General features: G+C 42.6%; 1 protein-coding gene and 1 long non-coding RNA gene across 2 annotated transcripts; one reads left to right on the top strand and one right to left on the bottom strand.

Annotated features, from left to right (window-relative positions):
• Window positions 1–56786: 56786 nt before the first annotated feature.
• LOC118363695 (zinc finger E-box-binding homeobox 2-like) lies at window positions 56787–136825 on the bottom strand. Its single transcript, XM_052488521.1, is given in 11 exon segments — window positions 56787–58884; window positions 60471–60651; window positions 62079–63800; window positions 63802–64169; window positions 64514–64622; window positions 68163–68377; window positions 69461–69685; window positions 72041–72109; window positions 77306–77557; window positions 135007–135153; window positions 136658–136825. Coding segments are annotated over 10 exon segments (3792 nt in total). The 5' UTR covers window positions 135080–135153; window positions 136658–136825; the 3' UTR covers window positions 56787–58306.
• Window positions 136826–137054: 229 nt separating this feature from the next.
• LOC118363696 (uncharacterized) lies at window positions 137055–140184 on the top strand. The gene is made up of 4 exons (XR_004821448.2): window positions 137055–137487; window positions 137858–137970; window positions 138289–138359; window positions 139715–140184. It is a non-coding gene; the product is annotated as an uncharacterized LOC118363696 (long non-coding RNA).
• The last annotated feature ends 3995 nt before the right edge of the window (window positions 140185–144179 follow it).

The raw sequence follows: 144179 nt of genomic DNA, 5'->3' as shown, positions 1-144179 counted from the left end.
GAATTACCTTCCCACTGTCATTGTGGGGAAAGCTATCCAGGGAAAGTATTTCCACCTACCTATTACCAATGGTGGCAGACATCTCCATAAGGAGCTTAACAGAAAAGAGTATGAAGTATTGTTGTAATGGACTCCAAATCACTGTTTAATCATCCAAAACTGTACCTCAATTGGGACCAGCTGTGGGACCAGGTTTCATGTCACAGCAGCTCCTGTTGGTCAAGTGACATGACACACTCGCCTTGTTTTTACTGCAAAGAACATGGATTTGTTCCACAAAGGGCTTTCTGTTGAAGGTCAAAGCTCTGTGTAACAGCTTAATAGTGCTGGTATAGAAGTATCTTCTAAATACCCCTGATTCAACTGGGTACAGAGAGAGACTCCTAAGGTGAGGTATTAGCAAAGCTTATTTATTTTCATTTCCGTGGCTTTTATTTGCTCGTTTCCCCTGTGGTAAAGCTGATTCCTGCCCATGATTCCCTTCTTAATTTTAATACCCTTTTTGCTCATCGTACAGACATTAGAATTGTTTGTCTTTTTTTCTCGCTCCCTCCTTCCCTGAAATAATAGAACTCCCGCACAGGAAGACAAGACGACCACTGGGATGACGGTAAACTAGCTTCTTTTTCTTGCAATTAATTGGTGTACAGCCATGTGCATATATGATAACACATTTTTTCTTCAACACGGAAAAGGGAGGTTAATTAATGTAAGAGCTGTGTTCATGGAGATGCAGAATTTACTATGCCAACCCCCCTCGCCCCCTTCCCTTCCCAACACCCCTGTACACCCCCTAACACCCCCCTCCCCTCCCCATGCCGCCTTAAGAGCCTTGATTCCACACTAATGACCTAGTTCTTTTAATGAGGAGCATTAACCTCTGGCTACAGTCACCCAGGTCTTTATTGTCAACCCAGGCTGAAACAGGAGAGTCTCCCTATCATCAGGTATACTGTGTGGTACATTAACACATCTCATCCCGGGCCTCTAATAAATCAATTGGTTGCCCAAGGAAACCAGTGGCCATCAACACCACCGCCACCACCACCGCTGATTTCTTTTCTCTCTTCTCAATCCTCCTTTCATCCCCCTGCCACTCCATCCCCAAGAAGCTGTCTGTCGTGCTGTGACCAGAGAGGGAGATGTACAGACATAGCTAAATAAAACAATAATTAGAAAATGCATCTGCTTAGGAACCTGCCCATGCAAAAACTCATTAGAATGTGTTCCGAAGCTAAAACGCAGGATCCTTTCATTTACAGAAAATGTGATAAAAAAAAAAAAATGATCCTTTATGTTGCACCCAAGAGGTGTGTTTTAAAATTCGAACACTATTTACTATAAAGTACAATGTAACATCAATTCAATAACGAGATACAGAAATATAGACACCTAATTAGAGGGACACTTAAAAACTAGCTAGTGAAATCACCATCGGGCCTTAATGAAGAAGGTCCAACAAAAGCAGGGGATTGTGTTGCTTTGTTCAAAGGAAAATACTGGAGGTGTCAGCAACTGGGTGATAGTGTATGTTCCATCCATACATACCTCATTGTTCTAAGATATCACCTTAATAGCCACTATTACAATACATTCTACTCAGACACATTCATTGGACCATAAACTGGTTGCATCCCTATATTTCCTTTTCCTTTTCAGAATATAGAAATGATCAATACGCTCCAATGACCACTAGCTACCTTCTGTGTACACAGTGTGATAACCCCATAGGCCAAAGGAAATGAAATGGCCACTACCTGATTCATCCTGTAACATTTGCATACACAGTATAATAATTGCATTCTGCCAATATCAAAATACTCCTGTTCCGCTGTTAACGATACAGTTAGGCGCATTAGCAGTGATAAACCTTGATGTCAGTCTCTGGGGGAGGGTGTGGCCAGGGGTATGTGTCACTTGGGAGGGGGCCGGGGGTATGTGTCACGTGGGAGGGGGCCAGGGGTATGTGTCACGTGGGAGGGGGCCAGGGGTATGTGTCAAGTGGGAGGGAGGGGGCCAGGGGTATATGTCACGTGGGAGGGAGGGGGCCAGGGGTACCGTGTGAGATGTGGAGGCCGAGCCTACGGTCTTTGACAGGGGTCTGGGCTGGGTTTGACGTGACAGCCTGTCGGTCAGACCTTGAGAAGGAGACCTTGACCTGAGCTGTCCAAACAGGAAAATGCCCCGGCAGCAGTGGACCACAATGACAAGGTCAGTGGTAAGGGCAGCTGGAGTGTGTAAAGTGGCATACACATTTATTCACACACCGTGTGTGCACTAACTGGCCAGTCCCAGACACTACACCTAGGTAAAGTAAATCTTTCAAAACACATATTTCTGAGAAGGTATATCGTTCAGAGACCGACTGTAAATAGTTTGAATAAAACATGTAAATGAGCAAACACCGTGTTTTTCTGCTTCTCTCTCTGTGACGCATTGGCTGTAAGATTCTTGGGTGCCAAATTCATATACCAACCAAGAGCATAATCCTGGAAAAGGTTGTCTCCACTGTTCTACGCTATTGTCCCTAGGCTCAGGTCTCTAAAGGCAGTGGCACTGTATTTTGAGACATGAGAGGTTTGTCTTCTAGAAGCAATAAATGGTAGGTTTAAAGAGAATATCCTGCTTGAATAGGAATTCTAAGAGCCTTCACGGTCAATTTAAAAAGGAGATCTGCGGATGCCCCAGGAGCTACCAAATGCCTTCCTTAAGCCGTTGGCATCCAAGAAAATAAACTTTTTTTTTCAGTTGGTTGTGTTGATGGATCTGTTCAAAAATAATACAATACAAAAATACTTATCATTATCATCACCACCGCCATCGTCATCATCATCAACAACATCATCAACATCATCGCGGTCTTCTCAGAAAGACCCTCGGAGCGTTCCTATAATATTGCCTGTCATTTATCTGTTGTCAGCACAGGTTACAAACTGTAATCCTTGACTGCTTCAGAATTAGAATGCCTTTGATGTCCCCACATGAGTTTTTCCGCATTTTTATTTTTTTCCCCTCTCTTTTTGCCCTGAGGCCTCACCGATACTCTGGAGCTCACTGTTTATTCCTCGTAATCTTCCCCTCATCTCCAGGCTAGCAGTGACAGATGGTTATAGGCACACAATAGTATTAAGAGTTTGATTTTTCCCTCCTTTTTATGCTGCCTGCCTCTTTGGTACAACAAATAGCTTTCAGACGGGGGGGGCAGGGAGAGCTCCTGTATACAGCTACGATAGGTAACAGCACCACATAGCACACAGACATCTCTCTACTGTCGGCTCTCCTGTCATCATAACCCTGCAACAACATTCCCAGGCACTAGCTCCGCTCACTGGACTGCCAGCTCTACAAGGCAAACTACATTAACCTTGCTGACTAAAAAAAGATGTATTTCCCCAGGTTTGACTCTCTCTCTCTACCTCATGCCAGCTCCCAGACGCTCACATACCTACCCAACAAACACTGGGTGTCATCATAAATTCTGAACGGTGAGGCAACGTTGGGTCTAATTTCCAATCCCACTGTCTTGTGTGTCAGTTGAGTGCTCATGGATGATGCATAGGCGTAAATAAGGCAGACAGAATTAGTCAGACTCTGCCTTTTACCCCAAGGCATCCTGCTAGCTAGTGGAAATTGACTGCACGCTCAATTTTTTAAATTAGGCCTTAATGTCGGCTTGACAAACGGAGCCTCCGCAATGCTCTCCTGTGTCACCCACAAAGGATTAATTACCAACCACCATTCTCAAAAAATAAAACATCTGACATATTTTTTATTCAGCTCACATTTCTTAGAATTTGACCCTGCCGATATTTTTCAAAGACACATCGCTGTTTTCATTTGTTGTTTGAGCCATTTCTTGTTGCTCCACAATTATTTTCCTGCTGTAGCGAATTGGGTTCAATTAAGACATCTTAAACATCTTAACACTACATCTGTAGACAGTCATTACCCAGAATGAAGCTTGGGCTAGGAAATGAAACATTAAATCAAAGAGCCAGGGCTTCCATCAGCCCTGCACAACACCACATCTCTAACCTCTCTAACCTGGCCCACTGCCTCATTCTGATGTGGCCATCACCATCACCAGTGGAGGCTAAAGGGGTTAGGACAGGGCCACAGAGGCAGGCAGGCAGATGGATGGATGGATGCTGGCCTTCTTGGCTGCTCTGGACCAGCCCAGCATAGGATTAACACAAGCGCTGTGCTCAGGACATATGGCATTTGCCATCTCACCACTGTGAGTGGAAAGGAGAGACTCGCCAGACTGAGTCCACATCTCCTCCTCCCTTGGGATTTAAAGCTTGGAGTGCTTTAGTTGTTTACTGTGCATTAAATATCCCTCATTCGCCGCTCATGCACCCACCCTCTCTTAACTTCACAGCTTGGAGAGAAAAATGGCTCAACTCGCCTATGTAGCTGACTGTGTGAACTCTGACTCTGAGATAGGGCTGAGAGGTGTCATCCGTAGTTGTTCCGTGTAAATCTATATGAAGAACTTCAGAACTCAATACAGGCTTCCGTGCACCATTTATCGAAGAATGAATTCTTGCCCGTGTAGACTTACCCTTTACTTAACTTCCTAAGCATGTCTATAACATTGTATATCAATGCATGTTAAATTGATCAAATGATTGATGATTACATTGTTTAAGTTGTGAAATGTGCTTTGCTTGACTTCCGGCCTTCGTGTAGTACTAAGCGAAAAAGGTGTTGGGAAATCCGTAGGGAGCTTGGCAAAATAAGAACCCATTCAGCATGCCATGTAAAAATGCTCTCTCATAGTGTTTCATATTTCATGGAGAGAAAGAGCAGTTAGCAGTATGGGCATGTGATGAATTACACTGAAGCATATACCTTATGGGAAATCTGGATGGGGGAGAGCCCGAGCACCGTGCTCCAGCGACAAATTGCCTTCACCGACGGTTAGTTCATTTTCCCTTCTTTGTCGTGTGTTGACGTTTTGTTGTGGCTGTTGTTGTTGTTAAGAGTAAGAGTTATTCCTTTTGGTCAGACATTTTGAATCAAATATGAAAATCCCTTTAGGTACCAGCTGATCCATATCAGATGTCATGGGCTCCTTCATTTATAATGTACATGGAGTACAAATCCACCCACCAAGGCGATTTGGACTGTTGGTGTGCCATACTTCCGTCTACACCTGTTAACAGTTGGCCTCAAGAGAAAAACATTGACCCAATGAGCCATTGAGCCTTCCTGCCAGCCCACTATTGCAATAAGTAAGGGCTATAATCTGAGGATGAAGTCCACTACTAATCAGGACACATGTCGATTAACAAACTGCTAGGAATTATCATCATAAAAAGGGGGGAGGAAAAGGAGGAGAGGAATAACAGAGAACGACAGGGCTTTCATGCAGAGAGAGAGAGAGAGAGAGAGAGAGAGAGAGAGAGAGAGAGAGAGAGAGAGAGAGAGAGAGAGAGAGAGAGAGAGAGAGAGGAATTCATCGAGAAAGAGATTAACTAGCGGTGAAGCGCTACCTCTTTCAATCCTAAATTACCTTAGAATGAATCCCAAATGTATGAGAATGTTAGCAGCAATAATCCAGCTATGCTTTGCTCAGTTCAGAGGAGATTACAAGATGGAGGACTTCTGTTAATGATATTAGAGTAGGTGGCCAACAAAGCCAACACAGCAACAGACAGAAAAAATATGGACGTGCTGATTCCAGCGCAGCAGATACTCAAGCCAACACAGCGAAGCAACATAGGTGGTCTCCGCTGTTGTTTTGTCAGATTAATCGATATCCCTTGGCGGGAAGCTTTGTCTTTCTGTAGAATGTCGAGTATGTAGTAATAGAAAACACAAATATTTCTGCTGATAGTGCAAATTCACTGTCAACCCATTCTGGCAGATGAGGGAATGATAATGCTGGTGCCAAGAAAATTCTTCTTCCTGCTGCAGCTCCAGCAGATAGATAGTGAATTCCTACTATAAAGCCACACACACACAAACAGCTCCAGGCCTTGTGCATGCAATGTGCATGAATTGTATAATGGTCCCTCCCCCCACTTTATTTGCGATTTTGTAAACTAAACTAATTCCCACCAGTCATGCTCAGTAATTACGATATGAAATGCTCTGTCATGGCTAGTATAGGTAATAGCATGCATTTCACTGCTGGGGATGATTATACAGGTAAGACTAATTAGTATACTGGAGTGCTGATACCATTGTGGTAGATAAAATACCGTTTAGGATAACAAGGGCCTCGCCCCTGGGAAGGATTGCTTCAATTTCTTCATATTCATAAATATTCCATCTCTAAACAGACACCATTATTCAAAATAGGTGTAGGTCCATAGCCTGGACATTGAATATGTTAATGGGAAATGGATCTTCAGTACAGGGCAATACACTGCTGATGTTTTGTTACCATCAGTACTTGTGTGCGGTTAGCTTACTTAATAATAGTTTTGCTTTTTATTGGATGTTTATTTAGAAAATGTCTAGGTTTAATGAAATCCAATGATTCAATTAAACCCTGTCTTAATAGAACACATTTAGTAGGATAATGTGTTGCGTGACTCCTATTGTGTTGTTTGTTTGAGTTTCGTAGCTCTTTTTTGTGTAGCATATTAAATCAGGATTGGACATGCTGACATATGAATATCCACGCTATTCAACAGCCTCCATAGACGCAAGAATGAACCTGCCACATAATTAGCAAAATATGGTTCTAATACTCTTCTCCTTGAGAGTTTGACCCTATTTGTTTGCGCAGAGGTAATTTCATTACACACTGCGATTCCCAGGAGTTCCCCTGAGTTAATGCTAAATGTTCACAAGAGAGGGGATAAGTATTTGGCAAAGCATCAGCAAAGAGAGTGAAAAGAGAGAGAGAGAGAGGAGAAGAGCACAATATAATGCTTCTTTTTTCATGTTGACAAATTCCATTAGTGAGCAAACACTTGTGTTCATGTCCTATTTTATATATGATAATGCTAATACATAAAGCAATGAAACATCCGTCACTTACCACCTATGTGGCTTAGACAATGTTCGCTGACCATCTGTGATTTGCACCTTTCTCCTCCATCGTTTTCCTCCTCTGCAAAGGTGGGTGGTCTCACCACTGATAACACGACACAGAATGTTAACAGATACTGTTTCCAGAGCTCCAGAACACAGGACACAAGCAAACAGACAACCAAAAGGGCACAGGACAGAGATTTCATTCATAGTCAAGTTTAACAGTGATACTGACATATTCTGTTTTTTGGTCAATTGGACAAAGAGAGACATAAAGTGTGTGTGGGGCGAGGGATTGAGGGAGGAGAATGTAAGAACAGAGAAAGTGAAGATGGAAAGATGATGATGTCGAATGTCGAAGAAATAGAAGCCACATTTGAAGCCCTGGTACTGAGGCTTGTGTTCAGGGCCAGATTAATTTATGACAGGATTGCATGTTACCAGGCGAGCATCATGGATAGCGTTTATCCTCCGCACAAAAATAGGCAAACGAAGATGTATGTTCCATTTCAAAAAGTGATCCCTCGAACAGTCAGCACAGGTTGTACCTATTAGGACAGCTTAGTAATTCAAGAAGTGGCCATTTAAAAAAAGCGAGGGAGGAAAAACTGAAACCAGCATGGTGAGTTTAAGGGTTCCCAAAAGTCAGCTTTTGAAAAGTGGAATAGACGACAGGGGAGCTCGTCATCAGAGAGGTGGTTAAGGATTTGTTAATGAGGGGCCAATTCCACGCCAGGCATTATCTTGCAGATTGCAGCCAGGGAAGAAGAGCCTTCTTTGTCTACTAAACCACAGTTGAAGTGGTAACCAAGTGCAATGACAGCATCAAGAGTCACACTTGCTATGAAAAGCAATACAAAAATATGCACTACTGTGTAACGGGGTGTTCAGAAACACAGGCTCCGTTTTTTCTTACCAGTTTTCATAGAGCTTGCTAGTGTAATGGTTACACCAGTGGAAGAGGAAGTATCGACAAAACATCAGCATTTCCAATATATCTTGCCTTCCAATCCGGGACTATAAAGATACCATACAGTAAAATCTATTGTAGTAAAAGGTCAAAATTGTATCTTTCAAATGATGTCTATTGCCAACTAACTCGTTTCCCGATACTTTGAGACAAAAGAGGACCAAAAACCAAGAAACAGTATCCTGTCACTTAAATAGTTAAGTATTTTATGAGGAAAATGCTTCCAAATGTTTTTCAAAAACTTTCCAGACCACACCAAAGAAATATTTCCATAATATTATGTTTCCCTCAAAGTCTACAGAATTCTGCCCTGACTTCACTATAATTGCATCAAACAATTGTGTTTGAGAATGTCTTTGACATGTCAAGCTATCAGACTTTGCCAAAGCTGTATTCATTATAGTCTGTAAGTAAAAAATAAAGTTTATTCTGTACCCCAGCTGCAGGTTAGTCAGTAGGGACCCTACAACGATTCCGGAACCCTGCAATGATTCAGAACCTTCGCATCAAATTGCCAAAAACGATGACCTCAGCTAAGAGCAAGGATGAACCTTAGTGATGATACATATAACCAAGGACCAGTAGCGGTGTGTGGGTAAAATCACTGAGGAAGCCAAGCCAGTAAAAGAGCCATATTACAACCTATGTTGTGATAATTGCGTTGTTTTCTCTATAACCCATTCGTTCATACGCCACCGTGATATACAATAAGGCCAGTGACAACAAAAAGACATCTGTCACACAGTGGTGGAATAAATTCAGCTACACATACATTTGTTCCATCACAGAATTGGAGAGCAACATCTGTCCGGTGAAGTCCACAAAGAAAATATTAATGTAAAAAATAGTTATATGACCTGCAGCATTGTCAACAAGTCGACTTAATTAACTTCTTATGGCTGGGGGCAGTATTGAGTAGCTTGGATGAATAAGGTGCCCAGAGGTGCCCAGAGTAAACTGCCTGCTACTCAGGCCCAGTTGCTAATATATGCATATTATTAGAATATTCTGATAGAAAACACTCTGAAGTTTCTAAAACTGTTTGAATGATGTCTGTGAGTATAACAGAACTCATATGGCAGGCAAAAACCTGAGAAAAAATCCGACCAGGAAGGGGGAAATCTGAGGTTTCTCGATTTTCAACTCAGCCCCCATTGAAGATACAGTGGGATATTGGTCATGTTGCACATCCTAATGCTTCCACTAGATGTCAACCGTCTTTAGAAACTTGTTTGAGGCTTCTACTGTAAAAGAGGGGCTCATAAGGGTTCTTTGAGTCAGTGGTCTGGCAGAGTGCCAAAAACTCGTGACGCTCATTCACGTGAGAGGTAGCTCCCTTTCCATTGCTTTTCTGAAGACGAAGGAATTCTCCGGTTGGAACATTATTGAAGATTTATGTTAAAAACACCCTAGAGATTGATTCTATACATCGTTTCACATGTTTCTACGGACTGTAACGGAACTTTTCGACATTTCGTCTGCTCCAAGTGAACGCGCTTCGTGACTTTGGATTTGTTTACAAAACGTGCAAAAGTAGTTATTTGGACATAAATGATGGACATTATCGAACAAAACAAGCATTTATTGTGGAACTGGGATTCCTGGGAGTGCATTCTGATGAAGATCATCAAAGGTAAGTGAATATTTATAATGTTATTTCTGACTTCTGTTGACTGCACAATATGGCGGATATCATTTTGGCTTGTTGGTACTCTGAGCGCTGTACTCAGATTGTTGCATGGTTTGCTTTTTCCGTAAAGCTTTTTTTAAATCTGACACAGCGGTTGCATTAAGGAGAAGTGTATCTAAAGTTCCATGTATATCACTTGTATTTTCATCAACATTTATAATGAGTATCTCTGTAAATTGATGTGGCTCTCTGCAAAATCACTGGATGTTTTTGGAACTACTGAACATAACGCGCCAATGTATACTGAGATTTTTTTATATAAATCTGAACTTTATCGAACAAAACATACATATATTGTGTAACATGAAGTCCTATGAGTGTCATCTGATAAAGATCATCAAAGGTTAGTGATTAATTCTATCTCTTTCTGATTTTTGTGACTCCTCTCTTTGGCTGGAAAAATGGCTGTTTTTCTGTGACTTGGCTCTGACCTAACATAATCGTCTGTGGTGCGTTCGCTGTATAGCCTATTTGAAATTGGATACTGTGGTACAATATTACCTTTATAATGGTATAAGATACTTGTATGTTTGAGGAATTTTAATTATGAGAATTCTGTTGTTCGTTGACTTCCGGCACCAACAGAGATGGCCGCCTCGCTTCGCGTTCCTGGGAAACTATGCAGTATTTTGTTTTTTTTATGTGTTATTTCTTACACTGGTACCCCAGGTAATCTTTGGTTTCATTACATACAGACGGGAGGAACTACTGAATATAAGAGCAACGTCAACTCACCATCATTACGACCAGGAATATGACTTTCCCGAAGCGGATCCTGTGTTCTGCCTTCCACCCAGGACAATGGATCGAATCCCAGCTGGCGACCCAAAACAACGACGTCGTAAAAGAGGCAAACGAAGTGGTCTACTGGTCAGGGTCTGGGTCTGGAGACGGGCACATCGCGCACCACTCCCCAGCATACTACTCGCCAATGTCCAGTCTCTTGACAACAAGGTTGATGAAATACGAGCAAGGGTAGCATTCCAGAGAGACATCAGGGACTGTAACGTTCTTTGCTTCACGGAAACATGGCTCACTCGAGAGATGCTATTGGAGTCGGTGCAGCTAGCTGGTTTCTTCACGCATCGCGCCGACAGAAACAACCATCTTTCTGGTAAGAAGAGGGGCGGGGTGGTATGCCTTGTGATTAACGAGACCTTGGTGTGATCATAACAACATACAGGAACTCAAGTCCTTCTGTTCACCTGACTTAGAATTCCTCACAATCAAATGTCGACCGCATTATCTACCAAGGGAATTCTCTTCGATTATAATCACAGCCGTATATATTCCCCCCCAAGCAGACACATCGATGGCCCTGAACAAACTTTATTTGACCCTATGCAAACTGGAAACCATATATCCTGAGGCTGCATTCATTGTAGCAGGGGATTGTAACAAGGCTAATCTGAAAACAAGACTCCCTAAATTGTATCAGCATATCGATTGGGCAACCAGGGCTGGTAAAACCCTAGATCATTGTTATTCTAACTTCTGCGATGCATATAAGGCCCTCCCCCGCCCTCCTTTCGGAAAAGCTGACCACGACTCCATTTTGTTGCTCCCAGCCTACAGACAGAAACTAAAACAAGAAGCTCGGACCAATCTGATTCCACTCTTCAAGACTGCTTTGATAACGTGGATTGGGATATGTTCCGCTTTACGTCCAACAACAACATTGACGAATACGCTGATTCGGTAAGCGAGTTCATTAGAAAATGCATTGACGATGTTGTACCCATAGCAACGATTAAAACATTCCTAAACCAGAAACCGTGGATTGATGGCAGCATTCGCATGAAACTGAAACCGCGAAACCACTGCTTTTAACCAGGGCAACTTGACCGGGAACATGACCGAATACAAACAGTGTAGCTATTCCCTCCGCAAAGCAATCAAACAAGCTAAGCGTCAGTATAGAGAAAAAGTAGAGTCGCAATTCAACGGCTCAGACACAAGAGGTATGTGGCAGGGTCTACAGTCAAACACGGATTACAAAAAGAAAACCAGCCCCGTCGCGGACCAGGATGTCTTGCTCACAGACAGACTAAATAACTTTTTGCCCGCTTTGAGGACAATACAGTGCCAGTGACACGGCCCGCAACCAAAACCTGCGGACTCTCCTTCACTGCAGCCGACGTGAGTAAAACATTTAAACGTGTTAACCCTCGCAAGGCTGCAGGCCCAGACCGCGTCCTCAGAGCATGGGCAGACCAGCTGGCTGGTGTGTTTACGGGCATGGCAGCAGGCTATTAGCCAGCCTGCCAGCATAGTGGAGTCTGCCACTAGCATAGTCAGTGTAGTCAGCTCAGCTATCACCATTGAGACCGTGTCTGTGCCTCGACCTAGGTTGGGCAAAACTAAACATGGCGGTGTTCGCCTTAGCAATCTCACTAGGATAAAGACCACCTCCATTCCTGTCATTACTGAAAGAGATCATGATACCTCACATCTCAAAATAGGGCTACTTAATGTTAGATCCCTTACTTCAAAGGCAATTATAGTCAATGAACTAATCACTGATCATAATCTTGATGTGATTGGCCTGACTGAAACATGGCTTAAGCCTGATGAATTTACTGTGTTAAATGAGGCCTCACCTCCTGGCTACACTAGTGACCATATCCCCGTGCATCCCGCAAAGGCGGAGGTGTTGCTAACATTTATGATAGCAAATTTCAATTTACAAAAAAAAAAAAAAATGACGTTTTTGTCTTTTGAGCTTCTAGTCATGAAATCTATGCAGCCTACTCAATCACTTTTTATAGCTACTGTTTACAGGCCTCCTGGGCCATATACAGCGTTTCTCACTGAGTTCCCTGAATTCCTATCAGACCTTGTAGTCATTGCAGATAATATTCTAATCTTTGGTGACTTTAATATTCACATGGAAAAGTCCACAGACCCACTCCAAAAGGCTTTTGGAGCCATCATCGACTCAGTGGGTTTTGTCCAACATGTCTCTGGACCCACTCACTGTCACAGTCATACGCTGGACCTAGTTTTGTCCCATGGAATAAATGTTGTGGATCTTAATGTTTTTCCTCATAATCCTGGACTATCGGACCACCATTTTATTACGTTTGCAATTGCAACAAATAATCTGCTCAGACCCCAACCAAGGAACATCAAAAGTCGTGCTATAAATTCACAGACAACACAAAGATTCCTTGATGCCCTTCCAGACTCCCTCTGCCTACCCAAGGACGCCAGAGGACAAAAATCCGTTAACCACCTAACTGAGGATCTCAATTTAACCTTGCGCAATACCCTAGATGCAGTTGCACCCCTAAAAACTAAAAAAATGTCTCATAAGAAACTAGCTCCCTGGTACACAGAAAATACCCGAGCTCTGAAGCAAGCTTCCAGAAAATTGGAACGGAAATGGCGCCACACCAAACTGGAAGTCTTCCGACTAGCTTGGAAGGACGGTACCGTGCAGTACCGAAGAGCCCTTACTGCTGCTCGATCGTCCTATTTTTCTAACTTAATTGAGGAAAATAAGAACAATCCGAAATTCCTTTTTGATACTGTGGCAAAGCTAACTAAAAAGCAGCATTCCCCAAGAGAGGATGACTTTCACTTTAGCAGTGATAAATTCATGAACTTCTTTGAGGAAAAGATTATGATTATTAGAAAGCAAATTACGGACTCCTCTTTAAACCTGCGTATTCCTCCAAACCTCAGTTGTCCTGAGTCTGCACAACTCTGCCAGGACCTAGGATCAAGAGAGACGCTCAAGTGTTTTAGTACTATATCTCTTGACACAATGATGAAAATAATCATGGCCTCTAAACCTTCAAGCTGTATACTGGACCCTATTCCAACTAAACTACTGAAAGAGCTGCTTCCTGTGCTTGGCCCTCCTATGTTGAACATAATAAACGGCTCTCTATCCACTGGATGTGTACCAAACTCACTAAAAGTGGCAGTAATAAAGCCTCTCTTGAAAAAGCCAAACCTTGACCCAGAAAATATAAAAACTATCGGCCTATATCGAATCTTCCATTCCTCTCAAAGATTTTAGAGAAGGCTGTTGCGCAGCAACTCACTGCCTTCCTGAAGACAAACAATGTATACGAAATGCTTCAGTCTGGTTTTAGACCCCATCATAGCACTGAGACGGCACTTGTGAAGGTGGTAAATGACATTTTAATGGCATCGGACCGAGGCTCTGCATCTGTCCTCGTGCTCCTAGACCTTAGTGCTGCTTTTGATACCATCGATCACCACATTCTTTTGGAGAGATTGGAAACCCAAATTGGTCTACACGGACAAGTTCTGGCCTGGTTTAGATCTTATCTGTCGGAAAGATATCAGTTTGTCTCTGTGAATGGTTTGTCCTCTGACAAATCAACTGTACATTTCGGTGTTCCTCAAGGTTCTGTTTTAGGACCACTATTGTTTTCACTATATATTTTACCTCTTGGGGATGTTATTCGAAAACATAATGTAAACTTTCACTGCTATGCGGATGACACACAGCTGTACATTTCAATGAAACATGGTGAAGCCCCAAAATTGCCCTCGCTAGAAGCATGTGTTTCAGACATAAGGAAGTGGATGGCTGCAAACTTTCTACTATTAAACTCGGACAAAACAGAGATGCTTGTTCTAGGTCCCAAGAAACAAAGAGATCTTCTGTTGAATCTGACAATTAATCTTAATGGTTGTACAGTCGTCTCAAATAAAACTGTGAAGGACCTCGGCGTTACTCTGGACCCTGATCTCTCTTTTGAAGAACATATCAAGACCATTTCGAGGACAGCTTTTTTCCATCTACGTAACATTGCAAAAATCAGAAACTTTCTGTCCAAAAATGATGCAGAAAAATTAATCCATGCTTTTGTCACTTCTAGGTTAGACTACTGCAATGCTCTATTTTCCGGCTACCCGGATAAAGCACTAAATAAACTTCAGTTAGTGCTAAATACGGCTGCTAGAATCCTGACTAGAACCAAAAAATTTGATCACATTACTCCAGTGCTAGCCTCTCTACACTGGCTTCCTGTCAAAGCAAGGGCTGATTTCAAGGTTTTACTGCTAACCTACAAAGCATTACATGGGCTTGCTCCTACCTACCTCTCTGATTTGGTCCTGCCGTACATACCTACACGTACGCTACGGTCACAAGACGCAGGCCTCCTAATTGTCCCTAGAATTTCTAAGCAAACAGCTGGAGGCAGGGCTTTCTCCTATAGAGCTCCATTTTTATGGAACGGTCTGCCTACCCATGTCAGAGACGCAAACTCGGTCTCAACCTTTAAGTCTTTACTGAAGACTCATCTCTTCAGTGGGTCATATGATTGAGTGTAGTCTGGCCCAGGAGTGGGAAGGTGAACGGAAAGGCTCTGGAGCAACGAACCGCCCTTGCTGTCTCTGCCTGGCCGGTTCCCCTCTTTCCACTGGGATTCTCTGCCTCTAACCCTGTTACGGGGCTGAGTCACTGGCTTGCTGGGGCTCTCTCGTGCCGTCCCTGGGGGGTGCGTCACCTGGGTGGGTTGATTCACTGTTGTGGTCGGCCTGTCCCCCCTTGGGTTGTACCGTGGCGGAGATCTTTGTGGGCTATACTCGGCCTTGTCTCAGGATGGTAAGTTGGTGGTTGAAGATATCCCTCTAGTGGTGTGGGGGATGTGCTTTGGCAAAGTGGGTGGGGTTATATCCTTCCTGTTTGGCCCTGTCCGGGGGTGTCCTCGGATGGGGCCACAGTGTCTCCTGACCCCTCCTGTCTCAGCCTCCAGTATTTATGCTGCAGTAGTTTATGTGTCGGGGGGCTAGGGTCAGTTTGTTATATCTGGAGTACTTCTCCTGTCCTATTCGGTGTCCTGTGTGAATCTAAGTGTGCGTTCTCTAATTCTCTCCTTCTCTCTTTCTTTCTTCTCTCGGAGGACCTGAGCCCTAGGACCATGTCCCAGGACTACCTGACATGAGGACTCCTTGCTGTCCCCAGTCCACCTGGCCATGCTCCTGCTCCAGTTTCAACTGACCTGAGCCCTAGGACCGTGCCCCAGGACTACCTGACATGAAGGCTCCTTGCTGTCCCCAGTCCACCTGACTGTGCTGCTGCTCCAGTTTCAACTGTTCTGCCTTATTATTATTCGACCATGCTGGTCATTTATGAACATTTGAACATCTTGGTCATGTTCTGTTATAATCTCTACCCGGCACAGCCAGAAGAGGACTGGCCACCCCACATAGCCCGGTTCCTCTCTAGGTTTCTTCCTAGGTTTTGGCCTTTCTAGGAGTTTTTCCTAGCCACCGTGCTTTTACACCTGCATTGTTTGCTGTTTGGGGTTTTAGGCTGGGTTTCTGTACAGCACTTTGAGATATCAGCTGATGTACGAAGGGCTATATAAATAAATTTGATTTGATTTGATTTGATTTGATATTCAATCAATCCTTATCCCAGTCTGCTGTTCCCACATGCTTCAAGAGGGCCACCATTGTTCCTGTTCCCAAGGAAGCTAAGGTAACTGAGCTAAACGACTACCGTCACTTCCGTCATCATGAATTGCTTTGAGAGACTAGTCAAGGACCATATCACCTCCACCCTACCTGACACCCTAGACCCACTCCAATTTGCTTACCGCACAAATAGGTCCACAGACGACGCAATCGCAACCACCCTGCACACTGCCCTAACCCATCTGGATAAGAGGAATACCTACGTGAGAATGCTGTTCATCGACTACAGCTCAGCATTTAACACCACAGTACCCTCCAAACTCGTCACCAAGCTCGAGACCCTGGGTCTCGACCCCGCCCTGTGCAACTTGGTAATGGATCCTGGACTTCCTGACGGGCCGCCCCCAGGTGGTAAGGGTAGGTAACAACACATCCTGATCCTCAACACAGGGCCCTCAGGGTTGCATGCTTAGTCCTCTCCTGTACTCCCTGTTCACTCATGACTGCATGTCCAGGCACGACTCCAACACCATCATTAAGTTTGCCGATGGCACAACAGCCTGATTGACAACGACGAGACACCCTATAAGCAGGAGGTCAGAGACCTGACCGTGTGATGCCAGGACAACAACCTCTCCCTCAACATGATCAAAATAAAGGAGATGATTGTGGACTACAGGAAAAAGAGGACTGAGCACGCCGCCATTCTCATCTACGGGGCTGTAGAGGAGCAGGTTGAGAGCTTCAAGTTCCTTGGTGTCCACATCACCAACAAACTAACATGGTCCAAACACCAAGACAGTCGTGAAGAAACCACGATAAAACCTATTCCCCTCAGGGTACTGAAAAGATTTGGAATGGGTCCTCAGATCCTCAAAGGGTTCTACAGCTGCACCATCGAGAGCCTACTTACTAGTTGCATCACTGCTCGGCCTCTGACCGCAAGGCACTACAGAGGGAAGTGCGCACGGCCCTGTACATCCTTGGGGCCAAGCTTTCTGCCATCCCGGATCGCTATACCTGGCAGTGTCAGAGGAAGGCCCTAAAAATTGTCAAAGACTCCAGCCACCATAGTCATAGACTGTTCTCTCAGCTACAGCACGGAAAGCGATACGGGAGCACCAAGTCTAGGTTCAGGAGGCTTCTAAACAGCTTCTACCGCCAAGCCATAACACTCCTGAACATCTGATCAAATGGCCACCCAGACTATTTGCATTGCCCCTTTTTGTTGTTATCATCTATGCATAGTCACTTTAATAACTCTCCCTACATGTACCTATTACCTCAACCAACCTGTTCCCCCACACATTGACTCTGTACCGGTACCCCCTTGTATATAGTCTCGCTATTGTTATTCTTTTTTTAATGCATTATTGGTTAGGGGCTCGTAACTAAGCATTTCACTGTAAAGCTATTCATTTCACCTGTTGTATTCGACACATGTGACTAATAAAATTTGATTTGAAAATGTGATTTCATTTGATCCAGAGGTACGTGCTCAGACCCCTCCTGTACTCCCTGTTTACTCATGACCGCATGGCCAGGCATGACTCCAACACCATCATTAAGTTTGCCGATGACATAACAGTGGTTGGCCTGATCACCGACAATGACAAGACAGCCTGTAGGGAGGAGGTCAGAGAAGTGGTCGTTTGGTGCCAGGACAACAATCTCTCTACACTTGTTGCATTCGGCGCATGTGACAAATAAAATTTGATTTGATTGGATTACATTAGCCAGCTGAATAAACACTGCTTTTACATTACAATTCGAAACTTTCTTTTGAGTATTTTTTTTTCTTAAATTAAGGGGAGAAGTTTGAAGTGTTTGAGAAAAAGGAACCTTAACAAAGTTAATTGGAATGAATCCTCCACACAACAGGCAATTATGTTACTGAAGACGAACAATACTTGCTGAAAAAGTGAATATCTTAGCACGACTCAATGTTTCATTTTCAAGAGTGTTTGGACTGTTTTGGCAGTTTTATCAGTAATGGGTCTAATTATTCTTATCTTTTAGGAATATATTACAGATGCACTTTTTATTCACTGATTAACATTGTGTGCTGAAGCTGCCTTCATGAAGAAAAATCATAATATGTAGCTAATGTTCAACCAAAAGTAGGAAATTAACTAGAGTAACAATCTTAAAAGTTGCGTGACCTACCCTCATCTAGAGCTGGCTAATGTGTGTCTCCTGCTTTTTCCAACAGAAAGTTATTTAATACCCACTCACATTCATTACCTGTTATGGACATTCCTCCCTCCAGATATGACTTTGAAAGTCTATCTTTAAGATCTAATTAGAATTAACATATCCTCTTTAGAATTGTCAACTCTCTCTCAACTCTAGCCTGGAAAAAGTATTGCATTTCAAACAGCCCTTTTGCGAAATGGCCGATGTAGACGTGCAACTTTGTACTGACCTTAAGAGAATTACCATGATGTGTGTAAAATGACTTGATGTTTGGATTAGGGAGGGACACAGGCACTGAATAACTGTGTCACTTTGGGTCGCTGTTTTCCCTTTTTGAAATGATACTTGGAAAGGTTATTTTACTCAGCCCAGCATGCAGCCAGTAAGCATCACAATCCATCAGAACTAGTCTCGGGGAAAAGGATGGTTTGTTTTCACACTTAAAGGAGACATGAAAAAGAGTGTCCTTAACTTAATCACCACCTTGTTTTACCACATTTGCATATATTTGCATATTAATTGGACTGCAGATTAAAATTGGTTTTGTAATTTTAATTAAGTGTCCACAAAGGTATATGATTAGAACTGTTTAAAATACAGTCTGACATAACTAGAAGCAAAGGCTTTGGTGCAGATTTTTCCCTCCCCTTTTCAGGAAGGGGGGGATTACTTTCAGGGAATGTCTGTTTTATGATAGTAATTTTTAATCTTTAGTAGATTACACAGCCAAGTAGACTGTGGGGGATGGAGGGAGGAGGAGGGGAGGTGGGTATATCAGAATCATTCTCATTTTTCAAGATTCATATTTTCCATGTTGTTGATTTCAAATGCTTGATGAGTTCTTGTGCAGTGTCTATCCTGATTGGGACATTTAGTTCAGCCATAAATGCACAGAATCAAATTGATTCACTTTGTAAGCAAGCAGATTATGCAAATTAATGTAGAATGACTTATAAATGGGGGAGAACGATAGAAAATATATACTGCTTATTATCTCTACAGTATGTATTTGACTTTGTATTATTGATAGGTTCCAGGTACACATCATTGAATATATTCCCTTGAGATTGAGGCACACCCTTGGCAGTGGCCAATAAATATATAAAATATAAAATCATTTATCTTTCTTCTCTCTGTGTTTTCATAATTTTCAGTCAATTCACAAATCTCACCTGAGAAATCATCAGAGTGAAAGAAACAGCGCCCCTCTCTCTCAGTATGTGTATCCCATGTATCTGATGCAGTCTGCAGCAAAATAGTATGACACGTTGCCACCGTAGCATTCGGGTGATGGATGCCAGCAAGCAATTGGCCTCCCTTGATAAAAAAAGTATTAAATAATTAGCCAATCAGCATTGAGCTGAACTCAACTGTAGGTTGTCCTGAAAATGCAAAATGTCCCCCATCAGTTGGATTTGGCTTCCCACCAATCAAGTCAAATCCTAAGCAAAACGTCATCACTGTCATAATTTTTAGAAAAACGTGTCTGTTTCTGGTCTGCTTGTGTTGATGTCCTGCAGTAGCTAGCGTGCTAAATGGACAATTTCCTAAGCCATTGTTGGCCATGTGGATTTTGACTTAATTCTCTGTACAGGCCAATGATTATAATGGCGATTCTGATGTAACCATAAATTAATATATTGTGCCGCTGGCCTGAGACGATTGAAGTTCAATATGTAGCCTAGTAGTCTCCGGTTAACTAGCTAGCTGACTTAGCTGGTTCATTGTTGCCCATGCGAGGTAGTTCGGGTAGTGAGCATTTTAGCTAGGTAGCTGATGAAAACAAAAACTAAAAGCGTCCTGTATGACATATCCATAGACCGTTTTGCCAACATGAAAGTGAGGAGAATTGGCCTTTCAACTAGTCTACAAGTAGGGTGAGTCAACTTGCACGCACATATACACACAGAAATCAGTACCATGGACAGCCAAAGGATCTTTAATTTTTTTTGGTGTGTATTAAACAAAGTGCATATAGCCATGTTGATTTGATGATGTTTAATTGTTTAAGTTGAAATGAGCTGGAATAGCGGAGGTAGTGCTCCTGTTGCCTTTGTGCTTACTTGCAGTAACTCCATGGTTCTAAATCAGTAGTTGTTTAGTCAACTTTGTACAACAGGTGAGTCTAATCCTGAATACTGATTGGTTAAAACTGCATTCCAGCCGGTGTCTATTCCAGAAGTTACCACCAGCTAAATGCATATTTACTCTGTTCCATTTGACTCATCAGCCCAGCCAGGCACTTTATAAAGTTGATCACCACTATAAAAAGTATCTAGACGTTATCTCACGTTTCATTTTGACCAACATTTAGTTTTCAACAGCGGAGATTTGTATAAACCTTGCTGTCTGTCTCTCCAACATTTGAAACATGACTTCAACATTAAATTTCGACCTCCAGCGGTCCCATAGTAATGAACGTGTCGGGAGTTGGGACTGGACAGACAGGCCTGCAGCGTTTGTCAGCCAGTCGAAATCATGAATCAGCTGACATCATTTTTATGGATATACACTATACAAAGAAATGTACATTTATTTTTTTTACGAAACGAAGTGCAGCTAGTTTTCAATCTTTCCAGCTTCCGTTTGAAGTGATTGTGTTAGCTGTGTTGCTGGCTATCTCCTCTGAACAACAGTATCCTGACGGGTGAGCACATTATTTTTATGCCAGGCGAAATCGTGCCGCATTAGCTCATTGTTATGGATGTATCCAAATAAATGTCACTAGGAAACAGCTACTTTGCTGTTGTTCTGGCTGCACTTTTTGACGTGATTGTAAATGATCCTTAGTTGGCTAGCAAGCAAGCAAGGGATAAGAACGTTGCCAGCCAGCATTGTAATGGAACATTTTGAACGAATGACTGGGTCGCGTCCATAGATACAGAACCAAAAGACTGAACTACTGGGTCCCGTCTCCAGCAACAGAACAGATAGAACGAACGACCAGCCGGATTGGGTAGCAACCCTAGATTTCTTTCTGGACTAAATCTCGTGGAAGGATGAAATAGTATGAATAAATTCATCAAAATAACGTTTTTAATTAAAATATGTCAATCATTATTTTAATATGTTGGTTACCCATTGTATAAAAGTAATAATGCCCTCGATGTCGATGTTTGGAGACTTTGTCTCGGGCCTAACAACACCCATGCCAATATATCCTCCTAACACCAGCTTCTCGGGCATTATCACTTAAAACTTATTAGGGCTGAGATCCCGTTAACGGGATCGATATGACAACAGCCAGTGAAAGTGCAGGTCGTCAAATTAAAATCAAATCAAATTTATTTGTCACATACACATGATTAGCAGATGTTAATGTAAGTGTAGCGAAATGCTTGTGCTTCTAGTTCTGACAATGCAGTAATAACCAATGAGTAATCTAACCTAACAATTCCAAAACGACTACCTTATGCACACAAGTGTAAAGGGATAAAGAATATGTACATAAAGACATATGAATGAGTGATGGTACAGAACGGCATAGGCAAGATTCAGTAGAGGGTATCGAGTACAGTATATACATATAAGATGAGTAATGTAAGGTATGTAAACAAAGTGGCATAGTTTAAAGTGGCTAGTGATACATGTATTACATAAAGATGCAGTAGATGATATAGGGTACAGTATATACATATGAGATGAGTAATGTAGGGTATGTAAACATTTTATTAAGTAGCATTGTTTAAAGTGGCTAGTGATATATTTTTACATCAATTTCCAACAATTTCAATTATTAAAGTGGCTGGAGTTGAGTCAGTGTGTTGGCAGCAGCCACTCAATGTTAGTGGTGGCTGTTTAACAGTCTGATGGCCTTGAGATAGAAGCTGTTTTTCAGTCTCTCGGTCCCTGCTTTGATGCACCTGTACTGACCTTGCCTTCTGGGTGATAGCGGGGTGAACAGGAAGTGGCTTGGGTGGTTGTCGTCCTTGATGATCTTTATGGCCTTCCTGTGACATCGGGTGGTGTAGGTGTCCTGGAGGGCAGGTAGTTTGCCCCCGGTGATGCGTTGTGCAGACCTCACTACCCTCTGGAGAGCCTTACGGTTCTGGGCGGAGCAGTTGCCGTACCAGGCGGTGATACAGCCCGACAGGTTGCTCTCGATTGTGCATCTGTAGAAGTTTGTGAGTGCTTTTGGTGACAAGCCGAATTTCTTCGGCCTCCTGAGGTTGAAGAGGCGCTGCTGCGCCTTCTTCACGACGCTGTCTGTGTGGGTGGTGATGTGTACGCCGAGGCACTTAAAACTTACTACCCTCTCCACTACTGTCCCGTCGATGTGGATATGGGGGTGCTCCCTCTGCTGTTTCCTGAAGTCCACAATCATTTCCTTTGTTTTGTTGATGTTGAGTGTGAGGTTATTTTCCTGACACCAAACTCCGAGGGCCCTCACCTCCTCCCTTTAGGCCGTCTCGCCGTTGTTGGTAATCAAGCCTACCACTGTAGTGTTGTCCGCAAACTTGATGATTGAGTTGGAGGCATGATTGGCCACACAGTCGTGGGTGAACAGGGAGTACAGGAGAGAGCTCAGAACGCACCCTTGTGGGGCCCCAGTGTTGAGGATCAGCGGGGTGGAGATGATGTTACCTATCCTCATCACCTTGGGGCGGCCCGTCAGGAAGTCTAGGATCCAGTTGCAGAGGGAGGTGTTTAGTCCCAGGGTCCTCTTAGTGACGATCCCTGATGACACTATGGTGTTGAAAGCTGACTTGTAGTCAATGAATAACATTCCCACATAGGTGTTCCTTTTGTCCAGGTGGGGAAGGGCAGTGTGGAGTGCAATAGAGATTGCATCACCTGTGTATCTGTTAGGGCGGTATGCACATTGAAGTGGGTCTAGGGTTTCTGGGATAATGGTGTTGATGTGAGCCATGACTAGCCTTTCAATGCACTTCATGGCTACAGATGTGAGAGCTATGGGTCAGTAGTCATTTAAGCAGGTTACCTTAGTGTTCTTGGGCACAGGGACTATGGTGGCCTGCTTAAAACATGTTGGTACTACAGACTCAGACAGGGAGAGGTTGAAAATGTCAGTGAAGACACTTGCCAGTTGGTCAGCGCATGTTTGGAGTACACGTTCTGGTAATCCGTCTGGCCCTGCGGCCTTGTGAATGTTGACCTGTTTAAAGGTCTTATTCACATTGGCTGTGGAGAGAGTAATCACACAGTCATTTGGAACAACTGATGCTCTCATGCATGTTTCAGTGTTACTTGCCTCGAAGCGAGCATGTCAGTAATTTAGCTCGTCTGGTATCCTCGTGTCACTGGGCAGCTCTCGACTCTGTGCTTGCCTTTGTAGTCTGTAATGGCTTGCAAGCCCTGCCACATCCGACCTGTGTCGGAGCCGGTGTAGTACGATTCAATCTTTGTCCTGTATTGATGCTTAACCTGTTCGTTGGTTCGTCGGAGGGCATAGCGGAATTTCGTATTAGCTTCTGGGTTGGAGTCCCGCTCCTTGAAAGCGGCAGCTCTACCCTGATGTGGCCTATAAACCATGGCTTCTGGTTGGAGTATGTACGCACAGTTGCTGTGGAGATGACATCATTGATGCACTTTTTGATGAAGCCAGTGACTGACGTGGTGTACTCCTCAATGCCATTGGAAGAATCCCGGAACATATTCCAGTCTGTGCTAGCAAAACAGTCCTGTAGCTTAGCATTTGCTTCATCTGACCACTTTTTTATTTACCGAGTCACTGGTGCTTCCTGCTTTAATTGTTGCTTGTAAGCAGGAATCGGGAGGATAGAATTTTGGTCAGATTTTCCAAACGGTGGGTGAGGGAGAGCTTTGTACATGTCTCTGTGTGTGGAGTAAAGGTGGTCTAGTTTTTTTCCCTCTGGTTGCACATTTAACATGCAGGTGGAAATTTGGTCAAACAAACTAAAGTTTCCCTGATTTAAAGTCCCCGGCCACAAGGAGCACCGCCTCTGGATGAGTGTTTTCCTGTTTGCTTATGGCGGTATATCATTGAGTGTGGTCTTAGTGCCAGCAACGGTCTATGGTGGTATTTAGACAGCTACGAAAAATACAGACGAAAACTCTCTAGGTAGATAGTGTGGTCTACAGCTTATCATGAGATACTCTACCTCAGGCGAGCAAAACCTTGAGACTTTCTTAGATATCATTCACCAGCTGTTAAATATACATAGACCGTCACCCCTTGTCTTACCAGAGGCTGCTGTTCTATCCTGCCCGAAATAGTGTAAAACCCGCCAGCTGTATGTTGTTCATGTCGTCGTTCAGCCACGACTCTAAGATAAGATATTATATTTTTTTATATCCCTTGGTAGTTTAATCTTGCTCGTAGGTCATCGATTTTTTTCTCCAATGATTGCATGTTTGCCAATAGAATGGATGGCAGTGGGGGTTTACTCGCTCGCCTACGAATTCTCATAAGGCAGCCTGACCTCCGCCCCCTTTTTCTCCATCTTCTCTTCACGCAAATGACGGGATTTGGGCCTGTTCTATGGAAAGCAGTATATCCTTCACGTCGGACTTGTCAGACTCGTTAATGGAAAAAGCTTCTACCAGTTTGTGGTGAGTAATAGCTGTTCTGATGTCCAGAAGTTATTTTTGGTCATAAGAGATGGTAGCAGCAACATTATGTACAAAATAAGTTTAAAAAATAACTTACAAACAACACAAAAAATGAACCAAATATCACAGTTGGTTCGGAGCACGTAAAATCTCAGCCATCTTACATCATACATTCTACATTCTAATGGCATTGGATCCATGCCTCCCAATGATGCTGTGATGTTCAACTTACTTTTGCTCTGACAAAAAGTTTGCCTGAAAAAAGCTAGCATAGCTAATATAAAATATTGTAGGTTAAAGCTGACTGGAATGCATTGGATTGACCTAAACGGTGTGTGTGTGCATGTGTGTTCGTGTGTGTGTGTGTGTGTGTGTGTGTGTGTGTGTGTGTGTGTGTGTGTGTGTGTGTGTGTGTGTGTGTGTGTGTGTGTGTGTGTGTGTGTGTGTGTGTGTGTGTGTGTGTGTGTGTGTGTGTGTGTGTGTGTGTGTGTGTGCAAGCACGTGTGTCTCTCGTGTCTAAAATCCTTTGTGTGCAAGGTAGTAGGTGAATTGGATTGGAAGCAGCTTGTACAGTATAGTGTCATAGTGTTGCTCCAGACCTGTAATCCTGTGCTGAGCTGAGCGGGTAGACCTCCCCACAGCAGGAATCCTCCTGAGGCCACCACTCTGCCCTCTGCTGATACCTCTCAGACGTGGACGTTTCCAGGTGATTTACACCTACAAGCACCAGGGGGTTCAAGCACAGCTGGGATTAGGAAGACCCGGCCAACTCACTCACAGAGCACTAAGTGTATAGTGACAGAACGCGCTCTCACTTCTGACACCAACTGAGTGGTAGAATACACAGACAATGGGGGTTCTCTACTTGGTGCTCTCACTTCTGACACCAACTGAGTAGTAGAATACACAGACAATGGGGGATTTCTACTTGGTGCTCTCACTTCTGACATCAACTGAGTGGTAGAATACACAGACAATGGGGGTTTTCTACTTGGTGCTCTCACTTCTGACACCAACTGAGTGGTAGAATACACAGACAATGGGGGATTTCTACTTGGTGCTCTCACTTCTGACACCAACTGAGTGGTAGAACACACAGACAATGGGGGTTTTCTACTTGGTGCTCTCACTTCTGACACCAACTGAGTGGTAGAACACACAGACAATGGGGTTTTTCTACTTGGTGCTCTCACTTCTGACACCAACCGAGTGGTAGAATACACCGACAACCGGTGATTTAGTGCTCCAGTCCGTCCTGAGACTTTCCATGGGCTTGAAAACTGGTTTTTGACTGAAGCAGAGAGTGGTCTCATACTGTAGACAGGCAAATGGGAGATCTCATTTGCCTCTCTACAATCAATATCAGAAGGTGTTTCATTCACTATTACAATTCAAGGATATTATTCAGGGAGAAATTAACATGTGCCAAAAATGTGTCCCATGGTGAAAAGGATGCTGTCACAGGAATCACAGCTGACAGACTTAGTTAGCACTGTTCTCAAATGACAAGTGTTTGTAGTGCTCTGCTATATCTGTCAAAAAGCAATAAAAAATGGCAGGTAACTTGATTCTTAGACTATCAACACCATCAGCTGATGTCACAAAGTGCCATACAGAAACCCAGCCTAAAACCCCAAACAGCAAGCAATGCAGGTGCAGAAGTACGGTGGCTAGGAAAATCTCTCGGCTGTCGAAAACTGCAGGTCTGGGACAAGGTAGCATGTCCGGTAAACAGGTCAGGGTTCCATAGCCGCAGGCAGAAAAGTTTAAACTGGAGCAGCAGCACGACCAGGGACAGCAAGGAGCCATGGTCCTGAGAGAGAGAGAGAGAGAGAGAGAGAGAGAGAGAGAGAGAGAGAGAGAGAGAGAGAGAGAGAGAGAGAGAGAGAGAGAGAGAGAGAGAGAGAGAGAGAGAGAGAGAGAGAGAGAGAGAGAGATATTACATTAATTCAGGACACCAGATAAGACAGGAGAAATACTCAAGTGGTGTGAATGCACATGTGTATGTAATATGGGCTGAATCTTGACTGAAGAAAAAGCAACTCCCATGAGGAACACTACTTTTGTTCTGTCTCTGGAGAAAACTGGTAGAATAATGAAACATGCATATTATGTACACATTTTTACATTATACACAGTTTTGGTAACAGAGGACATGCTATGGCAGTCTGGCTGCTACTATATGTGTGGGAGGTAAGAGAGAGAGAGAGAGAGAGAGAGAGAGAGAGAGAGAGAGAGAGAGAGAGAGAGAGAGAGAGAGAGAGAGAGAGAGAGAGAGAGAGAGAGAGAGAGAGAGAGATATTAAATTCATTCAGGACACCAGATAAGACAGGAGTAATACTCAAGTGGTGTGATTGCACATGTGTATGTAATATGGGCTGAATCTTGACTTGAAGTATGTGCATTTAACTTGTGTGCTCCTGTAAATCTTATATTGATGTCAATAGGGATTTTGCCTGGAATTTAAGTCAGATGTGGAGTTCAAGTTAGGATACTCCTTCCTTATTACAAGAACTGTTCCCGAGTGGCGCAGCAGTCTAAGGCACTGCATCTCAGTGTATGAGGAGACACTACAGTCCCTGGTTCAAATCCAGGCTGTATCACATCTGATTGTGATTGGAAGTCCCATAGGGCGGCGCACAATTGGCCCAGTGTCATCCAGGTTTGGCCTGGGTAGGCCGTCATCTTAAATAGGAATTTGTTCTCAACTAACTTACCTTGTTAAATAAAGGTTTAAAAAAAAACTGCCAACAAAGTTATGAAGTCGATTGCCACCCAATTCAAACATTTGTTATTTCTCAGCACTACAAGAAGATCACTGTAATAGACTGCAGTTGACAAACACATTACCTATAGATCCCAGTTTCACAAAGACACTGTGTGATAGTCAGAAGAATGTGAACTATTAATGCTTGTGTCACTGTCCTCCTACTCTCGACTCCACATTAACACAAAGCAGCTGGAAAGATGAGATGTGGGCCAGCCCAGCCTTCTGAGAGAAACCAACACAAGCAATCATTTTGTTTAGCAAGTATAAAGGCAAACAAGGATCCTTTTTGTTCAGACAGACTCGACTGAACACACACATCTCAAATGAACTTACGCAAACGAGCAAGGGCACAAATATACAACGCAAAACAAAGGTGCATGTACAGTAGGACAGTAATATGTATCCATATTGTGTTATTGTATGATTTGGAAATTCCCCTTTCACCGTGGGTTATTTATCTTAACGAAAGACACGATTGTTTGTTTCGTGTTTGTGAAACAAAGGTGTTATTGCCAGTGCCTTACATCCATATTATAAATATCTGCCATTATTGCCAAAAACCACACCACACAAATGAAAAGGCCCAGGAAGAGAGATTCTTGGTGATGAATTGGAGCTCATAGTAAAGGATAGAGTTCTAACTGCTCAAATCCTCTCTCGTCTAAAGTAGACAAGGAAGTACTTGTAGAAAGTTATTAAGGATAGTAGTTTCTGGCATGTCCGGAGAGAATTCCACTCAATAGGCAATTTTTAAATTGAATGAGGAGGTTTGACTATGCAATAAAACTGTGCTCTCTGTGCCAGTGAGAGCTACTTAGGAGGAATGCCACCCACCAATTATCTTATTTATAAATCAACTGCAATTTCACTGATGGCTTTATCTCAAATTTGATTAAAACACAAATTCCCGAAGTCTAAAAATCATTTGATCTAATTCCCTTTATTGGTAATAATCACAAGTCTTCCCCATGGCATTCACTAATCAACAAATGCCATTGATTTACACTGGACTGAACTGGCGAGAGTTGGGCTTTGAGTGAAGGAGAAGAGAGAAGATGCCAGGCAAGAACACAGACCGAGGCACTGCTCAACATTCACATCTAGTGTTCAAACTGACCATGGAGCCTGCCCGGTTGCACGTTGGGCACCTAAAATGCATGTAACCTAGATGTCAAAATGCAGCGGACCACTCTCGGTGACCATGACTCATCATTGTAATAATGTGCTCCTTCAGTCGACTGCGCCACAGGATGCACCCCAATGTAATGAAGCTACAAAGCCTGCCTGAGCAGAGCAAACGCGGTTATTTAATTAACGATCAGGTTAGAAGGGGAGATACCGAAGCTGTCATTACACCAGAGGTGTCACTTCGCCACATCAACACTATCATCATCCTCATTGCCGCTGTCATGTTACAGGTGAAGGCGCCTTGCTCAAGTGCAGCCGATCCTCTGCCAGCCAGCCAGCCAGCCAGCCAAACAGAAAACATCAAGACTCTTGTTGCACGTAAAAGCATATCATTACAACACATTAAAATCCACATTACAGCCATTACATTACAGCCAACCCCAGCAGTCAAAGAGTATCAGTGGCTCATCGTAACACAGTTCACTCTCTCCACTGTGTCCCAATGGCATCTCGTAAGTACTTTCTTCCTACTGATTCTTCTGGCATCGTAATCAGAAAACTGTCTCGGTGTCTGTGGGCAAACTCTGATCAGTCTGACAAAAGTAAAACGATTCATATCCTTATTTAAAGGGTCCAAATATGCTGGGTGAATTCCAGTTTGCCTTCAGTTTCCCTGTGAGATGGGAGAGAAAGAGAAAAGTAAAAAACAAAAACTGAAGAAAAAGCAACTCCCATGAGGAACACTACTTTTGTTCTGTCTCTGGAGAAAACCATGGTAGAATAATGAAATATGCATATTATGTACACATTTTTATATTATACACAGTTTTGGTAACAGAGAGACATGCTATGGCAGTCTGGCTGCTACTATATGTGTGGGAGGTAAGCAAACTCTGACCTTTGGACAAAGGGCAAAAGGTGAATCTACAGTATGTCAAAACCGGGAGGACTAGAAAAAGGAGAATGCAAAAAGCAGGAGAACGGGAAAAACGCTGGTTGACTTGGAAACATACAAGACAAACTGGCACAGAGAGACAGGAAACAGCGGAGAAAACAAGCGACACCTGGAGGGGGTGGAGACAATAACGAGGACAGGTGAAACTAACCAGGGTATGACAGAAAAGCGTATACAGTATAGTGTACCGCAATCACCCACTGGAAATGAAATTGTCATGAAGCTGTAATACTTTCCATTATCCATCTTTAACCGAGTGGCAGGATATATGACAATGCAAGGAGAGCAGACAATAGAAGGGGAGTGGTATGCTAATGTATGAGGAAGGCTACAGTAAGGCTACCTGTCTACACAGGATCACCTAGAGCTATGCCTGAGGCAATTTAGACTCCTGGGTATAAATGGAGAAAGAGTGTACACAATTGAAGAAAGAGCAGAGGGGTTAGCAGCTTGAAGCAAGCACATTCATAGGTGTACTTTTCATCTCATATAGGAAGCTAAAAGTCATCTAAGGAGTTGCCCAGTCAAATTAAACTGTTACAATTGTTTTGTTTTAGAAGACAAAAAATGTCAAAAGTAATACAACATACATACATACGGGTGCATTCGGAAAGTATTCAGACCCCTTTGCTTTTCAACATTTTTTTACGTTACAGACTTATTCAAAAATGTATTAAATAGATTTTTTTACTCATAAATCAATACACAATACCCCATAATGACAATGTGAAAACAGGTTTGTTGTTTTAAAAAAAATATATATATATATATTTACATAAGTATTCAGACCCTTTGCTATGAGACTCAAAATGGACTTTCCATTGATCATCCTTGAAATGTGTCTACACTTTGATTGGAGTCCACTTGGACTGGTGGTAATTCAGTTGTTTGGACATCATTTGTAAAGGCTGTCTATATAAAGTCTCACAGTTAACAGTGCATGTCAGAGCAAAAACCAAGCCATGAGGTTGATGGAATTGTCTGTATTACTCCGAGACAGGATTGTGTCGAGGCACAGATCTGGGGAAGGGTACCAAAACCTTTTGGCAGCATTGAAGGTCCACAAGAACACAGTGGCCTTCATCATTCTTAAATGGGGGAAGTTTGGAACCACCAAGTCTCTTCCTGAAGCTGGCCGCCTGGCCAAACTGAGCAACTGAGATGTCAGGGAGGTGACCAAGAACCCGATCTTAACTCTGAAAGGGCTCCTGTGGAGCTTCTGTGGAGATGGGAGAACCTTCCAGAAGGACAGTCATTTCTGCAGCAATCCACCAATCAGGCCTTTATGGAAGCCACTCCTCAGTAAAAGGCACAGGCACCTAAAGAAATCTCAGAATATGAGAAACAAGATTCTCTCGTCTGATGAAACCAAGATTGAACTCTTTGGCCTGAATGCCAAGCATCACATCTGGAGAAATCCTGGCAGTATCCCTCCGGTGAAGCATGGTGGTGGCAGCATCATGTTGTGGGAATGTTTTTCTGCAGCAGGGACTGGGAGACTAGTCAGGATCGAGGGAAAGATGAATGGAGCAAAGTACAGAGAGATCCTTGATGAAAACCTGCTCCAGAGCTCTCAGGACCTCAGACTGGGGCAAAGGTTCCTGGTCTTAAACCTGACCGAACATCTCTGGAGAGACCTGAAAATCGCTGTGCGATTTGACAGAGCTTGAGAGGATTTGCAGAGAAGAATGGGAGAAACTCTCCAAATACAGGTGTGCTTCAACAGAGTACTGAAAAATGTACTGAGTAAAGGGTCTGTCTACTTATTTAAATGTGATATTTCTTGTTTTATATTTTTAATACATTTGCAAAAAAAATCTAAAAAACTGTTTTTGCTTTGTCATTATGGGTTATTGTGTGTAAATTTAGAAAATGGAAAAAACGATTTAATCCACTTTAGAATAAGGTTGAAACGTAACACAATGTGGAAAAGTCAAGTGGTCTGAGTACTTTCTGAATTCACTGTATAGCCAGAATCTAGACTGTAATAACCTACTGTAATACTCCTTGGGCTTGTCTTCATCTTTCATTCTACCATTCTACTTTCATGCCAGCTCACTACTTCGTCTCGTTATCAGCAACCTTCAGACATGAATAAAAACCCAGAGGTGCAGGCGCTTCTTGATTTGCTAAATTATTCTAAAACAATATCATATCAAATTCATGAAGTACCTTGGTATACCTTTGTGCTTCACATGTATGGGGAAATGGTTCAAACACGATATCATGCCTGCTGCCATGGTTACAGACACCATTCTGAGTTCCAATTCAGATATTCCTGAACCTCAACATTCCAAATAACTAAATTAATTAGTTGGAATCTCACATGAGAAAATCTGGATTTACCTTTGCTCTCTAACAATGTCTAATAATCCAAGTTAACCTGTAAACATGAATAATCTTGCAGTATATCCACCGTGGCACAGGTCAACCCCAGCCCTAAACTCCCGACAGTGAAAACCAAGAAATGAGCTCTATGCCAGCATGCTTCCACAGCGATAAATGAGTTTGTATTGTCTGCCAGCCCGGCTTCCTGCAAGCCCAGGTCAGTCCTTATTAAATTATGACTTGTCAATGTCAGATTGATGACTGAGCATGCCAAATGAAGGACTCAAACAGTTTTGTGCTCCTCTATTTCAGATCCTTTCAGATTGATATTGACATTGAATTGAACTGAGGTGAAAAACTTCCTCCGATAGAAAGCAAGTTTTTTTTTATTTTGAAATCGTGGTCCTGTGAAATAACAATGAAAAAATAGTTAAAAGGATAACAACACATTTTCGCGAGCATTTATGTAAGTAAGCATATCACAGTAAGGTCTACCTACACCTGTTGTCTACGGCGCATGTGACAAAATACAATTTGATTTGATGTGTATTTCTTTTGTAATGGAAGGGGACAAATTAAAGAATACTTCAAAGAAAGGAGCATTTAAAGTCCTCTTGCCTTTGGTCTCTCCAAGCATGTTTTTTTCAAAGACTGGACAAACTAGAGCAGTTTGAAAAAGACCGGAGGCATGTTGAATGATTGTCAGCCATGCAAATAATCACTTACTTACACTCTATGAGTTTGCTTTGGATAAGGCAAATTACCATTTGAAAATGAGCTGAAAAACACTCTGGGCAATAAGCTTGCATCATGAATTTCAGCTATTTCACCACAGCTACATAAATAACCATACACAAATGCTTACAAACATACACAATCACACTTCCATCTACAACATATCTCAGAAGTCCGTTACAGAGATATTACTGTACATGTGAAGATGACCTGCCGCAGCATTGCCTTAAATTTAAGGTCAGTGATGATCAGTTTCTGACTGAAGAGTGAAGCACTGGCACTGTATATCGTGAAAACAAAGTCTCCCTCAACATTTCTTTTATGATGCTTACTATCTTTGTCTGACAATATGGTAAGTTAATTTCAAAATCCCAAATCAGTCGGTTTAGGTTCTTAATGGTTGATACTACAATGCAAATAGTTATTCACGACACAGCTACTGAGTTAAACTCATCCTACTCTTCAGTTTCAGCCTCAGCCACTCCTCCTCGGGTAGGGTGCTTCAACAATGTACTTCTGGTTGTTGCTTAGAACAATATTCAGATATGTATATTGTTTACATAATGCTTTAAGTTTTCCTCTGTGGCCAAAGTCTGGACTATATGGGACACTTACTATGAAAAAACAGGAAGTTGCTGAGCTAGGTCGAATGTAGCTACAATGCTGTTATTTGTCTCTCCAGACCTGACATCGGGAAATCTGATTGTAAAGCACTGCTTGACACTGCATGTCTGTATGAGCCATAGAGTTAGCTAGAGGACTCATCATATAACATGTTTGGGTCCTCTAACTAACTCTATGGTATGAGCCATTCCAACTCTGTAGGCCCGTGGTCTAAGTCCGGAATGAGCACTGCGGTGGTGGTGGGTGGAGGGACTCGTTCGGTGTTGACTCCAAGTTAGAACCGCACATCTGCCACAAAGTTGGAGTGAAAAAGGAGAAATTAACAATAGACCTGATCAGAAAACATTGTCCGTGCAATGGGTACATTACATGTTTTAGGAAACAGAATCAGTCTTTCCAATGCATAGTACAAGTGTGAGATTAGAAAAGGAAGACTACTAAAACACTGCATTGTTATTGATTCACTTGTAACTAATTAAACTGCAGAAATATGTCATTGTGGAACATTATGTTAACAGTCAGGCCATTTCTTGTTTATTTATAGCAGAGTCTAAAAGAGGTTTTCCTCCTCCCTCATCTTCTTTGTTGGTCCAGTCTCCAGCTTGTAGACAGGTGTGAGACGGGCCTATGAGCCTGAATTGGATTGCACTGTATCCGTGTGAATAGCAAGGTGGTAGAAAGAAAAAAAAAGAGTATTGCTCCAAGCCCATTTCCCATCTGTCCTGATGATCCGTTTACTTGCTGAGTCTCTGGGATGAATTCAGATCTCCTGAGCACAACGTTAAGAGTTTCCCAGCTTCCAGATTCAGAGGTAAGCAAACGCTCAAGCTACAGTACCAAACTAATGCCAGTTTGATTAAATGGTTGAGGACACGAACAGCAGGGGCGAGTTTCTGATCCCTGCAACAGTGCAACAATAGTTCTCTGGTTTACACTGGGATCTGTCATTACATCTCCCATGACAGCATATGGAGCCTCTTCGAGAGAAACACCCAGCACTGTCTGCAATAAGTTATTAAGACTGTAAATACTATACTTTCATAACAAACAAATATTTTAATTACAGTAGAGTAATTATAGTGTGTGTAGACTCTTTTTGGGCTATGGTTAAGCAGAACTTCATGTCTTCGTCACAGATCCATTCCACAGTTTGTTTTCTGAAATGTACCACAGACTGTAAATAACTTTTGTTTACCACTACTAAATTAAAGCTTATTTGTTTGAGATTATAAACACAAATCATAGGGTTGGCAATTCAAGTCCAATAAGGCCCATCTTAATCCCCCATTGACTTAAACAGTCCACTGAAAGAGTCCAAAAGGACTGTCATACAGTATTTAACAGGGTTAAAGAAACAAACAAGGATAGATTGGCTGCATCATTTAGGAGAATAGCAATTCTATTCAATGGAGAAAATAACAATATTTCTTGCGACATTCGTCTTCTTATCAGTGCGATGAACAATCCTGCTCTTTCCCGAGGAAGTGAGACAGACAGCCCCACTTTGAGCTGTCATAATTAACTGTCTTCCCTCGACAATGGGCTTGTAATCTCTCAAAGAGGATGCTTATTAAACACATAGACATTATGTGAGATTGAAGTGCACGGATCTCTTAGGGACCACAGAAGCAACTGTAAAGTGTTTTACCCTATTGTTTATGTTTTGCATTGTTGTATGGTACCGTGGCAACCAACCTATAGGCCGGTTAATTTCTGCTGGGCTAAGCACAGAGATAAGACGAGGGCCTGTGCCCCCTGGTCTAAATCTGTCTGGCATGGCATGGCTCTCCCTCCCTCCCGTTCGTTACCCATGGGGCACATACACACCTCATTAACAACAGAGTGACCCTTGGCTATGCATGTGCGAGATTCACCGCCCTAGTACATAACAAGCACATTGCTGTGATGTTAGGATGAGGCCCACCTCATGTTTAGGGTCTTTTCTCCTAACATTCCAATAACAATGTAAAACTGTGACTAGGTTCCACGCCCCTGGGGATTTTCTTTTTTTAAATCACACAAAAACGGGGTCCAAATGGAACAGGTAATGGAGATAAAGTAATACTAGCTACATATTGTCTCAATATACGCTAATAGGAGAAATGTACATCGAAATGGTTATATGATGAATACAAATGAAGTAACCAATGCTTAATCCTGAGTTTGAACTAAATAGGCTAATCCACGGTGTGTACATCAAGGTTGATTAGAAAATGAGATGTAGGGTGACATCGACCTAGTTTTGTTTGCATTGAATACCCATACCCCCCTCCCCCTCCCCCAAAATGTTGCTTTCCCTTTTCTCTCTCTCTGCCATGCAGGGCTAGGTCAGGTCAGGGGCGATGTGTTTCAGGCAGGTTGAGGCCGACAGGCCTGGTGAGAAACAACCTGGAACAAAAGACAAAGTGTTCAAGTTCTGTCACTTGCTCCAAACATTCACCTTCACCCTCCAAGGCCTCGGCTCCATCTGCAACACAAAAAAAGATCCCCTGCGGGGATGCTTCAATGGAGGCCTCTGATCGACGAATCACCGAGGTCTCGCCTGTGAAAAGTTTTGATCTCGTCAAGGGAAGTCCCAGTGGGACCTCATTGGTGAGCTCTAATGCAGGGAGTAAACGGTGGAAAAGGGTGGAATGCACCTGTTTTCATATGACAAAGTCTGAAGGGACAAAGAGTCTCAAAGGAATGATAACCTTCACAATCGGTTTCAAAGGTTCCATGGTGACCAAACATTCTGACTCTGTGGAAAAAGTTCTTCCTGTGACATCGGCACACGGGAGATTTAGGAATAGCAATACATATGCATGATTAGATTCGTTGGGCTAAATATTCTCAGTACTGAGAGGCTGAAGGGTATTTACAGTTTCAAAAAATTTCAATCAAGTAATACATATGCTAATCAAAATCATATATGCTATGAAATTTGATGAAAGAGTATTATTTTCATAGAGCCTCTCATATACTGATGAGAGAAGGCAATCCTATGTATTGAGTTTTGCAGATAAGACTTTGAGAAACATTGGCATAGGCCTTCTACTCATGTCAATCCATTTAGAAAGCGACACGGGAGACCAGGGTTTTAGTCTTGAGAAGAAGAAGTAAAAAGAGTTTGTTGTTTCACCGCCTTTGACTAAGGTCATACCAAATTAACAGTCTTTCTACAGCATAAAAATAGCACACCATTAATTTTTTTCCCTCATAAATCTTAAAGGTTGACCTGATTTTTAATGTTAAACTACGTGAAGAAATTAAAGAGGAGAGGGGGAAAAAAGAAGAAAAAAAAACATTCCGATAAGCAGCCTGCCTGTCTGAACTCATTTTAGCAGTATCGTCTGCACAAGTTTTCATATGGGATCTACATTCCCTGAGATACTTTGGGTTCTGCCATGGAAACAATTAACAAAAATCAAAGGACCAAAAAAATTACTTGAGTGTTTCTCAGTTGTTTGAATTAAAATGTAAGAAAAAATATATATTTTCATTATGTTTGCAGAGATTTGGCAACTTTGTGGTCAACCAATACTGCAATCCCTAGAATTGTAATCAATTTTCAGGTGATAAAGCAATAGCTAACAGTAGGGGGGATAAATAGTTTAATTGCCACCACATTTGTTAGCTAACAGGCTTAGCTCTGTCTCATCACTATGGTCAGTATTCAGTATTTAAATAGATACTAATTATTTCCAGTTGAAGGTCTTAAGATTTGTCAACTCTTGTGCAACACAATGATAAAGCACGGCTTCTTTCAGAACCTAATCATTACAAGTACATTAGATGAGCATAACAGGCTAAGAGGTTACGACTTTATTAACATGTGTACCCACTAGTAAAGAGGTCTGGCATTAGCCAAAGACAGATTATGTCTTCAAATCAAGCCAGAACTGATGATCGAGTCTCCCTAAACACAGTCAATTATAGAATTTTCATTAGGGTTCTTTTGTGCTGTGTATTTGTTATTGTTAGCTTGATAACATGGAACACTGACTTTGGATTGACAAGGATTTACAGTGGAGGATTGTATACAGAGTACAAGCCCATCCCATTCCAAAGACCATGAATACCAATTGGAAAGAGTCTACTGAAAATAATTACTGCAGTTAAATCATGATTTTTTTTCTTCTAAAAACAAGGGAGAAAAGCGAGAGATGTTTAGTGTACAGCATGAATAATATGCTAATCAGCCTCTGAAATACTGATGAACTTTTCAATCACAAAGGGTAAAAATGATGACTTGAAAGCTGCAATATTATCATGATAATTAAGTGTTTTCACGTTTCAGTAATACTTATTTAAAAAATTAAAAAAGTCGAGAATTACGTAAGTAATTAGAATTGTCTGTCTAATATTGTTGACATTATGGAACACATGGTATCTAGGCTAATGTAGGCCTTCTACGTGTGATTCTAAGGTCACTACATCTGGAGGAAAATACCTCCAAGGTTATTTTGCACAGGCTACTGTACTTACACTGGAAAGGAAAAAGGTGGAGCGAAGGAATTGACTGGCTATACTCTCTTCCTTCAGCTAGAGGAGTAGGATTAGGCAGATGAAGTCCTGAGGTATTCGGAATGAAAGGCAAAGGGAAGTCCACCACATTATGCTAAAACAGGACCCAACAATGTCGGCTTCACTTTTAGCAATACGAACAAGTAAAACAACGGCCCAAAAGTAATATCATACACAATAAAGTCAAAAGAAAACATGCATTTTTGAATCTCTGCAGTCTACTGTACTATTCTTTCGCACGTGAACAACTATAATCCGACAAGATGCCTGTCCCGAACTCTGTTTCCCTGATAGCCGATCAAAGTATAATTTATTGCTCTTCAGCTTTAACATAGTATCTCGCTTTTCCTCCATCGACCAGCCAACATATCATGGCAATTAAAGAACAAAGGAAAGGTTTACCCCCTAAAAAAACCTCAACAGTATGATGAATGCTATTAATAAAATGCACATCGAGTCACTTCCAATGTGAAAGGCGAACCTATGAGTCTTTGAAGCTCCTCGGTCTCCCTAACTTAACCCAGTCCCTGCTCATCTGTAGCTCTTGCAAAGGCCTTTAATGTGGTGAGCCCACGAGCCATTCCTTCGGCCACACAATCACGTCACTGTACATCTTCAGAATGGGGATTATTTGCATTTCCTGGTCCATTTGAGCTTCAATCAAAAAGCCCAGGATCCACGTACAAAAGAAAAACCACCCCCAAGTAAAGTAGTCCATAGACTCAAACCAGATGAAACTTCTCTATTTTTACCTTTTCCTGCCAAGAATAGTCTGAGACATCCTGTATGGTTAAGGTTTAGACCCAGTGACTCAATTGACTGAGGTTTGCTGAAGGAACAAAGGCTTTTGGTGAAGGAACAAATTTCCTGTCCAAGAGTTGTTTTTTTTGTACTCCATCTAATGTATTTTGATCTTGATCTTTGACCTTGCTAAAAAATAATCCTAGAAGTTGCACGTTTACTTAAATGTGGCTGTTCTTCATCTTATCAAGCCTCCCGGAGGTGTTTTATTATGGTATAGAACAGCAGGTGAAAGAGGAAAACCTTTATCACGCACCCTCACCTGAGATGTAAAGCTTTTCAGAATGTTTTGTTGACAGGTGTGAAATAACTTTATTCGGTACTGGGTATTTCAGAGTTCTCTTCTCTGCTGAACGCTGCAAATTCCATAGTGATTCGCCGCTCATTAAGGAGTGTCCCCCTCTGGCAACAATTCTACACCTTTGACCATTCAAAAGAGACAAGCTATGTGCAATCAGTAACTACCACACTCTAAATAGAAAATAGATTAAAAAATATATAACTAGAGATACCTATCAGCTTCTATGGTTATAATCAGATTAAGACATAAAGAGGTTGAACAAAAATACTTTTATGCTGAGATAAGAGAATCCAAAATAGTTTCTTACTGCAAAATGTAAAGCACTTGCCTTGTCTTTGTACTATGGGTTTCTATGGGAGTACAATTAAAATAAAATAAAATAATCTGTTTCCTAACTACTTTCAGACCCATATGCATTCAGAACTGGAAATTGAGATTAATTCATTGTATTTAATTCTAACCTTTTTTATAAGTCAAGAGCTCTTCTGGGTTATTTCTAATTTAAAACTGGAGCTATACCAGCCATTAACGCCCCCCGATCCTTATTAAAGACATTTCAGGGCATGCCATAGCCACAAGGCATGGTTTAAATATATATCATTTAGTGTCATTTCGAAAGGAAGGTTTTTAGAGAGAACTATTGTTACTCTAATTCCCTCCTTGCTTCTATGTGTTTTAGAAACAAAGACGTCATTTTAAACTCGATCCGTTTACAAAGACAATGTATTCGAATGTGATCCTTTTGGAGGATGCATTGATATTACACAATTAACGGACATTCTGAAATTGTATCAAATTGGTAACCGCTTCTAATGATTACTAGTCGACATTCTGTGTAACGCTCCATACAGTAAAGGAACAGTATACATGTTTTGTTGCGTGTTGTGTGTTTAGAACTGTTCTTATTTGAGGCCAAGGGATGTGACAGTAGCCTGGGAACGTAAACCAGCTGGAGAACCAACCATCCAACCATCCAGCCTTACTGCTTCCTTAGCTAGCCAGACAACATGTGGTTACCAAAAAAGAATCACATCAAAACACACAACAAATCAAACCAAACGAAAGACTAACAAAACAACTCATTTGCACACAAAGGAAAACTGAATTAAATATGGCCTTCCTCTGAAAATGACTATTGTAAACAAGGAGCTGTGCTAAGATGATACAGCTGGATATCCACTCTATACGTAACGGTAATCATCACTCACTGTTTTCCTCAGCAGCAAGCCAGTATTCCTCTCTCCCTCAACCAAACAGTCTTAGGATTCCAAAACAGACCAAACAAGGACGGAACACAAGTTCAGTTGGTAGGCTAAATTAAGTTGGCGTAACTTAATAAAATGTCATTTATCAGTCTATTTCACCTTACAATATATAGCATCAAATACAATTGATAATGGTGTAGGTCATGGTTCTATTTCTGGAGGTCATCTCTGGTTATTTCAATGTGCCAGGTGTTCACTGGAAAACAATGCATGAGTTTACTGGCCGTTCTTGAGTTCACGATGTCCCAATAAAGAAGACTGTTCCCTCCCAGTCAAGGGAGGAGGTCATAACTCCATGCACTGTGTTGCCACCATTGGGAATTACGACTTGAAGTGATCAACAACAACAGACGCTGGTCAAACTTAGCTTTTCAAAAATATTGTGCTCTAACTCCAAACGTGGAGTAGAAACCGGAATAGTAACCCACAAAACAGTTGTTATGCCCCTAAAGTGAGACAAAAATTAGATGTTCAAAGTCTTTATAATGTCTTGCTTGAATGAATGGATAAATATCCCCAAACACTGGAAACCATTCAAAATGGAATAACATTCATTTTCCAAGAAAAAAGGAGAGAAAAAGATTATCGTATGTGAAGTGTTCTAAGTTCTTTATATTCATGTTATAGAATTGAAACTACTTCATTTTCTCTTCTAATTCCCCGGGCAATGTTCTCACCAAGTTTTCAGTCACACATTTTTTTGGGGTGACTTTAATTCAACTTGGCACATATTTCTTAGAATACAGTGAGGCTCAGGGGAAACCATAAATGTGGTCTCACTTGTTAGTGGAGGTTTTGTGCCCCCCCAAAAAATCAGACAATGGCTAAGCGAGGTATTGACACAGGAGCTATTGCTGAACAAAGTAGATCCGTGAGAGGGAAGGAGAGAGAGAGAGAGAGAGAGAGAGAGAGAGAGAGAGAGAGGGAGAGAGAGAGAGAGAGAGAGAGAGAGAGAAGATTATCTTAATTATCATTCAGGAACCGCTTAGTGCAGCACCTGTGCATGAATAATATCATTTATAGGCACATTGAGATGTGCATAATTCCCCTTAAATCATACACATTAACAGTATAACAAGGGATGAACAAGTCTGGCTCTCTCGCAGGCTCAACTCGGAGAGAGGGGTAGTCATTGTCAGCCCCTCACCTCCTCAATAATAATGTAGTTCTATATTCAAAGGTTCTGGCTTTCCTTTCATTCCAACATTTGACTACTCATTTGACTACTCAGTGTAGTCTGGTAGAGAGGTCTTATTAGGCTACATATGCCCAATTTCATGTCTGTTTTTTGGGTTTCAGTTTTTCAGCACATAATATATCTATTCCTTCAACTGGCATTAACCTAAAGAGGTTACAGTGAGTTCCAAACATGCCATTGTCTAGATGTGAGAACCATTTGATAAACAGTATAAGCCGAATGACTCAGATATTCCCATGTCACAAATAATCTGTTTCGTTTATATCAAACTTCACCAAACAATACAGGATCAATTGGTGAATTACAATAAGTTTAGGTATACAAACCTTTAGGTGAACAAAGAGAATACCCATGCTGTACAAGAGCTTGACAAATGATAAATAAAGCATGGAACAAGAAGATCAGAGTAACCTTTCCTACAAACTGTCTAGCATGTCTGTCTCCACAATAATGCCTACGGAATTCTGTGACGCTAGAAGACCTTGGAACAGCATTTATCATTCGAGAGTTCGAGAGTTTAATATTCACATGTACATGGTTGCAGATATAATTATAGGATAAAGTGAAATTGTTGTGCTCCGAGCTCCAACAATGCAGGACAAAGTGAAATAAAACAAAAAGAGATAATAATAACCATTTAAATTAATAATCTATACAGTTGAAGTCGGAAGTTTACATACACTTAGGTTGCAATTATTAAAACACGTTTTTCAACCACTCCACAAATTTCTTGTTAACAAACTATAGGCTTGGCAAGTCGGTTTGGACATCTACTTTGTGCATGACACAAGTCATTTTTCCAACAATTGTTTGCATACAGATCATTTCACATATAACTCACTGTATCATAATTCCAGTGGGTCAGAAGTTGACATACATTAAGTTGACTGTGCCTTGAAACAGCTTTAATTTGAGTCAATTGGAGGTGTACCTGTGGATGTATTTTTAGGCCTATCCTCTTAGCTTGATAACATTTTTTGTAGACCTCCACAAGTCCGGTTCATCCTTGGGAGAAATTTCCAAACACCCGAAGGTACAACGTTCATCTGTACAAACAATAGTACGCAAGTATAAACACCACGGTACCACGCAACCGTCATACTGCTCAGGAAGGAGATGCCTTTCTGTCTCCTAGAGATGAACGTACTTTGGTGCGAAAAGTGCAAATTGGAGAGTGAAATTGGAGAGTGTGAAATTCAAAGAAAAAAATTGTAATATTAAACATTCATGAAAATACAGGAGTCATATATCATTTTAAAGCTTAACTTCTTTTTAATCCATCCGCATTGTCAGATTTCAAATAGGCTTTCTGTCGAAAGCATATCATACGATTATCTGAGGACAGCGCCCCACAACAAAATATTTTTTCAAGCAGCACAGGTGTCACAAAATCACAAATAGCAATTAAATAAATCCCTTACCTTTGAAGATCTTCCTCTGTTTGCAATCCCAAGGGTCCCGGCTACACAATGAATGGTCAATTTGCTCAATAAAGTCCTTCTTTATATCCAACAAAGTCTGTTTAGTTGGTGCCAATGATCTCAGTAATCCACTCTTTCAACATGCATACACACAAATCCCAAAAATTACCAGTAAAGTTCATCCAAATATATCAAACGATATTTCTAATTAATCCTCAGGTACTCTAATATCTAAATAAACTATAATATTTAAGATGGAGAATAGTATGTTGAATAGGGAAGATAAATAACAAAGTGCGCGCACCTCATTTACGCTCAAACAAGACCACTTTTCTCATGATATACTCCTTAGAGTTCTTCAAGCCTGCTTGTTGATTTTTCAAAAACCAAGCCTGAAACCCTTTCTAAAGACTGTTGACATCTAGTGGAAGCCATAGGAACTGCAAACTGGGTCCTATCTATTTGTATATCCCATAGGCAAACCATTGAAATAATAAAGTATTTCCAGATGGATTTTTTTCAGGTTTTCACCTGTCATATCAGTTCTGTTATACTCACAGACATTCTTTTAACAGTTTTGAGAACTTCAGAATGTTTTCTATCCAATGCTACCAATGCATATCCTAGCTTCTGGGCCTGAGTAACAGGACGTTTACTTTGGGCACGTCAGTCATCCGAAATTCTAAACAAAAACCAGTCTCCAAAAGATGTTATTAACACAGTGTCCAAAGAAGGGCCAGAAGTGTACAGAATGGTGCCGTTTGCATAGAGGTGGATCAGAACATCAGCAGCAGCAAAAGCTACATCATTGATGTACACAGAGAAGAGAGTCGGCCCGAGAATTGAACCCTGTTGCACCCCCATAGAAACTGCCAGAGGTCCGGACAACAGGTCCTCCGATTTGACACACTGAACTCTATCAGATAAGTTATTGGTGAACCAGGCGAGGCAGGCATTTGAGAAACCAAGGATTTTGAGTCTGCCGATAAGAATGAGGTGATTGACAGAGTCGAAAGCCTTGGCCAGGTTGATGAATACGGCTGCACAGTATTGTCTCTTATCGATTGCGGTTACGATATCATTTAGGACCTTGAGCGTGGCTGAGGTGCACCCATGACCAGCTCTGAAACCAGATTGCATAGCGGAGAAGGTACGATGGGATTCGAAATGATTGGTGATCTGTTTGTTAACTTGGCTTTCGAAGACCTTAGAATGGCAGGGTAGGATAGATATAGGTCTGTAGCAGATTGGGTCTAGAGTGTCTCCCCCTTTGAAGAGGGGGATGACCTCGGTAGCTTTCCAATCTTTAGGAATCTCAGACAATACGAAAGAGAGGTTGAATAGGCAAGTAACAGGGTTTGCAACAATTTTGGCAGATACAGTAGCTTTAGAAAGAGAGGGTCCAGATTGACTGGCCCGGCTGATTTGTAGGGGTCCAGATTTTGCAGCTCTTTCAGAACAGCAGCTATCTGGATTTGGGTGAAGGAGAAATGGGGAGGCTTGGGCGAGTTTCTGTGGGGGGTGGAAAGCATGGCCAGCCGTAGAAAAATGCATGTTGAAATTCTCAATTATAGTGGTCTATCGGTGGTGACAGTGTTTCCTAGCCTCAGTGCTCTGGGCAGCTAGGAGGAGGTGCTCTTATTCTCCATGGACTTTACAGTGTCTCAGAACTTTTTTGAGTTTGTGCTACAGGATGCAAATTTCTGTTTGAAAAAGCTAACCTTAGCTTTCCTAACTGCCTGTGCATATTGGTTCCTAACTGCTTATGCAGTTTGCCACAGGATGTTTTTGTGCTGGTCAAGGGCAGTCAGGTCTGGAGTGAACCAAGGGCTATATCTGTTACTGGTTCAGAATTGTTTGAATGGGGCTTGCTTATTTAAGATGGTGAGGAAGGCAATTTTAAAGAATAAACAGGCATTCTCTACTGACGGGATGAGGTCAATATCCTTCCAGGATACCCGGGCCAGGTTGATTAGAAAGGCCTGCTCGCTGAAGTGTTTTAGGGAGCGTTTAACAGTGATGAAGGTTGGTCATTTGACCGCAGACCCATGACAGATGCAAGCAATGAGGCAGTGATCACTGAGATCATGGTTGAAGATAGCAGAGGTGGATTTGGAGGGGAAGTTGATTAGGATGATATCTATGAGAGTGCCCGTGTTTACGCATTTGGGGTTGTACCTGGTAGGTTCATTGATAATTTGTGTGAGATTGAGGGCATCAAGCTTAGTTTGTAGAATGGCCGGGGTGTTAACAATGTCCCAGTTTAGGTCACCTAGCAGCACGAGCTCTGAAGATAGATGGGGGGGCAATCAATTCACATATGGTTTTCAGGGCACAGCTGGGGGCAGAGGGTGGTCTATAGCAAGCGGCAACAGTGAGAGACTTGTTTCTGGAAAGGTGCATTTTTAAAAGTATAAACTCAAATTGTTTGGGTACAGACCTGGATAGAAAGACAGAACTCTGCAGGCTATCTCTGCAGTAGATTTTAACACCGCCCCCTTTGGCAGCTCTATCTTGTCGGAAAATGTTTAATTAGGGATGGAATCTTCAGGGTTTTTGGTGGTCTTCTTAAGTCAGGACTCAGACACGGCTAGGACATCCTGGTTGGCAGATGTCCTAAATATCTGAATATCCGACATTGTGGGGGTGCTTTGCTGCAGGAGAGACTGCTGCACTTCACAAAATTGATGGCATCCTGAGGGAGGAAAATGATGTGGATATATTGAAGCAACATCTCAAGACCTCAGTCAGGAAGTTAAAGCTTGGTCGCAAATGGGTCTTCCAAATGGACAATGACCCCAAGAATACTTCCATAGTTGTTATTATTATTATTATATTAGTTGTGGCAAAATGGCTTAAAGACAACAAAGTCCAGGTATTGGAGTGGCCATCACAAAGCCCTGACCTAAATCCTATAGAACATTTGTGGGCAGAACTGAAAAAGCGTGTGTGAGCAAGGAGGCCTATAAACCTGACTCAGTTACACCATCTCTGTCAGGAGGAATGGGCCAAAGATCACCCAACATAGTGTGGGAAGCTTGTGGAAGGCTACCCGAAACGTTTGACCCAAGTTAAACAATTTAAAGGCAATGCTACCAAATACTAATTGAGTGTATGTAAACTTCTGACCCCCTGGGAATGTGATGAAATAAATAAATGCTGAAATAAATAATTCTCTCTACTATTATTCTGACATTTCACATTCTTAAAATAAAGTGGTGATCCTAACTTGCTAAGGTGTATGCAAACGTCCAACTTCGACTGTACATACAGTACAGCAACAAATGAAGGTAGAGTCGATCAGCACACAGAAATGTCAAGTATTCACCCACTGCAGACCACAACCCGCGCTGTCAAAAGTTCAGTGTAATAAGGGAAGCCTTTGTGTGGTACTGAAATTCAACAGGCCTCCGTCTGAGTGGAATACTTCAGGCCGAACAATGCCAACAGAGATATGGCATTTGCCTCCATACATCATTAGCCTGCCGACCGTCCACTACAGTGGGATCCGTGTGTGTGTGTGTGTGTGTGTGTGTGTGTGTGTGTGTGTGTGTGTGTGTGTGTGTGTGTGTGTGTGTGTGTGTGTGTGTGTGTGTGTGTGTGTGTGTGTGCGTGTGCGTGTGCGTGTGCGTGTGCGTGTTTGTGCAAAGCCTACATGTTCATGATGCTATTAATGTCATTTATGGTGAGTGAGGAGATCAAGTTTTCAACAAATAATTAATCTCATGGTTGAACTGTAGCAACCCTCTACCCCTCTATAAATAACTATGGGTTCTTATGACTGTTTTATAGCAAGCGGTATAATTAAGGGAGCTACATGTATAATTTTCATTGTAATTTCAGAAAATGTCCATAATATATCTGCAGTATATATTCTACAATGTGGACTTTCTATTTGACAAAAAAAAGTCAGACAGGCTTCTGTTGTCAAGACTGCACCCTCCCTATCGAACATCGGCATCACTAAAAGGCGCCGTCATCTCCACGTCAAGCACAACGAACAATGACAGACTGGGGAAAGCGGTAATGTAGAAATTGCTCTGTAATTTCCTGGATACTAAAATTCTATATCCTTCATTCTATTTAGTGTTTTTGTGAGAAGTCAAGCGCTGAGTAGTATAGGGAATCATTGCACCATCTAAATTGCTATGAAAAAAAACGTTATGTTTTTAAGAGTGTTTGAAGTTGGTGGACAAAAGTCAAATTAGTCTCCACCATGGTCCATGCCATCTGGGATCCTTGGGACATAACCGGCATGGTCCAAGCTGTCCTTGGATGCCGGATAGCACTAACCTCTCCACCGTGTTGTGGGAAATTGGATGCGTGGGAGGGGGAGAGTTGTTAATAGTGTTGTTTCAATTCCCCTCCATTCTACATGTAGTACCTTTAAGCAATAAGGCCCAAGGAAGTGTGGTATATGTGTCACGCCCTGACCTTAGATATCTCTGTTTTTCTATATATTTCGGTTAGGTCAGGGTGTGACTAGGGTGGGTACTCTAGTTGTTGTATGTCTAGGATTTTTGTATGTCTAGGGATTTTTGTATGTCTATGTTGGCCTGATATGGTTCCCAATCAGAGACAGCTGTTTATCGTTGTCTCTGATTGGGGATCATATTTAGGTAGCCATTTTCCTCATTTGTGTTGTGGAATCTTGTCTATGTGTAGTTGCCTTAGTGCACATCAGTAGCGGCATGTTTCGTTTGGTTGTTTGTTGTTTTGTTCAGTGAGTTTCGTTTTACTAAAATTATGTGGAACTCTACTCACGCTGTGCCTTCGTCTCATCATTACGACGAACGTGACAATATGGCCAATACAACACAGCTAAGGACTGTTCTTATGAATTTTTTTACATTTATTTTATTTCACCTTTATTTAACCAGGTAGGCAAGTTGAGAACAAGTTCTCATTTACAATTGCGACCTGGCCAAGATAAAGCAAAGCAGTTCGACAGATACAACGACACAGAGTTACACATGGAGTAAAACAAACATACAGTCAATAATACAGTATAAACAAGTCTATATACAATGTGAGCAAATTAGGTGAGAAGGGAGGTAAAGGCAAAAAAGGCCATGGTGGCAAAGTAAATACAATATAGCAAGTAAAACACTGGAATGGTAGTTTTGCAATGGAAGAATGTGCAAAGTATAAATAAAAATAATGGGGTGCAAAGGAGCAAAATAAATAAATAAATTAAATACAGTTGGGAAAGAGGTAGTTGTTTGGGCTAAATTATAGGTGGGCTATGTACAGGTGCAGTAATCTGTAAGATGCTCTGACAGTTGGTGCTTAAAGCTAGTGAGGGAGATAAGTGTTTCCAGTTTCAGAGATTTTTGTAGTTCGTTCCAGTCATTGGCAGCAGAGAACTGGAAGGAGAGGCGGCCAAAGAAAGAATTGGTTTTGGGGGTGACTTGAGAGATATACCTGCTGGAGCGTGTGCTACAGGTGGGAGATGCTATGGTGACCAGTGAGCTGAGATAAGGGGGGACTTTACCTAGCAGGGTCTTGTAGATGACATGGAGCCAGTGGGTTTGGCGACGAGTATGAAGCGAGGGCCAGCCAACGAGAGCGTACAGGTCGCAATGGTGGGTAGTATATGGGGCTTTGGTGACAAAACGGATTGCATGAATGACGCAATGCAGAGTGCCTGGATACATCCGTTAGCCGTGATATATTGGCAATATACCACAAACCCTCAAGCTGCCTTATTGCTATTTTAAACTGGTTACCATCGTAAATAGAAAAGTAAACAAATAATTTGGCATCATACCCGTGGTATATCGGCGTTCAGCGAATCAGCATAAAGGATCCAAACTACCTGGTTTTTAATGCACTATACTCATGTGCAATTAATGCATTATAAATAAATCCTGAGTGCCTCATATAAACTGTTGCCAAAATCACGAATACACTCTGCCAGTATAATTTTGTAATTGTAGTGCATTGACCTTAGGACACGTGTCACAATAAGATTAAAGAGTCAGAGTAATCCAGAGGAAATCAGTTTGTGTGAATACTCTAATAGTATGACGTCCTAGTTTATAATGAAACATTTGAACTCTGCTTTATTTTTCTCCCCACTGTTTGATTTCTATAGCATATTGCCTCACAATAAATGATTCATGTCTATTATCTTCTAAGATACAAACTCGTGTGATCCTTTCGACAACTGTTCATTTCATAGCGACACAGAGCTCTCCCTAGAAGCATACTACTATTGCCCGAGGACATATCTCTTCAATAAAAGCATCAGATCTTTGCATACCTACGATTTACATATTAAAGGAATGGGAGATAAATGTTAGAAGAATTGGGCACAGCAGTCTAATCATTGCCTACCTCTGACTGGAATTCTAAATTCTTCTGGGTCTCCCTTCTGAGACATAACAGAAAGAAAATGAAGAGGATCTTTTCAAGTTCATTATTCTCGAGACTTTTACTTGGAGCGATCAGACTCCGTTGGTTGTATGGTGCTCTGATTCTATTTCTGACAACTCAATTCCCAGAATTAATGGATAGCCTGTATTCTATCAACATGGAGTGAGTTTCGTTGTCTTGGTTCTAATGAACCTGAAGATGCTCTTGACGTTTACCAGATTCACTTTTTGTACTGTATATACACTGAGCGTACAAAACATTAGGAACTCTGCTCTTTCCATGACAGACTGACCAGGTGAATCCAGGTGAAAGCTACGATCCACTTCAATCAGTGTAGATGGAGGGAGTTAAAGAAGGCTTTTTAAACCGTGAGGCAATTGAGACATGGATTGTGTACCATTCAGAGGGTGAACGGGCAAGACAAAATGTTTAAGTGTCTTTGAACGGGGTGCGGTGGTAGATGCCAGGCGCACTGGTTTTAGTGTGTCAAAAACTGCAATGCTGCTGGGTTGTTCATGCTCAACAGTATCCCATGTGTATCAAGAATGGTCTACCACCCAAAGGACATCCAGCCACCTTGACACAACTGTGGGAAGCATTGGAGTCAACATGGGCCAGCATCCCTGTGGAACGCTTTCGACAACTTGCATGCCCTGACGAATTGAAGCTGTTCTGGGGGCAAAAGGGGGTGCAACTCAATAGTAGGACAGTGTTCCTAATGTTTTGTACACTCGTTGTACGTAGATAAACCTTTTGGATATATCCAGATAAACTTTTGGGATATTAGCCTGGCTTGGTATCCAGTATTATTGGAAGAATAACTTTTGGAGGAATAATAATTTTATCACCATGAGGGTAATACCTTCGACAAGATGGAAAAAATAACCATTTATGAAGTACTATGATACCACCTATGACCAGAGTTACAGCGTAGAATATACATCTCATCCACTAATCATTGTAAGGTCATTATGATAGAAACTGCCCTTGCAATTACAACCTATGCAGATAGAAGGCCCAGAGAGATGGCACGAACGAAACGTATCGCCCTTATCAAGCTGGCACACCATTGATTAATGTGCCCTATGGGTATGCATGCCCTGTATATGGGCAGACAGGAAATGAGGTTGCCTGCCCACTAAAGATGGCTGACCGTGGCTCTAATGGGTCAACGGCGTCATGGGTGTCACGGGCATCACTGCCATACCATGTATCGTCACTTTGACCAGTCCTGAGTCTGACCCACTTGTCCGCCCGATCCACCCATCCACACGGGGCAGTGGGGCCTTCCACTACGTCATCCACAATTGGGCCTGACACTACAGAGGTCAACGGTGATGCAATCTCACCACAGGGCTAATTAGGATATGCCTTCATAGGATATCAGAGGAAGTAGATGAAGTCTCCCCCCATTAAAGTCCCTCTCAGGGGAGACAGCAGAGTGAAGCTCCACTGATCACTTAAATGAAGGACGGAGGAGACACTCGGTCTCAACAAACTTCATTCCTGTCCACTCGCTGGCTAACTTCCGATTGAAAGATGTCAGCAGGACAAGCAGTACCCCGGAGAGATAGTGTGTACATGATTGGATTCAACAGTCACATGTCAACATTGTCAGCATGCCCTTAATTATACATCTAATCAAGCAACATTACTCACTGCAAATATAGATGCCACGTTATTATAAATCCACATAATGTGGATAGTTGACGAGCAAATATCCAAAACCAGCATTGTCTATCTATTCAGCTTTAGTCCCTCTCGGGGGAGTTATCATGTTTCAATCTAAAGGTGCATGTCTCAAAGACAGCAGAAATAGTAGTACGCGATGTTGTCTTTAACTGTGTAAATGTGTTCGTTTGAAGGCGTCGGTACACACAGAGGGCTGTGGAGCATCACCCGTCTATGGATGGATCCCATTACAAGTGTTCCCTGGAAGGTCATGTCTCATATTACACACGGGACAGACATGGAGAGTTACAGTAAGACTGGCTTTGTTACACACAGAACAATCTCAGCTACCACAGCGGTACAGCCTGGTCCCTGCAGATAGCTAGCGGCTGCCAAGGTGGGCCAAGCCACCCACTTCGCTCTGGTATCCCCCTCGGCACAGCACAAACACAGCACAAACACAGCACAAACACAGCATAGAGACACTTCCCAACGTTATTCTCATTCTATTCAACTCCAGTCTTAACAGAAACAGTCAACTTGTTTTTCAAATGGTTCAGCGCTGAATCAAGTCTCCGGCGTGAGAGGTCTCTGGTATTCACAAACCCTGTTTTTAACGAAGTAAAGACAACACCCACACAACCATCGCTAGCTTTTCCTGTGCAAATTTGGAGATGATTATAAGTGAGAAAAGCAGAGGGGGGTCTGGCTTTCTATCAAATAAATCATGTTTTTTCCCCCCGTTCCTCTTCTTCTTGTCAACACATATTTCTAGGTGATTAGTAATGATGTACGCTCACAGCCACAACTCGGTCTCATTTACTGTAGATACGAGATAGATCAAATATATACTTACACCCTTAAATCAGAACCTGCTTGATATTGACAACCGGTCAAGCTTACCAGTACATGAAGGAAACATACAGTATATTTTTAGAAGAAAGATATACTGTAGATGTTGCAGGGTAGTGATACAGGTGTCCACCCTACAAACCCTCCATGAATTAATAATCTAGTACTAGCAGCCTACTCAAAGGCTTTCTGTATGTCCTGGCAGACAAAATATAGAATGAATTCCTTTACATAAATACAGTTTAACCACATGAAATGACATGCAAATGAAGTATGCATAATATTATACCCAGTGAATAAGTTGGCACTACAGCCTCAAAACCTTCTTCTTAGAGTGAAAAGACACTTTTACAATACCGTTTTTTGTGGTTTTACGTAACAGCCTATGATTGAATAATACTTTCTGGGGGGGGTCTTTGATCTCATAAAGGGGAGGCAACTTTAAATGTTGTACAGATTAACGTTTCAAAGCAAAAGAATGACTGAGACCCTTTTTTTTTGCAGCAGCAGCATGAGTCAAGTATCATTACACTTCAAAAGTGCAGGCCTCACACTGAAGCTAATCATTAAATAATTCTCTGAAAGGAAATATACCTAATTATAGGGAGTCAAATGCATATTATGAATCTCTCTTGCTCACAGAGCTGAGCACTGGGAAATACATATTAGCCATTGGGGATTATTACTATGTTCACTAGCCTCACCACTTTCTGCATTATCAGCCAGGTTCGTTCCACTGACGTTCATAGAAGATGACTGAAATTAATCCCATTGAGTACAATAATTATATATGCTTACATGCAGATGACCCTGTCCCTATCTCAAAAAGAAAGAGAGACACAGACACTGCCTTTACAAGATGGGCAGTTCAGTTTAATAAAGTTACTTTTCGGTCTGTCTCTATCAAAAAGTACATCAATCTCTGCAGCTATAACAACGTTAGTCCATAATTGGTCAGTGTTATAGGTCCCCAGCTACATTTTATCATACAGTCTCCTTCAAACAGAACAATGTGCTCTAAAGACTTGTTTTATTGAAGCATGAAGTTGTATCAGATAGCCAATTCCCCCTAACAAATTCATGATAATTACGTGTCCATGGAATGAAATTATACTCCCAAAAAGTGCTTTATCTCAACAATGTTGGTTATATTCTTTATTTTTTCTTGAGATATTAAGCAATTTAATTACTGTTAAGAGCATTAAGGAGTGATTTTAAGTATAATTTGCAGTTCATGAACTGTTTAAAAAAAATTACACTTAATGTAATTAACTGCTGTCATTAGGCCTAATCCCAGTAGGATAGGAGTGAATGCTTGCTTTAAGAAATTACATATACGTAAAATTGCATTAATTTCAATTCAACAAAAAGGTCTGGGCTGCAAAGGTTTGGCTCCCTCAATGGCATAATTATCTATTTCCAGAGTGTGCAGTGTAAAAACAGTGCTAAGTCCATTGACTCAGGCGCTTATTCACCGTGCATACTGTAATCATATACCTACCATGTACTAACCTCGTAAATTAATTGGCAATGGCCTCTTCAGTGCCAGCGCTAAATGTTCTACTGGGGGTTAGAGAGGCCATACGAACATTTGAGCTTCAATCATTCCAGCTATTAACAATACCCTGTTTACTATAATTCAAGCTGCATACAAATCATGGCTTGACATCAGAAAGGAGGGCAAGCAGACAATGAGTCTTGCGAGAGTTAAATGACTACATGAACCGTACTTTGAATTACATCGTCCTTTTTCTGTCTGGTGGTGAAGTATCTAATTAAAATAGAGATATTTTCCTGTCAAAAATAGTGGGGACCATGTTTAATTAAGTCAAGAGGACAGTAACATATTAGTGACATGAAAGTCTCGGCAGTCATCCACCATTTGCATGATGCCTTTCATAAAAAATGCATGTGCCCATCTCGAAAGGATCACTATAATTTGGGAAGGATTATTGTGCACCATTGAAATGAATGTCCCTGGTAAAGTTTTGTACAGAAAACCCTGAAGGTGATTGCTAGCTTTCAGAAATCCAGGCTATAGCCTTATCACCCTATATGGATAGGGGATCATGTGGTTAACCGTCTCATTGATAAGGTTAAAGAAGTGTCTTGGCCAATGGTTTAATCACCTCGGAATCATCTCATCCCTCTATCCTATGGCATCGCAGATTATCATTGTCGTCGGCCATAACTGACCAGTAATTTAAATAGATATGATTACACCTACACCGGCATGCTGGGCCTAGCATGAATTAAACTTCCCTAGAAATGTGTAATGAGTGATGTTCCCTGTACCCAGCTGAGGCCCTGCAGACACAGCCATGATCCAGCATTCTAATCACCCGTCAGCCAAAGCCGCTGTTGCTTCGCATTAGAATCTGTGTTTGTGCATATCAAAGATTCCACAAACGCGTTGGGAAAACACATAATCACTTTCCCATCAGAGAGATGGAGAGAGGGGGGGGGGGGGGTGGGGGTGGGGGGGGTTATAAAGGGGTGAAAGTATAGCTGGATAAACTGTGCAGACTGGTTTGCAAGAAAAGAAAAACAAAGCAAAAAGAGAAAAGAAGCCTTGGTAGAGGAACTCCCTGGAAATTGTATCAATGTGTAACATTGATTCAACAACAGTGTGCCTTCTCTATGTAGGGCAGTGGTTTGCTATGGTATGAGAGTGTATTGATGGACTGGGGGAGGAGGGGTCCAACTCACCACATCACAAGACCAACACTGTCTAAATGGCTTCCTTACATACAACGCTTGCTTTTCCCGACATGCCTCCTTACCATACCACTTCAACTATGCTGCCTGGGTGTGAACAAGTGCATCAAATAATACATGCAAAATAATAAAAGTCTATGCCGGGTTCTTTGCTCCACACAATGGCCAACCCCCTCCAATTTTGGAGAGCATTGTTGTCTTTGTGTCCTTTACTGCTCGCCTGCCTCCTCCCCGCTCTGCACCTGCTGCATTCATCAGAGTAGCGAATGCAGGCAGGGAGAGGCTTGGACCTTTAGTACTACTCCCTCAACTGAGAGTGAAGGTATTCAGTCTGCTTGTTCTGATGCGTTACCTTGGAAGTCAATACACGAGATAACGTTGAAATACATCACCGATTGTATTTTGTTGGTGAAGAACGTATTGTGATCAACGCAATACTAAACATCTACAGTTGAATATAGGTTGGTGTTTACAGCCCTTTTGCTAAATCGAGTATTTTACATCACGGGGCAGAAATCCATGTGTGTAAGCATCTTTGTCGCAGATGGTGTAGCCTTTCATGATATGCAACACATTTAAATCGTTGAGAACTCCTTGGCTTGCCACCATTCTCAACAGTGCCTTGGGGTACAAACTTCACGAGACTCTGCCCTTCAATGAGGATATAGTTCTGGTTGGGTGATTTTCTTTTATTATTATTATCATCATTTTTTTTGGTCTGTTTTTGTCCCACCACTGGCACACTGGTGCACCACCTGCTCTGGGTCTCTTTCTGCTTGGGCCAGACTGAACAGCTAACAGCTGGCTGCTCTTCTGACACTCTGATTGGCTAATCCCTACTGGTCACTTGTGCTTCTCCTGCCTGCCTGTCATTGAACTTTCTCTCTCCCAGTGCCAGGTCTGGGCCTTCTTCACAGGGGCCGTCCTTCATACGCCCTGAGAATGATATGGGCAGCATATGGGGATATGTAAATAACTTAATGAGGTCAAACGTCTGAGCTCCCCTCTCTACCTCTCTAACCCTGGATATATCCTGGATCCTATTTGAACCTCTTATTGTTTGTTTTTTTGCTAAATGTTTACCAAATGTTTTGGAAATATACAAAACGTTTTGGAAATATGCTGCGTATCCTTTATTCAGAGTTAATTCTACTGAATGTACCTTTTATTCAGTTCAGTGGTACACACTTCTATGCACACTTCTATTTTATTTTCCTTTTCATCTGAGAACTTGTGCATGCCAAGGGCCATAAAGTTTCCCTATATAATATGTCAGCGAGGTACAGTATTGAGTAGTGGTGTTGAGTAGTGTTGAGCCAATGACAATATGAAGCAATGTCACTAATAGTAAGACTTGGATATATTAATGGAAGCAATTGTGCACCCTGAAGGCAAAATCTACACTTAAAGTCTGAGTCTATACATAAAACCAGTGATGAATCATCAGAGTTCATATGTTCCAAACACACCACCAATCTGGCCAAAACATACGGCAATATGACATTATTAAGAGTCACTGTAACAGCATGTTGTCATTGGGTGTGTTTTTCGGTTAAGCTCGGTTAAGTATTTTCAAATAAAGTTTTAAAGGGAAATTGTTATTTACTTCAAAATCATTGACTGGCGTTAAAAATCACAGTACAAGTAGAACTTCCCATCTAACGTCATGATCTTCCTTATTGTGGTGCAGAAGGGTACTAGAATGTGTCAAATACATTTCACCTGGAGTGTTCTATCCTCCTTGAAGGTGTCTTCTCCTTACCTCTGATCTCTGTGGAAGGGTCGCATTCTTAATCATCCCAAAAGTGAACAGTCTGTGGTGAAATTCAATGGCTAATCATTTAAGACCTCCTCCCCTTTTATCTGTGAGATAGCACCTAATGATAAGATGGCATCAGGATCAATATGAAAATTGGAATATGCAAAGCATGTTCTGTGTTTGGCATTGCTCAACCTTTTCCCTTTCATCTTAGCCTTTTGATGTTACTTTGAATCTGCATATGCAGTGTGAGCGGTTAATAGCTAACAAGTATCTTCACACGAAAGTACTTTTAGCTGGCATCCACCTTTCATTTGAATGACTTAATTTGTTTCCTTGCTTTTTTCTGTCGTGGTAGTATGACTGTCAATAATCGTTGTCAATTGAATGTTATAAAACGTTTGAAAATCATTTTTAAAAGAATGAATTATTGTGTGATTCCGTGTGTAAAAAGTTAAAATCGTACTAGGAAAACTCCCCATTTTGGGGGAATGTGGGTATTTTACTTTCAGACAAGTCCTTTTTTGAGTGACAGGTGTAGTTATGTGGCACTGCTACAAAAGCCTGGGACAAAAAGTTGAACATAAGGCATTTGTGTTCTGTAATTTGGCTACTTTTATTCGAGCATGGTCATTTCCAAGAGAAATTACAAATTAAAAATTCAATAATACTTTTACAAAGACATTTCAGGAAAGATTTTCTTCAGTCATGGTATCATACATTGTATCTTAACAGTCCCTCTTCATTTTTTTAGCAAAAAAAAAAAAGATGAAGAAAGTGGAATTTTTTTAGTTAAAAATACAGTGTTTTCACAATATTGTATAAAAGTTCCCAAATTTGGAATTTCCAGTAATTGGAAAATAAAGGAAATAAAACAAAATAATATAGTTGAAAATTCGCATTTCACAATTAATGTTTCAAAACACAATAAATGCTCTCTTTACGTAAAATTTGCCCCAATGATCAACGCCAAGTTCATTTTTACTAAAATATATCTATATATTGAAGAACTATAATACTGTACACTACAGTATGAAATAAATAAAATTAGGAAATATAAAATGGGCCACATAAATAAAATGTTATTCAACCTACAAACAAAATGAATGCAATTTTGTTGTTTAAAAAAATTGTTTGGTGTAATACTGACAAAAGTTAATGAAATAAACCTGAAAATTGCACAGACATATGTAAACTAAGGAACTGCTGCCTAGTGTACTAATACTGACATGGGTGCTTCAAAGATCAAGGTGAGCTATCTCTTAATACCGAAGCTGGTGAAGAGGTAACATGTGTCACCCTCCTTTCACACAATACAAGGATGGCACTTGCAGAAACACACAGATTAAAAGGTTTGCATATAAGGCTTTTTCTTATCAAAAACACCTTACAAAGGCTTTCTCCTTAATTGTTCACACGATCCTTCCATCTACTGTACTGTACTGTCAAACCATGTTCCCTTCATTTCAAGGTCTCTTTAAGACTTCATGATCTTAAAATCAAACAGGTAATATCTGTTAAGTTCCTTCACAGAGAAATTCTGAGGCCTAAAACTGTGTGGCTAGCTGGCCTGACGACAGGGCAAAACCTATAGACAACACATTAAGTGAAAGATAAGTAATACAACTGATGGACTGTAGTGTGGAGACTACTGCTTTTTTCAACACTGTATAAATATATACATAGGCAATACTTTTTTAATTATTTTTGTAGTGATTATAGAAGCGAAGTGCAATTTGTACAAGTCACTAGTTTGTGCTATAAAGACTATGGAACACAGAGTTTTTAGGATGTTAGCACCACACATATTTTTAGGCCTTAATACTGTACAATATTTTAAATGTATTAATTTATTAATTTTTCATTTTTGCATAATGCAGCCTCTTCTTACACAATCCCCCCCCCCCCCCACCCCAAAAATCAAACTTCAAATCAATGTCTCCTTGGGCAGACATATACAACCACCACCCTTTGAGTCCTTCAATACGAAGCTTCCTAGAAGCTTCAGGCACGTGCATGTACAGCTTCAACACAGCAGCGTCAAAAACCAAGCAGGTAACAATAATGAACAGAAAAGTAAGATGGGAAGCTTTTTAAATGCAGTAGTTTTATTACATGCCGTCCTCCATATTGTCCTCGTGATCCGATTTGGTTTCTGTTTTCCCGTCCAACGAACTATCGTCCATCGAGTGCTCGCCGTTCTCCTCCTCATCCCTCAACATGTCTGGATCTGTGTCCATGCTCTTGTTCTCGCTCTCCTCTTCCTCCTCCTCAAAGTCCTCTTCCCTACGTCCTATTTTCGCGTACGTTCCTTCAACTTCCTTCTGACGATCTCTCATGCCTCCGTTCATCCCTCCTTCCCTCAGAATGCCCTCGCGGTCCTCCAGGTCGGGGTAGCCCTGAGGAGTCATGCCCTGTAAGTAGGCCCGGCTCAATAGTAGCTCTGTGGGCTCTAGGTGGCCCTTCTCCCGGGCCTCTCTCTCGGCCGCCTCCCTCTCCTCGGCCTCCCTCTTGCAGTAAGAGTAACGGTGGTTCATGTGCTGGGAGTAGGAGCCCGAGTGAGAGAAGCGCTTCCCGCACTTGTCACACTGGTACGGTTTCTCGCCGGAGTGCAGTCGTGAATGTTCTATAAGGTGGTGCTTGTGTTTGAATGCCTTCTTGCAGATTTGACACTGATGTGGCCGTTTACCTGAGGAGACACAAAAGGGAGAGGAAAGCAGACATGAGTTTCCCCGCTCGCCACATTGTTACTACATTTAACACAATTAAAAGCATCAGGAGGAGAACAAACACAAACTTAAAGTACATTCCGATGATTCGAAATGGTATGAAGCAACTTGAACTATCATTACAATATCAATGCTAACTTTGTCATCATTTATTTGTTTATTCCAAATGAGAAGATAAACAGCTTAATATAAACCACAGGGTCTGTCATGTGTTTACACTATGAAATTCCCTCCTATCGCTAAAGCATGGAGGAACAGAATCACAAACACTTAACAAACAGAAAGCTGTGGCAAATAAATAAACAAACGGGAGATGAGAATTGAACAAGAGACTCCTATGGCTACCCTGATAATCTCAGTAGAATAATTCTAGTTTCTAGACGCCTCTGTCCCTCAATTATTGTTGGGACTCCACTCTACTCTGCTCCCCGTGTAAGATGGGATACCCTGAACGCAGAGGTGTGAGACGAGAAACTCGAGCCGCCCTACATTGATGGAGTGACATTTCATTACATCATGCTACCAAAATGATCTGGCTAAATAAAAACTCTCCCAGCAGCCAGCAATGGTGGCTGGTCATGGTGTATATCATGGGGTGGGGAGTGTGGGACAGTTGCACCCCCTTTTTGAATTTACTACACCTCAGCACATCCGGAAATATAACAGTCTATCTGACACAAATCAAAAGATAGAGTTTCTCCTTTGGCATTTCAATCTTCTCGTGACGCCACTTGTGCCACCAAGCACAGACACCAACACATCTGGCCAATTCCTAGCCACAAATAGCCCTGAGATGCCTTCGCCGCCTTCCGTAACTGCTATAGTTGCAACACACACCTCCTAATGCCACTACTAGATGAACCCGGGGTGAGACATGAAGCATGCGGTATCCTGCTACGTGTTTAAAGAATGATTCAACTTAGTGAAAGCGTTTCATTGTGAGAAGTATAAAATATATATATATATATATATATGTCATCAACACACAAATGTTCAACGGGTTTAAACCGACCTATCACTGATTAGAGTGAGAGTCAATAAAAGACCGGTTTGGTCAAGTGACACTTTCAGCAGTCTGTCTCTGTCTCTTTACTAGTTATATATGTGGGTACGCTTACTGTGTTTTGTAAATAATAGTAGGGTTAATAAAGTAGCATGTGATGGATATAATTTTGAAATGGCCAAGGGTGACATTTACCTCAGACAGTGCCCTCATGCATTATGCAAAGCAATGACACAACATTTAGTTAGGCTCTTTCTGCCACATTCTGATTTAAGTATGGCGCTTATAATATTCAGAGAAAGGTATTTCTGGCATAACCCTAATAATGTCATGTTTTGATCTACATATTTTAGTAAGTATATCTCCTCACCCCTGTCAATGAAGAAACAAGGTTAGGTCTCGATTTACATTTACAACTGAAAAAGAACAAAGCAGGAAAGAAGTGGGGAATGAACCAAATGAAACAATTGAAAGGGTTAAGTAACACAAAACATTAGAAATGAAAGCAACGGGGTAAAATAAGTGTTCCAGAACAGTATATACCTGTGTGTTCATATTTGTGTCTTAGGAGGGAACTGCTCTTCTGGAATGTTTTGTCGCACAAGTCACACGCGTACATACCACTTTCTGTCTTCTTAATCTTCTTCCGGGACAGACAGGAGTCTGAATCGGTCATGTCATCCAGTCCTGACATGTAATCGGCTGTTCCGTCTAGCAGCTCCCCCTAGAAAATGACACATTTATCAATCCACACATGTCAACTACATTTAGGTACAGGACCTCCTGATGTTTGCCTCAATGAAAGACTGAATGTAACTTAAGTTTTTTGACCTAATTACTCACACTCCAATAGAGAGTGCAGGTGTAAATATAAAAGGCAGACTACACTGTAATGGTTGACAATCTACCCTGAATGTTTTATTTTATTTGAATTATTTTACATTTTTTAAATCTGTCCTCCATATATTTGAATCAGTCTAATTTTATACATGAAAGAGTTTTCATTCCGTATGTATCTGTTCTTCATAAGGGAAGATTAACCCGATAGGCTTAAACTTAAATTAATGGGGGAAAGTATTATTACATTAGAAGGTCATAATAATAAGAGAAAGCCCTTTGCGGGCCATATTGTCATATTCTTCTCATTTCCAACTCATAATGATTAAATCAAGAGGTGTTCTAAATGACCAATATTGAGACGCACCACTGCTCTCATTAAGAAGTCTGGTCTGACAATGACTCCTTTGGCGGGGACACTTTCTTTCTTACACTGTTTTTAAAGAACAGAGCTACTATCATTCCGCAATCAATTTGAGCTAAATGCCCGTAGCTGTATTTTTTAAATCTAATTTAATAACTTAGAATAGGAAACATTATTAATACTTTTTTTATCAAAATGGTTCCCTCTATGTTAAACAGCCTTCAGCATTCAGTGGGAACGAACATGGAGCCTGTGCATTATTAATCTGCATGTAGAAACTCATTTTGGCTTTAGAGGGCAACTCTCTTTAAAATAAAATAAAAGACAGTGGCATAGAATTGGAGTTGGAGTCAGATCCTCGGTGCTGTGTGCAGCTCCAGGGCTTACCCTTTGCCTATTGCACACATCACATACACGTTGTCCCTCACACGATTCACACACAAAAAAATACCTAAGTATTTTTTTTTTTAAATAAACTAGGCTGAGACAGATTGATTTTAAAGGGTACGTAGTCTATGTTTTACTCTGGAATAGACTACACTGAACAGCTGGAGATGTGATGCTGCCTGCACTCTGCGGTAAGGACAATTCACGGTGGAGTCTGGCAACAACTGAATCCCCCACATCATAACCTCCTCTGAAACAGCAATTATGTGCTGATATCGCTAATGACGTCTGCTTGGAGAACTGAACAACTCCAGGAGCGTTTGACAGCTGGTTATCTACCTGACTGTGTTTTCTCCCTGGTTCAATGTGCTGCAGGTGAGCATTTGAGCTCATTAGAGTACCTTTTAATTAGTGGCACAATGAGCAGATCATTTTAGAGAATTTGAGAAGAGAGAGAGAGAGAGAGAGAGAGAGAGAGAGAGAGAGAGAGAGAGAGAGAGAGAGAGAGAGAGAGGATAAACCTGAGGCTTAGAAACTAAACCAAAAGCGGCTTATCTATTTACCTGGAAACCAGGCTTTCGCTGGTATTTTCTCCTCTGCTGCTGCTGCATCTCAGCAAAGGTAGCTGCTCCTGTTGCATAAGTGTAGGCCATGTGTGGTAGGAAGCCCATCTGATCCAGCCCTGGGTATGGCCTCAGCCCAGGCATGCTGGCCTGCATCGGAGACATGAAGGTGGCCGGTGGGAACGCGCTCTGTTGCGGAAGCGACGTGTACATAGGTTTGGCACCGAAGGGGTTCATCCCGAACAAGGGGCTGGTGCTTTTGTTGAGGTCTCCATTGTGGTGGTTCTGGCCTCTGGCTTCAAACTCCTTCTTGAGATAGGCCAGGTTAAGTGGCTCTTCGAAGTGTTCTCGTGGGGAGGGAACACTGGAGTGGTCATGGCGGTTAATACTGTTTAGTTTAGGTCTGCTCTTCACGGTCATGGCGTGTTTGGGCTCCTTCATGAGCTTTGGCAGTGACAGGTCCAGTGGTTGTTCAGACAGGTTCATGTTGAGGTTCAGGTCCTCAGACATCAGGCTGTTTGGAGTATATGAGCTACTCTGGGAGTTTTTGGAAGATGTGGAGGAAAGGTTCAAAGGAGAAGGTGTGCTGCTCCTTGACTGGTGGTCCAATTTGGAGTGGTCACCCATGTGTTTGGTGTGTCCACTGAACGGGTTAGCTTTCATGAGTCTGAGCTGGTTCTCACAGTTGTTGACGTTGTTATGGAGCTCTGCAATGGAGGGGGACGTGATATGGTGGTCACGGTTGCAGTCACGGTTATTAGACTTGATCAGGGACACTGGGGATCTCGCTGCCATTGAGTCTTTAGAGGGAGTGTGGTTGTGGTTGATTGCGGCTAGAACCATATCTGCATGGTTGTTCCGTTGTTGTTCTAATGGTGGAGTTCTTGGGGTGCCGTACTGGTAAACTTTCCTCTGCTCGAACCACTCTTTGACGAATTCCTGAGGTAGGCCGACTGCTATGGAGATCTTCAGTAGTTCCTCTGAATTGGGCTCCATGTTCATAGCGAAGTAGGCCTTGAGCACTGACATGTGGTCCTTGTACGGGTTGATGGGGCTTTTCTCAGACAGCATGGACGAGAGCAGGAGGGCATGCTTCTCTGTAAACATCCCCTGTTTTGTGGGCATAAGGTTCTCGCTAGTCTGGAGAACTGTCTTGATCTCCTCGTTCATTTTACACAGGTAACGTTCATGCTGATGCAAGGGAATTGGACCTGGGAAGGCTTCTTTGCAGTATTGACAAGCAAAGGGTGTAAACATAATGTTGTTCTCATGCATCTTATCCTCTGTACCTAAATCTAGCATGTGGTTGGATTTCTCGCGTTTGATAGTGCTAATTTGTCTCTTTGAGTCTGTGGTCAAGCTCTGGAGACAAGCTTTGGCTTCGTTCACTTTTTCTAATGTGTAGTCGATGATGCTTTTAGTGGCACCGTTATGGCTGATGACTGGCAGACCAATCTGGTGACCCCCCTGTGACGTCAGTCCCTGTTTCTGCTCCTCGATCTGGTTCCCGAGCTCCTTCATGTAAGCCTTGAGCCTGGAGATCTCCTCCGGTTTGCAGTCCATCTTCTGCCTGCACACAGTGTTGTCCACGATCTGGAGCACCTTCTGGACCTCGCTCAGGTTGTTGCTCAGGGATGGGTAGCCCAGGAGCTGTTGTTCGATCCCCATCCCCAGGTGCTGCATGGGGCTCTGGGCTGAGCAGTGGATCCCTAGCGGGCTGCTATTCCCCCATCCCTCCGTTCATGAAGGGCGCAGGTGCGCTAAAGCCATGGGAGGCCATCATGAGTTTGTAGTCGTTGAAGTCTAGGGGTTCTGTTTTGATGTTCAGGTGGTGGTTGTTCTGGTCCTGATGGTGGCCCAGGAGCTTGCCGTTTCCATTTCCGTTCTCTAGCTTGTGTCTCAGCTGGGTGATGGCGGTGTTAGTGGGGGAGGACGAGGCTGATGTAGGGGAAGAGCCTGTCTTCATGTTGTTGCGCATCCTCCCGTTGACTGCTATAAGGCCGATGCACTTCTTGCTGCTGATGTGAGAGCTGTAGGAGCCTGAGTGGGAGAAGCGCTTCTTGCAGTTTGGGCATTCGTATGGCTTCTCACCTGAAAAGAGACAACAATGTATACTTAAAAAATCTGCCATGAGCGTTTTTAGAATGGCATAAGGAACACACATATTCTCAATGATTAAATGTAAGTGGGCTAAGGGAAAATGTATCAACAATGAACACCTTTAATTATGCCAAACTGAAGTGTAAACACTGAACAGCTCAATTGTGAGATTGGCAGATAGAAGGAAACAAAGTAGCTCGAGTCATCCATTGGAACAGTGGGAGAGAGAAAAGAAAAATGCAATCGATTTTTGTACAACCTGTGAAGTTCACCACAGCCTTAAATCACGGTTCTGCATATTCAAAGCGGAGTGCACAGGCCCCCTTGCTACCCACCACTGTGAATCCGCAGGTGTTCCTTCAGATGGTGCTTGTATTTGAAGGCCTTGCCACATTCTGTGCATTTGAACTTGCGGTTGCCAGCCCCCTGGTTCAGCAGTTGGTGCTATAGAGAAAGAAGCAGGTATTTACATAAGTTCCACTAACAACATTACAGGGGGAAAATAGTTCACTAAACAATCGCAATCAGCCCTCGGTGCAATCGACCGACAAGCCAAATGTCTTACATTGCTACACAGCCCATCTTGCCTCTTTCTACTTCCAACTCCAACGAGAGAGTACAAGAGTGGTGCTGATAACAGAGGGAATCACATACCTTTTCATTTCCTGGCTCTCGAGCCAAGGAAGCATGCCTTTAGAATTTGGCAGCCAATAAAATAAAATAAATGAAAAGGGCTCTTTTTTTATATATATATAGTTTCCCCCTCATTAGAAACAAGCAATCTGATCTGCTTTTATTAATTTGGGGTAATCACTCGAAAGATATTCTGACTATTTCACAAGAAGTCCTTCCCTGTATTTCACATACCTGCAAACAACAGTCATTTTACATGAAGAAACAGCACATTTCCATAAATATTTTAAATGTCTTAATTGGAACAGATTTCCCCTAATCATTTGAATCCTCAAACGTCTCTTTAATAATCTCAGACTATAGGATGGGCCCAGGCCTTGATTCTCTGTTCAAAGGTAAACATCAGTTGCGGCCCCTCAAATTTGCAATTCAAAGAGGGGGAGGCCTCTGCCTGTTTCAAAATCCAAATGTAATAGTAATAACAATTGCAATAACAGCAGACGTGTAAACGGGAGGCACACCAGACGTGCACAATTCATTCTGAGTCGGAGGTGAACACGTTCAATGCTTAGGCAACACGAAAGATCTCTCAGCAGCACTTGCTACCAAGGCAGGCATAGCAGGAAGAAGCAGCCAGCATCCTGATCCAGCCTGACAACTGCTGGGGTGTGCTGACTCTATACCCACATTCCTGGGGAGACAGATGGCGTAAGGGAGGACACAGAGAGGATTGTTCAAACGGCAGCAACCTTCAAAGATCGAGCAGGAGTGGGTCTGTCTGTCGGTGGGGCCGCCAAGCGCCAGTCAGGGACCCCACCGCTCGTACGTTGCTGAGTTGCATAAACAAACAGCAACAGCTGCTTTGGCTCCCCCTGCTTCCCTCTGAGGACCGCAGTAAACTTTAGTTGTGCCAATAAGATACAATCATTCTCTAATCCTAATTGTCAATGGCACCAACACCAGCAAATGTGTTTTTGGCGGAGGGGGACATGCTATCCTACATGACTCAGGGAAGGTTAGGGATGGGATGTTGGATGTTGTGGGCGGGGCGCATGGGCTGGGTATTCAAATATTATTGGCGTGTATTAATGACATATTTTCTCTTGATTGGTTAATTGGATAAGGAGTGTTACAGGTTATTTTAAATTTGTTTGTGGTGTTTATGGCGAGGGCATCTTTTCCTAGGTAGAGACAGTTCTCATGGAACATGGGATTAGGGCTTGCCTGTAAGTGATGACACGACTATTCACTAACTGCACAACACATTTTATCTTTCTTTTTTTTTCTTTTTTACCCCAAGAGGACTTCAATTGTCACTACTGCTTTGTTCAGATTCACTTCTTTTTTAAAACACGGATGGCAAGCAAATGTAACATCTATGAATAGAAGGTTTATTTCTTCCACGCAGGGAGTTGGATGTGATGCATGCAAATTGTCAACAAATTCCCAGGTTCCAAAAGAAAATACATTGCGAGTGAGTGAGACTCAATAATAAGTGTACATGTTGATTCTGACATAAACTCAGCCAAAAAAGAAACGTCCTCTCACTGTCAACTGCGTTTATTTTCTTCAATCTTAACATGTGTAAATATTTGTATGAACATAACAAGATTCAACAACTGAGACATAGTGAACAAGTTCCACAGACATGGGGCGAACAGAAATGGAATACTGTGTCCCTGAACAAAGGGTGGTTCAAAATTAAAAGTAACAGTCAGTATCTGGTGTGGCCACCAGCTGCATTAAGTACAGCAGTGCGTCCCCTCCTCATGGACAGCACCAGATTTGCCAGTTACCCCACTATTCCACCAAGGCACCTGCAAGTTCCCGGACATTTCTGGGGGGAATGGCCCTAGCCCTCACCCTCCGATCCAACAGGTCCCAGGCGTGCTCAATGAGATTGAGATCTGGGCTCTTTGTTGGCATTGGCAACACTGACATTCCTGTCTTGCAGGAAATCACACACAGAACGAGCAGTATTGCTGGTGGCATTGTCATGCTGGAGGGTCATGTCAGGATGAGCCTGCAGGAAGGGGACCACATGAGGGAAGAGGATGTCTTCCCTGTAACGCACAGCGCTGAGATCGCCTGCAGTGACAAAAAGCTCAGTCCGATGATGCTGTGATACACCGCCTCAGACCATGACGGACCCTCCACCTCCAAATCGATCCCGCTCCAAAGTACAGGTCTCGGTATAACGCTCATTCCTTCGACGATAAACACAACCATCACCCCTGGTGAGACAAAACCGCGACTCATCAGTTTTTTGGCAGTCCTGTATGGTGGGTTTGTGCCCATAGGCAATGTTAATGCCGGTGATGTCTGGTAAAGACCTACCTTACAACATGCCTACAAGCCCTCAGTCCAGCCTCTCTCAGCCTATTGCGGACAGTCTGAGCACTGATGGAGGGATTGTGCGTTCCTGGTGTAACTCGATCAGTTGTTGTTGCCATCCTGTACCTGTCCCGCAGGTGTGATGCTCGGATGTACCGATCCTGTGCAGGTGTTGTTACACGTGGTCTGTCACTGCAAGGACGATCAGCTGTCCGTCCTGTCTCCCTGTAGTGCTGTCTTAGTTGTCTCACACTACGCACATCACAAGTTATTGCCCTGGCCACATCTGCAGTCCTCATGCCTCCTTGCAGCATGCCTAAGGCATGTTCACGCAGATGAGCAGGGACCCTGGGCATCTTTCCTTTGCTGTTTTTCAGAGTCCGTAGAAAGGCCTCTTTAGTGTCCTAAGTTTTCATAACTGTGACCTTAATTGCCTACCGTCTGTAAGCTGTTAGAGTCTTAACGACACAGGTGCATGTTCATTAATTGTTTATGGTTCATTGAACAAGCATGGGAAACAGTGTTTAAACCCTTTACAATGAAGATCTGTGAAGTTATTTGGATTTTTACGATTTATCTTTGAAAGACAGGGTCCTGAAAAAGAGACATTTCTTTTTTTTTGCTGAGTTTAGTACTGCATGAAGGAAATGCTTTATTTTAAAGAACATAAAATCTACTAGTTGAAGTGAAATTAAGGAGCAGATAAAATGTCTAAATTGGAAATTAACATAATCATTTGATCGTGAACATAAGACCGCAAAATCATATCAGACGGGGCCATCAAAAAACCATTTAGGGCCTCAATTAAAGTTATTACCATTAAAAGATCTGCATCTCCAAAATGCCATGAAAAATTCATAATGATTGCCAATCAAAATGATATATTTTCCTCCAAGGGATCGTAGCACATTAGAAACGAAGTAAGTGAGGGGAACGGGAAGGGGAGAGGAATAATAAAGGGATTTAAAATGGCAACAACAACAACAACAACAACAAACGAAGGCACATGATCCTCACCTGATCTCTGTCGGGCTTGTGCGTGGCCATATGTCGCTCAAGCTGAGTGCGGTAGGCAAACGTGTAGTTACACAGGGGGCAGGCGAAGTTCTCCTCGTTCTTCTCGTGGCGGTACTTGATGTGCTCCTTGAGCGATGTCAAGCGCTTGTAGCCCCGGTCGCAGTAGGGGCAGGTCAACAGTTGGGCGAAAGCATCTGGAGTTCCAGGTGGCAGGTCTGGGTAAGGGAGATGGGGGTTGGGGAAAGGGGGGAGCAGTCCAAAAGGTCAGCAAATCAATGGCAGCTAATGGGCGTACTGCCCGGAATGGTATGGGAGGTATCACTGCAATCTGCTCTACAGAGTGCCGTCGTCTCAGGCTGGCATCCATGCCCTGACACACATGCATACATACACACACACACGCACAGACTCCCCCTTTTTCTTATATCACATACTAAGACACACGTGAAAATTCACACATACTAAGTGGAATTAGCTTTTAATTGACCTATACACGTTAGAATGTGTTGCTTAACATACTTTTAGCTTAAGTAATTGTGTTTCTTTGACTTTTGATTTAAGACAAATATGAAACATGATATCTAATCTTACACTGTTATCTTACAAATGTCAGTCTGAAATAAAGCACCTTGACCTGGTTTTTAAGAACACTACCTCACCCACCCTCCCCCCTCGTCCTTCCCTGCTCCCCTTAACCATAGTCCCCTCGCCTAATTGCTTTTAAGTGGCTTATTTAATACCATTTTTCCCACACTTTCATCATTTCTGAAGTACGTATCATAAATCCATTCTAATTCAATCCCTGTTCCCCCGGGGTCTGAGAGGTGTACTATCTTATTTCAGACCTCTGGCAGCTGCTGCTGCTTAAAGACCCGAGGACCGAAGGTAAACACAGAGGCATCCAGAGATGAATCTGTGAGACCAACAGCTGCCCATGTCACTGTGCCACAGAGACCAAGAAGAGTCCAGCCACACCACTGCTGCTCTGTTCTCTTCGGGTGACGTACGTAGCAAGAGTCTCAAAGGAGGAGAGCTGATCCAGGATCAGCTCCCCCATGTCTATGTAATCTTATTCATTGTGGTCTAAAAGGCAACACTGATCCTAGATCAGCACTCCTACTCTAAAACATTTCAAACATATGGCCCCAGCTCACCCCTGTCCATGTAGTCTTATTCTTTGTGATCTAAAAGGCCAAAAATGAACCTAAATCAGCACTCCTACTCTGAGATGCTTCATACATACAGCCCCTGTCCCCGGTTCTGTTCTTGCCCTCCCTGGCTGGTCTCTGGACTCTTACCATTTTCCTCCTGGCCGTTTGTTTCAGGCGCTTCGGGCGTGCCCAGACGGGACAGCTCCTCTCCCTCGGGTGCTTCTGGGTAAATGATGGCAGTGTCGCCCCGCTGCAGGTACTCAGCGATGCTGACCACGTGGCTGTGGCTCTCGCTCAGGCTCTCCTCCTGGAGCTTACTACGCTTAGCGAAGAACTCCTCAAACTCTGAAGTGCAATCAACAACATTCTTAACTGAAAAGAAGAAGAGAAAGAGAGAAGGAGGAGGGAGGGAGAGCGAGAGAAAGAGAGAAAGAGAGAGAGAGAGAGAGAGAGAGAGAGAGAGAGAGAGAGAGAGAGAGAGAGAGAGAGAGAGAGAGAGAGAGAGAGAGAGAGAGAGAGAGAGAGAGAGAGATGGGTTTTGAGAAATTGGATTCTTCACTCCCCAAGAGAAATGTGTGTTACAGCAATACTGAGAATGTGTCGGGTCTAAATGGGATGAAGAAACTCCACAACAGACATTAAGGTAGTAGTTGTGGGAGAATACATCTGAATTACTGTGTTATCTTGTCACGCAACAGCCACTAAAACAAGAAATATGAGTTAATCTTAGAAAAGCACCACCTTAAATCGTGGGAAAGTATTTCAGATAAACATATTGTATTTCCTTGAATCAGATTACCAGTTACACAATAAATGTGGGGAACACAATTCAAACTGGTCAAATGTCTTCTAATTTTCCTTCATACGTGAAATGAAAAGAATTTGTATTTTACAATTTTGGATCTTTGAGATTATATCTATGTAATTAAGCCTCTGGGTTTTTAAGCCTCTCGAAAACAACATTTTATTTACACATTGTGTAGCAACAGCACAATCAAATTCCCTGTGTATTGACAAGGGGTCAATAAAATGTCTCTGGTTAGTGGATCGGCTGTGGAACAGATTACTGAGGACAAACAACAACGTTGCACAAAAAAAAGAAGCTTTAAACCATAGTCCTTAAAACACTTTCTGAAGCTGTCTTTCTGAAATTGCTGAAGTCACACATTGTGCGTTTTCTCATATCCTCCAGTCCCTTCTCTTTAGGGAATCCAGAAAGCTGCAGAGTAGAGATAGCTGTGGCTCCAAAAGCAAACAAAGCTCATCAAAACCCGGCAACCTTCATTAGTCAACAGCAGATGATAGACACTCAAAGGTTCACGTTAATTCAAACTATACTATACGGCATTCTGACAACCTGGGGCAAGTCTATTTCCCCCACCTATCATATCACTGTTATAAAACTCGTCACATATAACATTGTCGTGCTAAATGTTACAGGAAGTCACGCAAACGGTTTGATTTGACTGGATTTAGATTTAGTTACTTATTTAATTAGACATGTCCAAGCCAAGGTACATTTTTATATTGTGATTTGTTTGGCAGTGATTATTTTATGGGTCCAATTTGTGAAAGGTCAAGGTAGTGTATTTGGTTGTCAAAAGTGGCATGAAAATGTCACTGGTGCCAAAGGAGCTTGTCTGAAATCGTATGAAGCAACTGTTAACTAGGCAGCTCAATTTCCTGCATTCTCATTAGGACTTTGTGTGAACCGTTTGAGAATCATCTAATGCATTTTAGAGATACAAAACTGTGAGGGTGCTTGAGATCTCTATATTGGATTCACAACTCACCGTTAAACAAATATGTGTCTTAAGGTTATAAAAATACATCAAAAAGATCAAATTTAGACTAATTTGATTTTGCAAATGAAATGTAATTTGGAAAGTCACTGTGTTGCCAACAAGCTACGAGCTCAACCTCGTGATGCCTCCCTTGAAATTACTTTCTCCTCTGTAAATAGAGGAAATCACCTGGATAAAAGAGTTCTTAGGTGGCAAGACGTGATTGCAATTTTCATTTCTTCAATGAAATCACATGTAATCCCATGGTGGGTTCTTTCTACCAATGCAGTGCCACTACATTGTTTCCACGGCCTTAACGGAAACATTTGCGATGTCTAAATTTCCACAAAAAAAGTCACCACACAATGCACAGGCTCACACACACACACACACACACAAAATCAACAAACTATATATATAAAAAAAAGAAGAATAGTAGATTCCTAAGGAAGTATTCCCCTTATGCGGTGAGTGTTTACCCAAACGGTGCCGAGGCCAGTTGTCAGCAGCGGTCAGGATGATATCATGGAGGGAAAACTTCATGCCCAAGAGGCTTGTGGGTGGAAATCAGCTTTGTTTACGTAATTAAAAATGGCAGGTAGGATTAGGCTCCACAGTTTTGTGTAGAAAGGACCATGCAGGGACACTAGTGCTCTACACGGACACACAGATACACAGCGACCCACACAGGGATTGGAAGGGTGGTTGGTCTCGGCCTCGTCTTTCAACACAATACAGATGTAGGATCTTCATTTGAGACAGTTTGCTACAGCAGAAAAATAATCCTGCAGTAGCGGGAAATGTGAATTATTATGTCGATTACAATTCATTCTGGTCCAGGACTATGCTTGCATTGCAGGAAAGTTCTTCTACAACAGGGTTATCAAATTAAGATCCTACATCTGTACATCAAATCTCCTCACAATGGATTAAATCAACTCACCCGTACCGTTTCCAACTGTCTGAAGAGGGGCGTCAGGCCCCAAAGTGTCATAATCATCTTTCATTTCATCTGTGGAGAAAAGAGGGGAGGGAGGAGGGGAGGGAGTAGGGAAGAGAAGGAAAAGAGAAGTTCAGTTCAATGCAGTAGTGTACCAAGCAAACCCAAGCCTCACAATGAAGCCTTCAGAGGAAGGTACGGAGATATAAAGGGCTTGCTGTGTTGCACTGTGCCGAGGCTTTGTGTGGCATTCTTAATCATCAGGACCAGACAGAGCCTTATTTACCTTAAAAACAACAACAAGCAGTGGGAAAGAAAGCTGCTCTGCCATTCCGGGGGTAGTGAGAGTTGCCAGAAAGAAAGATTAATTCAAGAAGCCAGCCCCATCCACCTGAACAGTCAGAGAGGAGTAACCTGGCACAAAAGGCCTTGCAGTTGTTATTCCCTCACTGTGACACTACTAACAATCTACAAGCGGCAGAAAAAAGGACCAACTATACAGGGGGTTTTCGCATAAAATCCTGGACTGTGGGCTTAGAATCTATTGCCAATCAACGTAATGCATAGTCGTAGGAACGCCAAGGGCAGACTTGCATTTTGTCCTGGCACAGGTAAGACAGCCATAAATAAAGGACCCCGGATTGACAGACAGGCTCATAAACAAGGGAGAGAACAACTTTTGACATTAGTGGGTAAATTCTCTTGCCGTGTGGGCAGCGGCGAACAAGAGGACTTTTGTTGGTGTTCATTGTCCACAGACAATTAACTTAAAGGAGTCCTCTGTGACTCCTTCCTTCCGTCCTGTCTTTGAAAATTAAATCAAGGTACTTCCGAGAAGATAGTGGCTGGTAATAAAAATGGCTCTTGTCTCGCTCTCTGTTTCTCCCTGTTCTAGCCATGTGATTTCTATGGTCTCAAGGATACTGTGTTGCCATGGAGGGGTAAACAAACAAATCAGTGGATTAAGGGAATAGAGGAACTCTCTCCTTTACTGTCTCTTGCACCGTGGACTTAACAGAAAACATTTTTGGGGGGGAAATGAGTTTGAAAAGTCGCTGACAAGTTGTGTAAAATCTTCAGAATATAACGTTGCCTGAATACTTGTCATTGAATTAGCATTCACGAATCACATGCAGGAACAACAAATATAATATATATATCGTATATTTTGGTGCAGGGTGAAAAATCTGGTGTTTTAATAGTTGGTTCATTTCAATAATTAGGAGAGGGGGTTTTTTGGTTTCTTTCGCTTGAAGTGAGACTGTTTCCGTCTGCACCAAACAGATAATTATTATTTTTTTAAAAAAACAGCCAATAGCTTCAGAGAATAAAAAATGGACTCTTTTGAACGAAAAGTACTCAACTTTCCCTTGACATGAAGCTTGACTGTGTGGTGGAGAAACATGCCAGACATTTTTCATTTGCATTTGAGGGGGTTTGGAGTGCCGTTGTCTTCTCAGTAATGACATCAAACCAGGCTGCACTCTAAGGAAATGGCCCTTTAGCAATATTGTTGAAGATACACTGGAGTATTGTGAGCAATCAAAAGAAAATCCTCCCCCACAGCCACAAATATAATTCTGGTGTTTAAGAGACCAGCATATATGGATAGTGACTTTTTTTTTTGTCATTTCTAATTTACTGAATGTTAATCAAGCTCTCTTTTCCTCTTTCCCTCACGTTTCTTTTTCCTGGAAAGTGGGAGAGTTCGCATGGATGCAGCCATTATGGTTTTCGCAGCCTTTAGTAATCCAATTTCACTGCATATTTTTGATATGACTCAAGGAGCACAAGTGGGGATTTGCTTTTTGTCCCTTTTCGTTCCCTCTTTACCTTGAACAGTCCCTATTATCTGCGTGTGGCCAAGGAATGAGAGTGAGGGAATTTCCAGCAGGAGGTAGGCTAAGACCACGTACCCCTACCTCACTTCTATGGCCCTTTGCACATATCCTTTTTGGGCCATTTCTATTGCTTCTGACAGCTACACATCCATTGGAGAGAGAGAGAGAGAGACCCGTTTTTATAGTTGAAAGTGTCATGTGAGTCAAAAAGCCAGTCTGATTTCTCGCTGTCTCTCTCGGCCTGATAAATCATGTAAGGAGAGGGGGAGTGTGAGAGAAGGCCTGCGCTGAACTGAAGGATGTTTAAGTTTCTGACTGCGACCGAGGAGGGGCCCAGAATACCTTTCCCCTGCCATACGTCCACCTATTTACTTAACGCCATTGATGCTGTTTGTTTTGAATACGTTCCGATTTTTATGGCCAGTTTACCAGTGGAACAGGGCGCAATAAAACAACAAAGGTCCTCCTCCTTCTTTCTGTTAGTTCTCTGAGCGGCCTTGAACAGAGCCGGGCCGGGAGAAGAAAGAGACACGGGCAGAAAGGGGAGAATGCAGGTGATTTGTTTTAGAATGATAGTGATGTCATGTATTCCAGCCCACTGCATCCAGCGGCCCCATTGTGGGATGAAAGAATGTCAAGGACCATTCTAGAACACAAAACTCTGATTGTGCTGGCACCGGAAAGGCACAGCTAAGAAACTTTTTGCAGTGCTCTTCGATTCAAAACCTGTATCCTTTGGACAGGGTACTAAAGCTGACGTAGACAAGGCAGGGGAGAAAAGCACAGCTAATCTCAGGGGAAAGCAACAGTATGTGCTGAGGTATCATTGTAGACAGTAAGGCACCCGTGAAAGGGGGGGCAGACAAAACATTCTGCCCACAAGCTTGGGAAAGAGAAGACTCCCATCATCTACACTAATTAACTACACTAGGTCTCAGAAATATGGCCGACTACGTTTCATCACTTGAGAAGCAGATTATCTGGGAATTGCAACATATTTGAATTACAGACATTAAGGCACCACAGACTTTTATCAAATAAACAATTACTGTACGCTTTGACTACTTGTTTATTTTATTTTTTATCTTGATTGATTTGATCATTTCTATTTTTAAAGAATCCAACCCCATATGGACTGTTATGAGTGGGGGCAGAAATATAAACATCTGTAAAACATAGCAAAATAACGCACTGACTGTCTAAGACAACTATGGTTTACAGTTTCTATGTCGATAATCAGTAACCACAAAGTGAACTTCCTCCTTTTCAATCGATTTTTTGGTTTTAAATTGAGCGTAATAACATTGTAGATGGTGAAATATTTCCCCCTTTTCGGCACTCTACAGAACCCAGTTCATTAGGAGAAATGAATAGCTAACACCGGCTCATTTAAACGGGATGTCTTACATGAGTTCTCGCTACACTCTGTTTCTGTCACACCGCTGCAAGAATCATTGACTCTTATTATACATGTAAATGGCTATCATAAAAATAAAATTTTCATTTAAGATTGTTAATGACTTTTGCAGCAGTCTGGCTTCCTTTAATGATGATCCCCTAGCCCTAATTAAAAGTATTTATCTTTCAAGCATCCATGACTCGGCTCTCTGCTATCAGTGATGCTCCAAAGAAACTAAGGAGTAAGGCGCCTCCAAAGTTGTATGTATCACCTGCCCGAAATGATCTAAACTAGATTATTAGCAAATTGAGCTACAGTGGGGCAAAAAAGTATTTAGTCAGCCACCAATTGTGCAAGGTCTCCCACTTAAAAAGATGAGAGAGGCCTGTAATTTTCATCATAGGTACACTTCAACTATAACAGACAAAATGAGAAAAAAAATCCAGGAAATCACATTGTAGGATTTTTAATGAATTTATTTGCAAATGATAAAATAAGTTATAACAAAAAGTTTATCTCAATTTTGTTATATACCTTTTGTTGGCAATGACAGAGGTCAAACGTTTTCTGTAAGTCTTCACAAGGTTTTCACATACTGTTGCTGGTATTTTGGCCCATTCCTCCATGCAGATCTCCTCTAGAGCAGTGATATTTTGGGGCTGTTGCTGGGCAACACAGACTTTCAACTCCCTCCAAAGATTTTCTATGGGGTTGAGATCTGGAGACTGGCTAGGCCACTCCAGGACCTTGAAATGCTTCTTACGAAGCCACTCCTTCGTTGCCCGGGCAGTGTGTTTGGGATCATTGTCATACTGAAAGACCCAGCCACGTTTCATCTTCAATGCCCTTGCTGATGGTAGGCTTTGTGACTTTGCTCCCAGCTCTCTGCAGGTCCCCCCGTGTGGTTCTGAGATTTTTGCTCACCGTTCTTGTGATCATTTTGACCCCACGGGGTGAGATCTTGCGTGGAGCCCCAGATCGAGGGAGATTATCAGTGGTCTTGTATGTCTTCCATTTCCTAATAATTGCTCCCACAGTTGATTTCTTCAAACCAAGCTGCTTACCTATTGCAGATTCAGTCTTCCCAGCCTGGTGCAGGTCTACAATTTTGTTTCTGGTGTCCTTTGACAGCTCTTTGGTCTTGGCCATAGTGGAATTTGGAGTGTGACTGTTTGAGGTTGTGGACAGGTGTCTTTTATACTGATAACAAGTTCAAACAGGTACCATTAATACAGGTAACGAGTGGAGGACAGAGGAGCCTCTTAAAGAAGAAGTTACAGGTCTGTGAGAGACAGAAATATTGCTTGTTTGTAGGTGACCAAATACTTATTTTCCACCATAATTTGAAAATAAATTCATTAAAAATCCTACAATGTGATTTTCTGGATTTTTTTCTTCTCATTTTGTCTGTCATAGTTGAAGTGTACCTATGATGAAAATGACAGGCCTCTCTCATATTTGTAAGTGGGAGAACTTGCACAATTGGTGGCTGACTAAATACTTTTTTGCCCCACTGCATATCAATCATATACTGAAGCTCTGATCATATTGCGATTATAGAGACAATCAAAAGAGGTCATTCTGAGAAAATGTCAAAATGTACGCTCTTAGTTTCACGATTGAAACTATCTGTCAATATCATCTCATGTCATTCTGGTTGACTTTAGCGAGGGTAAAAATACGTGTTGTGATTTAGCGCCGGGACAAGCCGAGTGAGTTTCAGTCACGTGGGGGTGTAGGAATCTTCACCGTACCTCTGCCATCTTCAGTGGCACTATCATACGTCTCCTACTTATCGTCGTCAAGTTACAGTAACGTCTCCTGACTCTCTGCTTGCCCCCTGTCAACTCCCTGCATGTCAAAACGGGGTTTGATCTCCTCCACTTCCTTATGACTGCCGTGCACGGTCAACCTCTGCCCCTGTTACTGTAGAGGTGGGGGTGGTGGAGGGGGGGGGGTTGGCTAGCCTATCATCTCATGGAAACCCAAATAAATCCGGAAAACATGTCGCCCGTGTGTGACGCTCACCAGTGCCGTCGACTGAGGCGTGCAGCATGTCGTTGTCGTGCCAGACATGGTCTACTCCGCTGTCCCTCATGTCATCGTCCTCATCCTCCTTCGTCGTCAGGGCCTGGCCCACCCTCGGGGATCCAGCATCGTGGTTATTCAGGCTGGCAGGGCTGCACACCCCGTTGAGTAGGCCGTCCTCCTCTGATACCAGCAGCTTGTCCTCATCCTCTGTCTCGGAACCAGTGTCCATCACATTCTCATAATTCAACGCTGCAATGGGGGAGAACACAAAACAAAACGAGACGGGTCACTGGAGGAATTCAGATTTGGTGCTCAGTGTACTGACCTTGAAATGGAAAAAAAGTTCATTGAGGATCATGTCTTTAGATGAAGTCATGGTTGCACTGCACTGTTAGGAGCTAGTAACACAATCATTTCGCTGCACCTGTTATAACATCTGCTAAACTGCTTGAGTGACCAATAAACTATGATTTTATTTGATTACAGGTTAAACCCATTCCTGTTTGGGGACATGGGCCCTTTCTTGTGGGGGTACATCCCAATTACAACAACACCCACAGCGACAGACTGGAATCTGTAACTTTACCCATCATGGTGTCGTGGAGTCAGCTGCTACGTAGACACGCCAAAATAGCCACAAAGGTGACTGCCTGAGATGCCAACCTAGCTACACCTTTCAGTTGGGCTCACAGATCTAAAGCATACACGACGTGGCTGAGATACTCCGCACTTCTGATATTTACAAATGTCAAATAGCCATACCCCCTTGGATTGAAACGTCTTAACCCCAAGTCATTTCATCACATTCACCACTCCTAAATAAGTGACGCACCGACTGTACTGCATTTTCCCCACAGAACTTGACAGATATCAACCGTCAAGTCAAATCCTTACAAATGATGAATGAAATAATACATACAAGTAAAAAAAAACACACAAAAAAAAACGAACTTAATCAAAAGAGGACCTGCACCCCACTCCTTTCCCTCCGTTCCCTCTCCTCTTGTCTTTTTCAGGGAGTGTTTTCAATGAGTCATGGTTGCGGAGAGAAATACTGCGCCGTCGAGCCCCACATTAAAATAACTCACACAAGTAGCGGCCCGCTTGATTCCACAACACTTGGTCCCAGACACATGGCAGCTTCTCTTAAAATAGGCAGCCTGTAAATAAGGGCTGTGAACTCAATTGAAGGTGGCTGTTTGTGAATTAGTCTGCCCTCACAAGGCTGGTTCTCTAGCCTCTCCAGTCTACACACGAAGGCCCATAAATTGTCTGTCCTACAAAAGGAAGCCTTAAGACGTATTAGAGGAATGAACACAGGACATTAGCTCAGCGAGAGAAACAGGGCCGGCACATGACCGCATCACACCCAGACACAGCTCACTGCTAGTTCCTAAAACACTACTCTAGAGAAACAGACTCAAAACAACCACAGAGGGGGGAAATCAGAGTATGACATCATGGGAACCGATTTCAAATGTGGCTAGGGGAAGAGGCGAGGAAAAAGAGTGCAAACATTTTTCAGGTCCGTTTTAATTGCTGTACTGTAGCTATATATGACTACTTAAATAAATACCTTTAAACTTTTAAAATTACAAAACTGAGAAGGGAAAGAAAATCTGATATTTTCTTTGATATACTATGGAGAGTAATAAGATTACGTTGAGCATATACAGTATGTCCATGCATGATCTTTGTATAATCCGCGGGTCTGCACTTGCCTTCCGAACAACAGGTGCAAATTAAAATGAAAACGGCTACGTAGACAGGGCCAGCAGAATCAGCTGACCTGGTTAGAATACCAATTGATGGGGGAAACAAAACCTTTTCAAGAGGTGTGACCACAAGGGTTTAGGCAAGTTCAGACTGGGTAATGCTCTCAGACATGAAAAAAGAGAAAGCCAAAGAAAAGCCAAAAAGAAAGTGAGACATTCAAACTCCTGCTGTGTGGTCCCCGATATACCTTGGCACTGCACTTGATAACATGTTATTATTATTATTATTATTATTATTATATTTCCCCTTTGGTCCCTTCCCAACTTACCGCGACACCCCCTAACCCCCTCATCCCAGAGGTTCAACCATTTCCTAGCAACACAACGTGCTGTGGACTCCCTACTCCCCTTTCTCCCAGGCAGGTTTCTAAGGGTGGCCTAGCAGGCGGGCGGCAGGGGTTAACAAAGAAGCAGGAGGCCTGGGAAGCTATTACCCCTCCCCCTGCAGACCTGATCTCTGGACACAGCCTGAATACCGACGAATACCCAGGAGGAGTGAATGACATTATCTAAGGATGGACAGGTTTTAAAAGGCCTTTCTTTACACCCCAAACCTCTCAGAGAGCATTTTTCAGTGTGCTATAGGTCCATGTGTAGGGTATAGGTTAACGCATGAAGAGAGGCGCTACAATGTGACGTCTTCAATATTGAGCAACGGACCTGGAAAAAATGGGCCTTGGACATAGAGGAGAGGTGAAGATCATCCCACTCCCCTGCAAACCTCTAGACAGGACATAGAGGAGAGGTGAAGATCATCCCACTCCCTGCAAACCTCTAGACAGGACATAGAGGAGAGGTGAAGATCATCCCACTCCCTGCAAACCTCTAGACATCTACAATTGTCCAAAACGAACCGTGAAAGCTACTAAACGCCCGGTTGGGGTTCTGTGCTTCCATACAGGTCCACGTGTTTTAGGGGAGAGGTGGGGAGTGCGAGAGGGGTGCTCAGTGGATGTGATCTCCAAGCTAGAACATTGGCTATCAGACACAGCGTTACACACCAAAGAGCTTGGAGAAGACAGAAATGACAATGTGTGACTTGTCAATCAAAGAAGCAAGTAGCATTGCCTTCGGAGAGCCTGCTTTGTTTAGGTGACATCTCTGACAGATGCCTCCGTATACTATAAGCACCAGCCTGACGTCGGGCATTGTACTCTGAAACAAAGTCATTCCGAACCTACTAATGTTAGCCTACACTCTGCCATTATTTTGTTCAATACCTCGCCGCTAATCAATCTTTTGTGTTTCTAGACGAGATAGACAAAGAAATCATCATGTTTACTTTTTAGGGCTACGTTTTCTTTCAGATGACACTTTCCATTTTTCTCCTCCTTTAGTTTAAGTGCCACCCTCAACAAAGGCAATTACAGCTGGCATTTTGACTGATGCCACCTGTTACCAGCTGATTTCACCAGCTCTCTTCTGATTGGAGGTAAATAAAGGGAACGACTTTTACAGATAATTAAAATGACACTTGTAATTGCTCGCTTGAGTCTTGCTTAATATCAGGCGTATTCGTGGCTGACATAACCCTTTCATAGCTCTGGTATTAGGCTGTCAGGCATACCAGTGCAGAGGGCAGTTTCAAAAGTGCATTGATTATGACGTCTATAACCTTCCAAAATGACCTGGTTTTTTCCCCCCGTCGAGGGATGAGAGCGCGAGTTATCCTTTCAACGTCTGTGACAAAAAGGAGTCTGATTTGAAATCTCAACATCTTTCTTTTAAAACAAATAAAGACATTTGACAATCAGTGTTTCGACGGTGGCAGTTTCTCTGTACCCTTCTAATAAACAAAAGGCCATATAAAGTCATCTAAACCCGGAAAGTGTTCTTCCAAAGAGAAAAGACAGCACGTTTAAGAACAAAAAAATATAGAACTTTGTTTTACTGTTGAGCTGTTAAACAAACCATAACTCTCACACTATGAAATGTGCGTGTCATACACTCAGACATCAACCATACGACCCTTGAGTCACACACTGACCCTCTGAACATACCCAAAACACACACTCAAATAAACATACCTTGGGTGAATGTGCTGCAAACGTGCACCTACTCTTCCCCTTTCCCTAACACTCTTCCACAAAGCCCTCTCAACAGGCTCCCGAGCTGGGAGGCGCTGGATCTGCACTCGATCCATAACGAACAGCCCAGAAAAATATCCAAATAATCACTTCTGTCTGATGGAACAGGTGAGACAGAAGGCGCCAGAAGATCTATTTCACCCAGTGGGTCTCTATGTCTATCACAGTACCCTCTATTTGGAGGTGGAGACTTGCCAGTTCCCAGCCAGCTTCCCGTTAGATTGTGATGGGGAAAGGTGGTAGGTGACTCACACTGAGAGCCTGGCTAACTGAGACCGCTGAGGCTTTAGCTCCAGGTAATGTTGTGTTTCCTGTGGCTATCAGTGTTGGTAATGAGCAAGGACATTCACCCTATTGGAGGAAAACTGCCCTGTCTCATGAATGAGAAACATGCAGATCACCTGAAGGGCCAGGAGGGCAGAGAGGGATGGGGGTGGGGGGTAGGGGGGTAGAGGTGGAGAACGGGGGAATAGGAGAGGTGGAGAGGCATTAAGGTAGAAATGAGGTCATAGCCTTGTGGCTACCCCACTGGAAGGGGTTTTAACAATGACCTTTTAACTTTCACAATTCCTTTTCACAACAGAGTTTAAGGGCTCTGAGTAGGCCGTTTAGGGTAGGAAGCGTTTGGGGGTTGTAGGTGGGAGGAACGGCGGGAAGGTTTAAATATATTTTTCTCTCTTCGGAATTTGAAATATGTTTAACTTTCGCCTTTTACTCATTAGGAAAACTTGCTGTTTTACATTCATAACATACCGAAAATGCCTGTGACTGTCTGTATTCCAGTGAGATACACAAGAACGCTTGTGACTGTCTGTATTCCAGTGAGAGACACAAGAACGATTGAGATCTTGTGCACGTCTACTAGCCTGGTGTTTCACAGGGGCCAGAACAAGCAAGCCGTAAGCTGTAAAAGGACAGTGGCAGAGGGCAAACAAAGAGCTGAAAGGAGAGGGGCAGCTTTGTAGAGGCGATGAATGGTGAAAATTCAGCGATGTGTAAACCAACCTGGGAGTGGGGAGTGTGTGTGTGTGTGTGTGTGTGTGTGTGTGTGTGTGTGTGTGTGTGTGTGTGTGTGTGTGTGTGTGTGTGTGTGTGTGTGTGTGTGTGTGTGTGTGTGTGTGTGTGTGTGTGTGTGTGTGTGTGTGTGTGTGTGTGTGTGTGTGTGTGTAGGGGTGTGTGTGTGTGTGTGTGTGTGTGTGTGTGTGTGTGTGTCTCTCTCTCTCTGTGTCTGTGTGCATGGGAGTGAGTAGTGAGTGATTCTGAGTGTGTCAGGAAGGGGTTGGTTATGTTCAATAATGTCTGCCATGAGGCACCCACAGTAGCCTGACTCTAATTGAATTAAACTCCCATTTATTTGCAGAGGCCTGAGCAACAGGCTGGAAAAAGAAAGCTTCAAGGTTTGCTCAACTGCTCAGAGGGCCCACCTTTACTCGCCCTGTACAGATCCACCATCTGTACAACCCTGCACATGTTCCTCCTCCTCGACAAATGTTCTGGGCCCCCGCCTCCCCAACGCAGGAGCCAAAAAAAAGGGTGGGGGTGGGGGGAAGAGGCAAGGCACACAAAAGCTCCCTAGGCTGCCCTCAGGACTCGAGGCAGAAAGCTGGGGAGGAATTAAAAAATCATATTTACAAATAAAAATAACAATCTCCTAAGATCACCGGCTCAGGTGAGATCGATTTCCAGCGGAAGGTTCCTCTGGCTGCTGAGATACATCAAGCAAAGGAAAAGGTTAAAATTAGAAAATTTAATTTATTTGATAATTTCCCAGAATAATTAGTGTTAATATGGGTTAATTAATATGCAAATCTCTCAGCAGATGTTCTGCAGCGGGTCCTTGCTATGAGAGAGTGTGTGTGTGTGTGTGTGTGTGTGTGTGTGTGTGTGTGTGTGTGTGTGTGTGTGTGTGTGTGTGTGTGTGTGTGTGTGTGTGTGTGTGTGTGTGTGTGTGTGTGTGTTGTGTGTTGTGTGTGTGTGTGCCTCTGCAGCCTCTACTTTCTCCTGTCTGATTTTGGCTGTCACTTATTGGCTATAATTACTGTAACTAACCAAATACACACAAAACCGTTCGGAGGAGGAAGGATGAAACACTTTCCAGTTTGAGTCGTTCATCGTGGGCAAACTGGTACTTTGCTCACACAATTTCACATTTTCTTTGACTATAGTATAAAAGCCCCTTTTAGGCTTCTTACCAATTTACCCAATGAATGCAGCAAGCGGGTACTTAAACTCTTCAAAATGTGTGTGTGCTTTTGTACGTAAATGTGTACAAATGTAAATTGTATAGTAATCACTACTGGGAATACCAAGGGAGCACCACCTGCACATCAATGTCGATGTTGGACTGTTGACAAATCACCTATGCCTGCTCAAGTTATGCAGATATTTATAAGCAGATAAATAATGGAATGTCCTGGAATAGGAATAGGGGATCAAAGAAGTAAATGACAGGTGCTTTATCCAGAAGAATCAGGTTTCCTATCAAATATGCATGTTACCCCCAAAAAGCACTCATCTGGAAGTCTCCCCACAAACCCTTGTTTTAGTTTTATTCACAATCAAAATATGACATATAAATCCAATGTATAAGGCACAGGGAGAACTCATCTTGCAGTGAGTATAAATGTAACACACTTCTTTTGGAATCTTATTATTTCTGGTTATATTTCAGCTTCCTAGATGTTCTCAGCCTGCTAGCTGGGTACAGTGCTCTGCTCTGGAGGCCTGCTCACTCATGAAGAGAGTATCCATGTTCTTGATAGTGGACTAGTGTGTTGCTATAAGCTGAGAATCTTATCTGGACCTGTCCTCTCTCTCGCTCTCTCTCTGTCTCTCTCTTTCTCTGTGGCCCTGTCTCTGTCGGGCCTCCCGTCTCTCCCTCTCTCCCCTCTCCCTCCCTCCCTCTATCTCCAGCCCTCCTTACCAGTTGCAAGGGACACCATGGCTCGCTGCCACAGGTTCACACCCCCACCTCCACCTCCCGGCCCCAGGGTGCCCTCCCCTCCGAATGCTTTTCTATAAACACACATACACTGGCATTGAGAAATACACACACACACACACACACACACACACACACACACACACACACACACACACACACACACACACACACACACACACACACACACACACACACACACACACACACACACACACAGTTCCAGTTCCGCTCCAGGTAAAGGAATCTGCTGACGGGCCAGAGCAGGGCCAGGGCCTGTTGTTGGCTTGATGTGGGGAATGGGGGTAGGCAGGCACCAATTTGATAGTCACAGCACTGTGTTATCAGCTAGCTGTTTAATATGACCTAGCTCTGTTGCTCTGTCTGTTGTTGCTGTGAGTGAGCTCAGGCCCCCAGAGCGCCAGTGGGGCCTTGCCCCTTGTATACAGCCACCAGCATGATACCACTAGTTCTCCCTTTATGCATGCACACATCACTGTCATCAATTACAGTCTACTGTACTACAAGTGAGTGCTGCAGTCTGAGCTCCCGTGCGTGCGTGTACGTGCGTGGAGGGGGTAAAGCGTGTGTGCGTGCCTGTGTGTCAGAGAGAGGGGGGGGGATGTGCTTCGGAAAATGTCTTCTGTCCCATTTCTGTTTATCAGGGACAAAGAAAGGGAAGGTGCATCACGAGGAGTATCATCTACTCTTACCAAGGCCACAGAGCATGACAGAGTGACTGCAGTAGATGTCAGAGGCATGCCTCTTCACAATGGAAAGGCTCAACTCTATCAAATTGACAAAATAGAGCCTTTTGTTGTTGGATACTGGTCATATTGACAGGTCCTAACCTCGTCATATAAGGCAGACCTAACAGGAAGCAGTTTTAGCTTGAGATGTTGCTTGCATAAAAATGTACATGCTATTTAATGCAACTAAAGTGAGGATGTTCTGTGGAAAAAGCAGCAATGTTTTTTTTAGCTCAAGGGCCATGTGCCCCATTTTAATAAAAAGGAATCCATGGAAATAAATGACTTGCACTAAGTATATGCAAATTCAAATGTAAGCAATCAGTGCAAAATTAATTTAGCCAGAACTGATTAAAAGATTTAATAAATCTATACACAGTATTGCTTCAATCTGATATTGTAAATGTATTACACTTCCTGTAAGATTAATTAGTATGCTACAATAACATATTGCACTGCCAGAATGGATTACTGTAGGTTTTTGTTAATAACAGCTCTGCAGAACCTGAGTTGTAATTATGCACTCTTACAAAGTCATTTGATGGTGATTTCCTTTACAATGAGAATAAAATAAGAACAAAAAAAGTAATGAAATGTATAGGCCTGAGGTTATTTTTTCATTTATTTTTGCTGGCCTGTGAGAAGCTAAAACAGCTCAAATCCTTTCACAAGTCTGACAAGTTGAGTTGTTTTGTGTTCCCACAAATACTTTTCACCTTTCCTAACTTGCCATAACTATTGTACAGACCCTGAGATAAGTAAATGGGTAAAAACAACAGTTTGATCTGGTCAAGGTCGTGACGCATTCCTGACCAGGCGGCTGTAGCCTACAGCTACATTTATCTCAGGAACACTGAGTTTGCACCTGAAGCCTAACACAATCTGTCAGTTACTCTATTTGTTCTCTCTCTCTCTCTCTCTCTCTCTCTCTCTCTCTCTCTCTCTCTCTCTCTCTCTCTCTCTCTCTCTCTCTCTCTCTCTCTCTCTCTCTCTCTCTCTCTCTCTCTCTCTCTCTCTCTCTCTCTCTCTCTCTCTCTCTTTCTCAATTCAATGGGGCATTATTGGCATGGGAAACATATGTTTACATTACCAAAGCTAGTGAAATAAACAATAAACCAAAGTGACAAGAAAACTCTCTCTACTAGATTCCATCTCTCCCCCTCTCTTCTCTCACTCTCTCCCCCTCTCTTCTCTCACTCTCTCCCCCTCTCTTCTCTCACTCTCTCATTATTTTCCCCTCCTATCTCTCTAATAGATTCTAATGGACAAAAACAAGAGAAACATTTGTGTTCACACAGTTTTAAACATTGCAGGGGACAGCTTGTCAATCTGACTAAGCCCACAAGAAAAACACTGAGCAAAGCCATTGCCTTACAGCAAAGTTGATTTATTACCATTTATTTCCAAAACCTTAACTAAAATAATTTACCGGCAGCCAAAACGATGACCACGTTTAATTTATGACCTTTTACCACATAAAATATTAGAGCTCTTTGTCGCCTATGAATGAAACGTATCCAATGTATGAAATAGAGGCTCACTGTCACAAGATAGCATCTTGGAAGACTTCCAAGCAAACCGGCATTGTTTGGGATTCATTGTTAGTGGCCGGGTTAGTAGAATTTTCCTGATGTGTATTAAACACAATGAACGAGGTAAAAAAAACTAAATTGGTGTGAAGGCACATTTTCTGAATCGCATCTGTGCTCTGAGCTGGAGAGAGACAGAGAGAGTATAGAGAGGATAATGAGAGAGAGAGAGAGAGAGGTGGAGAGAGAGAGAGAGAGAGAGAGAGAGAGAGAGAGAGAGAGAGAGAGAGAGAGAGAGAGAGAGAGAGAGAGAGAGAGAGAGAGGAGAGAGGGAGAGAGGGTGAGAGGGAGAGAGAGGAGAGAGGAGAATGAGAGATAGAAGAGAAAGAGGTGAGAGAGGCGAGAGGTGAGAGAGGAGAACGAGAGAGAGGAAAGACTGCTCACTGTCATAAAACTCTGCAGGTCTGCCAGTATGTCACCAGCTGGGGGCCAGGGGGAAGGGAGAGGGAAGGTCGGGGGGTTTAGAAGGGTGAGGGATCAGGCCCCTCAGATGTGATAAAGATCAGAGGGGAGAAGGGGAACCCATCCACCCATCCAGGTGAGGACCAAGCCAGGCGGTGGGAGTAGGCACGGCCCCCCCATCCCCGGTCTATTCTGCTGTGGCCCCCAATGTGATCTGATCCAGCCTGGGTCTCAGGCATTTCATTCAGATGCTAATGAGTGTGTAAATCACATCTGGTCCCCCCTCTGTGCCTGAATCTTTGTCACCTGAATAGCATCCCCACCAGGTATCAAACGAGCTGCAGGAAATGGGCCTCTTTTCATCCCCTCATCCTCTCTGCCCCGCCAACCTCTCTCCACCTCTCTCCAATCAGCAAATGAGCGGCGGGCGAACCCCCTTGACAACAGGCCCCACAGCAAGGCTCCGCGTCCTACAGGGAGGAAAACCGCCTCGGGAGACTCAGAGGAACACAGACACAGAACCTGATACTGTTACCACTTCTCAATTACTCAGAGCAGCCAGGAGGAGAGGCCTCATCACCTGACACAGATGTCAACGAGGGTACCAGGAAATACATTGGCTGCAAAAACTACGATGCTCTTATTTTAACAGAGACATTGTATGCAGAGTCATACAGATTTCAGAACCATGTGTACTTGTATGAGAGACGAGTTGCATTCGTCGACAGGTGTTCTTTAAGGAGGCAGGCGAGAGGTGTAAGTCGCCTCTCTCTCTCTCTCTCTCTCTCTCTGTCAAACGAAATGAACAACATCATCACACATCCCAGCCCATAAGTTATGGATGATGTGCGTGTGTGTGTGTGTGTGTGTGTGTGTGTGTGTGTGTGTGTGTGTGTGTGTGTGTGTGTGTGTGTGTGTGTGTGTGTGTGTGTGTGTGTGTGTGTGTGTGTGTGTGTGTGTGTGTGTGTGTAAAACACTATCAGAGACACATTTTCTCACATTTTCTGCCTCCCGCCTACGACTCCCATGTTTCACCAGCCTTTTTCACCACCCAGAGCAGAGCAGAGACGACGCCTTTAATTACGTCACAGGAGGGTCTCCCCGTCCCCACAGTCGGAGAAAACAGAGCTGCTTCTTCCAAGTCAATTATAAATGTGATTTCTGACCAACAGAGCGGCCAATCCGAAAGGAGGACCCACATGACACTCGGGGACCATTTTAAGGGTCTTTGTCAAGCTAAACACACCTTTATAAGACCTCATCTTGAACCAGGACGTTTAGACAAAACACACCCCCATCTAGCTTATTACGTAACAGAGAGGTTTCAACATAACAAAGAGCCACCTACATCCATCCAAATCTGTTTCTTCGTCATTAGAATGAAGGACATCGTTGCTTACAGATGTTGCTGTTCCAACAACGTTTTGTACTTTCAGATTGTCTTGTTGTTGTTTGAATATCACAAATCACAGTTTAAAGTCGTACTGTGGCATTTTCTCACACGCGACGTAGAACACACGCAAAACAAATGTTGCTTTTAAATTTCGCATAGTCCATCAAATCTGCAATAGCTGAGACAATTTTGTTTGTTCAGTCGTTTTTAAGAATAAAGCAATTTCATTGAATATTGCCAAAACATGACCTCTTGCCTGTCAGGCCCCATGAATAAAATGACCTATTATTGAAAACAGTTGTTTTCCATACTAACCACACAAACCCATTTCCCTGTCAATTATATGCATACTTAGGTAAGTACTATATGATATATCGTATATGCTCGTGCCCCTTACATTTTTGAGCAGTTAGCTGATGTGGAAAGGGACCTGGGAAACATAGCGGTGCATGCATACACACTGAGAGTTTATTTTTTCGTAAAAGAGTACAAGGGAAATTTGGATCTCAGGCTTTTTCCCCCCTGCCTTTAGCTCTACCCTTGGGTTCAGCTTCCCCGTGTTTCTGTCAATCCGTTTCCTTTTTTTGATCAAGAGCATGAAAGAGTGAGCATGTGTGAATGCTGCAGGTACCTGGGGTAATGCAAGGTGCTAATTAGCTCAGCGGGATAATTGATGTGTAGACCGCGCGGCGAACAAACGCTTCGACTTGTTTGCGCTTCTCACTTTTACCCTGCTTGCTCCCTCCCTCCCTCCCTCCCCGCCTCCCATCCCAACACCCCCTCTTTACCTCAACCTTAATTAACAATTCACCTGCCTTGTTAAGAAGATGGCAGGGCATGCCAGGCTGCCAAAGCAGCAACACAATGTGCTTTTGTAGGAGGAGGAGGAGGGGAATTCAGCTCCAACAGGTTGAGATACCTTACGTTCTATAGTCTATGTCAACCCCGGATCTATTTCCCTGTGCCAATAGCCCGGCCTGGGGAGAAAAACAGCAGCTATTGCTGTTATATACTGAGAGGCGAGAGCATTATAAAAGAGCAAGACAAGCACATAGAAATTCTAAACCCTTTCTAAACGAAAGAGCATTCCATTAGAGTGCTTCCAATAGGCCTCTATTGTTATCCCCCCTATAATGCTATTTCCTTAATCTTTTGTCTTTGGGTAACTATTATTAGCTGAAGCACTCACAGCTGCCTGTGAATACGTTCAATAGAGGGGGTTTGAATTCGTTCATTAACAACTGAAAATCCGCTAACACATTTGCTGAGGCTTGCTAATAAACTAATAATGACTGTTTCTTTTAATTGGGAAATTGGAATGAGGGAAGGAATGAAAAAGGTGCCTGAGGTTTGGTGAGAGAGAGAGAGAGAGAGAGAGAGAGAGAGAGAGAGAGAGAGAGAGAGAGAGAGAGAGACCAGCCCATTAGCAGGACAGATGTGAAGGAAAAAAGGTGAACAGTTGAAATGTCGCCTCCTCACCTCCCTGCCAACCACAAGTAATCTGTCTCCGACTAGTTTACAAGTTAAACACATTACAGTGCTTAAATAGTCTCATGTTGAGACCGCACCATGCAAACACACACACACACACACACACACACACACACACACACACACACACACACACACACACACACACACACACACACACACACACACACACACACACACACACACACACACACACACACACACACACACACACACACACACACACACACACACACACACACACACACACACACACACACACACACACACACACAGGGCTCTGTCACTGCCTGCGAGCTATCACCATTCCTCTAAGACACACCATTAGGACTAAAGGAGGAGCGCTAAGCCAGGCAAAGCATTAAGCTCATTGTTTCTTGATACTTCCTCAAAGTTCCTCAAAGTTCCTTGGAAACGTCCTTCTCTCTCTTTAAGAGTCCCCAGTGACTTAGCTGGTATCAAATGTTCATCTAGACCGGAAGTCATATTAATTCTACTTTCCCTGTTAGGGCTCTCTCAGGCAGAATGATTTGTACAATGTAAACTAGAGGAAATATGCTGTGGGAGAAGACTTCCCTACTGGCCTCGTTTAACTCTATACCTGCTAGGAAATTGCTTTTACACTACACTTTACACTTTTCCACAGAACTAACAGAAGAAAATAAGGTTGGGACTTATGGCTGTGCACACAATTGTCTACAACATAATCCCTAAATATCGTATGTTTTCTTTATATATATATATATATATATATATTTCCCCTGGTTTTCTTTTCAAGATAAAAGATATGTGGGGGGAAATTAGACTAGATCGATATATTTCATTTTTTTCACCCGTCCCCAATGTGCCTTTTCTCAGACAGATGACTGTGTCCTCCAAAAGGTTTGAGAAACAGAGAAACGCATATTTGTACATATTTGAGTCAGACAAGCTGTCCGTTTCCGCCACCAACCTGATAATTCTCCCCAACATCCCTCACCCACCCTGGCCTTTTTGTTTTCCCTCCCTGCCCTTTTCCTGTCGCCATCTCGGTATTTAATCTAACCGAGGCAGGCGGCATGAAGGTTTTACTTTCCCCCTCCAAGACAGGGTCGGCTACGCAAGAAGGCGGGAGGAAGCGAGGGGAGCTAGGAACTTGCTAGGGACAGACAGGGGAGTTTCGCAGGAAGGCACAGGGAAACCTGTCCCCGTGGGCGACTTTTAACAAACACCTTTCATCTTCCCAGCTTTCCTCAAGACAGGGCACTTCCATTTGAACTATTACCTGATAAGGAGAGGTCTCTTTTTCTTCTTCTTCTTTCGAGAGCCACAGAATGAAAAGGGGGGGGGGGGGAGTATCCCCCTCTGTATACACGTTAAACCTCTCATCGCATTGAACACGAGATATATGGCTATTAACTCCTTCAAACCAGGTAATTACAGCTGCGGTACACAGAGCTGTGGCAGATCAGAGTAGAGTAGCAGCTCAGGACCTACGTCTTAGGCTTGCATTCAAAATGGCACCCTATTCCCTATACAGAGCACTACTTTCGAACAGGGCCCTGGTCAAAAGTAGTGCCCTATAAGGGGGAATAGGATGCCATTTGGGACATGCATGCTACACTTAGTGCGTTAGGTAGTTAACAGGACAGAGGTAATAATGCCAGGCTGCTGTGGGATCCATTTGCGGATAACTGCTCCGTCTAATCCATTTAAGTCAGGAGGTCTTTTGTGCAAGGAGAGGGCTGTGTGTGTGGAGACGGTGAGAGGGGAGAGCACCCGTGGGTATATCTGATGCGTGGGTCATAAATCACATGGAGAGAGAAGTGTGGAGCTCTGGCTCCCACAGTGAGGAGTGGATGTGGGGAACGCCCCTCAGAGGGAGAGGGGAGAGACCGAGCCTGAGACAAACACTGGGGCTATCAACACTGGGTTAAAACAGCAGTGAGCTCTGAGGAGTGGAAGGGGAGAACCATTGCTACATGGCTACACCCGTCACCCTCTCTCTCTCTCTTTCCCCTTCCTCTGCTCTACCCCTGGCTCCTCCCCTCCTAACTACACTCAAATATAGGGAGAGAAGGAGAGATGTTAACCCAACTAAAAAGAGGTGAAGTATTAGTTTGCTTCTCGCTGATCTACAGTAACAGGAAGTCCAATGCACTTTCAGCAGTGCCCTTCATTTTTTCCCCTCTCTCTCTCTCTCTCTCTCTCTCTCTCTCTCTCTCTCTCTCTCCTCTCTCTCTCTCTCTCTCCTCTCTCTCTCCTCTTTCTCGACTGTTGTTTCAGTTGATGAAAACAAAGAGCTGACGAGACATTTTATGTTGTTCTTGTGACACAGACGACATGCAGAAGACTCCCACATGGGTGCTCAGGGTCGGACAGGAAGGGCCAGTCTGACAAGGTCCCTAAATGTTCTGGTAGTCTTTACCTTTCTGTTTATGTTGTCAAACCTCCCAGATACTGACACATATATATATATATATATATATATATATATATATATATATGTGTGTGTGTGTGTGACTTGTCTAACATGAAAACACTAAATCCTCTGTAACGGACAGTTAGTACATCCCTGGGGCTAACACAGGGCAAAGATAGAGCTTTCTGTTGACTCTTGTGACAGACAGACAGACAAACAGACAGAAAGGTATTTGATTGGCTCAACCATTTTTCCTGTGTAGCTGCTGTGTGGTGTTTCAAAGGTGCTATGTATGTCTGTTTGTTTCTTTTCTGGTTCTTATCTGTTTTGGTCGGTGTGAGGTGTGACAGAACGAATGGGCAACCAGTTCCCCTTTCAACTGTGTTCACAGGGTGACAACCACCCAGCCGATCTACTGCAGAGAGGGAACTAATCATGCATTGACACCTTGAACCGTTCAAGTCTCTCTCTCAAAGTGTAGCGACCACATCTCTCCCCCTGCCTGGCCTGTTCGCTCGCTGTCAGTGCTACAAATTGGCTTCAAACGCGAATCCAAGGTGCCAGAGAACCATTACACAGACAAAGGCTTGAATTCCACCAAGGGCCTAATGTGTCAAAATCCTTACCCTGCACTACAGAGGAATAAACCTCTTCATTATAGCTCGTTATGGACTCTGTTGTACATTTGCTTTGCCAATACCCTAGCACGTTAGACTCAGCCGAACTCAAGCTCTTTCCCTATTGCTTTCCCTATGTCTATGCATCACTCCAATATTTGTCCGTGTCTTATTTGAGAAAGGGATATTTAGCCACAAAATCACATGAAAAAACACCTGAAAAATTCCTGACAGAAAAAGATGCTGTCATTTACCCACAAGAGCAGAACTATGTAGAAGTAGGAGGCTTTTCTAAACCTCAATTCTCAACAGGGTTAAAAAAAAAAAAAAAAAACAGGAACGCAAACAAGGGCATACCCAACCCAAACAGACACCTGCACCGTTCGGTAAACAGTTTACCGCTGACAGAAAGCTGTCTGTAATTAGACAAAGTAGTAATCTTGTTCTGACAGAGAGGATTATATTTGGTCCCGGTGTGACTGGGGAAGCCGATTTCATTTCCTGGGCAAACCTTTCCTTCCCCCCTCTCCGCTCCTCTCCTCAGATCCTCCACAAGTTACCTGACTCAGCTGCTTGTAGTAGGAATCAAATTCAGTCAACAGATAACAGCTAATCATTTGTCACCCTGAGAAGCAATTCCCTGCGATTGCCAAGGAAGAGTGCGTCACTTTATTCCGGCGCTCTGTCAGATGGCGAAGAAATTGCATTCCGCCGCGCCGCGCCTAACCTCTTGCTCTCCAGAGTCCCCCGTAACAACAGTTGACTTCATCAGGAGGAAGCCACCATGGCCAACCCTGAACAGCATCGATTTAGGCGAGGCCCACCCCTGGCCCCCTAAGCTCCCCTACCAATCCCCCACTACACCCAGACTTGGCAACCCAGTGGAAATACAGACAGACTCCACACAGCTGTTCCCTTCCAGTATTCCTTGAGGTGTTACACCGTGTCGCTCCTCCTACCGTCTTAATCAACTGATCATCATCGTCGTAGCTACGCTATCAAAGTAGCAGAACATATTCGGAATCCCCATTCCAAATTGCCAAAAGAGAATGCGTCCATGTTTGTTGGGACTGGAAGTAGCCTAGGCTGCTTATTGCAGAGAAAACTGTCAGGGCATTGCTTTTCATGTGACCTGAAAAAGAATTGAAGGTTTTAGAGTGAGAAAAATGTCATAAATTCCCCAGGTTCATAAGGGTTTTCGTTTTTTTTTGTTAACTGGCTCCTGGAATACAGCCATACAGCTAATGAATTACATTATACATAGCTTGGAGATGTTGGTAGAAAAAACTTAATATTTCCAGTGTGCAAAAGTACCTTTAACAACTTGCAAATGCAGTGATTGATTTGAAAATGACTATTCTATTAGATTAGCAATGGCACATTAGTGACAATTTGGTAAAAGAGGCTGACCGAACAAAAGGTATTTGAAACGGTAGAGTCTCCGAGAGTGCTCGTGTTTGATTACGCAATGCTATGTCTGTGGGGTAGCAGATAAGAGCCAGGTACAGACACAGAGCTGGGGCTGGATGGTTTGTAGCCTGTGTGTGTCTCCGTGAGTACAGAAGAGAGACAGTTGGAAGGAAGGTCAAGAGGAATGAAACATCTGTTGAGTTTTTTACTACGAAAAGGGAATGAGTCCGACCCTTCTGTCAAACAAGTGTCTAAGCACAAGCAGGAACTAGCGAACCTGACACCTTCACAAGGCCTCACCATTTCACACTGTGGTATAGGGTGCAACATTTCTGTCTGCCTTTACATAGTGTATCTACAGTATTGTCGATATTTCTAGTAGATGAGTTATCACAAATGACTCACTACAGCCTCCATGTAAATGATAACTATTGGCTTTGCAGAGTAAATGCAGTCAGAAATATAATGCATCCACCGTTGAATATTTAGAGAGGATTGTTCTTCAAAATCCGGATATTTGACTATTTCAACATTTTCCCATCAATTAATTGATGTAGGCTTTAGCTATTGTGCTGGGAGGAAAGAAAACGCCCACCCCTCTGAAATGGGCAGCAAAACAGACACAAATTCCCAGGGAGAAGTCACATTTTCTCAGGTTAGACTAAATAATGTATGCATACATTTGGCATGATGAAGCAATTTTAGCCTTTAAAACCCAGGAGTACTCAGGAGGAACAAGGCCCAGCTTCCTGCATGGCTGAATAATTCAAAACATCCAGGTGGAGAAGAAAAGGTTTCAATTGGCTAATACCTAGGAGAGTGTCCAATACAATCTCACAATATTTGCCTCTTCAAATAAGGCGTAAGGGGACAGATATTGACACAAGATAATAATTGACATCTGCGCAATGACTGCGCAAAGGTTTGGTTACCTCCCCATTCGGTCTGTCAGTCGCAGAGCGTCAGAAGTCAGAACCCAGATGAAGGTTAAAAATTGCATTCTGACTTTGTGTGTGTGTGTGTGTGTGTGAGTCTGTGTGTGTGTGTGTGTGTGTGTGTGTGTGTGTGTGTGTGTGTGTGTGTGTGTGTGTGTGTGTGTGTGTGTGTGTGTGTGTGTGTGTGTGTGTGTGTGTGTGTGTGTGTGTGTGTGTGTGTGTGTGTGTGTGTGTAAAACTGGCATTGTGAGTCAACACCCTGCTGGCTTCTTGTCAGGTTTCAATATGTGCCACAGGGAAATTCATACGCCTTCTCTCTCACAAATCTGTGATGACATGCTCAGGATCACTCACAACTCACTCCTGTCTCGAAGTTGCTGGAGTTCAGGTTGCCTTTGGTGAAAGAAAATGCTTAAAAATACATTCATCCTGACTGAAAAAAATATATATCTACAAAATAGAATTGAGGTGTTTCAGACATCAAACAAGATTGTGTCTGGCAGTTTTGATGTGCTACATGGTCTGGGGATGGATGGATAGACACATAGTTAGTTTGTGCTCTGAATATATGTAGGCCTCTAAGACGGAATTGTGTGGGGGTGTGTTAAAGGGTATTAAATGAAGGATATAGTTCACTATCTGAATCCCAGGACAGCTCAATCTTATGGTTGCCAAAGTTCAAAATGAGCCGAGGTGTCCAAGAAGCCTTCTCAAGAGAGCTCAATAAGGAGAGGGAACACCTTGACTTTAACAGTTTCAGTCTTAATAACGGCAACACTGGAATTGTGGTTTCATTATGGTTTGAAACGATACAGAAACTAGAATGGGAAGAGAAAGGGGAGGAGGGAGAGAACAAATGGAAAAAGAAAACAGTGGTTTCCCGGACTAGAGGAGGGAAGTGTTTATCCTTCTACCTCATACTTAACACCCCACCGGCACTCAGTATCTACTGCCCTTGGTGGCCAAACCAAGAGAAGTATGTCGTCAGAAGTAATAAAAATCAATAAAGCAGGACCCCCAATCTGGCCAAAGGGCCACAGCGATAGGTTTTATATGTTGCAAGAGCTTGGATCATTTTCCACATCCTGGCAGCTAGGCCCTGGCTTCCTACGCCAAGACAGAGCAGCGCGAGGAGAGTGGGGCCGCTACTGCAAGGCCATCTGGGAGGGCCTGGAGCAACGTGGTTCATCCCACAGAGTTGTCAGGATGCCAGCTCCATTGCATCAGTGGAACGCAGGATCACGCCCTCTGCATGGGACAATAACTGGACACCTCTGACCCCGTTCCATGAACCACAACCCCCAACCTAGTCACCACCTACTCAGCCTGGCAGGTCTGCATCGAACCTTCACAAAGTGCTAAAAAACTTCACAGGTCCCCAGGGATGAGTTCTTGCATGGCGGACTTGGTGTAGGTTGCCCTGGCTAATTTAATAGTCAGGCCTCCACACTCCCCCGTGGTGTGTGACCTCCCTCCCTCCCTCCCTCCCTCCCTCCCTCCCTCCCTCCCTCCACCACACGCACGCACGCACGCACGCACACACACACGCACACACACACACACACACACACACACACACACACACACACACACACACACACACACACACACACACACACACACACACACACACACACACACACACACACACACACACACTCCTTCTCCCTGCTTAGGAAACAAGGCAACTGGCAACATGTGGCTAAACAACATAAAAAGCTGACGTGTTCCAACAGTGGTTTTAAACGAAACCTTGAATCATTCAAATACTAGGCCTATACAGCGTGTATTTGACTGAAGATCAGAGGAACCTTGGCTCAACTCTTATCCAAGAGAGCCTGTTACTGTTCCTGTGTAACCACAACTAAGGGCAGGTGAGCAGTAGGATTCTCTTGTAGAAGACTGCCATATTTAACTTCTCAGTCCTCCGAGGATCCAGACTAATACATTGTGGGGGTGAGGTCAGTACTACTGGGTTGGAGGCTTGGCTTGCTGTTCATTCCTGGCATGCAATCTGTATTCAAAGCTCATCAAAAGGGGAGCATCGCGCTCTCCCAGAAGTTTGGTTGGAGCGAAAGACGTGTCAATTCAGATAGAAAAAGGCGTGATGGATCCGCATTCCAAAAAAATGATGTCGCACGAAGCTTACTTGATTTATTTGTTATTATTTTGGATTGATTCCACTGCGTCGGGGATAGCGTACACAGATGTTGCGGCTTTGCTTCCTCCTTCAGTGTTGTAGGTGCTAAGAAGGAAGCTTTGTGCAGCATATTTTTGAGGGCGGACCCATCAAACTCTTTTTTCTTGTTCACGCAATCTGTAGACAGTGTTCAGCGGGCTGTTCTTTTCTCTCACAGGATCTGCTTCCCAAATGGCACCCTATGCCCTATATGGCGGACCGCAAAAGCAGTGTAGCAAATAGGGAATAGGGTGTCATTTGGGATGGGGCCAGGGTCTGGCCGAGGATAAGCCACATTTGCCGAGTGAGATTCCTGGGATATGCTGGGCCCGCCCAAACATACCCTCCTCATCATGAGTGGATATGCTCGGGTCAGAGATATGAAAACACGACCTCAATTCCGTGGGTCTCTGGGGCCAAGGACATTACAATCTAGGTGGATGTTGTGCTGCTGGAGCCTGAATATCTCCACAATGCATTGTTGCTCCCCTGTGAACTGCATGCAGTGCATTCTTGGCTCACTGAGAACTGTACATTATCTGCATAAATGCTTTAGAGATTTAACGTCAATTGGATCTTTACCGAACAGGGGAAAGAAACGTTTTGGTACACTTTCTGGGTTTGAGCTAATTCCTTTCATCTTTCTTCATCTCTAAGTGTTACCTGAAGCTAGTAAACAACATGCATCTCTTACAAGAAGACATCAACAGGGATTATCGAGCGCGGTTGATAAATAAATGCATCAATAACTACTAGGTCTGTGGACTTTTTCTGGGGTTGAAAAGGAGCAATAGAAGAAGAAAACAAGCTGAACATTTGTATTAAGCACCGAGGCTAAAATATATTTCCTCCAAGTCTATCACATCCCATACAAATATGCATTCATTAAGTCTTCCTCTGTCTTTTATCAGCTGCAGTGGGGAGAGAAAGAAAAGAGATTCAAGCATGATGTCTAATTACAGTCCCAAAAGGAGAGCTCCTCGCTCCCCCACTCTCGCCCCGCCTCCCCTCCAACCTTCCCTTTCAGAGAGACGGAACATTTTGAGGACAAGGGCAGGCATTTTTTGAAATAAACATGACCCTTGTGAATTCTCCCAAGGAAAGGAGTGACTATTTGCTATTGGCTCGGAAGGGCCTCGGAGCGAAAGAGAGGGAGGGAGAAAGGCTCTTGGGCTCTTGACGGTGACACCTCCCCTAACAAAAAGACAAGGGGCTTTATCAGACAGAGGTTGCCCGTGATAGCACTCAGGCTACGGAAGTGCCACTCACTGGCACTTAAAGCTGTGCCACTCCATAGCCTCCATAGCCCCTAAGAATAGCATAAAGTTCAGTTGATAAATGAGGAATTATAACGCACCACAACTCTAGGCCTCTTTCCTTCTTGTAGGTTAGGATGGCAGAGGAGAGGGAGGGAAACTGGGTGAACAGAAGTTGTAAAAAGAAGCAGGAAGAGACTATTTGGAACTCTTCAATCTGATAAAGGATTATGACACAGATAATAAATATATTCAACCTTATAAATATTTTAGCTTGGCTACTCCCTGGGCTTAATGTGCTGTACAGCGTCTAATTAAGCATGTATCTGATAGATGCCACTACATAATGATGTGCTGATGTCTAGGGGGTTGGCCAGGAAGAGAAGTATCCACTGAAAGGCATGATTTGTAATAATGATAGCCATGATAATGATGCTACTACTACTTCAATTAAAAGTACTTACCAGTACAGCTGCTACTACTTCGACCAGTACAAGGCTACCCACACAATCTCACATGCACGTACGCACATGCACGAACGCACGAGCACGAACGCACGCACGCACGCACGCACGCACGCACGCACGCACGCACACACACACACACACACGGACACACGGACACACGGGGACACACAGACACAGACACAGACTCCAATTGATAGGCATTGATTTACATGGATCAGTTACACTCTCTCCTCGATTATGTAGAAGTACCTTTTCAGCAGTTAAGGGACAGTGTTATTTCAGTGCAACTATTTGTGTAAATGTCATGCTAAATTTTGCAGTAGACAAACTGGTCTGAGTTCTGCTGATCAGGGCAGTTTGGCCTCCAGGACCTGCTTGGCCAAGCACTTTTTGAGCTGTGATACACTGACGCCGAGGACTAACACACACACGCGCACACATACACAGACAGACAGACACAAACACAGACACAAACCCTCGCTCCAACCAGTGTCAGAATTCGAACACACATTTACACACACAAAATGGGAAGTGTCACGCTAGCAACAACAGCAGGACAGAAGTGTGAAGTCCTGTGCTACTAAGTCACTCTAATAAAAAGGACCAATAGCTCACCGACCCAAAAATGTTTCCTTTTTAGATAACAGATTTTTCAACTCTATGGGTCCTAATGTCATTGGTGAAAGCCCATAAAAGGCCTAACAATCACAATAAAGAAAGGAAACCTAGCATCATTCTTACACAGGATCTTGAGACAATTTATAGTCCCTGATTACATACAAAAATCACCAATCGTTCTCTACTCTGGGGAGAATTCCAATTTGGACCCAAACTAGTTGATTCTTCTGAGCTTCCCTTTATTTAAGGGTCAGCGGGGCTAGCAGGGTAACATTGAGAATGGCTTTTTCAACGCCCCTTGGATCAAAATGTTACCTATTGTCCCTTGAACTCCTGCATTAGCTCTGCCCTGAGTCAATTTGAGACACTGTGAGAGAACAAAATGCTAGCTAGACAACAACAACCAACACGACTTCATTGCTCAATTATTTATACATTTGATTCATGTGCTAACCAGCTGATCGATGCAGATTAATACATGCAATTGTCATTTTTGGCAGCGTTCCAGTCTAGCCTATAGACTAGACTGGGTTAGCGCAAGTGATAGACACAGCGATGGGGACTACACTAATCCCCTCCGCTCAGGTAGACCGTACACACATTTCTTTTTTTTTATCACACTAGTGCATTCCACTATTACACTCAGATGGTAATGCCTGCAGTTGGATGCCCCTCACTCCCTCCCTCTACATCAGTGACCTGGTCTGTGTCTCACAGGCTCTGCCCTGCTCTTAATTCCACGCAAACGCGGCTGCCATGTGCCCGCGAAACAGGCCTAATGAGAACATCATTGTATTTACCTTAGATAAGGTGTGCTGCCTGAGTAGATAAAGCCGAGATAACACTTTGTTTGAACGGAAAAGGGAAATGGTAGTTCATACGTAGGTCTTTCGGCATCCAAAGCGCTCCTTGCGACTCAACGTTGTACCTTACTCCATAGTTTTCAGAAATATATACATATATGGCATATTGAATGTACTGTCATTATTTTTCCGTGGTGTACAATTGTGTATCCGGTACATACTGGCTAGGGTATAAACCGGTGGGGGTAAAAACAGTCGACAATTCAAATAAGGGTCAGTTAGCAGTAGTTTTAAAGCAGTGTTTGTCCATGCGTGTTTGAGACCTCACATCGCCCTCTGCGGTGTGCTAATTGCTAACTGATATTTCTCGACCAAGTGACCCAGTAACGCTCACACCGGAGGAAAGGTCATCGGTGAGTCCTGGATTTGATCGTCTCTGGCCGCCCGCGACACATCACCACATTACTCCCTGGGGGGGCTCTCTTCAGATTGAAGGCATCTCTCTATTCATCAGACGGGGATCCTTAAATGTGTCACCTATTGACCAAGGTTCAGCAGAAGGTCATAAATACTATGGGTGGACCTTGACAGATGGACACTTGGAGTGTCTCGCAGCTCAATAATAGACACAGGATACAGCCGTTCATAGACGAGGAACAATGCTGAAGTGTGGCACGCTCCATGGAGGAAAAGGAGATATCCACCGCTGTCAATTTTATGTATTTATACTTCCTGTTTCAAAGTATTTTGTCCCCCGGCGGCACCTATAGTGTGCCAGATGTGTGCCTCCTGCATGTGACCTGAGACAGCCCTGGAGCCAGGAGCTGGGGTAATTTCTCGCTCTCATTCTACACCGTCGATCGCTGCAGCTTTTTGAGGTGAGAGAAACTGACAGCATTAACTCTCCAGGGCAGAACTTTCCAGTCAAGTGGATCAGAGGACTGAAAAAAATTGCTTATGAATAGTCATTAGGCCTTCATTACAAACCCCTCACAACCCACTTCTTCCTGTGCAATACAATGCCTTTTGTCATCTTCACAAGGTGCATCATTTAATTGCCAATTGATTTTTTCCCCCTATATGACAACATGTCACATAACAAAATGCAGCCCCAGATTCCCTTAGGGGCAAGACGGCAGTTGTTACTCTTGGCATCCTGGATGGCTGTTGAATAGTCTTTCAAAATATATATACATAAAAGAAAGAAGAGGATGCTTCCCTAAAAAAAAGTTGAAAGATCCTTGCATAATATTTATCATGTATAATATGTTCTAAGAGGACCAATGCTTGTTTATGTGTCTTTGTGACCCCTTTTTGGTTTCACTCTATTTTCAAGGCAGAACCTTCAATCTGTGTTGGCTCATGGTTTTACACAGTGGAGACAGACCATGTCTTGTGTTTGGAGACAGTAAAATGTACAAACATGTCCATTCACTGAGGAATATACCCATCTCTGTCCATGACACTAAGAGATGTGGCATACCTATTTGTCGCACCATAAATAAAGGACAAAGGCCCTGATCGCAATGGATGCAAGCTATCAAAAGATTTTCAGGTTAACATTGTGGTGACAATTTATCTGACAGCCTTTCAAATATATCTTTTTGACATCCCCGTTTTCTGTCATGAGCATGCAAGATGGAAAGAGGAATCGAAAAAATTGCAAGGGCAAGTTACTATCCCCCTGGTGCATAGTGTGTATAAACCTATTTGATATTGCAATGCTCAACATTCTTCTACATCTGTCCTGTTATTGTTATAACCCTACTGGTGTTCTGTACTAAATAATTGGAGCGTGTGCACTCCCTATTGTAATGCCATATAGTATCCAAATCAAAAGGGTTATCAGTCAGGTGCACTTTGCCTGGCTCAGTCTCCTGGGGACACCAGTATTGTGTCAGCTGGGCAAAATATTATAACATCACCGTATTTACAGAACAATTTCATCTGCCTGCCTGCGCTGAACGGATTGAGCCTGAGCCTGCCTGCGTTCGTCTAGCCTGCCTTCAAATGTGGGTAAATCAACACAGTTCCCCTTTGACACAAAATGCAGTGCGATTACCGAGTTGGTACAGCCTTAATAAGCTGAATAATGAGGGAATTTCAGAAATGCACAAGCGCCATTATAGTCCAACAATAAGAGCTAGGAGTGAGTAAACCAGCGCAGGGCAGAAGGTAGGCGTGGGGATATAATGAGGCCAGTGTTGTAAGTAATGTACTCTCCATTGTGCTACCATGTAAATGCTGCTACCCATTTCTTCTTCACATTCATACACACACAGCCCCCCGGATTTAAGCCAGTCGCAATCTGAGATTTCTTCTCTTTCTTCGAAGAACGGCACAGTGGTGTCCCTTATGCTTTTCTCTCTTTCTCTTCTCGTTCACCCTTCTCTCTCTCTCTCGCTCTCATTTTTTTCTCTGTTTAGTGACAGGCGGTGACAGAAACTGGCACCAGTCTGGCTTCTTGAAAGCAAACATTAAAGCTCATAGGATGAGCTGCAGGTGTGTTACTGCCAGACTCGTAAACATGCCACTAATTACATATTTTCCCCTCCGAATGACAATTAAGGTCAGTGAAATAATTGCAGTTCTTTATAATCCTTGCTGCTCTAACTGGGAATGATAGGGAGGAATGGACATTCAAGCTCCTACAGTGTTTGGACTTAATATATGCCATTTAGCAGACGCTTTTATCCAAAGCGTGTGCATACATTCTACGCATTCTACGTATGGGTGGTCCTGGGAATCGAACCCACTACCCTGGCGTTACAAGCGCCATGCTCTACCAACTGAGCTACAGAAGTTTACAGGACTTCTCTTCCTTTCTTGAGGTGCTCCTCCTTTCCCTGGTTTTACTACCGTACTAAACACCGCCTGTGAAGCCCTTTGTCTCTTATACCTGACAACCCTCTTATGATTTTACAGGAAAATGTAAACAATTACAACTGGATCATTATCATCATTAATTATATTGACATTTCACGAGACAATATTTGTCTTACCATTTGAAGTATGAGTCTGCATGATACTAAATTATGTCACGCCTCTCACAAATCACGTCTTTGGCCCGGCTCAGTCATTTTCTCATTGGCAAATGGTTGGAGGAGTGCAGCATTTCAGCTCAAACCATCTCAATCTCTCCTACTCCACTGTCAAGAGGCAGGAGGCACTTTGTGAACACACACATACATCAAAAGTACTGTGAGATAATTGTCTGTTTTTATTAATAAGTTCCAAATATTGCTGTTGGACAAGGCCAGTAGAAGTGCCTTGGTCTGCACTTCTTCTTCTTCTGTCCTCCTCCAACAACGTGCCTGTTATTGTAACACAACGTAGGTGCAGGATTTAACAGCACATACTTGGTTGGTTGTCTTGACGAGGGCCATAAACTGTGCTTGAATATGAGGACCGCCCGGAGACCTGGATCTATTAAGACAAGCATCCAGCCGTGCTTGAATATCTGTTCTGTGTTTCTTGGCTTGGGCCTACGCCATCCAGGTGGATCACATTTAAAAGCTAAGTTCCACCAATTCCCCATAAAGGAATGAAGAGATGGCCCTCTTTTGTCCATAGAATTCCATAGAACTATAGTACCATCCCATAGAACTCTGCGAGCCTGAAACGGAGGATCAACCTTCCTTCCATGTTGGTAGTAAGGCAGATGCTGCATATGACATGCCAAGGAAGCTTTATAGGAACCCCAATAGTACAGAGTAAAAATTATAACTTTTGAAAACTGAGGCTTGATTCAATGCACTTTGTTTAAGTATCTCTGTTCCATTTGTTGATGCTAATCTTTGCAGTGCTTTTTACAAGCTGTTAATATTGATCGCTGCAGAGAGAGGATAGGAGGGAGGTGGTTCAATCACAGCATTCCATTACGAAGACGCAACAAAGAACCGTGCAGAGTGTGCAGCATCTCTCGCTCATATACCGTAAAGCCATGGTGTTTAGAATATTACCAAGTAGATACGGACTCAAATTGATTCGGGTAATGAATGCCTGCACCTTGAAATATAATAGCCACTTATAGTAATTACCTTCACAATTATCAAGGTCACCTAACAAAACAATGGCCGACATTTTGAGGACCCTAGCTGACACACATTTACTGTGACATGACGCTATCTTCGTATATATATGGTGTCTGCTGTACCAATTCACTTAAATTAAATCTTAATTGGGGAAATTGGGGAAATGATTGAACTATGAGAGAAACACATTAAATTAATATTTTTCTCTCCTATTCTTTCCTTTTTCTTTTTTTTGAAACTGTCCTTCACTCTGTTTCCTTCACCCATGCCCTTGACGCATGTCAACGAGTCAGCCAAATTGAGATGACAACAGCGACACAAGTGAACTGTCACTCAGAACACTTCAGCTTGCACCACTCCCAAACCTGTTTGTATCAAATCAAACATTTTCATATAAAATTGTGTACACGCTTGAAGAACACTGCCCTGTTTTAGAATACAAAATATATATTTAGAACTTCTTAGGGATCGGCGTCCCGTCAACTGGACAGTTATAAATCATGCAGTGCATTGTGTCAAGATCTCAGACTTTAGAGAAACAACAAATGTAGGTACTGTACAAACAGTTGAAGTCGGAAGTTTACATACACCTTAGCCAAATACATTTAAACTCAGTTTCTCAACAATTCCTGACATTTAATCAGAGTAAAAATTCTCTGTCTTAGGTTAGTTAAGGTCACCACTTAATTTAAGAATGTAAAATGTCAGAATAGTAGAGAGAATGATTTATTTCAGATTGTATTTCTTTCATCACATTCCCAGTGGGTCAGAAGTTTACATACACTCAATTAGTATTTGGTAGCCTTGCCTTTAAATTGTTTAACTTGGGTCAAATGTTTCGGGTAGCCTTCCACAAGCTTCCCACAATAAGTTGGGTGAATTTTGGCCCAAATCTCCTGACAGAGCTGGTGTAACTGAGTCAGGTTTGTAAAGCCTCCTCGCTCCCACACGCTTTTTCAGTTCTGCCCACACATTTTCTATAGGATTGAGCTTTGTGATGGCCACTCCAATACCTTGACTTTGCTGTCCTTAACCATTTTGCCACAATTTTGGAAGTATGCTTGGGTTTATTGTCCATTTGGAAGAACCAATTGCGACCAAGCTAAAACTTCCTGACTGATGACTTGAGATGTTGCTTCAATTTGCCTGCCTCATGATGCCATCTATTTTGTGGAGTCCACCAATCCCTCCTGCAGCAAAGCAACCCCAAAACATGATGCTGCCACCTCCATGCTCACGGTTGGGATGGTGTTCTTCGGCTTGCAAGTCTCCCCCTTTATCCTCCAAACATAACGATGGTCATTATGGCCAAACAGTTCTATTTTTGCTTCATCAGATCAGAGGACATTTCTTCAAAAAGTACGATCTTTGTCCCCATGTACAGTTGCTAACCGTAGTCTGGCTTTTTTATGGTGGTTTTGGAGCAGTGGCTTCTTCCTTCCCGAGCAGCCTTTCAGGTCATTGGACTCGTTTTACTGTGGATATAGATACTTTTGTACCTATTTCCTCCGGCATCTTCACAAGGACCTTTGCTGTTGTTCTGGTATTGATTTGCACATTTCACACACCAGAGTCTCTAGGAGACAGAACGCGTCTTCTTCCTGAGCGGTATGATGGCTGTGTGGTCCCATGGTGTTTACACTTGCGTACTATTGTTTCTACAGATGAACGTGGTACCTTCAGGCGTTTGGAAATTTCTCCCAAGGATGAGCCAAATTTGTGGAGGTCTTGTCTGATTTCTTTTGATTTTCCCATGATGTCAAGCAAAGAGGCACTGAGTTTGAAGGCAGGCCTTCTGTCCTTGAAATACATGCACTGGTACACATTCAATTGACTCAAATTATGTCAATAGCCTATCAGAAGCTTCTAAAGCCATGACATCATTTTCTGGAATTTTCAAAGCTGTTTAAAAGGCACAGTCAACTTAGCGTATGTACATTTCTGACCCACTGGAATAGTGATACAGTGAATTATAAGTGAAATAATCTGTCTGAAAACAATTGTTGGAAAAATTACTTGTGTCATGCACAAAGTAGATGTCCTAACTGACTTGCCAAAACTATAGTTTGTTAACTTCTTGGTGACAGGGGGCAGTATTTTCACATCCGGATGAAATGCATGCCCAAATTCAACTGCCTGCTACTCATCCCCAGAAGATAAGATATGCATATTATGAGTAGATGTTGATAGAAAACACTCTGAAGTTTCTAAAACTCTTTCAATCATGTCTGTGAATATAACAGAACTTATTTAGCAGGCGAAACCCCGAGGACAAACCATTCAGATTTTTTTTTTTGAGGTCGAGATTTCTAAGGGACCTTCTTGCATTTCCTATCGCTTTCACTGGATGTCAACAGCCCTTAGAAATTGGTTGAGGTTTTTCCTTTGTGTAATGAAGTGTACTGTTAGATAGAAGCGCGTGACCAGAAAGCTAGCTACAGTTTGTTTTCTTCCTGTATTGAACACAGATCATCCGTCTTCAATTTGATCGATTATTTACGTTAAAAAATACCTAAAGTTGTATTACAAAAGTAGTTTGAAATGTTTTGGCAAAGTTTACAGGTAACTTTGGAGATATTTTGTAGTCACGTTGCTCAAGTTGGAACCAGTGTTTTTCTGGATCAAATGCGGCAAATAAATTGACATTTTGGATATATATCGACGGAATTAATCGAACAAAAGGACCATTTGTGATGTTTATGGGACATATTGGAGTGCCAACAAAAGAAGCTTGTCAAAGGTAAGGCATGAATTATATTTTTATTTCTGCGTTTTGAGTCGCACCTGCAGGGTTGAAATATGGTTTCTCTCTTTGTTTACGGAGGTGCTATCCTTAGATAATAGCATAGTTTGCTTTCACCGAAAATCCTTTTTGAAATCTGACATGTTGGTTGGATTCACAACAATTGTAGCTTTAATTTGCTATCTTGCATGTGTGATTTAATTAAACTTATTTGAATTTGGCGTTCTGCATTTTTCCTGGCTTTTGGCCAGGTGGGACGCTAGCGTCCCACATAACCCAGAGAGGTTAACAAGAAATATGTGGAGTGGTTGAAAAACAAGTTTTAATGACTCCGACCTAAGTGTATGTACATTTTCGGCTTCAACTGTATAAGTGTCTAATATTGGCTGAACTCTTAAATTCTTGTTAATATAACTGCACTCTCCAATTTACAATAGCTATTACTATGAAAAAATGCCATGCTATTGTTTGAGGAGAGCTCCTAACAACCAAACACTTTTTTTAACACGATAGGTTTGGTAAATTCACCTCTGAAGGTGAAATGTATACTTACATTCTGAAATTTTGTTCTGATTTATCCTCCAAAGGGTCCCAGAGATAACATTAAGTGTCGATCGATTTTGTATTTCCACTTAGTTAATTTGCAAAGAAAGGAATCTGTGAAAATCTCAAACTAAATGTTGTTTTAACAAGTCAATTCTCATTCGTATGTATTCCTCAGAGATCCTAGAACGTAACAAGCCTTCACGATATCATTAGGGGTGTAGTATATCCTATAGGACACCATATTTGGTCAGAGAGCGACGCCTTCATGGCACGCCGATGAATCGGGCGGTCTTCACTTGAACGACTCTGACTTCGTCAAATAAGCACCAATGGGGGTCAAACAAAGAGTGTTAGATAGCCAATGAGCTGGGCTTTATGTGAGTCTTCGGAAAACCCTGTGTCTGTCGCAAAATGTAGTTGCAAACCTTTCGCGACAGCATGCCTGTTCCTTTTGGACAACAATTCGAATAATATTCAGAGTTATGAGGTTACGAAAACTGGTTGTTTTGCAAATGTTGAACTTATAATATGGCTACTAATAAGGAAAAGCTAAATCAAAGTCCAAGTATATAGATTTGACAATATTCTTGCAGAAAAATGTAATATGAATGCAACTGTCTCTTTCACGATTTGCCCATATGTACCTGGGTGACTTCACGCTAAATGTCATGGAGAACGCTCACACTTCAAGTGTCCATCTGAAACTTTACACATACACTGCTGCCATCTTGTGGTCACCATCGGAATTACAAGCAGAGTGATGGCTAGAACTGGGACTTTTCTCTTGCATTTCAAAGATGGTGGTTGAAAAAAAATGGTTGATTTTTTATTTGTATTTTCTTCTTCCAGATCTAATGTGTTATATTCTCCTACATTCAATTCACATTTACACAAACTTCGAAGTGTTTCCTACTGAGAATATGCATATCCTTGCTTCAGGGCCTGAGCTACAGGCAATTAGATTTTGTATGTAATTTTAGGCAAAAGTTGAAAAAAAAGGTGGCTATCCCTAATTTAAAAAACAGTCAAACATCTCTTTTATGACACATTCAGGCTCAGAATTCAGCGCAATGCCAACACTCCATACTCCAGATTCAGAATGTCAATATGAAGCATAAACCAGCCTTTACTAATAAGCAACTTTTTACAGACTAGAATTAACTAGCTTGTTAGGAAAGCCACACAGATAGCCAAGTCAGCTAGCCAATGGTTTTCCCAATGCAGTGCTGGAGTAGAATATTACTCCCACTATCTTTTTAAGGATCATTTGACCATCAAACAATGTTGGAGTGGGTTTCCTTTCACACACATAGCCCAGTAATAAACACTTGGCCTTTGTCTCACATACGCTCGGCTAGAAAGATGACCTCAGCTTCAAAACAATAAAGGCCCTGTAATGCACTCTCCAGAGGCTTGTTGCACTAACTTTGTTTCACTTCAATACAATTTCTGAGGAAAAAAAAGGAAATTCGTTGGACCTTATCAACTCCTTCTGCTCTATCACAAAGTATGTCAAAACTGACATTGGGGCATACCAGCCGGAGAGGCTACAACAAACTGGGACTATAATATGAGTGTAATGAGTTTCAGTGTGCGTGTGTGTGTGTGTGTGTGTGTGTGTGTGTGTGTGTGTGTGTGTGTGTGTGTGTGTGTGTGTGTGTGTGTGTGTGTGTGTGTGTGTGTGTGTGTGTGTGTGTGTGTGTGTGTGTGTGTGTGTGTGTGTGTGTGTGTGTGTGTGTGTGTGTGTGTGTGTAAGAGCGAGAAGGTGGAGATTGAGAGAGAGATCAACATATAGAAAGGGAGAGTGTGACTGTGCATTTGGTGTGTGGTGGTATAGTGGTATTGGGGGGTGAAGCAGGGGGGCAACCTGAACAGCTAAGAGGATCAAATATCTAAGCAAAACAAAGGCTGTGTCACAGGGGCGTTCAAGTCACAAGCTCTGTCACTCCTACAACAACAGACCCCTCCCCAAACGTCTAGTCCCGTTGCCCCGACAGCGCCGGTCACAAAGAGACCCCAGATATTACAGAGAACAAAACAGCGGACAGATGTAGGTATTGTTATGCAGAGTATCTTCCTCTTCCCCCAGGGCTGACCGTTTCCACTAAACGTCAACAGTGAAAAACTCTGATCAACAAAATATCTAGTGTTTCCTTTTTGACTTGGGCCTGTTTAGCAGTCTACGCTCTAGGTCAAGCTGACCAACTTTCTATATCTAAATGCTGCTTTTTGTCTAGGCCTTACTATAGGCTGATGGGAGTCTCGACTAGGACAATACGGCTCCCACCCTCTCTCTTCGTGGTCATCTCGTAGGATCTGACCCGTGCCTGAAGTGGCGTAAAGGGGAAGCTGTGTATTATTACAGCCGGGAGCCCAGCGAGACTCAGTGATAGGATGAGCCCTGATTGATTAAGAGCAGATGGGCGTTGTCCACCATCCACACGTGGCAAACAACAGATATAGAAAGGTTGTGTCTACATTCCCGGAGTAACACTCACATCGGATGGTTTGATTTGAGGGCGCTCCTCTATAGTAGTCAGAGCTGGACAAACATTGTCTTCCTTATCCTCTAACTCCCTAAGACCTTTGATCCATCTTTAACAATGAGGGAATATTACTTACAGTCAATCTTGGGATGACATTTTTTTTTTTTAAGCGTACAAATATTGTCCAAGCAAAACGGTTTGCTTTAAACCTGAGTCCCTGTATGATCTTACCGTAGATAGGTTCAACCTGCTGGGTTTCAACCTGACCTGACTGTTTGTAAGTAAAGCGCTCTTAAATTAGACATGACTCTATCTAATTGTCGAATGTCATGTGGTCCAAGCCACAGCGTAAATCCTACCCCAGTCTAGACAGAATTCTTGACAGTCCTACACTAATGTCTGCTGCAGTCAGAAGGGGTAAATGCAGAATGGCAAGGTAATTTGACATAAGGCACTTCTCCCAGCGAGCAATATAATGTGGCAGCAGAAGCAGCTTTTTAAAGAAATCAATTAAGTTTTAAAACGGTGTTCCTGGCTGGCCAGGGTGAGGAGGGTTATTATTCTGGAGGATTGAAGGGGGTGGGAGGGGGCTGGTGGGTGGTTGGGTGGATACTCTGGACGCAGAGCAGACCTCTGTCTTTCAGTGGCAGTGGTCTCCCAGCCCTCATCCTTCTCCTCACACAGCACCAAGGTTTATTTCCTGTTCACACTGTGGCCTTAAACTGCTACCTTCTCGTTATAAATCTTCTCAGGTTTCACCTCCAAGTGTCTGTGCTCCTGGTCTCTGACTGGGGTTCTTAGCAGCTATGTATGACTCCGTGCCTGGAGGGCACTGATGAACAGAAGCCTTCTGCCCTTGCTCTGTCATACCCTGTTTAAGATGAGCTATCACTTTTCAAAGGGCTGCTGCGATTGGTTCGGAGGGGGGCTTTGTGATTGGGGTGCAGGGGTAGAGGGGGAAACAGCGAAAATCTGGACTTCTGGCTTCTGACTCTGGGGAGGGTAAATGAGATCAAGTGGATTCATAACAGTTGGGTTCTGTTGGACTTTTTTAAATAAAACCCTCCGTCTTCGCTACATATGAGGTTAAACTGACTACTGTTGGATTTCAATTGGTTACTACATGTAGCCTTCCCTATCAAAGAGACAGACAGCGCACCAGGAAAAGGGGCTTGGTTCTTACAAACACCTTAGCAAGCAATCCCGTGGTCTTAAAGTTTTCCCTGTTTGATGTACTCATAAACAGGAGTCTTCTTTCAAAGATAATCTACTGCTTCAGTGAGCGTAGACAAGGTGTGTTGTACTCAGCAAAATAGCCATTGCTTCTTGAGCCTCTCAACCCCCTTTCTGCCCCCCCCCCTCCCTCCCAGTGCTTGCTAAGCTACATGGATACACATCCACCAAAAGGGGACCAGGCTAAACACATAACTCTTATTTATGACGTTCAATTCAGACTCAGCAATTCCGCAATTCATTTTCATGATCAATTACAAAACCTGAAGGCATCTGTAATGCATTTTGTATGACAGCACACACACACACGCACGCACACACATACACACACCTACACTGACGAGCTGTTCATAGTGTTTGCCTAGTGCTCCTGCAGGAATACATTCAACTGGCTAATTTTCTTTTATGACATTTGTTTTGTGTTTTCTCCAGAGAGCTTGAGAGACACCTAGATGTTTGGTAATTACTGCAGGATTTCTGTTTGCTTGAGACTGGTGAGTTTTGAGAGACACCTACATGTTTGGTAATTACTGCAGGATTTATGTTTGCTTGAGACGAGTGAGTTTTGAGAGACTGCTCAGGAAGTAGTCCAACTATTTTGGAATGAGAACAAGGTGAAAGCAAGGAAAGGAAGACAATGTGTAAGAGAGCCAGGTACCAAACTCCTAAGACTTGACCTTCTACATTAAGAACGTACTTGTAATGTAAATATATATATATTGGCTAATGTCAGCATTATTCAGTGCTTTATTTGAGATATTCAAATAAGCAAAACTCCCCCTGCTTATGTGTTTCTCAACATTACTTCTCATAACATGTTAGATTTTATGAATCATTACTTGGTTGTCTAGGGAATATTCTGTAGTCAGAAAAGCGGGTCTGAACAGCTTCTTTCTCATGGACAGGAAAATTCATTTCAATATATTTATCTCCATGAATACATTTTTGTCGTGGAAAAATAATACAAAATCACAGAAGTGTGTTGGGGGATGAATAATCCAGATGCATGATGGTAGTTGGAAGCGCCACAAAACATTAGAAAGGGAAATTGCACTCAGCAGGAAGAGAAATCGTTGCGTTACCCCAGGTGAAAAATATTGTTGCTTTGCTTAAAAGTGCATGCAAGGCAAAGGCAAGCTACATTATTAGAATGTTTAAATATTAATTATTCTGCTGGGTAGTAAAGATGATCGAGTCACAGTGTCAACTACTTTATTTTCCTTCCAGAAGCCAGAGGAACTCTTTTCTGTGAAACGTGATCCTGTGTTGTTTCACCATCTTGGCAAACAAACAAATGTTTTTAAGGCTTTGTGGTTTTACTGTTTTTACAGATTTCGAGTTCTTCTAGGACTAATGGTGCTTGCTTTTAATTTCCTCGTTTTTATATATCTATAAATGTCTCAAGGCTTTTAGCAGGACTACTGCATAATGTATATGGGAGAATGTGTGCAATCTTATATTTGGTACAACGGCTTTAGTACTTCTTTCAGGTGTTTCGGACAAACGACTCTACACGGAATCCAACATCTTAATTTAAAAGAATTTGGAAGGCAAAAATTAGAATTGATCTCAGTTGTCAATACTTACAGGTAGCAGTCAATACCTAAGTCAGATACATTCATATCCAACTTACAACCTAGTTACGAAATGACTTTAGAGGAATTCATATGAATAGTGTCACTCCTTTTGCCTTTTCTACGGATGCTTGTTCAAATGGCTTTCTGCTATCTTTTGTCCGAAAGGCAATACAAATAGACTCAGATACATAGGGTTTGCCCAAAAAAGTCCTGTATTATTTCTGAGGATCTTTTCTAGCTCTCAGGTAAATCAGAGAAAGCTGCTAGTTTCCCCGCTGTATGTCAGAGAGAGAGAGATCCAAAGCCGCTGGCTTAAAGATAGGTATTAAGACTGTAAGATCTAAAACACTTTGGGAGCCTTCAGAGTGAAATGGATAAAGATACAGAGGGCTGAGGGGCAGAGACTTGAGGGAGAAAAAGAGAGGGGGGACTAGAGAGAGAGAGAGAGAGAGAGAGGGGTGGGGGGAGTGGTGGAGGGTGAGCTAGAGAAAGAAGAGGCCCCGGCTTCAGCTCTCTGAGACTCCTCGCTCCTTGCTGTCACTCATGGCTGCCCTGCCAGTATTTCCCCACCTGAGACGGATTGCGATGCATGTTCGAGTCACTCATGCACAAGAAGCAATACACAAGTTCGGTGTAAAGCCACTTTAAAAGCTCATCAGGCGCATACTTTGCTTGTAGGAAATACCTTATTCATGACGGAGGGAGCCGTAGCCTAGGTAATTACTTGAATCAAGGTGGTCTCGGAAATGTTTAAATCTACAAGGACGTGCAGGAGCATGAATAATGCAAAATAATTTGCATCTAAATTTTTTAAGTGTGCTTTATTCAAAAACTAAAATGCGGCTTTGATTAAAGTTTGATGAGTGGAAGCTGAGAGCTCTGTGCATGCTGGGAAAAGCTCCTTATTTGTAGAAATGATTTAGAATGGTGATAAAGGGGCAGGGAGAGGAGAGCAAGAAATGGGGGAGAGAATAAGGCCAGAAGAAGAAACTGCCAATAAATAATCATTAAGGTAGAAGAGCATTAGTGCGTCAGCGAGGGTATATTGTATAGAGAGAGGGATATTGTAATACGCTGCCTTGTAAGAACAGTTCTTCAGACAAGATGTTTCTAACCACATACAGTACACACAAACACACAAAAAGGAGAATACAGCATGTAGCTGTGTAATGCTCTTCCACACAATCATTCATTTTTCTTAAAGATGGCATTGTGAGAGATATTTGTTTTCTATGTGGATGCACGTCATGTTCAAATATCTAGGGGTGTATATTTTCTCTAAAATTATGTTTCTTAAAAACAAAAAATCACGCACACTTTCATTGCATGAAATGAAGTTCACAAAAGTGGACAGTTTACCTTCTGTTTGTTTCACAAAGTACAGTTACAACATAAACCATTTTCACAGTGCTTACCTGCTTCTTGACGAACGCACCCCACAGCAAATTGGACAGCACAGAGAGAAAAAGAAGAAAAAAAACATTGATTAATTTAGTGTCATAGGTCATGTTAATTGAGACAAAACTATGGAACTCTTTCCTTTAGAAATAAGGGAAAATATGATGCTACACAACATTGTACTGACTATTGTGCTACAGAAAGGCACACGACAAGAGACAGTCATTGTAGGTTATGTAGTAAGGTCATGATTATGCGATGATACCATACAGGTCTAAACAGACATTGTACATTTAGCTAATTCTTGACAATGACCTCTTAGCTTTGTCAAATGAGCATGGCACTTGGAAGAGCAAGTGAGAGTAATTGTTGATATTATTCCTTAATAGTAAGTGTGAGTTTTTGTTGTTGTTGTTGTCATAGACACTATTTGATGTAATATAGTAATCTGTTGTCCTATAGATTGATTTAATGGGTAAATGCAGAAAATACCATCTCTTCATAAATCCTTCTGGTCCACAGCACATATATATACTGTCAGTAACATGTTAATTACTGCGATCTGGTACTCCTGTTTAATTTGCATGTAACCTTAACCTAGTCCCTGTTTACAGCCTAGTGTTCACATTTCACAGTCTCTCATTTATTCCAAACGTCCTCAATCTGGCTTGGCAGTCACTATTGGATATACTGAGACAGAAAAGGAGATCAAGGACTTATTTCTGATCTTAGGTCCCAGTGTGATTCTTACACTAAGTATCAACTGAAAAGAAACAGCCTAAACCCGTGGCAATATTCTCCCCTCTGTCCATCCACAGGCCCACCCAACCAACACACACACACACAAATCAGCACACACACACACACACACACACACACACACACACACACACACACACACACACACACACACACACACACACACACACACACACACACACACACACACACACACACACACACAAATCAGCACCCCCCTTTTGTTAAACAAACCATATATCACCAACTTTTTTTCCCTTCCTGCTTGCATTGCGTTGGCCAGCCGGACTAAAGAAGGGGCACTATTTTTAACGTGGGCAGTCTAGAAACAAAGGCCTCTCCTGAGGCAGACCCCCTGCCTAGTGGGTCACCTAGGTCTTTGCGACACTGCTTATTTTCCCACGCTAACCCCGGGGCTCATTTGCATCGCGCTGGCTGTTGGGGCGATTATGTTCAGGTGAGCTGGTTTGTATGGGGCCGGGGCCATAAGATATGACAGGCACAGGGGCTTGGGGGGCTGGAGGCCTGCCGCCTACCCCTGATCCTGTCCTTAATTGCGACTGACTGGCACCAGACACAATCACCCTCTTGATTCAGCAAATTGTCCTCAGAGTAGCTTGTGGTGACCCCGACCTGCGCAAATCATCTCACAGCAGCTGGCCGAGGTAAACAAGGAGCAATCTCAATTCCCCAAGGACAAAAGAGAGGGCTTATATGTTATATATATTTTTTTAAATATTCTATCAGTTACAGGTCCTCCTTTAAGTAAGGACAGTTCTTGAGAAAGCATAGCACCAAAAGATCCCAGCTCAGTGAATCCAACTGTATTTGCAATATTGCAATATAGTGACGCCGATGCCTATACAAATATACAAATGTCCTCATTAGTTAAAAGCCAAACCCAATCTAATGCAACTACATTTGAGATGTTACATACTAGATGTGACAAGGGGAAAGGTCCTAAAGTAGCCAGGGTGTGTATAGTGTACGTGTATTTCTCAAATATAATTGTCAGCATCTGGGCCTGTCCCTCCCAGTCTCTCAGAGTGCCAACAACGTCAGACAGGACAGGGTTCTGTGTTCGCAGAGGAGTGTAATTATCATGTTTCCGAAAGGGAGGATGGAGGATGTAATCTCAGGCCTCTGATTAAAGGGGAAAGAATAGAAGTGAGCAAGTGAAGGCTCCCTTACAAGAGTGTTTACAGGGAGACACACCTTCCACAACCACGACACTTCCACTGACCACTGACCCAGGAGATTACGCTTACCAACACGGAAGGTCAGTTAGTATTTAACCAGAGGTGGAAGTTGGACTCACACTGTGAATAAATATGGCATCCAACTGATAATAGGTTACAAATACAAGGTACTACAATGGGGCACTTCAATGGGATTCTTTGAAATATGCTGCTGTGGTATCTTTTGTATTGGCAATGCTAAATCTATGATACCCGTAGTAGTTACCTTGTATTATCAGGAGAACAAGGAATGTAAAAGGGAGTGCAGCTTTGCTTCCAACGAGACGGGGAGAGGAGTAAAGAAAAACTGGACATTTGCCCCTGCAAGGTCTTCAATCTGTCAGTGTGTCAAGCTATCTTCGTTTCCCTCTCCTCCCAGAGAACTGACCATTTGAACCTCGCCCAGAGGAACCGCTGCAACACATTTCAGATGCAACATCTCCTGTGACAGAATTCATTTTTTATTTTTATTTTTTTAGACACCCTTTATTCACTCAGTCCAAGACAAAATAAATCAGCGTGAAGAATCGAGCACACTGCACTTGTCCCCAGAACATCGGCCTATCAGTCATGCCGTTTTATCAACGGTAGATTTGGAACTAAGTTCAATTTCAAGACGTTATACCATCCCTACCCACTTTCGAACAACTGGTATTCTCAACCCCCCCCACAAGTATATCATTTCCGACCGTTTTGTCAGTTTCGTGTCCTTTTCCATAGATTAACCTGCGATTGTGATCTGTTTTCAGTCTCCCAGAGACGTTGGCATTGTGGGGAATGTGATGTTTATCTCTGGAAGACGTGCGAACACAGAGCACGACCAACAATGGGGTGGGAAATACAAAATAAAGCCAAAGTGTAAGAAATGACAGATAACATCCCATGAGTTGTTGGGGGACGTTCCTCTTCCTCACTTTCTTTCTTTTTTTGTGAACAGCTTTTCTTGTTTCACTTTGCTTCAGCTTCTATAGGGACACGTATGCTGCCTCTCTGGCTGGATGTAAAGAGAAAACAACGACAAAAGCAGCCCATTTAACCCGTGTGCATTACCATGGCTACATCACATGATAACTCGACAGACAGAAGGTTGACTGGATGAAAGCTGAAACCTCAGAGCCAAATCATCCATTTTAGTAGCATGGATGATCAAATAGCACTAATAAAGATCCGTAATGATGAAACCGAAGAGAACGTTTCTTGGAGGCCTCATTTGGTAAATAAATGAGCTGAAAGAACTGTGGCAAAAGTAAAAAAAAATTGTCTTTCAAGCTCTTCTAAACACGCCTGGGCTGAGTTACGCATCACCGAGGCTATAATCTTCACTCAATCTCAGAAAATTACCCCCATCCTCCTTCTTCCTCCTCCTTCCACCCAAAAAAACCTTATCAGCAGATACTCCCCTTCACTTTATTCCATTTATGAATTACAAGAAAGATGCTATTATATATTATTAATTTTGGTGCTGTTCTTTGGCTCTGGCTTCGTTCGGCGGTGAGCTGCGGATGTCGGCGCGGTGTAATTATGTTCTAGCCGGGCAGCCATCCGTTTCCTTTCAAAAATTTACAGGATTCTTAATCACGTTGCTCATTTGGGTGCACAGTAGCGAGGATGGCGCAACACAAACAGGGCACGTCTGTTTACACAGAAACACCTGCTTAGCATTGATAGCAGATGTCAGCCAGTGAACAGAACAAAAAAGGAGGAAAATGGAATTAAAAAGGCAAGCATCACCAACTTCTTATTATTTACTTTACTGCGAAAATGAACTACTATAATGGTGGATAGAGAGAGAGGAGAGAGAGGAGGGAGCGCATTACAAACGCCAAGAAAACTAGGGCTCATAATTATGCCTATTTTTTTATATATTTTTTCTCTCTAGTTTATTTTCTATATTTTTCCTCTGGTTTTCTCCCACCTGCATGGAATGAGAGGAGGCAAGACAGCATCCTAGACATGATGAGATTTTGGAGCCCGCTTTTCTCCACTCATTTCCGGTTAAGAAAACATCTATGGCCTTATATTTCTCTCCGTTTGCATCAGTCTTTACTGCATTATTCATTTGCATTTTAGCGGGTTTGGGTAATTAAATCTCTCCTAGCTGGGATGCTGTTTGTTCATTTGTATTTAAATAAAATGTGAATATTTTTGTGATGAAAATGCAGAATGCTGTTAATCGACTTTCCTCACCTTATAAATGGATGACTATGGGCGAGCAAGCTTTGAAAATACTTTATTGTGCTTGCCAGTCTCACTAAATGGCTTCTTCTTAAGAACAATGGTCACAAGTCAACAACTGCATTGACAAACATATTTCACTGGATGAATGTGCTCGGGCAGGGATATTGGATCCCATGGTGACCTGGCTCCCCCCCCCCACCCCCACCCTATAGTAAAATATCAACAACAAAATGGCCACTGAGGACCTTTGTGACACACTGAGAGACACAGACACAAAGATACAAATAGCGGAGACACTGTGCCTTTAAAGCCCATCTGGCCTGGAGACGTAATAAAATTGACGTATTGATTCCTTTGAATTTACGAATGCCTGTTTCATAAACTCCATTTCCAAAGCCTAGCCCTCTTTAGAGCGCTGTCATTCCCCCCCTCCCCCCAAATGGATCAATTATGTGCCCACGTAATCCCGTTACCTGTGAAATCCACGCATACTTCTCCCATTTGCGGCGGTTCCCAGGCGGACAGACTCACATTAAGCGCACATAAACAAACTAGAGGTTTTCCCTGATATTTAGGGATTGTTTTCTCACTGTATATTATTCACTGAAGAACAGTTACTCCCTCGGGGTTTAGGAGAATAGGAGAAAGAAGCTCTCTCCTTTTTCTCTTTACATATGAGTAAGGGAGGCATACCCACCTTAACACATCCTATTCAACATCCCCTCCTCGCTTACCCTGCCTTGCTGCCCGCCACAAAAAAAAACTGAACACAATAATAATGTCTCATCTTTATCTGCTCACAACAAGTAAGTAATAATCTATTACACAGCAAATAATACATCCAATGAACTGATAGATGTTTTTCTCTCTCAATCACACTGTACAATTCCAATATGTGCCACTATACCATCTAAACATTTAACATATCTACCTTTTCATCACCTTGTTTTGAACATTGTATGAAAAATGATGACACTGTATTCCTTTGCGTCCATTTTACAGACGCCTTACACGAGGTGTCCCAGAGTGAAGTGATAGCTTATGCGGTATCTCCAGAACTGCAACATGTTTATGGGGTTTCTGCCTTCTCTGTGTCACATTGAAAACAAAAGGTGGGAAACATCCGAGGTTGTAAAACATTGGACCTACATTACCCGGTGTTTTAGACGTAAATGTAATGTACTGTAGCAAGGCAAGGTAGCTAGGCATAATAGGATAGGCTAGGCCCACTCCCTCCCACCCCATTTCCAGCCACTACAAATCTGTTTTGCTATCTTACATTCTTGAAGTAAAAAAAAAATCTGAAAAAAAATCTGTCCTGGATCTTATTTGCCACACTCCAGAGGGCAACAAGCGGCTCAGTTACACTACACTTGCACTGAACAATCTGTCTGGTGAAGGTTCACAACATTCTGAAATACCTTGTCAGATACTGCCTGACCTGTTCAGCAGAGTGACTCTGAAAATAATCAAATAAAATATTAATGAAGGGATATTCTGTGAAGAAGAGAGGTAAGGAGGGAGAGGAGAGAGGTGGTGCAGCATATATGAAAGGAAGCACTTTCTGCCTTTCTACTCGGAAGCCCACTGCTCTCTCCTCACAATCAGCCATGCACACCCCCAGCTATTGTGTGCAAGGGGCTTTAAAGATAAATGGCTGCATGTTAACCACATTTGACATGCTGTACAGTAGCAGCCACCTTGGGTCTCAGGACGCAGCCAAACAAAAAAATGCAACAAACAATCCCAGCCAGGATGTCAAACATGAGGAAAAGCACAACAATTTGTCACATATCTGTAAAAGTTGTGGCTTGCTCGCTGAGTGCACCGGAGGTTGGAGAAAGAAGGGAGGTGTGTGTGTGTGTGTGTGTGTGTGTGTGTGTGTGTGTGTGTGTGTGTGTGTGTGCGTGAGTGCGTGAGTGAGTGCGTGTGTGTGTGTGTGTGTGTGTGTGCGTGTGTGTGCTGTGAGGCCTAGAGATTGATGTGCTGGGGATCTAAAGGCACATACTTGAGTAAATGTTGCCACTATCCCAGACTGACAGGCTTGTGTCATATCACATAACCTCTTTGATAAAACATCACCATCAAAAAGTGATATTGTGGGGAACGTCATGTAACATCGTATATCCCTCTCATGCCAGTGCTGACGTCACAAGGCCTGTCAAGTGATGAACACTTAGTTAATTAACAGACAACATATTCAGAAGTACAGGCCATCGGTAGCTAGCCTGTAGTCTGCTCCTTCTATGGATTTATCTGGAAAATCGGACTGAGGTCGTAACTGAGGCCAAGAACCTGACCACAGAGTTCTGAAACCAATCCGAGTGGTTCTGGAACCTGACCATAGAGTTCTGAAACCAATCCGAGTGGTTCTGGAACCTGACCATAGAGTTCTGAAACCAATCCCGAGTGGTTCTGGAATCTGACCATAGAGTTCTGGAACCAAACCCGAGTGGTTCTGGAACCTGACCATAGAGTTCTGAAACCAATCCCAAGTGGTTCTGGAACCTGACCATAGAGTTCTGAAACCAATCCCGAGTGGTTCTGGAACCTGACTAAAGAGCTTCATCCCGATATGTGGTGCTGCTAAGAAACTGTTGGATGAAACCAGACAATGAAGAGAACTCATTGTTTTTGAAACTGGACAAGTCTTCCATTATCCTAATGACAAACATTACCTTATTCCTTGGCCCTGCTTTTCTGATGGATTTATATGGGAAATACACAGAAAAGACCTTTCAAATGCCACATGTTCCTGTCTCTGGTGCTTATTTTATCAGTAGCAGCTGAGAGGAATTGCTAAAGTGATGCTAACGAAGACTAAATTGCAAATAGGTTCAATGTTTTGCAAACAGTTTCACCTGCATGCTGGGAACAGGGAAGAGGAGGAGGATGGCAACCTCGGTTTGCACAGTCTTCGCAGTGCTGCTCCTTTTATAAATTACCTCATCAGTGACTGAAATTAACACCGATTCTTGCAGGCAATTTCTCAATTTCCAATGCTAATTACGTTTTTCTCTTTACTTTTAAATTCTGTACCACCTGTTTAGGGGGGGAAGACATCTTAGGCAACGCAGCCGCATTTAATCACAATTTTAATTAACCACGGTGTAGATGTGAAAAAGAAGCAATTATAATGCAGATGAATGATGATTTTCCCACATTAAATTGTTTTGTTTCTTCGTTGTGTTGATTGCATACACACAGGCGGCGAACAATTTTTATCTACTGTAATTTTGTAATTGTTTTGCAACAAAAAATTATTTGGACGGACAGACTGAGTTCATCTCTTTACAGATTGTTTAATTTTGTTTAACCCTGTAATTTCTGCCAATACGTGTTTGGGTTAAAACGTCATTTTGACAAGCAGAAGCTAGGCAGCCCTTCTACTGATGTACTTAGACGGTATCAAGCCCAACACCTACTGTCTGTACACATTGTGGCATCTCTGTACACTCGTCCTCTCAAGAAAAAAGGAAAAGACTAAACTTAACGACATCTTTACCTCCATTGACCTTATCCAACTATTTAACTAAATGAAAGTCACTCTCCCCCCTCCCTCCCCTTTTACAATTGAGCAGACAGTTGCAAATGAAAGCACAGATGGGTACTACAAGAATGGACTCATAATCTTTACAGGCTCATGAAAATATCATTGGGTGTCTTAGAGGACTTTTACAGGCTGTGTTCTCAGGAACTCGCTTTTATATTAACGTCACAAGCACTGCCACAATAAAGACTAAAAGACATCAACATTGCAAATCCCCCTAAAATGGTGTTGTTTCTTTCGCTAAAAGCATTCGTTGGCTAACAAACTCAACTGATATAGAGATGCACCTATATGTGTTTGGCACAGAGGTGAATTAGATTGACCTGAGTCAGACACACACACTGTCATGGCTTGAAATGGTGGAACCAACCGACCCATTAGAGACCAGAAGACTGTTCGCATTACTGTCCGCATTTGATGGGGAGAGGAGATATCTGGCATGGCTGATGGCTTGGGGCCTACAGGCCTTTCACCCTGACCTGGCTAGCGTGGTCTGCTACCGGACGTCTTGTCCCCCTTCCCCTGTCTACCTTCCCCCACCTAGTTGCCTGCCTCCCCCTCCCCTTCACTAATCTCACTGCAAACAGCTTTCAGTTTGAGCAGAGACCATAAAGAGGAGGAGAGAAGGGAGGGGAGGCATAGGAGTCCTGCAGCCACAGGCAGTGCAGTGAAGCTTCTCTATGAAAAAAACTTCAGTATGAAATAGAGGGGGGCTCAACTACAGTATGTGTATGCAACTATAATTCGTTGCTTTTGTATGGGTTTTGAAAACTGGTTCGCGAGAGAGTTTGAGTGTGTAACATAGTGTGTAATTCCAAAAAACAACACAGAAATCCGTAATACTGGTCATGAAAATAACCCATATATAATACTATGCAGTAAACACAGAGCTTCTGAGCATACATCAACACTAAAAAATAGAATGTCTATGAGTCTCTGCTCTTCTGACTTTCCAAGAGCACCTCAAGGGATTCACAGCAACACTTGGTATATAATCATATCTTTGGAGAAAAGAGGCAACCCCTTTCTGAATATTAGTGGTGATGGCGTAAACAGAGTATAAAATCCCGAGGAACTGTGACAAGGCCCATATGCACGCAGACAATACCAGGCCGGCATCTCCATGCCTTTGTTCCCAGCTTAACAAAACTCTGCCGTCACACCACTTTGACTCAATGCTGCCTGTCGAACGGCCATCAACCCGTCAGGCCCTGGCTGTCACATGCAAAGCTCACAGAGAGAGAGAGAGAGAGAGAGAGAGAGAGAGAGAGAGAGAGAGAGAGAGAGGAGGACTGAGAGACAGAGAGAGGAGAGAGACAGAGAGGAGGACTGAGAGACAGGGAGAGGAGAGAGAGGGCAAGAAAGAGAGATTGGAAAAAAAAAAGCAGTGAGAAAGTGTCATACTTCTGCAAGGCTCGAAGGCTGTTAAAAGGGGCGAATACATTTTAAGCATGTGTACATGGGAAAGGTTTTTGTTTTTAAAAGAGAGAACATACAAGAAACAATGATAGTCACCTAGATCTTTGACTTCCACTTCAATGAGAATATATGTTTAAGAGGATTTCAACTCTTGCTCCTTAGGGGATTTTAAACATTTTACAGTCGAATTTTCGCCCTGCTTCGTGATGTCGCAGAGACAGAATTGGAGCAGCGAAGAATCACTGAAAGTTTCATCAAACAAATCCTTATCTGGATTTCTCTAAGGGGTATAGAGGAGAGTAATTCAAGAAGATAACGGTACTACTCGTCTGTGTCCTGCAACATCCCATTTCTATGTAACTCAGGCGATTCAAGGTGCAACGATTGCATTTGTTCTCTCTCTTTTTGTGTATGTGTACATTTACATTTACATTTAAGTCATTTAGCAGACGCTCTTATCCAGAGCGACTTACAAATTGGTGCATTCACCTTATGACATCCATATATGTGTGTGTGTGTGTGTGTGTGTGTGTGTGTGTGTGTGTGTGTGTGTGTGTGTGTGTGTGTGTGTGTGTGTGTGTGTGTGTGTGTGTGTGTGTGTGTGTGTGTGTGTGTGTGTGTGTGTGTGTGTGTGTGTGTGCGTGTGTGCGCGTGCACGTGTTTGAACATGCACGCGTGTCTGTGCATGCATGTGTGTGAGTGTACAACTTTGTCTGATGCACAGGGTAACTCTGAAAGCCTGACGCTCAATATCCACTACTGCACTCACTCACTGAGTGGTTTTTATCCTCAGCAGTATCATCCATTGCACTAAACCAATTTTTCCAAGTCACTATTCCAGCCAAGCAACAAATGTTTGTCCTCATATCCCCCCCCAAACCCAATAAAAGACAACACTAAAGATGGCCATTACCACAGAGATTTGGAAGCAGAGGAGAAAAAGGGAAGGAAAAGGTAGAGAAAAAAGGCCTACTCATCCCTTCATCCGCCTAACTTTGCGCCCATTACCCCTGTGACCTAGCTCGCTCAGGGCCCTTTTCTCTCGCTTCTCTCCTCCACCCTGGCCAAGCCAGGGAGAGATTTGTCTCACCCTCCCGCCCTGCCACTGTCAGTTCCCTGTCTCTTTCCCCGGTCCCTACCCTGGCTGTCAGGTTCTGGCCTGCCAATTTCAACTTGAAGCTTGACTGAGCTGATTTGATGCAAATACCTCAGGGGAGAATCCTGAAACTGATGAACAGTTTATGTCAAGTCGATTTTGCACCGTTGGGAAAAGGTAACCTCTGCGTCGGAGAGGAAGAAAAAAGACACAACAAGGTTAAAGAGAGAGAGAGAGAGAGAGGCTTTTGGTGCACATGTAATAGCGCCCGGCTCCGCGTCCCTCCCTCCGCCGCCCCGTGTCCCCTTGCTGCCTCTTTACCGCTCCTCAGAAATGGTAACTGTCAGTAGAGGTACTAATTGCAGATGTGCCAAGCTGCCATTATAATAAAATCAGAGGCAGTGTGGACATTAAAAATGGCTTCCTCATTTGCGAGACTGCTGAAAAGGTAGGCATAACTGAATATTTCATGACTTTAATTACTAAGGAATATTCCTTTCCGGCAGTATGGAATGAGTGTTGCTGTAACTAATTATGAAAAGTAATAACATTACAGATCCTGTGATTGCCAGTTTACAAGGTAGCCTACTCGGCATGTTGAGATACTATAATATCCCAGACCCATACAATATTAGAATACATACAGGGAAAATATCTCTCTCTCTCTACCTCTCTGTTTCTCACACTCACACTCTCTCTCCCTCAACCTCACCACCTCTCCACATGTCCCTGCCATTTGAATGAAAACAGACAGAATATTGAGAGACTTTCTCCTCCTACACATTTTCTTAACAAAGCCCTGATGCAACCAGGTACCTGGACCGTGAAGTGCAATTTGATTAATCCTTTAATTCGCAAGACTAAGTACCTGTGTGGCTCTAACCTAACTTCCGCGTTACCAGCCATATATTTACATTACTTCATCATCCTGACTCCCTTTGATGTCAGCGGCTCAGTTCGATACGACTCTGCCCGTATATTTTTCAACTATGCTGCTGCCAATGGCACATCCCAGGAGTAATGTACGACCACTGATACGGCCGTGGAGAGAAGGAAAGTACAAGGTCTGCTTTGATGGGCATGCTAATACTAATACCCCTAAGTAGTAAGAATAACAAAGTGATGGAGAATTTATCTCAGGAATGTTGGAACAAGACTTCTGGAGTGATAAGAGTGAATCTTCCTTTGGGTAGGAAAGCAGGGAGTAGCCAGTCATTACTGACGGCTGGGGTCGAGCCTGGACTTACAGAGGGTAAACAGTCAGTGATAGTGCGGCTAGAGGCTACGGTCGTCTAGGCACCGAGTCCGCCCAGGCCTTTTTTTAGCCGCAACTAGTCCCAACCCTAACTTTAGCCCTGCACCCCTAACCCATTCCCAGCGATATACCCGAGCCCTCAACCCGAGCCCTTTTCTCCTGACCCTGCCTCCAACCTATGGCTCTGGTCCTGTGTGTCAGAAAGGCTGAGGACAGGCCTGTCGGTGTGATTATCCTCCAGCTACCTGAGGAGGTGTTTGTTTGACATTGGTGTTTGACAGCGGCGGGACACAGGCCGTTCAGTGGGGGCTCCATCGCCAGTCAGAACCTATTAACACAAGAATTCACCTCAGAGTTTTTACAAGGCCAGACTGGTTCACACACTATCGTTACACGTGTCCTTACTACCGATGACATTTAAAGGGGGGAGGTGTGCGGGTTTTTTTTCTCTTCTTGGCTCACTTTTTTACCAAGGGTTAAATATATGTTTGAATAACAAGGGGAAATGTAATTTCATACAATTCCTTCCTTTGCTGCAACGTTCAGTTAAGAGCTCATTTGATCAAACGATAAGATGAAAGCATTTAAAGTGACAAAAATGTAGTGCTACAAATGACTGAATCTGCACAGCAATCAACTGCAATTGCATAGAAGTAACAGTGGCACGGTTACCTTCCATAATATTCAAAATGGACCCCGTATGTCCTTAATCAAGACAGACACAACCTTCTCCATTTCCAACCAGGCAAAGGTAGGAAAGGAGAACATCTCTCTCGGTGACTTGGCTTCTACATGATTCAAACAAATGAAAGGAAATGAGCTGGAATGAGGCAACATGTTCTATTAGGTGTTGTTAAGGGGAATCGTATAACAGTGTAAAATGCATTGAGTCATGTGTGTGAAGTCCTACATTTCCAAATGTCATGATAGCTTAATCTGACAATCTCTTATTGATTGTCCCATGTGTCCATGACCTTGCCAGAAGTGCTCTTCCACCCGACAATCAAACATACATCAAAGCGTGTGTGTGTGTGTGTGTGTGTGTGTGTGTGTGTGTGTGTGTGTGTGTGTGTGTGTGTGTGTGTGTGTGTGTGTGTGTGTGTGTGTGTGTGTGTGTGTGTGTGTGTGTGTGTGTGTGTGTGTGTGTGTGTTGTGTGTGTGTGTGTGTGTGTGTGTGTGTGCCTTGCATTGTGGTCAGACCTGGTGGGGGAAAAAAACGAAATCTACCAACTTCAGAAGATCAAACAGGAAACTGAGGAACAGCTTTGAGCATTGTTTTTCCCATAAAGGTGACAACTTTGAACATGCAGATAACGGACGGTGGACCGAGAAACATGGCGCCATTCATACACCACCAACCACATCAAAAGCCATCTGATCGGATAAAGAGCCTTTCATTTTCTAGTGTTGCTACCTTCCTTTTTTAGCTTTTTAGTAGAGCCCCCCACCCCATCCCTGACAGCAGTATGGAGCGCTATACTCTGAGTCATTATCATTAGCACACCAATATTTCTATAGGCCATAATACAGTCATTATTGAACTTGCGGAATACATGCTGTTTAGGCTATGGGGGGGTGTGGAGCAGCCACAAATGGCATGCATGTGGGCACTATACTTACTCACTCATGAGCAAAGTCCAGATGTATATTGTAAGAGGACAATCAGCAGGATGGGAGATTTCTATTGTATTTCTCTTGTTCTGAAGCACAGACTGCGCATTAGCTAGGACTGCCGAGTTGCTGTGTATTACGCTGACTGTGAGTCACACGCAACACACCATAATGAAATCAGATGAGATTATGCGCACAGAACGCGGTGCCTTTAAACTTGCAATTTGTTTAATTAAGAAAAGCGAAAAATGTGAGTTCACACCTGCTATGCAACCTGTCGCGAGTCATATCCTGTGTACCTTGCAAATAGGAGAGTTGACACGTGGAACATTTTGAAAATCACACGCGAGCCATTGTAAACAACTAGATGTGTGCAAACAGCGGGATGGGGACCGAATGGATGGGCCAAATTAAGACTTCGCGTTTTCACTTTGAGAAAATGTCAAATGAGGCATGATATTTTTCTAAAATGTATTTTTCTCACCCAATGCATAAAACATTGTGGGCTTAAGGATAAGGAAGTACACAGATAAATGAAAAGTCCAAATGCATGCAATTATTTGCCAGTCCACTGAAGTTTCAATTTCAGTGTTTGCCTTGTGTCTGCATCACACACACAGGGGGGGGGCAAGGAATGAACGAAAGAAGGGAATGACATTGGACTGAATATTTTTCCAACTACAGTTGTGTTTGAGTTCACATCACCTTACAGGGGAGTGGATATGAACTGTCAAGTCACAAGAGGACAGTGACAGAGACGGGGCTTAGAGGACGAGTCACGGCGGAATGACGCCGCAAACACCTCTAATTCTGTCACTTCTCCTCCATCATCCAATCTTTCACACCCGCGAGTCGCTACACACACACACACACACACACACACACAACCTGAACTACGGACAACACACACACAACCAAATACAGCACCATATGATCCGGGGCAGGACAAAGAATTAGAGGTGGATGAAGTGAACCGGGTCTCAAAACAAGTCAAACTTAAGACTTAAGCCTCATCAAAACATGATCAAATGTCTATTCGCTTTAAGCATAATGAATATTGAGACATTAAATCAACATATTAAGCCCAGGGGCTTGAGGACTGCCTTCTCATTGGCTAGGATTCATGCATTTTTCTTAGTCACTGGTGACGCAAGAAACTCAGCAGTACTACTTGCATTCTGTGGTCCTCAGCAGTGACATATGTAAGCAGCACAGAAGACATTGCCAGCAGAACAGCAACTCGAGCTGAAGCTATTGCAGAGGGAAGGAATTTCAGCTATAATCATGGGTTGGCTATTCTATAAAGCCAAGCGAGTCCCCTATCCAAGATCTCGCAGCTTTTCCACACAAAAAAAATACAGATCAGAACATGGAACAGGCTGTTCTTACTCTTTTACTTCAGAAAACGTACTTAAGGAGAAGGCATCGGAAGGGAGAGAGGGAAGGTTTTCATCAGAGCTGAGAAAGTGGTCCATGCATGAGAAGAGTAGAAACCTGAACTGTCCAAGTAAAGAGTGAGTGTGTGTCCACAAAGAGTTAACCACTTCTCCTGGTATCGAAGCATGGGTTAATATCACGCCTGCCTAGTAAAGAATTATCCCTGCGCCTCTCGGAACAAAGGACTCCTTTTGCAAACAGACTCCGACTTTCCCCCAGTGTCCAAAGGTGTTTGCTGAAGTAAATCTGTCTAAATCCCGGTCAGCTTGGGAAGGGGGGAAGGTGTACTAATAACCCTTTTTTTTCTTAACAAAAAGTTCTGGTTGGAAAATAAAAGAAAGAATACGGAATTCATATCACATGATGCATTTAAAGTTGTAGGCTGAAGCATCCCCTCTTTGAAAGCTTGGCAACGGATTTGCATACATGATTCTTTAGTCTGATTGAGAGAGAGAGAGAGAGAGAGAGAGAGAGAGAGAGAGAGAGAGAGAGAGAGAAGAATTAGATCTCACTATGCAATAAAGATATCTCGCCAACCAACTTAAGAGAAGACTGGAGGCATGTGGTTAAACTTTGGTCCAGATTTCTAGGGGGGACCAAATCTAATCTTAAAGTAGAAAGAGTACTGAGCTATAAAGTAAAGAGAAACAAAAATGGCAACTCTGTTTGAACGGGTTTTTATTTTCATCTCATAACACAACGACTAAACTTTTCTCAGTAAACCCAGCATAGTGTATCAACTAGCATTATACTTTGAAAGATCACACTGCAACAACTCCAGAAATAGTCTCTCCTATTGACCTCTGACACACCTGCTCTTCAGGTGACATACAAAACACACATCCACAAGGAATCCCTACAATATCACGTGAGAATGCCATTTGAAAAATAACAGTAGACATAAGCGCTGCTTTGCTCTCCAATTCTTATTTCAAAATGGACAAAAGAGAAACACCCCCAAAAAAGTAATTGTGTCTAAACACACCTGCGCCGAGCTAGTACAGACCTCTTAAGTTGGAATCTGATCCGTCTCAGACACGTTTTCATTTTTTTTTCCTTAAGTGTGAGAGTGAGTGTCCATGAATAGTACAGGCATGCCATCTCGTAACACTATCTGACCGTCAGGAGGGCCAGGCCTACACCGGTAGAGTAGGAGCTATATTAGGCTAGTAACCAGGGGACGCCCAACAAACAGCCACAAACACCTAAGTTATTTTGCTCACCACCCACCCTTCTGCCATTTTTTTTTTGTTGCTATTGCTCTCCTTTCTGCTTTCCTTTTTTCCCCCTTTTCATCTCGGCCTTTCTGATGCTGAATGCAAATGTAGCCTGCTGGCGGTGAAAGGGCTGAATTGTGATTAAGAAGAAGAAGAGCTCCTTTCTTTGTTCTCCCCTCGGGGGATGTTTACTGGGAGAGACACGGCGGATCAGATATGAAAGACATTCAGGTCAGCATTGATGTGAGCGAAAGTGAAATCGTACCTAAGGCATTCCAAAGACCGCGGTGTCAGGGGTTCAGCTAACGGTGCCTCTGCTGTGTGTGTTCTCCCCGTTAGGCGAAAATATCTTCACAAGCCAGAGAGGGAGAAGAAAATAGAGAACCCAAAACAAAAAAATAAAATGGGAAAGATTTTTTAAAATGTTTTAAACAGACAGAATTTGGGGGATAAAGTTGCGTATCGGTGTCCGATTGTAGAGATGGTCATGTTTGGTCCGATTCAGAATCATCTGATACTGGCGTGAATCTGGTTCATCACAGCAAACACAACATGTGTTTGTGGCTGAATGTGATGTTAAGGAGATCTATGTAGTTTTGAATTAACTAAAACCTTTACTAAGTCGAAAGTCACCACACTAGGCAATGGAATGTATATGTTTTTTAAATTTTTTATTCCGGAAGTTCTGAAATCTAACAGGTAGAGATCCGGTAACACAAAAGTGTTCAGTGGTGTACGTTTGACTACCGTAGTTGGAGCAGAAGGATATATTTAGCTTATGATGACCCCCGTTTGATAAAGAATTATAAACATCAAACTACAGTGATGCATCAACCAACTGTATCTGCTTGAAAAGGGTGAAAAGGGCAACAAAGGCCCCGCATAACGACATGCCAGAAATCAGGATCAGGATGTTGTTTTTGGAAAAAAGTGCACAAAAACACACATCCTCAACATGCTGTATCTACCATTACCAGATACCATCTTAAGTAAACAATCTAATAATACCTCATCATATGAAATAGCTTTTCTAAAAACCCTGAGTCTGTCTGGACACCTCACGCCTGTCACTGCTGCCATGCGAACAGTGCAGGCCCCGGCCGAAAGGAGATCATTTCTTGCTGGCTCGTAATATCTGCAGTAATTATTTCACTTGCTTAAACAAAATAATCCTTCTCTAAACACTGACGCACGACGGCAACACCGCCCTTTCCATTTTTGCCCGAGTGAAAAAGCCATCAGAAAAGGTAACTAGCTTTGGCTGCTTAGACAATTGCACCCTTGTGGGAATGGCAGCATGAATGGTACAGTGGACACCCCAGCACTATTGACGTTATAAAACATGTAAATGAAACACATTACGACTGACAATCAATTGTCCGTGAGCGCCAGCGAACCTGCCCTCCTTTTCCCTGTGACAGCAACAAAATAGTGCCTACCTTGGGAAGAGGAGAAATTTGTGAAAAGGGGAAGGGGAAGGGGGGGGGGGTGGGCTTTTTCTCTTCGGCTGGGGAGTAAATGCACCTTAAAAGCAAATGAATAATAGAGATGGACAAAATGTTTAGACTGGAAGGAATCTGCCATTGTTTGGGCTGAAAGCAGGGCTGAGGCTAAAGAATTAGTAAGACTCCTTTATATCTTTAGCGTGAATGCACACAGGCTTTTATAATCACATTCACAGCATTGTATTAAACTATTGGAGCCAGAGAGAGAGAGAGAGAGAGAGAGAGACAGAGAGAGAAGCTGGAAAGCTTCTTGTTTTTTTATACCTTCAATTATGTAATCAATATATTCTGGAGCATGGGAACATCTATGGAGAGGCTTTCTGTTGATTGAAAAAAAGCTTATAGGTCTTTGTGTTGTATTACAGGAAATATCAGATAAACAGACCTTTGGGAAAACTGAATTTCTACGTTTACATTTTAAACTTTCCCTGAAAAAAAAGTGGTGCCATTTTATGTACCACCTCATTAAATGGCACACCCAAATACAAGCAACCCCACATAACACGCACAAACAAAATAGATGAGCGGGAGATGCCGACCAGTACCATTGTCTGTCAATTCCCAGAGCAAATGTCTCTTTACCCATACTGAGAGGGCAATAAAAGTGTGGAAACTGAAAGTGTGCCGTTCAAAAGTACTCATTTTTAACAGTATTGATGGACTAATCCAGTTAGATGGGAAAGGGTTTGTGGAGTACTTTGCCAGCGGTACTTATAAACACACAGTGAGGTCGAGCCCCACAGCTGGGTCTGACTTGCAACACCTGGGAAGGCAGGCAGAGAGAAAAACTCCAACAAACTACAGGGTTGCCAATATCACCTTGCACCGAACTGTGAGATTGACTTAAACACTCTTTAGCTATGGATACGATAAGTATGTATCGTATCATATGTGGGCCTATAGAATCCCACGCCAAAAGTTGTGTTATCAACAAACAGCGAAGTCAGAACCACTATGCATGGCTAGAAAAGCATTATTACCTATGATAATGGGACCAAATAACCTAATCTGAATAAATGTACCTGGAATTACAGAATCTCCCTCTAAGGTCAGAATACTGGCTACAAAATGTAGCCGTAAATGTGAATCAAAACGTTGAAATTTTACTACTAAAAGAAAAAAAATCTATAACTACAGAGAAATGTCTTCTGGATAACATGACAAACTGTCATGCATAAAATAATGTATTTTTCTACCCATATCGTAAATAAATCATTTACATAATCAATCTATCAATATTCAAAATATTTCAATTGATGGTCTATGTTTTCTCTCTTGCGTACTGCATTCAAGTAACCTCAGTATGTAGGCTATCGTCCTGATAAGGATCCTCATAGATAGCTATATAGTGGTGTTATCTAAACGGCCAGACACACAAGCTCAGCTCCTATGACATCTCTCCATGCATCCAGGGGAGAAAATGAAATCCACTCTGTCTGAATAGCTCAACCACAGCATTCCCAAAGGGAGAGAGCTATTGAAGGCATCTCGTGACGAGAAAATGTAAATAGGGAGGGCAACATCTGTGATCACAATGGCATATTAGAAAAATATGATAGAATCAAGAATGCCGAATTTCTACTTGCTCAGTCGGCCTATAATATGTGCACACTGCACACCACATCAGCACTGGGGGGGAAGCGACTAAAATACCATTGCTAATTATTTTTGCATTGAGAGTGTGTGAGGATGCTTGCTGCTGTTGCAATGGAGGGAACTTGAAAGGATTTTTCTGTCTGACAAATGCAAAATGTCAATCATCAGGTGTGTGTTTGTGAGAAAACACTTGCTTGAATGGAGTGTTTGAAAGTAATCCAAACTTTTGTTTACTGGAACAGGTGGGAACTGGTGCTCAGAGGCAAGAAAGGAAGAAAGAACATTCTTATCTCCTAAAAACTACAGTGAAAGGGGGAACTTACTTTCACTCCTATCTTTTGTTATTCAGAACAACAACAGGCTGGAAGCTACGCTTGTAATTGTCAATGACTCTCCTTGTATTGATTGTACGAGAATCAATACACAACATTCAATAAGGAAAAGAGACACATAAAAAGGGGAGACATTTCACATGTACAAGCAACATTCATACGCATTTGATAAGGCCACTTTAAACAGCAACAGAAACTGAAAATACCAGGTACAAAATAAAATGCAAGGCATTCCCGTGTAAGAAAAGATCTCGGGACCCAGGCATGTGGTGATGCTGGATTTACTTGGGCACGGGGTGTATTGTAGTGTACAGTCCACAAAAGGGAAAGGAACAGACGTATATTCCCTACGAAAAGTCATCCACGACATGGTTCAATAACTCCCAACGTGTAACACAGTTCGGTGGGTGAACAAACAGTTGACAATAATAGAGTGACAAACGTATCCTTCACCGCTATTTGCTCCATACAAGCACTTCATATTGCTAATAATATAATAAATGACACGAGGCACACCACCCGTCAATATCACCATCTTAGCGTACATGCCATCTTATTTGTTTATAATAAATTAGTCAACTAAGCTATTACAGCGTGTTCACAGCGAATTGTCCCCCCATGTTCTGTTTCATATTCTTGTCAGTTGCCAACGGTGTGGGACACTAATCATTCCTTACTGAAAAGGGGGACAATGTTTCGAGAGAGAGTAGATGTAACACTGTAACAAATTATTTGGGTACAACGCGAGAACTAAACATAACAATAACGTTTAGACATATACAAACGAGTTACATTAATGAAATAATATACTCAGGAGTGTGAGAATCTAAGCAATGTGTAGCGTAGCATAAGGAACAAACACTTGCTGAAAAAAAATATGCTAAACAACTGAATCTACAGGTACGTCAACTACAGAACAGCAAATAAAATCAGTCCTCCTCTAACGGGTTTGTCTTGGTGGGCAATAAGGGACTTCGCGACTGAACCGTTATATGGGATGGGAAACTTTCTGAAATGCCTCTCACTGCTACTCAGTCTTTTCGCGCAACGATAAACTCTCAACTTATTACAACTTCCGTATAATAGTCTCTGTAAAAATTACGAAATTAGCAAAGACGTTGTGCTCCTAATTTCACAATGAAGGATAGACAGTCCCGCCTGTGTACACAGTACAATACGGACACATTACGCATTATTTCCCAGTTAGAAGTGTCCCTTTATTTCCTATGAGACGAGAGCAGAACAAAAATACGCATTTGGTAATTCGTAGCCAGCCCCTCTGAACTACAGTCACAGTGACAACATTACAGCTCTAGATCCACAACAAACATATTTTGCAAATGACAGTATGTTATTTTTATATGTATTTTCTTACCGTTTTTCCTTCTTGGGTTGGCTTGTTTTCGCCTCTTACACCTGGGGCCATCCGCCATGATCTCGTGCTTCATTGATAAGAGTGGATCAGATGGCAGCTCGCATGGACTCGACTCCTTGAATCAGCAGCAGCACGCAGGCTCAATATCTAACAACCAAACACAGGCAGCAACAATGTGGGTACACTGGACTGACTGGGAGAAACCATTTAAATTTCAGGCGCCAAGTAAAAGAGAAAATAATAGAAAACCCAATATACACATTTTATTTGATTTTATACCTATGCTGGAGTACGATAAGGGGTCGATCAATGTATTGTTGATCTGTATAATGCCAGTGATCGGGGATGATGATAAGTGGAAGTGAACATGACGACGGGGAAGGAGAGGAGGCAGAGAAAGGGGGAGACATGGAGTTGCACCTTCAGTATGAGGCATAATTCACCAAGTCATGGCCGTGCTGGGTTAAGCATGCGTTTTACATTATGTTCATTCAAATAAGAAAAGTTTTACCATTGATCATTTTCTTTTGTGCTGTTTTCATTTTATGTTCTGCTTCGATATATATATAAAAATAAAAATAACTCGTATATCGCAAACAGTAGGCCTACATTGATTTATCTGGGTTTATGTTTTTTTTAACCTTACATTTTTAAAATTGAGAGTAACCTACATTGATGATGACTGGGGCAATGTTAAAGTTATGAGTTCAACAATAGGCTTTGTGTCAAATGTAAATATCACAGGGTGGAAAGAAGAGCAATTTCACTCCGCTAGGCCCATATCACTTACAACACAAAACAATAAAAATGAAAGATGATACAAAAAGCTATGTTGTGAAATACGTAGTGCTAAATGCATAAATGTAAATGTACTCCACAATTAAATTACGAATATTACTACATTTGTTCGTTTAAGGTTAATTTTAGATAGCATGCATATTTTACGTTTTAGGCCTGTCATGTTGAAAAACGTACATGCATAAATAAGCTAAAACAGACAAAACATGAAAACATTCATGCTTTCAATGGACTAATCGTGCGAAATGAGTGGGTTAAATTCTGCCAATGGATTGTATTACTATGAGGAACGACCCACGACAGGAAAAACAAATAAACACACAAAAACTAACAAATACCACAAAATGATGTGTCAACAAATATACAATTATCCAGACAGGAATTGAAACATATTACAGCTATCTGAACAAATAAATAACGTTGATATGATAAGCGAATATTTACCATATTGTGAGACAGACAACTTTTACTCTACGAAACCAAAAAATACAGAAAGACACTAACAAGAACGAGTTGGATACAAAAGGGTGCGTGCTTGGCTCGGTGAAAGTGAATCCAAAGCTGAATAAGACCGGGCTTGTTTTTTTTCTTTTTTCTCGTGGTTATTCGGCTCGAAGAGTAGGCTTTTCATCATATTCTGTAAAACTGCATATTTTCTGTTGGAACGCACTCGCAAGCCTAGATATTTAAAAGGCACCGCTACCTCATCCACCTGTGCAGGTAGAGAAAGTTTAAAGTGAACGCAATACTACATCACCAAATCCCTTATAAAAGCTCTAAGTCGCAATCTCTAAAATGATAAATGACCTATTTTATAAAGGTTATTAGTCGAGGTAAAGAAATGGACACATACCTGATTTCGTATAGTAGTATCTTTTCGGTTGACTTCGGTTGTAGTGATAACACAAGACTGCCGCGGTAAGCAATTGCGGAGAGAAATGTGCAGGGATCCTTGCAACGATAATAAAGCCTTAGAAATAGTGGTTCGGAAGGACCGTTATTCCTGCTAGGGCAGGTTAGGACTGATCTCTTTCAGACACTCCAGGAAACAAACCTGGGGACGGACTGACGTGTTACGCCTCTTCTAATGACATTTTTTTCTTTTTCTTTTCTGTACTACGGAGGAGAGGAGAGAACCAACTCTGGGACACGCGCCACCTGTCTTCACGGGAGGGGATAATTGAGCAGGACCAAACGTGAGCATCTTTTGGTAAACGTGATACGTTTTTTATTTTTTATTTTATCTCCAAGGCTGTTTGATCCGAGTGAAATGAACTGTGACTGTCGGACTATGACTACCACGTATAAGCAGCCGAAGAAACAAGAATATTATCCGGAAGAAGAAAAGTTGGAACACTCTCATATTCAACCCACACGACCACATCTGAAAGGGGGGAAAGGGACCGAAATGATAGCGTTGCAAGTTTGACTGACTCTCACACATACCAGGGATGAAAGTATAAGGGTTGCAGAGTGTTAAGGAAGTGAGCATCAGCGGTTTGGGTTGTTAATGTTTTATATTTGTAAACGTGTATTTATTTGCCTCTATGGACGTGCGTTTATGTTGTACTATCGTAATAACCACTATGAGTGGAGCATGTATAACGGCGCATGCCCCATGCACCTACAAGAGCGAAAGAGATGTGTATTGAGGTGCTTCTCGCAAGTGCCAGGTGCAGTCAGGTGCGTACAGGTACTTTATTAGAAGTTTTCCCTGTGTGTTTTAAACAAAGTGTATGTGAACTCATCACTCTGACCAGGATTGAAACACGTCAAGTGTGTACATTACATTACATTACATTTATTCCTTTTTTTCACAGGTGTTATTCAATGTTATATCGACCAAAATATTTCTCTCTATTGCAACTATATGACATGGTTATTACTCCAATTAAGATTTCTCTATTTGATTTATTCATGTATTTTCCTTGTGATGCTGTTGTTTCTATTTCTGTCTGTCTCTCACTATAGATGGAGAGGGAGGCTCCACCTTTTCAACGCTGTGATTGGTTATGTAAATAAAGTATTATATTTTCTGTCCTGTCCTATGCAGTTATCAACTGTATGGATAATTAAATCATCAATCAAGAGGCTCGACTGTTTGATGCGTTTGTCCAAAGCCAATCAGATTCCAGAGAACTTGGAAGCACAGCTCGAGAGGAAAAGGTGCTCAACATCTGGCATTAAATATTCCAAAAGGCGGTCGATATAGACAGCACAGCTGAAAATAGATTGATATTAGAGTATTTTTCAATATTTTTTTTATCTGCAATTCATTTTAATGAATTATATATAATTGTATTAATTACAATTATGATTATTATTAAGAATATTAATTTCTAAAAAAAAAGTGTAATATTCAGATTATTATGTTTATTATTACACGTACAGTATTGTGTTTATTTGTAGCCTACTACTATATTTCTGTTGTATTTTCATTAGCTACTAGGTATGTACAAAATAACGTTGTTGTCATTTATGCAGCTGTTATTGGTCGCAGTCAGGTGATAGTGCGTTACAGACTTGAAGAAGGGGATCCCGCTTTACTGCAGCTGGTAAGTAGGCTACTCCAAACTCAAGTTTTGCAGCTCCACGGAGTAATCTGCTTTGTGTGTTAATGTTATGTACAGCATGTGTGTGAGATTAAGACTGATGTAGGCGTGTGATTCGCTTCCGATTTTGACAGCAAATAATAGCCTGCAATTGCATGCCAGATAAAGACGCAAAGTCATTCATTTTAAGTGCGCACCGAATGTATGTCAAGCAAGTGCATGGTCTCTGTCTGACTTGCCAAATCCCTCTGTGCTGCCGCTCAACAACTGGAGCGGTGTCCCTGCTCATTCATTCCCGCGCGCTCTGAGTGACACCGCTCCTTGCTTCCAGCTTGAATATTTTATACAAACATATACAGCGTGAAAGGGGATTACTGACGATGGATGACCTATAGGGGGACCTTAGCGTTAATGAATCTGTTAATTTAATTGAGAGGAAACACAACACACTCTTGTGGCTCTGGAAAGCAAGTGTCTTTATTTGTACGTGCCATGTTTGCCGGTATGAATTATATCAATACAGCAAATATATGCCCTTTGTCAGTTTTATCATTACTTATTCATTTAGCAAGGAATCAAATATGACCGTTTTATGAAGCAGTAAATACATCTAGGCTATGTCAATTTCAACTAGGTTGACATTTAAATGATCGTGTGGCGCAACAATAAAACTGTATAGCTTATATCCTATGCACCACAGAAGCAGTATAGGCCTATGGTTTATAACATAGTGTTGCAGTACAGAATACACAGTGGAATCAGTAATGATCCTGGTATTTAACCTAGTAGTTATTCAACCAGTCAACTGGTCTACTCACCTGTCAGGTATAAGGATTCTAGCGTTACAATAAGGTGCACTTGTATTTTTTAACAGTTGAGGATAGCAAAATATGTGAAATAATATATAAAATAAAATAAAAATACATTTTAAAAAGTCATTACTGACCGTTTAGGGTCCCGAAATCACCCTCATCAGGTGGAACACCTTTTGAAAGAAAAAGGGGGGAAGGTGGAGGATGATGAGTGAAGCCCAAGACCTTTTTTTGTCGGCCACACTTTGAATGCAGAGAGCAGACGGTGACTCCGTTCAGTTTATAGACTCCACTGCTGAAGCACACTAAGGTTCATGATTATATCAGGAGCCAGATGTGACCTCTCACCTGCCATAACAGTATCATAAGCATAACACGTTGTTTCTTTGTATACTAATAAGACCTTTTATCTGACTATTGCCAAGATAACTTGTCGGGTAAAAGTACAGCAGTTACACAAATCCTAGTCTATTGTATAATTCCAAACCAGCCACAAATTATTATATTTTCCAAAGATATGTAATTGATGTTGTCCTCCCCATACAGTCGCATGGAAACACGGCTATCTTTGGATTCCAACTCCCTGCAGGACTGCTGTTCTGTGCTGGGAAAGGAGCAGCTATCATGATGGAATTGCTCCCCAGAAATGTTACATCTGTGCTAAAACTTAGGAGGAGGAGGAGAATTCACAGGTGGTGGTGGGAAAAGAATCGAATGGAATGGAATCCCCAAACTAAATAAGAGAGGGGGATGAGAGGAGGAGGAGAACAGGACGGTGTCATTTCCTGTACATGAGAACATACCCCAAAGCTGCTCTACATTTCACTGTTTCAATGTCGCCCCTAAATAAGTTCACAAACCACAAGTACGGTATATGATCCATTACGGTAAGTAAGATTTATGTTGAAGATAATTCAATGTCTTACATAAAGTATGACTACTTTTATGACTACATATATCCTATATACCGCTGACAGCTTCTAACAACGATGGTGAGTATCTAGTATGTCTGAGGCCCTAAGCATACAGTTGACAGCCTTCTAAAGACGTTTAGTATACAATACAATGTATAAGGGCCTAAATGATAATGGTGTGACACAAAGCATCTCCTTCACCAGACCATATCTATCCCTCTAGTTTTGTTTTTTAACTCTCCCTCTCTCTCCGTACACTACAGTCGCCACAACAACTTCGACTGTAGGTCTCTCTATGGGACCCGTTCTGTGATATTCTGATCCCACTGCTGTAGACAGCCGCAGATATTATGCCATCCACCGTTGCTCGCAGTGTAACAGAGTGAAGAACATGAGAGATTGATGGACAATTGGAGAACAGACTACGACCGTGTGTGTGTGTGTGTGTGTGATCTTCGGGGAAGAAGTCTCAAACACGGGAAATGAATTTAGTTTACATTCACTACAGGCCTTACAGGCAAATGAGCACTTGTCCTTTGCTTGTGCTTTTCTCAAAAACACTTCAGATGTTTCTCAGTGTATATAAAAGAAAGTGAGACAGAGGAGAGAGAGAGAGAGAGAGAGAGAGAGAGAGAGAGAGAGAGAGAGAGAGAGAGAGAGAGAGAGAGAGAGAGAGAGAGAGAGAGAGAGAGAGAGAGAGAGAGAGAGAGAGAGAGAGAGGAGAGAGAGAGAGAGAGAGAGAGAGAGAGAGAGAGAGAGAGAGAGAGAGATCGCAAAGTAACAGATTGCTTAGAAGCAAAAATCTTACATCAGAAACGTAGATTTTTCTTCTGTTGGTTGCTCTTGTTAAAATCAACAGAGTAAGTGCATGGTGACTCGATCTGAGACTGTGAATTACAACTTGTTCATTTGAGCTGCACAAATAAGAGACAGATCAGATGTTCTGCTTTACTTTGAATCTTTCCTGTGGAAAGAGGTCAGGTCCCCAGTGGCCAGAAAAGTAACAGATTGGTGGAGGGAGGCTGTGAGGGACTCAGAAAACCAGTATTTCCTGTTTTAATATTTGGATATTCCCTCTTTGCGAAGTATTTATACCCAGAAGAGATAGACATAAAACACAATAAGTTAATATTTGACATGGACAAAAGTTAGTCACCCAATGATGTGTGCTTTAAAAAAAAGGTAAGCTGCTCAAGGAAAACAGGAAAACGTATTTCACTCTTGACTCGAAAGATGACTTATCGCTCCCTGGAATGAATAAATGACGGTGGCGATGATGCATTATTAATCAAACATTTGAATAACTGTTGTATCTCTAATCTCTTCCCTACATTTGCATATCATCCTTTTAATGTCTGCTTCCATAGATGATGCGAGCTACTTCCTCTTAGGACATAGAAATAAAATTAATATAACTAACTTGTTTCCTCAAACCAAACCATGTGTACTCTACTCTCTCTCTCTCTCTCTCTCTCTCTCTCTCTCTCTCTCTCTCTCTCTCTCTCTCTCTCTCTCTCTCTCTCTCTCTCTCTCTCTCTCTCTCTCTCTCTCTCTCTCTCTCTCTCTCTCTCTCTCTCTCTCTCTCTCAATTAAATTATATTTGCTTTATTGGCATGACGTAATTGTCAACGGGACAACAGTAACAACAATAACTAAGGGTCAAAATACATTGAACAATAACAATAAGCATAGAGGACATGTGCAGGTTGGTTGGTCTGTCAGACACTGTCCCTATGGCAGGCAGCAATGTAGTGTGCTGCCAACCCATGGCTCTCTGTGTCCTCATCCAACAGGATGGGTAGCTTATTCTCATCAGAGAGGCCTTTCAAACCTTGAATAAAGGTTTCAATTTTGGGGAAATTACACTCTCTGATTGTTTGACTTTTTTTGGACATTTCGTCAGGAAATGCAGCTGTCTCAGGTTCTGCTGTTGTGCAGTGGTTGCACAGCCTTTCCTCTACAGGGAGCCAGGTTTCCCTGTGTCTACCCTTCTCATTGGCAAGGCTGTGCTCACTGAGCCTGTACTTTGTTATGTTTTTTCAAAGGTTTTGAACAGTAAGCTTGGTCACTGTGTACTGTCGATTTAGGGCCAAATAGCACTGCATTTTGCCTTGTGCTTCTGCTTTTGTTTCCCAATAAGCAATGTAGTTTTGTTTTTGACTGTGTTGTAATTTGTTTTATTCTGATTGATTGGATGTTCTGGTCAGTGTGTTAGTAGAACAGGTTTGTGAACTCAGCCTCAGGACCAGCTGGATGAGGGGACTCTTTTCTTTAGCAAGGGTGATATGTCTTGGATAAAAACCCAATAAACTCAAATTGATGTGGCTGAATAACAATGCAGAAAATGACATGTAATTCTCCCCCACCCTCCCAACTACCAGCCACTGTTTATTTAATGGAATTATGGTAGGACAATTATCAGGTTGGATATCTACTATCAGTGTTCATCAAGGTTTAGTCCTCCTAAGGGGGTACTTTGACTCTCAAATGACCAGGGTGTAAAATAATAGAGAATACCTTAGTCATTGTGAGTTGTAACACTGTCTATTGTTTGTGATTTTTTTTCATCCTGAGAAAAATATTAATCACAGTGAAGCCGCTGGTCACCACAGGGTAGGTAAAGAGTGTTCACAGATTTAACTAGGCAAGTCAGTTAAGAACATATTCTTATTTCAATCAAATCAAATTTTATTTGTCACATATACATGGTTAGCAGATGTTAATGCGAGTGTAGCGAAATGCTTGTGCTTCTAGTTCCGACAATGCAGTAATAACCAACAAGTAATCTAACTAACAATTCCAAAACTACTGTCTTATACACACAAGTGTAAGGGGATAAAGAATGTGTACATAAAGATATATGAAAGAGTGATGGTACAGAGCGGCATAGGCAAGATGCAGTAGATGGTATCGAGTACAGTATATACATATGAGATGAGTATGTAAACAAAGTGGCATAGTTAAAGTGGCTAGTGATACATGTATTACATAAAGATGCAGTAGATGATATAGAGTACAGTATATACGTATACATAAGAGATGAATAATGTAGGGTATGTAAACATTATATTAGGTAGCATTGTTTAAAGTGGCTAGTGATATATTTTACATAATTTCCCATTAATTCCCATTATTAAATTGGCTGGAGTTGAGTCAGTGTGTTGGCAGCAGCCACTCAATGTTAGTGGTGGCTGTTTAACAGTCTGATGGCCTTGAGATAGAAGCTGTTTTTCAGTCTCTCGGTCCCAGCTTTGATGCACCTGTACTGACCTCGCCTTCTGGATGATAGCGGGGTGAACAGGCAGTGGCTCGGGTGGTTGTTGTCCTTGATGATCTTTATGGCCTTCCTGTGACATCGGGTGGTGTAGGTGTCCTGGAGGGCAGGTAGTTTGCCCCCGGTGGTGCGTTGTGCAGACCTCAGTACCCTCTGGAGAGCCTTACGGTTGTGGGCGGAGCAGTTGCCGTACCAGGCGGTGATACAGCCCGCCAGGATGCTCTCGATTGTGCATCTGTAGAAGTTTGTGAGTGCTTTTGGTGACAAGCCAAATTTCTTCAGCCTCCTGAGGTTGAAGAGGCGCTGCTGCGCTGATGCCGTCTGGGCCTGCAGTCTTGCGAGGGTTAACACGTTTAAATGTTTTACTCACCTCGGCTGCAGTGAAGGAGAGGCCGCATGTTTTGGTTGCAGGCCGTGTCAGTGGCACTGTATTGTCCTCAAAGCGGTCAAAAAAGTTAGTTAGTCTGCCTGGGAGCAAGACATCCTGGTCCGTGACGGGGCTGGTTTTCATTTTGTAATCCGTGATTGACTGTAGACCCTGCCACATACCTCTTGTGTCTGAGCCGTTGAATTGAGATTCTACTTTGTCTCTATACTGACGCTTAGCTTGTTTGATTGCCTTGCGGAGGGAATAGCTACACTGTTTGTATTCGGTCATATTTCCGGTCACCTTGCCTTGATTAAAAGCAGTGGTTCGCGCTTTCAGTTTCACGCGAATGCTGCCATCAATCCACGGTTTCTGGTTTGGGAATGCTTTATTCGTTGCTATGGGAACGACATCTTCAACGCACGTTCTAATGAACTCGCACACAGAATCAGTGTA

The sequence above is a fragment of the Oncorhynchus keta genome, chromosome 30, assembly GCF_023373465.1.
Source record: "Oncorhynchus keta strain PuntledgeMale-10-30-2019 chromosome 30, Oket_V2, whole genome shotgun sequence".
Classification (NCBI taxonomy): Eukaryota; Metazoa; Chordata; class Actinopteri; order Salmoniformes; family Salmonidae; genus Oncorhynchus; species Oncorhynchus keta.
Note: the sequence above shows the minus strand (reverse complement) of the source record. Positions and strands in the feature narration are given on the sequence as shown.